The sequence below is a fragment of the Eurosta solidaginis genome, chromosome 2, assembly GCF_040869045.1.
Source record: "Eurosta solidaginis isolate ZX-2024a chromosome 2, ASM4086904v1, whole genome shotgun sequence".
NCBI lineage: Eukaryota > Metazoa > Arthropoda > Insecta > Diptera > Tephritidae > Eurosta > Eurosta solidaginis.
The window spans coordinates 58534790-58657071 of NC_090320.1; the positions used below are offsets into that span (position 1 = coordinate 58534790).

At 38.3% G+C, this 122282-nt stretch overlaps 5 protein-coding genes across 8 annotated transcripts; 3 read left to right on the forward strand and 2 right to left on the reverse strand.

Moving 5' to 3' along the window:
* The first annotated feature begins 486 nt into the window (after positions 1–486).
* Positions 487–9937, forward strand: LOC137239809 (tetraspanin-6-like). The gene is made up of 5 exons (XM_067765499.1): positions 487–583; positions 648–836; positions 919–1101; positions 5141–5266; positions 9631–9937. Exons 1-5 carry the CDS (start codon positions 500–502, stop codon positions 9784–9786), a joined length of 738 nt encoding a protein of 245 aa, XP_067621600.1. The 5' UTR covers positions 487–499; the 3' UTR covers positions 9787–9937.
* On the reverse strand, positions 9790–68193 carry mthl15 (methuselah-like 15). 4 transcript variants are annotated; one of them, XM_067765494.1, is made up of 10 exons: positions 67526–68193; positions 61416–61547; positions 58266–58551; positions 58042–58203; positions 33710–33894; positions 33357–33612; positions 33158–33236; positions 12459–12637; positions 11994–12380; positions 9790–11921 (listed from the first exon to the last, which is right to left on the reverse strand). In XM_067765494.1, exons 1-10 carry the CDS (start codon positions 68018–68020, stop codon positions 11776–11778), a joined length of 2307 nt encoding a protein of 768 aa, XP_067621595.1. In that variant the 5' UTR covers positions 68021–68193; the 3' UTR covers positions 9790–11775. The 4 variants fall into 4 exon arrangements, with proteins under 4 accessions (XP_067621595.1, XP_067621596.1, XP_067621597.1 ...); XM_067765495.1 differs by having other exon boundaries at positions 58042–58185; positions 67526–68192; XM_067765496.1 differs by lacking the exons at positions 58042–58203; positions 58266–58551; positions 61416–61547; positions 67526–68193 and adding exons at positions 46166–47283; positions 48740–49048.
* On the forward strand, positions 51932–56291 carry ath (ATP-dependent RNA helicase DHX33). Its single transcript, XM_067765498.1, has 4 exons — positions 51932–53058; positions 53135–53210; positions 53273–54058; positions 54128–56291. The coding sequence occupies exons 1-4, from the start codon at positions 52124–52126 to the stop codon at positions 54527–54529; spliced, it is 2199 nt and encodes a 732-aa protein (XP_067621599.1). The 5' UTR covers positions 51932–52123; the 3' UTR covers positions 54530–56291.
* A 25381-nt stretch (positions 68194–93574) lies between the features above and the next one.
* Positions 93575–95022, forward strand: LOC137241517 (uncharacterized). The gene is made up of 4 exons (XM_067769113.1): positions 93575–93684; positions 93748–93891; positions 94045–94173; positions 94236–95022. Exons 1-4 carry the CDS (start codon positions 93575–93577, stop codon positions 94711–94713), a joined length of 861 nt encoding a protein of 286 aa, XP_067625214.1. The 3' UTR covers positions 94714–95022.
* LOC137239811 (translocon-associated protein subunit gamma) lies at positions 94819–95900 on the reverse strand. The gene is made up of 2 exons (XM_067765500.1): positions 95630–95900; positions 94819–95531 (listed from the first exon to the last, which is right to left on the reverse strand). Exons 1-2 carry the CDS (start codon positions 95775–95777, stop codon positions 95107–95109), a joined length of 573 nt encoding a protein of 190 aa, XP_067621601.1. The 5' UTR covers positions 95778–95900; the 3' UTR covers positions 94819–95106.
* Between the last annotated feature and the right edge of the window lie 26382 nt (positions 95901–122282).

The following is a 122282-nucleotide window of genomic DNA, read 5'->3' on the forward strand; positions in this document are numbered from 1 at the left end:
TACCGCGCCTTAATGGAGAAAAGGCGCCTGTTATTTATATAGGTAAGCAGCTATCTGGCGGCCACCGTGGTGTGATGCCATGAGATGCCATGAAAATCTCTCAGTGAAAACTCATCTGCCTTGCAGATGCCGTTCGGAGTCGGCATAAAACATGTAGGTCCCGTCCGGTCAATTTGTAGGGTAAATCAAGAGGAGCACGACGCAAATTGGAAGAGAAGCTCGGCCTTAGATCTCTTCGGAGATTATCACGTCTTACATTTATTTATTTTATTTAAGCAGCTATCTTAACCTACCTCAACCACATTGTCACGCCAACCCTTGAAAAAGTCCAGACTACGCCCATGTCGATATTTAATATGCCTGTTAACATTAGCTATATGCATACATATGTCATATTGCATTTACATTATTTTTTTCCGAATGTATTTACATTTTCGGTGCATTTTGCCATATTTTAATATCAATATTTAGTATAAATTTGCGGTTTAACCGGTGCGGAATGGGTTTGGGCGATCAGCAGGCGAACATGTTTTCCTATAATTTTGTTCGTGGAATGCTTTTGTTGTTTAATGTACTGTTATGGGTGAGTAAGAAAATGCTCGAAAGCCTCTTACCGTTCATTTAATACATTTTTGTTTAAATCTTAGTTCTCTGGCCTATTGATAATCCTAACCGGTATTTGGATGCAAACCGATTTTAAATATTATTTAAAAATAAGTGACGGTTATACAATTTATGTGCCATATCTCTTGCTCGTGGTGGGTGGCATCCTTGTGTTTGCCGCTTCGCTTGCCTGCTCGTGCATTGTTAGGGTTGATCCTACTATGTTGATTGTCGTAAGCTATAAAAATTAATATACACCTAGTGCGAATACAAGGACATTTTATTTGATCAAATTTGGAATTCTTTCATTTTCAGTATGGTGGTTTTCTTATCGCTGCTATGTTCTCATTGATACTACTTTCCATCTACATCTACGATTATAAGGATCATGTAATTGCCGGACTGCCGGTCGGTATTGAGAAAGAAGTGAAACATTACAATGGACTTGGTTCAATAAGCAATGCGAACACAACTCTGATCGATTACGTTCAAAACAAAGTGAGTGTATTTAAAGGGCCAATTAATGGTGACTTATAAGCATAAAACCATAACCAGATAAAACAGGTGATCGAACCTGCCTTATGGAAATCAATGTAATCGATTAATTGTACCATACCATAACGCTAACGCCATAACCATACCATAGCCAACCAATTGGTTTTTGGTTTCTCGCCATATCCATAACCAAAAAATATTTGAGTTGGTGAATTTAATAACTTTTCGTAGATTTCATTCATTGTTTTGGATACGTTATGACTTAGAGGCTTATTTTTTGTGGAATATTTTTGTAATTTTTTGCGTTTTCTTAATTTTTATGAAAATTTCACGATTTTTAGGTTACAGCACCATTAATCGATCACATTGGAGATGGTTATGGATATGGGTATGGTTATGACTATGGCGTTAGGGTTAAGGAAGTTTAATTGGCCCTTAAGAGCCAAATAATGGTGATTTATCCATACCTAGATAAAACAGCTGATCGAACCAACCTTATGGTAACCAATGTAATCGATTAAAGGGCCAATTAATGATGACTTATCCATAACCAAATAAAACAGCTGATCGAACCAACCTTATGGAAATTAATGTAATCGATTAATGGTGCCATACTATAACGCTAAAACCATAATCATATCATGACCAATCAATAGGTTTTTGGTTTCTCGCCATATCCATAACCTAAAAATATTTGAGTTGGTGAATTTATTAACTTTTTGGAGATTTTATTCATTGTTTTGTATACATCATGACTAAGAGACTTATTTTTTTTGAATATGTTTGTAATTTTTTGCGTTTTCTTCATTTTTTTGAAATTTTCACAATTTTTTGGTTAAGGCACCACTAATCGATCACATTGAAAATGGTTATGGATATTGGAATGGTTACGACTATGGCGTTAGGGTTAAGGAAGTTTAATTGGTCCTTAATGGTGCCATATCCATAACCTAAAAATATGTGGGTTGGTGAATTTAATAACTTTTTGTAGATTTTATTCATTGTTTTGGATACGTTTTGACTAAGAGACTTATTTTTTGTGGCATATGTTTGTAATTTTTTGCGTTTTCTTAATTTTTATGAAATTTTCACGATTTTTAGGTTAAGGCACCAACAAGTGATGCAAATTTGATATGGATAAGTAAAAATATGGTTATGACTATGGCGGTAGGGTTAAGGAAGTTCAATTGGCCCTTTAATCATGAACATTGTGATTTCATACAAGTGAAAAATCTTTCTATTCCTCCATTGCCATACCCATGATACAAAAAAGTGGAGGTAGTTCCATTTAGTGTGACGTTAACCACTTGACTTTTGCGGGGACAATGACAAGTACACCAAAAACAACCTACCAGATTGAAAAATGTTACGAATTTTTCTAATTTTGATGGATTTCATATTAACGAATACGACTAAATTACTTTCATAGTTATTTAAAAAAAATGAAAAAAAAAAATGCGCCCCATGCCTTGGAAATATTTTAATACGAAATATCAGCATAGAAAAGAAGGTTTTTAGTAAGCTTTTCGAGCTCCCGAAAATTGTTTTGGTGGAAGACACATGGATCGAAGTATGCAAAGCAAGTGAATATAGCCTTCTTAAGTGTCCGTACGTTTGCTCAGAACATTTTGACAAAACATACACGTTTGTCAATTGCTTGATCAAAGGAGGTTGTTATAAACCCACACCGCAATTTCTTGATAAATTGACTACAAGTTCACATTTTTTATTTTTTTTTATTTATTGTATAATTGAAACGTTGCGCTTTAGGAGGGAATTGTTAAACCATTTTTTAGGGAGAACATTACCCTGTAGCTCTGCAGGTTAGCCACTAGTCATGAGAGTGTTTTTGCTTGTTCTACCAGTGGTCACCTTGGGGCAGCCCCGCCTTTGGAGGTACACTTTTTCTCAACATGCCTTGAGAAATATTCACTGTAGGGGCATGATAATAGGGCCATGCTAGAAGAACAGGATTTTCGTGTATTTTTTTTTCTGTCTAGGGGTCAAGCTGCCATAAAGATATGAGTCATTAACCAATGTATGAGTTATTATTCACTATTTTTTAATAAAATTGCATGTTTTACTGTATTCTCAATCGATATATATGCACAAAAATCGTGCTAAAGTATATTATTATTGTCTCAGATGACCATTGCGTTTTCATCCTAAAGGAAATTTCCATCTCGAAAACCACAATTTCGCCTTAAACAGTAACGGTATGGCAACGCTTCTGGCAAAACAACAAACATTATGAAACTTCAAAAATCCCCAAATACGTCAAAAAATTTTGAGTGGAACTACCTTCTTTTTTGTATCACGGCCATACCTACCTGTCAAATAATAGCTGACAGGGAGGATGGCTGTCGCGAATGGACAGATAATCGACGGAAAACAAGTTCCGGCTCATGACTGTGACAAAGTGAGATTGGCAATATCCGCCGAGCTGTTCAAGCACGGAAGCGGAAAATATAGTCGGATGAGCGCATGCTTCCAAATTGGAAATTACGTGCTCTCTGCCCAACCCAAAAAAGGCGAGCTCGCAAAATGCGCTTATTACCGTTAAATAAGGTTCTAACTAGCGTACTGTGCGAAAGACTGAAAGTCAACGAATAGATCAGACCTGCTAAATCTGCTATCGACCAGATCTTCACGATGCGCCATCATCTTTTTGTCGACTTCAAAGCAGGCTCTGCCATGACAAGCAACACTACCAGCTCCATAAGGATTGCGAAGAACCTCTCCGAGCCATTCGAAATCAAAAGACTTCTTTAACCTAATGCTGGAAAACATAATTCGAGCGGCCGAACTAAGCCGTGAGTGCACAGTCACCTTGTCTTCTTCTTTGCATTTGATAAAGAGGCAAAACGTGGGTCTTGCAGTTATTGAGGACAAGACGAAATACTTGCTGTCACCCAAGAAAGAATGTGGGAACCAGCATTAACAGTGCAAACAATATCAGCTTAGAACCGAGAATAACTCTTGCCAACAAGTGCTACTTTGAACTGAGTAGGCGATTGAAAATTATAGTGCTCTCCTGATGAATAAACATGGCGCTCTACAAGTCGCTAATCATACCTGTCCTAATGTATGGCTTAGAATCATGGACGGGGTCGAGAGAAGATAGGATAACTTTTGGAAAGTTCTCCGGAAAATTTATAGACCAGTCCGTGATGGCGACATCGAGTAGCGAATGAGGTGTATGAGCTTTGAGCTATGAAGATAGTGCAGCGAATAAAAGCCCAAAGGCTTCGCTGGGTAGGTCATGTTACGGGAATGGACGAATATGCTCCGGCCATGAAAATATGTTAAGTGACACCGCAGTTTGGAAGCAGATGATAGGAGACCTCCACTAAGTTGCAAGAAATAGGTTTACGAAGACTTGACCTTCCCTGGTGTTCCCAATTGGTGTCAGTTATTGCGAAATAGGATTAGTTGGCGTGACTTGTTACGAATCGGCCAAAATCACTTAGGCGGTACTATATTGCAAATTTTTTTGTTTTGCAGTAAATTCATTCAGAGGCACATCTTGGGCAGTAAAAGCCTTCAGCGATCGTTTTTAACTAATATTTTTACCATATCTATTTAGTGGAGATGCGACACTCCAAGATTCTTACGAGTTTACTCATTAGGCGATTAGCCAATTTAACAGTTATAGTCACCAAATCGCGCCAGTAGCTTTTATTTAATTTTTTTGTTGTAATTTTCAATGCGGTGGATGTTGTCTCTCATCTCGACCTTGAACCGGTTGTGCCGGAGTCATCTTGTCGATTTCTCATATTAGGTCCAACGGATGCTTAGTGGCAACTCAGAAGACACGACGTTAATGGGGATCAGGAAATATCCGCATATGTAAAAGATGCAGCAAACACAAAAAGGATTTAATTTTGCCTCTATTTTTGGTCCCATGTTCTTTGGCAATATTACAACAACGCTGAAAGTAACCTATGGCTTTACTTGCTTAACCTTTTTAATGACTATTCAAGTATTTGATAAGGAATACAAAGGTCTATTCTCTGATTTAACTTGTGTAAAATTATTGCAGCTTGGATGTTGTGGTGGTAAGAATCATTTAGATTGGCCAAAGGACTCGCTACCGAGCTCTTGTTGTTGGCGAGACGATGCGGCAAAGAACTGTACAAAAACTGCATCAGGCTCAATGCATGAAGGGGTAAGTTGACTGAATTATGACATATTACTTAGCACGATAGACGTTTTTTGACCATAACGTGGTTATTGACCTCTCTATTCCTTCTGGGATTTAAACATAAACCAAACTTCCTATTGATCTCTTACCTTTTCCACCATGAACCCAGTTGACTTTATAGCTCAAAAGCTATAATATCGTGATATCGGGCTGATTTCTGTTAAAAAGCTTCGTGTAAAGTCATGGTTTCCAAACCGCACATCGCCTGTAAGCTTTGTTCAGTCCAAAAGACCAACTTTCGGATCGGAAAACCTTTATTTATTTATTCAGCATCTGCAGCTGCGACATTAGTAGGGTTATGTTTGGGAAAGTTTCTTGCTGAGTCCATGTACACTCAGAAAAAAATAGTCCTAAAACGAACGAAACTAGTTCAAAACAAGTAATGAAGGCTAAGTTCGGGTGTAGCCAAACATTACATACTCAGCTGAGAGCTTTGGAGACAAAATAAGGGAAAATAACCATGTAAGAAAATGAACCTAGGGTAACCCTGGACTGTGCTTGTACGACATTGGTATGAAATGAAAGGTATTAAAAGGTATCTTAAAAGGGAGTGGGATATAGTTATATAGGTGGACGCCTTTTCGAGATATCGCCATAAAGGTGGACCAGGGTGATCCAGAACATCATCTGTCAGGTACCGCTAATTTATTTATACATATATGTAATATCACGAACAGTATTCCTGGCATGATTCCAAGGCTTTTGATTTTGCCCTGCAGAACTTTTTCATTTTCTTCTACTTAATATGGTAGGTGTCACACCCATTTTACAAAGTTTTTTTCTAAAGTTATATTTTGCGTCAAAAAACCAATCCAATCACCATTTTTCATCCCTTTTTTCGTATTTGGTATAGAATTATGGCATTTTTTTCATTTTTCGAAATTTTCGATATTAAAAAAGTGGGCGTGGTCATAGTCGGATTTCGTCCATTTTTATTACCAAGATAAAGTGAGCTCAGATAAGTACGCGAACTAAGTTTAATAACGATATATCGATTTTTCCTCAAGTTATCGTGTTAACGGCCGAGCGGAAGGACGGACGGTCGACTGTGTATAAAATCTGGGCGTGGCTTTAACCGATTTCGCCCATTTTCACAGAAAACAGTTATCGTCATAGAATCTATGCCCTACCAAATTTTACAAGAATTGGTAAATTTTTGTTCTACTTATTGCATTAAAAATATTCTAGACAAATTAAATGAAAAAGGGCGAAGCCACGCCCATTTTGAAGTTTTCTTTTATTTTTGTATTTTGTTGCACCATATCATTACTGGAGATGAATGTTGACTATTTATATACTGTAAAGATATTACATTTTTTGTTAAAATTTGACTTTTAAACTTTTTTTCTTTAAGTGGGCGTGTTCGTCATACGATTTTGTAAATGTTTATTTAGCACACATATAGTAATAGGAGTAACGTTCCTGCCAAATTTCATCATGATATCCTCAACGACTGCCAAATTACAGTTTGCAAAACTTCTAAATTACCTTCGTTTAAAAGTGGGCGGTGCCACGACCATTATCCAAAATTTTACTAATTTTCTATTCTGCGTTATAAGGTCAACCCACCTACCAAGTTCCATTGCTTTATCCGTCTTTGGTAATGAATTATCGCACTTTTTCGGTTTTTCGAAATTTACGATATCGAAAAAGTGGGCGTGGTTATATTCCGATTTCGTTAATTTTAAATATCGATCTGAGATGAGTTCCCAGCAACCTACATACCAAGTTTCATTAAGATACCTCAAAATTTACTCAAGTTATCGTGTTAACGGACAGACGGACGGACGGACGGACATGGCTAAATGACTTTATTTTTTCGCCCAGATCATTGATTGATATATAGAAGTCTATATCTATATTGATTAGTTTATGCCGTTACGGGGTACCGTTATGCGAACAAAGTTAATATACTCTGTGAGCTCTGCTCAGCTGATTATAATTAAGAACATTCGTTGACAAAAGTCTGTTAAGTACGTTTTTTCTTAACTCGTGACCGCTGGGCTTGTTTTAAGAACAGTTTTTCCAAGCACAGCGTTCGTATTTTATGACCAGTTTGGTATTGATGTGTGAAACTGCTGTGCTCATTTCAAGCACTACTTGGGCTTGAGTTAAGATTTTTCGTTCTCACGCTTCGAGAAAGATTTGGTGTCGATTTAATATTTTTCGGTCTCAATTCAGGAACGGTTCGTGCTTGATCTTTGGAGGGAGGGGAAAGTATTTTTTTCAATAGGTACCCATTTATTTTTTATTAATAATAGTTTTTTTTGTCATAAATAAAAAATATTTATAACAAAAACATTTTTATTAAAATTCAAAACTTTAAGAAAAAAATGCAGAATATGCAGGGTATACATGAAAATTTTACAATCAAATGAAATTTTTTTAGTAGGTCATAAAAAACCTTAAAAATCAAAGTCGAAAAAAGTAAAAAAAATGAAATTTCGCAGGCCGAAAATTATTTTTTTCGGTATGCGTAGTGGAACTTTTTTTCCTGAGCCCAAATCCTATCGAAAAATCGATTGCGCGATATCGTTTAATAAATCGTCCCAGTCTAATGACCATACAGTGAACTACGAACTCCTATATTTTGTCAATGAATGAGAAAGGTGATAATGGAACTGGATATGATATTTACTATAACGGAGGTGGTATGGGTCCCCGGAAACAGATGCGTTTATGGGAACTGTGCAGGAGCGAACTGAGCTAGAAGAGTCCAAAAAATATGACCTTATACAATCAGATGAACTCTTTTTCAGACTTTTCAGGGAGGTTGTGTAAGAAAAAAGCCGTTCTAAAATCCAGCACCACCGGACTCAATTCAAGCTCTTCATGTTCTTACTTTTTTGTTCTAGAAAAACGAACGACCTGTTCTTAAAACAACAACCTTGTTCTTGAACTGACACCATTTTCTTGAAAAGCGAACGGCTGGTCTTAAATTATGAACAAATGTGCTATTAATGATAACGAATGTTCTTAAATTAAGTTCAAGAAAAAAAAACGGTACAATTCGTGTGCACTACAATATTAAATACAACTGACATTTTTGGATCGGACAGGGTATACCTACATATGAAAATTTTTTTAGTAGCTCATGAGAAAAACCTTAAAAATCAAAGTCGAAAAAAGTAAAAAAATTAATTTCGCAGGCTCGAAAATTGTTTTTTTGGGTATGCGTAGTGTAACTTTTTTTCCTGGTTAACTTTCGTCCATACAAATCGACCCACACTAATGTTCATGGTAGCAGCTATCGTTGCTGTTGTTGTGGCGATAAAAATACTCCACGAAGTTTTTGGAATGTGTTATCGATGTTGATGGTCATTTGCTGGTTATGGATTCGGTACGTTCCGGTAGCTAGCACCATTAAGGTAAAAGCTCGACCACCTGGGGAACGATTTAATATGACCACTTTGAGCATTGTAAGCACAATTTCTTGTTCAGGGATGTCCATTAGATCATGAAACTGTAGAAAAGAGTGAGTGTACTACCGGGGTGTATATCCATCACACTATTTTTATGAGATTGTGTTCAATTTGGAGCTTCAATACTCCTAGACATAGAGCCTTCAGACGGATCAAGCTCATCGCATTTATTTAATTGATTCAAAAGCGTTAGCTATCACTTGCCTACCTGGTTTCACGTACTCAACAGCATGCCTCTGTTTTTTTTTTTTTTTTTTTGCGAGGTCGATTCGAAGCTGTCTGCCACAACAAAATTGAACGCGAAGTCAAGGATATTTTTGGCGACCATTAAAGGTGCAATTTTACTTGCGTAACCCATGTCGGCCCCCTAAGCAGTGATTTGGAAAACACTGCGAGTGTATTTCTTCCATGAAAAGCTTTTCAGTGAAAACTAATCTGGCTTGCAGATGACGTTCGGAGTCGGCGTAAACATTTAGGTTCCGTCCCGCCAATTTATAGAAAAAATTGAAAGCAGCACGACGCAAATTAGAAGAGGAGCTCAACCTAAGATCTCTTTGGAGTCTATCGCGCCATGCATTTATTTATTTATTTAACCTATGTCACGTTCCAAGAAAGAGACCCAAACATAGTTCGTTGGGGTATTTCAGCTGAGACTTTTTACTCTGAGAAGTCGCAATCGATCTCACAAATATCTTCAAGTTCGATGAGAGCATCACTACTCTTTCCTTAATGGCGAACAATCACACAATATTTAACTAGGCTTACTTTCCACTTCCCTACTAGAGTTTTACCCACCAAGTCAGTTGGTCACTGGTCTGATCGGTTATCGAAAGTTGCTCAATATCTTAAATCGGCTATTATTTTAAGGATGTTTATTTTTAATTAAATTTCTACATATCCTTTCAGGGTTGCATGCCTAAACTCGTCACTCTGATCAATACAAACCTCTCTAGCATTGGTGTAATGCTTTCCGTACTCGCCTTATTTCCATTATTCGCAATGGTCTTTTCATATTCACTGGCATCCGCTAGTCGAAGAATGGATTATCAAAGTATAAGTTGAGAATTGTTTAATAAATTTTTTTATTTTTTTTACATCTTTATATTTTCTACGCATTTTACTTTATTTTTACTCTGAATGAACATTAAAGACAAACATACATAAATAACTACTATAAATTTAAAAAATTTTTTTTAATAATCAAATAAATAGTAAGCTTAATAAACAAAGGCTATTTTTTATAATAGATGACGCACACACATACACTTATGGATTTGTGTGTATGAATTTGTTACAATCTTTGACACACCTCGCAATAATATACATTTAGTACAGTGAATTCGCGTTAATATGCACAGCTATCATAAAACGAAATGGTTGAATGAAAATTCCTGCTTAAGGCCCGAGTTTGCTGTACAAGTTCAGCTTGTCAGTTAAACTAAGCTTATGCTAATTCTGCAGTTTTTCAGTCCCCTTTAACTGATGTTTAAGCTGAGCTAAAGTATCAGATGTGACAGGGTTAAACTATAGTTAAACTCACAGTTTTCTGCGTTTGTTCGCAATAGCGTCGAATATATCCAACAAGTATTGGGGCCTGGGTATAACAACCTACCTCAAAAAATTAAAGGGGGTATGCAGGCTATCAATGCTTAGCACTACGGAAGCCCTGAAAACAATCTCGACGGCTGCATTGTATGCCATTCTGCACATTCCACCTGTAGACCTGGTAGAAAAGAACATAGCATTAACAACTGCAACCAGGCTCAGTGCCTCTGGCAGCTTGAGCGCCGCCCATACGGACATAGTAGTATAGCGTCATCAATTATAGGACGAACGGACTACCTGATTCCATATCTGCGCTTTAAGGGAGATCTTAAAGCCACAATAGAGGTGAACGGTTGGCGCAAGGGTGCTCAAATGGCGGACGAGGCGATACATGTGTACACAGATGGTTCCAAAGTAGTGGAAGGAGTAGGGTATGCGGTATACTGTGCTGATCCGGAAATAAACAGATCCTACAGGCTGCCGGATTACTCTGGCGTTTTCCAAGCGGAAATAGTAGCCGTAACCAAAGCAGTAGAAACTCTGGAAAAGAATAGCCTAAGCTGCAATCGTGTTTACTTTTATATTGACAGTCAAGTAGCAATTAAGGAAATAATCTCGCATAGCACAGCATCTAATTACGTGTTAGAGTGTAAGCAGTCCCTGGAGAGAATCGGAACAGGGAGAAACCTACATCTATATTGGGTCCCAGGGCATATGGGAATGAAAAAGCGGATGAACTTGCTAAAAAGGGCGCATCCCTTGAAGCTTGCTCCGAAGATGTCCCAATTAGACTGGGCGATATTAAGCGAAGGCGAGAGGTGCAGATGATCGACCAAGCAGGAAAGGCGTGGGTTCAAGCGCGGGGCTGTAAATTGTCGAAGATTATGTGTAGGTCATACAACCTAACAAAGTTGCTTCTATCATTAAAAAGAGAGGACTGTAGGTATTCTGACTGGACACTGCCTTCTGGCGTCACATACCTTTAAAGTAGGCTTGGTCAGTGATAGCAGATGTAGGAAGTGCGAGCTGGAGGAGGAAACGATCTACACGTTCTGTGCTCGTGCCCTGCGCTTGCCAGGCTAAGACTCCAGCTATTAGGAGTGATACAGCTGTCAGATATAGAAGCAGCAAGTGGCTTAAGCCCTAGGAAGCTTTTAGTATTTGCCAAGAGGACGGAGTTATTTTATAATATAGCTCCTGGTTTTTGAGAGGGTTTTTCAGTTTGGTCGTTAAAAATAACACTACGGACTTATTCAGTCTATGTGAAGTCCTCATGGACCGGCCAGTTCAACCTAACCTAACCTAATTCCCAAACGAACTTTTGTATTTTGTACCTTTAAACAAAACTGAATAATCTCGATCTTAAATAAGTAATTCGTTCATATCATCGCCAGCTCACTGTAGAAAGAAATATAAACAAACAAGCAAATGATACAGGCATATACACAGTAAATAAATGATTGAGTGGGGTTATAGATAGAGAGGTTGTTGTAAATTTAATTTAAGTTAATTCTTCGCTGCATTACAAAGCAATGACAAATTTCCTTCGATGGCATTTAGGCGCGTCATAGATATGCTGTGTGGCGCATAAGTGGACTGTGTCGCTGAAGTGGCGGGAGGTAGCGTCTTTAGGCTATCATTCGAACGGAAGCCTGTAAAAATTAAATAATAATTATGACTATTAAATACTTTGTATATAGTAGATAGAATGGCGTAAAACGCACCCAATTTTACGAGTATAGCATGCCAAATGCGTTTCTTAAAAACGAAAATAAAAAATACGAAAACTCCTAAAAGCACATTAAATGAATCGCTTATAACCCAGAAGAACATTTTCTTGCGATCGTATAGCACTATACTCAATAGCTCTAAAAACCATGTTATACCCATTACAATGAATAATTTGGTGTTCATTGCAAAACGTGTCTTATCCATGAAGAAACGTTTACGTAACATTGGCTTTTCAACATTTGAACTTTGCATACGAAATATTTCACGCTTCACGCGATTACAATAGCGCAGCGTCAACAGGAAGAGTACAAAATTGATGAGGGAGAGTACACCAATAGGTCCTGAGAAGAAAAGCAAATTTGCAGACGCTAATGTGCCATCTGCGAATCCAAGAAAAGAGGTTAATTAGTTAAGGTTTGATGGTTTAACCGTAAAAAACTTGACCCTGTTATACTTACATGTAAACCAACAGCGCCCCTTTTTAAAGTCCGGACGTAAATTTTCGCTAAGCAAATCGGATTTGGCCAGTGATATTGTAATGATAGTCATAAGTGTGGGCAAACCCCAGCCATACAGCGAGTAGAGCAAGAAGCGTGCTGTTTCCTTACTTTGAAATCCTCGCCTCTTTTTTGCTGATCTAAAAGTAAAAATAAAAATAAAAAGATGCAATTAGACAGAGAATGAATCCAGTTCTAAATAACGTCCCGATTCCAGTTTCAGATATGAAAAAAGTTTCGGTTACGATTTAATTTTGTTCTTTAAACTTATTTAGGTTAAAAGTAACAAGTAATCGAAGTAAAAATTCAAAAACAAAGGCCCGTAATCATAGTCGAAATACAATAGAGTTTTATTGGTTTAAACATGGTTCTAAATTAAATATCATTTTAAGTCTGTTATAGTCCACTTAAACACTATTTTATCTCTAAAAAAGTATTTTAAATTTAAAATGACATTAGCCCGATTTTAACATTTTAAAATAGGTTTTAAGTTGGTGGTCTGCTGTCAAAAGTTGCGAGAAATTAAACAATTTGCTGTTTAAACGCGATGAAGTTAAATGGAAGTGGAAAAAGGCTTCCCCGACAAGCAAATATACGTCAGGAGCTAATTTATTATACCTAGAATGCATATTAATATGTTTGTGATGAAAATTACACAATCTTAAAATGTGAGATGGTTACTTGGCTCCACATAATTATGCCAAATCTTCAATTAAGACTATTCAGCATTCAAAGATGTTTGTGAGTTTTGATATTTTAGTATCTTTTGAGGAAAAAGTAGCATCCCATACTGAATTTTGGTGATATTGTTGTACACAGAAAATAATTAACTAAAAAGGCGTTTTGCGCTGATAAAATTTTCACCAGTTTCGCAGCCGTTTGAGGGTAATTATTCGGTTTTTTGTGAATATCTGTTAATAAAAGAACAATTTCTTATTTCTGACTTCTAATTATTGAATTACATTACAGAATTCTTGAATTCAATTCTGCTGGCATTTCCCTTTGTGTCTTCTATTCCCCTTTACATTTGCCAATTCCTCTTAAAAGAAACCGTGAAATAAAACACGGAATACAACAAAAATTAGCAACAAAAATTTTAAGAACTGCTTGGTACGGGCGCTGCTGAACTACTTCCCCTCTTTATCGCCCTCTTAGTCTCTGTCTTGATCGACTTGAGTTCAATGATTTTCTAATGTAAAAGGGACTTGCCTTTGCGAAGACAAACCTAAATTTGTTTTAACCTGATTCTTATTGAATACTGATTAGTATCGAGGTTAGAGATATCCCTATTCGGTTTCGGGTCTATTAAATTCAACGGCTTTAACGGTTAACATATCGGTCGGTTCAATGCCAATGTTAAAAAAAGAGATTTAATTAATAGAGATTTAATTTTGTATTTTTCAACCACTATTGGAAGGTTTACTTTTGTAAACCACTAAGTAATGGTAATAGATTTTAAAATTTTTTTTCAAAAAAATGCACATTTGTTTTTTTGGTTTTGCAAAATTTGACATATTTCGTTTAAACAAAAATGGCACATTCGTTTCTTTGGCATTGTACCGACGATATAAGGTTTGCATAATTTTGGCCGTCACATCTGTCTTAATGTAAACAACTTCTCTTTACAACATTCTTACAAACTATTCAACATGAATACGAGTGTATGAGTGGATAGCCTTGTTGCTTCCTTTGCTTTAAGGAGCCCAAATCTGCTTTAACTACTTATTCTTTTATGTTGCGAGATTTAAATAATTTTTTAAGAACGAAATTAAGTAAATTTTCTTTAAATAAGTATGTTCATGTTCAATTAAAAAAATTATGCACTCAATTTTAAATTGACGGCTGATATTTTTACACAACCCGTTTGCTAATGACTTTTACATAGAATTGAATGATAATTATCCGCCACCGGATTATGATCAAAATGCGTTTTCAAGTACTCCTTTGACAATTTTTGTACTATTGTAAGAGTTTTTGTCAAGTAAAAAATTACCATTTTTTATACGTGGAGTCAAGTAACCACGGTTGTAAGGAACTTTTAAAATTTCTAAAAAAATTTCTTCATAGCGCCAATCAATACATTTTTTTTCATACGGATACCTTGTCCATGCTTATTTTTGCTGAAAACTGTGTTTAATATGTCTATGACAGACCAAAATTTTAAATCCCATTTTTAATTTAGGCAAGATTTTAATTAAAGAGTATTTTAGTCAGCGACTATGATTACGAGCCAAAATGTTTATTAAATTACCAAACATCTCAGAGCTACGCATTTTAGGATAGAAAGTTGTTTTGGAGACTTAATGGAGAGACCGGTGCTAAGAAAGTTTCAATAGCATCACCCATTAGTCGTTCGTTGTTTGTTTTTATCAAAAACCTTTGGAAAACTACTCGGCCTATACATTCGCAGCAACCCAATATATATAAAGACCCTAACCATTTGCGTATTTTGTGGTGGAATTACATTAAAGCTAAAGTTAAACGAACTAACTATAAACCCTAACAGGGGTGAATAGACCAGCATCTTCCAAGCGGAAGTTCTGAGTATAGAGAAGGCGTGTACGCTTCTGTCGGAGGCGCCGAGTCCTGCGCGAAGTGCTCATTTAATCAGATAGCTAAGCAGTCTTCGTCTAAAGCCGTTAGCAGCTGCAAGAGGTCGCTATAAGCCGCAGCGAACTTCACAAATATAACTCTTAGCAGAACAGATGAGCTACTAAGAAGGTCAAGGAAGGAAAAGATCACCGTAGGCATCAATCATGGCCAATCGGCCTACATGCTGAGAGAAAAAGATTCCTTTTGATAGCGTTAGCAGGAGCTGCGGAGGGCAGCAGAGGAACAGTCACGCGTTACCTATGTGAATGTCCAGCTCTAGCGCATACCAGGTTTCTGCGTTACTTAGGTTCGGATCTATTCTATTCCTATTTTGCTGTTATCGTTGCAGCCTCAAAAATCATCCCTGCCTCGGTAATGATTTTTTCACCCCTTACGACGGGCATACCTACAGCCAAATCGTAGTTGTGAACGGAGGCATCGAAGCATAATGGTAAATATGACCGATGACCTAACTCAGCGCGAATGTTATCTAGATGAATCAAGATCGAAAAAGGCCGCTTTGCGCCGAGTTAATAGTAAAAAAAAAACTAAAAAATAAATGTAAGACGCGATAGCCTCCGAAGAGATTGTAGGCCGGGCTTCCTTTCCGATTTGCGTCGTGCTCCTTTTAACTATTCCTACAAACTGGCGAGACGGGACCTACATATTTTATGCCGACTCCGAACGGCATTTGCAAGGCAGATGAGTTTTCACTGAGCTTTTCATGGCAGAAATAAATTCGGAGTGCATGCCAAATCACGGCCTTGGGGCAACCCCGCTTGGAAAAACTGTCTTCTAATTTAAAAAGACTTGCTTCCAAAATTTTGATGCTGCTTTGCACGGCGGCCTCCACGATGGCTGCGCTGAGCTACAGAAGCTAATAACAGATAAAAGGAACTGCAGTCCTGTAGAGTTTCAATGGGTACGAGGCCTTTATAAGATAAAACGGACCTTATGGATATTGTTATTGTCAAAGCCACAAAATAGTAGTGAAATCACAAAACTATTGAGCAATATTATTGCATCTATGAGAAGGTGGCCACCGTGGTGTGATGGTAGCGTGCTCCGCCTATCACACCGTATGCCCTGGGTTCAACTCCCGGGCAAAGCAACATCAAAATTTTAGAAGTAAGATTTTTCAATTAGAAGAAAATTTTTCTAAGCGGGGTCGCCCCTCGGCAGTGTTTGGCAAGCACTCCGGGTGTATTTCTGCCATGAAAAGCTCTCAGTGAAAACTCATCTGCCTTGCAGATGCCGTTCGGAGTCGGCATAAAACATGTAGGTCCCGTCCGGCCGATTTGTAGGGAAAATCAAGTGGAGCACGACGCAAATTGGAAGAGAAGCTCGGCCTTAGATCTCTTCGGAGGTTATCGCGCCTTACATTTATTTTTTTTTTTATGAGAAGGTATCTAATGATAAGCTCCAAGCTGGTGGAGAAGTCATCTGAAGTTTCTGATGTATTTTTTAAATACAGTATATTAGGTGAAAACGGAAGGAGAGCTTGAAACAAACAAACATTCAATCAAATATTCGCGGCTGGCCATAAATCCCGAATACCCGAACACTGCATATCCGTTGACGTTACGAAAACGGTGAAGCTTATCTTACGAAGCACTAAATTTCGTTGACCCATTAAAGTCTCTTTTTGAACGCTCCAACAGCCAGACCGTTCATCAACGAAGCATGTACAGAAATGACACAAAATCTTTATTTTTTTCTTCCAGGCCCCGTTGTACTGGAGGGTATAGTTCGAAGTTGGTATTAAAATTTTTTATTATTATTACCTTACTAGTTAATATTTTACTAAATTTTGCTACTATTATAATTTTTATTATCTTCAATATGTGTACTGCTCAAAACTTAATTTGTATACGCTCGAACTTCATTGCAGGACACCTTTTACAAATATTTATTTTCGCAGAATGTTTATTATCAATAAATTATTTTTATTGCCATGTATTTGGGGAACACTTGGGCTTTCACACACATACACCCAATCTTGCATATTAGGGTGTGTCTATTTGTTTCGAGTGTTTTCAACCAAAAAGAGTTCGTAAAATATGGGTATCGACCGATAGCTTTCTTTAATTGTGAGATATCAACCAATTTAAGAGACATAGATCAATGGGTGAAATAAGGCTGGTTCAAAATGTGTTTTAACAGTAAGAATATCAAACAAAAAATTCTGATTAGGACTGCTACAAAGAGAGGGGTGCGATGTTGCGGATCTTCGATTATGTTTCCGAAACATGAAAGCTTCCGATTGATTTAAACTTTTGAACTCGATTTCACTTTTGAATGTTTAGAGTCGGAGTTACAGCAGCGCTTTTCATACTAGGAAAGGAAGCGGAACCGACTACGTGTGGACTCAAACACCATCACGCCGCAAAAATCGGCTGCTACCTCACACCCTGCGAAAGCATACTGGAGTTCCACCAAAAGCTTGACGATATCGAGGATACGGCCCGAAAGAGTGTTAACCTTAGTAGGTTACTTTAACCCTAGAGTTTTTGACTTGGGAATGCCAACGACTAACCCAAGAGGAAAACGGTTACTGGACATCGCAGCTAGGCTGAGACTAGCAGTAATAAACTCAGGCGCATCGACCACCTTCAGGAGATGGGTATGCGCAGAAATACTTAATATCACGATGGCGTCGCAAAGCATATTTGAAGCCATGCATGAGTGGAAAGTACTTGAAAACTCCACTGGCAGCGTTCACCCAATTTTTTCTTTCCAATTTGGATCAGAAAAAGGCCTAGGGTGGAAGCAGCCGCAGATGGAACGTGAAAAAGCTAAACACTGAAGCTCTGATTGCCGCCATTGACATATACCCGCCTTATAATATCTTTTCATCAAGTGCTGAAGAGAGCGTTAAAGCTCCTATTGTTGGCGTTAATGCTACCAAATAAACAGCGAAAAAATCCGTGTATTGGTGGACAGAAGAAATAGGAGAGATAAGACGAAACTGCTTACTCTTAAGGCTAGTATATACAAGTGCCAGACGCTTGGGACAAGCTACTGCCAAAGCCAAGTCACACAAAAAAGAGCAAATCACCTGAAAAACACTCCCCGAAGTATTTTGGGAGTGTTATCGATGTTGATGGTCCTTTGCCGGATAAAGATACGGTAGGTTCCGAAAACAAGCAACATTAAGGTACTAGTCCGACCGACTCGGGAACAATTTAATATGACCACATAGAACCACTATGCCATACCGCCCCCCACCTCCTAGTAAAAGGGCTTTACTGCATTCATGAAATAAGGAAAGATAGTGCACGTTTGACGAACCTCAGCCATTTACCTCAGAAAACTTGCAGTAAGAACCCTGAAAAATAATAGGGGGTTAAAGGGGCTCATTAGCGCAACGGGGGGGCGAATTCTGTTACAGATATAAATGTATTATACACATATTTAGCAGGGAATTAGGGGTTAGCGGCGGAATGGCCTAGAAAGTTCATTGAGGTCATAATAAATCGATCCCTTATCGGATCCTTATCCGACAAAAAACCAGCAACATCGATAACATTACCCAAAACCTTCGGGAGTGTCTTTATCAGCACAACAATAAATTTAACAAAAAACATAAGGCCACAGAGCCACAGTAGAAGCCGTTAAAAAAACCGCAAAAAAAGCGCCCAGAGGCTATGCTGGATGTGTATAACGCATGTCTAAAGATCGCATTGTTTCCCGAGACATGGTAAAAGCAAAGGGGACCCGAACTCGCCAGCCGTTACGCATGCTCGGCACAGCCGAAATCTATCAGCCGAAAACTATCACCCAGGCAAGGTAAAGCCAACGTAAGAAACCCTTTCAACATTACTGACGTGCTGGCCGCTTCAGAGCAGCGATTCCAAATACCATGCTACCTACAGCACGACATCAGAAGCTACCTCGGTGATCAGCGTACCATAAAAGTCACATGCAGAGCAACACAGGGTTAAATTCATGGTTCTGACCTGCGGAGTGCCAGTTATGATGAAGTTTTCAATTTTGAAATGCCTGATGATTCATAAAGCTCACTTTATGCGCGCTTCTCCTGTGTTTCGGGCTGTAATGAAAGCAGCAATGACGTCTGCGTATCCAACTAAAAATGAATCGTCAGGCATTTCAAGAATGAAATGCAGGTATGATATACACAAGAGAGTGGCTACACTCGCGTGGGCTCCAGTTGGCACCAGAAAAAAAAGTTGATACTCCCAACAAAAAAGTAAATACCGCTAGCTTTGAAAACTTCTCGGGATATATATAACATCAAAGAAGGTGTATAAAATCAAAGATGCTACTGATAAGGTATTTAGATAGGTATCGTTGCTAAGCAGGTTGATGGCAAACATCGGAAGACCAACAGAACGCAGGATAAAACTGCTGATGGACTGAGCTGTAAAAAGGTTATGGGAAACAAAAAAACAGAAAACATGAAGCATCAGAAGCTTTGGCGAGGTAAATTACTACGTTAACGAAATGCTCTACGGGCACGGGTACTTCTGAAAACATTTGCGCAGGATAGAAAAGACCGAAGATCCTAAGTGCGCTTAAGGCGAAGCAGACGATGTTGCTGAACACACATTTTTCAAATGCTCGCGATGGAGCCAGAACCGAAAATTGCTCGAGGAGAATCGGCCAAATTACTGTCGTTAATTTTACAGCAAAAATGCGGAGCGGAGCAGAAGAGTGGCAAGAAATCAGTAACTTCGTAGAAACCCTACTCAGAGCAAAACAGCAAGACCTAAAAAATAAATGTAAGGCGCGATAACCTTCAAAGAAATTTTGGGCCTAGCTTCTCTTCCAATTTGCGTCGTGCTCCTTTTAATTTTGCCTACAAATTGGCCGGACGGAACCTACTTGGATTATGCCGACTCCGAACGGCATGTGCAAGGCAGATGAGTTTTCACTGAGAGGTTTTCATGGCAGAAATACGCTCGGTGTGCTTGCCAAACACTGCCGAGGAGCGACCCCACTTAGAAAAATTTTCTTCTAGTTGAAAAACCTTGTTTCTAAAAATTTGATGTTGCTTTGCCCGGGGCGTGAACCCAGGATCTTCGGTGTGGTATGTGGAGCACGCTACTAACACACCACGGCGGCTACCAAAACAAAACAGCGAGAGCTGGACGCAGGAAAAACAGAAGGCTCATAAAAACCCAGAAATATAATTAATTCAATTTAATTTAATTTATTTATTATTACGGCTGTTTAGGCCTAAAACTTAAAGTACTAAATACAATTCATTATTAAAATCACTTAGTTCTATTGAATATGCTGTCGGAATGCCATGTGATTCCGATCAGAATATTTACTAGCATGAAAAACGGACAAGAGCCAGAGTCACTCTTTTTAGGGAGGTTGGAAAGGACGCGTTTCCAATCCTCCAGTGCTCCCAGCATAAGGCAAGAAAATTTCCATTTATGAAGCTGTCGGAATGCATGAGGATTCCGGTCAGTATAGCTCAACATGTAATGGGAGGTTGAAAAAGACGTATTTCCAATCCCCCCTGTTCCAACTTTTGTTGGCCTTATTTTATTTTATTATGAGTGGTATCTCCCAGTGATGCGCAATGTTTATTAGAAGGTTGGAAAGAACGTGTTTCCAATCCTGTCCAGAATCACGCTGAAAGGACGTTGTGTACCATCAACGCAGCAACCGTCGTTCCGAGACCGCAAATTTGAGGCTTCGTGCGAGCCATCTCTGGCCAATCATACGGCAGCTTAAGGCCTAGCTGGTTTTGCATTCTCCGTCATGTGTCCGTACATGAAAAATTAAAAATAAGGACAATTAAAACTTGTTTATAGAACGCCATCCTGAAGTTATGCGATAGCGGTCCACACAGTTGCTGGCACAGCCATTACGGTGCATTAGGCATTCTCTATCCCAATAATTTACTAGAAATGGGACGCTTTGAACTTTGACTATTGCTATTGCAAGTATATAACAAAATTTAACTTCAACTTGACTTTATCCTGATCTATTCCTTTCAAATGTAGTTTCGATAAAAAAATTAACCAGACCGGCTCGTACAAAGGCAATTTTAGGTATATCTTAAAAACATTCGCTTCACCTCTTCAAGAAAGTTCAAACCTTGACATATCTTTCGAGAGCTGTTAGGCCTAAAAAACATATATAATCGCCTTGACAGTGCCTTGTCACTTTGTTGGCTTTCTGTTCGTTCTATGTAGTCCAGTCTTATAACCGATAACGATAAAACGAGTTTGTAAAATTCGAATCCGATTTCGGTTCCGGTAAACTCGCTTCCGTAACGTCCCTAGTACGATACAGCCCTAACAGTAACTTTTTTCATTTCGAACTCATATTTCATAAACTTATTCCTTCAACTTTACTTTGGTCAATATTTACAGGCCCTAACAAATGAATCATATTTTGTGATCTGTGCGTAAAATAAGTCACAATGATGATTCGTTGGGTAGCGTGCCGGTGCAACACCCGCTGTATCCGCGAATGTTTAAAGCGGAAGGGTGGTTACTCGGTTTTCACGATTCTCAATACCGTGGTTTACATTATATTCGTTATTATGAGCTTGATTTCACAAGGCCCCTTGTTTATGTAATCAAATGTTAGAAATGTCAATACTACAAAAAGAGCCGTCACAAGTTATCTAATGCAAATTAATCAATTGAACTGATAAAGTTAACTTTTGAGGGATAATTCACTGGGTAATTGTTAGATATACAATTAAAGTCACAATTTAAAACCTTATTCATCAATAAAATCAGTTCAAACTAAGTTCTAGTCTATTGAACTGAGTGCCAAATGGAGATTGCGCACCTCCTTTTTATAGATTTACGCGCAGCAATTGATAAATGCTGAAAGAGAAACACTCTTGGCGTCGCGGAAGTATGGAAGTAAGCATGAGAAGATACACATTTTAGAGTATAAGATTTCTTGTTGTTGGTGTTGTTGTAGCGATAAGGACCGATCCAGTACGTTCCGGTAACAAATACCCTTAAGGTACTAGCGCGACCATCTCGGGGACGATTTGGTTTGACCACATGAAACCTTCTTGGCCATACCGCCCTCCGACGCCATAGATACATGAGGAACTTGGGTCGCCAGAGCCCCGGCTGTTAAGAAAACACGATTCGCCACTGGTAGGTGAAGTTGACAATTGGGTTGGAGAAGCTATATATTGCGCTGGCAACCCCATGAAAGGGTTGCGCTACACATCCCCTTGAACCAATTTGGTATTTTAAATACCTCTTACGACAGGCATACCTGCTGCGGGTATATTCCAAGCCCTTTAACCCGCTGTTGTGAGAGTATTCGAGAAAGAAGTTATTTGGAAGATTAAAGGGTCTTTGTGTGATGCCAATGGCAATATCAACCTAAGTATCTGAGCGAGTAAAATGTTCCTTCGCAGAAAGTATTACAATCAACCCGCAGCAGTGCGATAAGAGGAAGAAGAGGTTTAAGTAAACGTCATAAACAGTTACATAAATTACGGACTAAACCAGCAAACTCCTTCATTGGTAGCTGCTCGTGGCACTTGAGCTATCAAAAGCAGTCAACCACTTCACACTACTCCAATCAATAGAAAGTTCTGTACTTGCCTATTGTCTAACAAGTAAGGAAGGCTAAGTTCGGGTGTAACCGAACATTACATACTCAGCTGAGAGCTTTGGAGACAAAATAAGGGAAAATAACCATATAGGAAAATGAACCTAGGGTAACCCTGGAATGTGTTTGTATGACATGGGTATCAAATGGAAGGTATTAAAGAGTATTTTAAAAGGGAGTGGGCCATAGTTCTATAGGTGGACACCATTTCGGGATATCGCCATAAAGGTGGACCAGGGGTGACTCTAGAATGTATTTATACGATATGGGTATCAAATGAAAGGTGTTAATGAGTATTTTAAAAGGGAGTGGCCCTTATTTGTATATGTGAAGGCGTTTTCGAGATATCGACCAAAATGTGGACCAGGGGACCCGAACATCATCTGTCGGGTACAGGGCCGTAGAGAGAAAATTCTGGCCCGGGACTAAACAATTTACGGGCCCCCTTTAAAAAATTCACTAATAAATTTGATTAATTTGAATTAATGACGTCTCGTTCATGAATCATTATTGATGGATTACACCAAAAAAAAATTTTTGCCACATCAGCTAAATGATTTTTGGACTAAGAGCTGAAAATAAAATTAACACAGGATATTTACTATTTATACTGTTTTATTGTAACGTAGAAATATAATTCTCTTTTAAAAACCACATATTGTTTCAAATAATCTTTTCTAGTTATTTGGTAACATTTGAATACATTTCTGATAAATTTAATGATGATTATAAATTATAATTATTCAATATAGAAGGTTCGGATATCAAATAGTTCCTTTTCTTGCTTTTTCGCTGCAAAATTGTTTATAATAATATCAAAATTTAACTGTCTTGCCAAAACGGATTCAACACAAAGCGTGACAAGTCCTAAAACTCGCTCTTTAGATGAACACGATCTATGAAAGTTTTTGATTCTTGAAAGGACGCTGAAGGAACGTTCTGCACTAGCTACAGTGACAGGTATAGTGCAAAAGATACGTAAAGCAACACAAATGTTGGGGAAAATTGTATACAGATTTTGAACATAGACGGCATTTAGCAATGGTGACAGACCTTTATCAAAATTTGTTTCGTAAATATGTTTCAAGTGAATTATTTCGCATTCTAAGCTTTGACAAATGTCCGACTTGTAGCGCTAATACAGCAGGCGACAAGGATAAAATTAGAGATACGCTAACAGAAAAGTTGGATAAAAATGTGTATAATATAGCTGAGCCAAAAGTTTATTTTCCTAGAGTTGTGGTAGCTAATATTAGTGCAGAGCATACCAAGAGCGAAATAGTTAGCCGGATCCTTGCGCAGAATGATACACTGAGAGAAGCTAAATTGAAATGTATTACAATTAAACGCGCTAAAAATAGAAAATAGAGGACAACATATTAATGCAGTTATAGAAATAGAGCATAAATATTATGAGGCCATCCTGAGACATAAGAAAATTAATGTTGAATGGGATCGCTGCCCAGTTTATGACGGTCAAACTGTAAAAAGGTGCTACAAATGTTTAGGGTTTAACCACATAGCTACCAATTGCACTCTGAAACAGAGATGTAGTAAATGTCTGGGAGAACATGGGGCAGAAAACTGCAAGGAGAGCATGCCCATTAATAAATGTGGTAATTGCGTAGATGCCAATAATCAGTTAGGTTTTAAGCTCAATATAGACCATAACATAATGAGCCATGACTGCCCAGTTTATCAAAGGAAGCTTAAACTGGAAAAACAACGAGTTGGTTTTTAGCAACCAAAACGTACAGGCCCAGTAATAAATGTTTTTGATTTGAAATGTGCCTACTTGAATATTTGTAGTTTGTTAGCAAATAAAGCAGAGCTCGAAAAAATGATAGAAGAAGTGGACCCGAACATTGTTTTATGCTCAGAAACACGTATAACTTCAGATATTCTTGATTCTGAAATTAATATTGCACCGTATACATTAATTCGCTGCGACTCTCATAGTAGACATACGGGAGGGGTCGTTTTATTACTGAAAAAGGAAATCAAGTACAAAGTCAAGTTTAATCGATCAATTGATAGAAATGTATTGTGTGCTATTCTAAAATTAAAGCAAGTGGACATTAAGTGGCAAATAGGTGTGTTGTACCATTCCCCAAGTTCTAGTGACAGTGAATTTTTAAATCACGTAGAGAGTATTTTATCAGAAGTATTAGAATCAGGTACGAATTCCCTTCTAGTTGGAGATTTCAATATAAACTTAAATATTAACTCTTCGAGTAGCTACAAACTGAATGAAATTTGTGCACGTAGCGCAATGAAACAAAAAATAAATTTCAATACAAGAGTCGCGGAAACTTCTCAAACAAAAATAGATTTATTATATGCAAACGCTGATATACTGTCTTGTGTAAATCTTGAAGACCACAGAATATCCGATCACGAAACTATTTCATTTGCTATAAAAGTAAGTAATTCAAATCCGTTACGAATAGTCATTTCATCAACATCCTGGGAGAATTATTTGGCCGATAATTTGACGACTCTACTGAGGGTTACGATCTCAGTTTAATAAGAAGCATGAATGTCAACGACATGGTCAACTATATAAATACTTGTGTACTAGATTGTATGGGAGTACTAACGTTTGAAAAAAACAGTACGGTAAAGTTAAGAAATAAATGGTATGACCAAGAATTGACAGAATTGAATAAACTAAAATACCGGTTGCACTCACAAGCTAGAGCAACGGGTGACTATACCGAATATAACATGGTCGCGAAGTACTACAAAAAACTAATCAAATTTAAAAAGATTAAATACATGGAGAATAATATTGACATCAATTGTTCAGATAGCAGGCTAATGTGGAAGTATCTTAAGCATGCTGTAAACTTAACGGGGCCAAAAGAAAAGATCTTGACGGTGATCGTAAAAGGTGTGACATATGATACACCCCGCGATATTGCTGAAGCATTGAACTCTTTCTTTACAGATAGCATTGTTGATATAAACAGGGAAATTGAAGTTGTTCAGAGTCAGAACGACTTCCAATTTACAACTAGGTCATGTTTAAAATTCGAAGAAATTACGGTTGATGATGTTATACGTATAGCAAAAAGGTTCAAAAATAAAACTGGGGGGAAAAATTTACTTTCAGAAGGCGTAATTAAAGATTCGGTATCGTACATGGGTTTCTTCTATGCAACCGCTATAAACAAATCCATGACTACTGGAATAGTGCCAGACATGTGGAAAATTTCGACAATAGTACCAATTAGGAAAGTAAAAGATTCAATAATGGCAGAAGAACTAAGGCCGATAAATACATTGCCGAACATAGAAAAAATTCTGGAAATTGTAATAAAAAATCAACTGCTTAATTACTTAGAAAATAATAAAATCCTTATAAAGGAACAATCCGGTTTCCGAGAAAGGCACTCTTGCGAGACGGCGTTAAATTACGTCATATCTAGCTGGAAGGAAGAGCTGAGCCTAAAAAAACATATAGTAGCAGTTTTCATTGACCTGAAAAGAGCGTTCGAAACAATTGATAGGAATATAATGCTCGATAAACTACAAAAAATTGGTATTAGGGAAAATGAATTGCAGTGGTTTAGAAGCTTTTTATCAGACCGGAAACAAAGAACAACCATCGAGTCAGTAGTCTCATCCGAGGCACAAGTGGACATAGGTTTACCACAAGGGTCAGTATTAGCACCAATCCTGTTCAACATTTACATAAACGACATATCATCAGCACTGAAATATAGTAAAGTCAGGTTGTTTGCAGATGATGCGCTACTTGAAGTAAATGAAACGGACATTTCAATAGCAAGGAGCAAAATGCTTTGCACTAATAAACTCAAGCTTAACGTTAACAAAACTAAGTTCATGGTTTTATCTAGGACGACCAATAGAGAATCACTTAATTTTGATCTAAAAATAATGAATACGAGCATTGAGGATGTCAAAATATTTAAGTACTTAGGGATCCTGATTGACAATAAACTGAGGTTTACAGATCATATTGATTATATTGTTGCCAAAATGGGCAAAAAAATTGGATTTTGGAAGAGATTGTGTAAACTTATTAGTAAGAAATATAAGTTGAAAGTTTATAGATCCATTATAGAACCGCACTTCTTATATTGCCCTACAATATTCTTTATTGCCAATGAAATACAAGTAGACAGGTTACAAATTATGCAAAACAAAGCTATGAGATTTATATTGAAAGTGAGGTACGACACTTCCATAAAGAGTATGCTTGATGCACTAAACTGGCTGAGCGTGAAACAGTTGATATTTTACCATAGTATGAAATTTGTATTTTATATCAAGCATGGTAAATTACCAGCCTACCTAAGTGAAAAACTTGTTTATGTGAATGAAACCCATTCTTACATAATCAGGGAAAATAATAATTTTAGATTACCTCTTCTCAAAACAGAAATGGACAAGCAAAATATATTTTACAAAGGCCTGAAATGTTTTAATGAACTACCTAATCATGTTAAAAATTGTGAAAACCTAAACACCTTCGAAAGAAGTTTATTAGAATATTGCAAAACCCTTCCAATAAGATAAAATATTTTGTATCTGTATTTCATGTTACTGATCCTTGAGCGTACACGGCAATCCAAATAGACACAGAGGAACCTTATGCATCAGGTCAAATACATATATTGCTCGCAATCAAATTAGGAAAGAATTCCTGAAAATATCGTCCCAGACAAACAGTTGGAGTGTTCATGTGAATCACGTATATTCCCGCAGCAATGATGTATTGTAATTAATTGTGTTTACATAGGGGCTGGTACAGGGAGGATTGGAAACACGACCTTTCCAACCGTCCGATAAGAGTGGCTTGTTCTGCTGAGCTGCTGGCTTTTGGGTTGACCGGAATCAAATGCATTCCGACAGCATAAATAATAAAACTGGGTAACATACGTCTTGGAGTAGGGCAGGATTGCGAACACGTCCTTCCAACCTCCCAATGTTATGACTCCAAGACTCGCCCGTTGGGACCACCAGTTCCCGTGCTGATCGGAATCTCATGCATTCCGACACCCCAAACGCTAGAAATCCTATTATTATTAAAATGTATTTAAAAATTTGTAATAATCTATGTTTTAGGCTTAAAACGCCGTAAAAATAAAATAAATAATAATAATATATTTCGACAAATTTTGCTACGCTCGCCCGAACCTTAGCTTCATCCATGTCTTCAAATTGCCACAAAAAGGAAAGCGTTTCGCTCAAATTTCTCATAGCTGCAAATCGTTCAGTAATGCCAGTGATTACCGAATCAACGATCACCAGGAATGTATTGTTTTTAAAATCAGATTCTGAATCATCCGTAATCATCGCATTTAAATTATCTTCAGAACATCTTTTGGGTTTTCTCTTTCGAATGTCCGGAAACTTTGGCGAGATGTTCAATTGAATGGCAACTGTTTTGCATTCGTTTAAAATTGTTTCCCATTGGTTCCTGCTCAACTTCAAATCAGCTAATAAGGCATCTTGATGTCGGACCTCAACATCTATTGTGGCGTCTCTATCTTTGAGGACCACGTTTCTTTCAATAATGGTAGTCAATATTTTGAACCAAATTGAGGACAGCAAGATAAATTCAACTTGTTGATGTACTTGAGAATGCCGGTAACATCGCCGTATGCTTGCGCAGTCAAATTTGGCTTTTGGCTGAAAGACTATGAAGAGAGCTCGGTACATTTTTTTTTAAGGATGTCCTATCGTTGTGGAGTGCTGCTGAAAATAGTAAAACATTTTTGTACAACTCCAAAGAAAGTAATTGCAGCCGTACAACATTCTGCAGCATCAACACCACATAAATTGAGACTGTGGGTTGCACGAGGTGAGTAATCAGCATTCGAGTTTTTGTCGATAATGTGACGTAGTGCTCCGTTGTAAGCTCCTTTTATATTGGCGCCGTTATCGTACCCTTGTGCACGACAATCTGTTAGTGGGATTTCATGTTTACCTAGAGTATGGCAAATTAGATCAGCGATTTTCTGACCATTTTTTTGGTTACAATTCACGAAAGCCAAAAACCGTTCTTGAATTGTAAAATTTGTTGCTTTCGAATTGAAATGGAGTTAGCCCAAAATGAACGTAGTCAAGGTGACTAGCATCATGCATAGCATCAACGATAATAGCAAAATACTTGGCTTTCTTGCCTTGATCTAATATAGTTTCCCTCACATGCTTTGCACAAATTTCTATAAACTCGTTCTGAATGTCTGGTGAAAAATAGTGAACTTGCAAACGTTTGTGCTGCTGTTGTGAAATCCTAACTTTCTCCAAATGATATCTAAGTATCGGATCATAATGGCTTATGGGATCTTAGATGCCCAAAAAATGTCCATTGTTTCGTTCACCAAGATATATACTTTCGCCGTTGAAAGCTAGGCCTCTTTCACCCAAAAATAAAATAGTGTCCAAAATTCTATATACAATTTCTTTCCACTTTGGGTTTCAGTGATTAGCTGTTCGTTGATAAGTGTATCAATTGTAGCCTCCTTTTGAATTAGATTTTGTTAAGATCGCCATTGAATATAACATTTAATGTGATCTTGAGTATTTTCGTGTGATGGCAGCTTATCGTATAGCTTCTTCCATAGCTGAAATTTCGAATATACGCCAGGCCAACAAATTTTAGGTCGATTAAAAGTATTGGTGCTTAACAGACGGCATGGTAGACAATAAAAAGCATTGCTACTGGCACTCAACACTAACCAGTCACGTTCACCTTTTTCTCCATTGGGCAAGATTCTGTTAACAACGAGGTAAGAAATACCTCTTCATGACAATCACGTGGAAAAATAGCGAGACATTTTTGATGACCTCGACGAATTATTTCGTTGACTTCTTCAGATCGCAAAAACTCATTATTCACGGTACCGATGTCGAAGTCGTTTAAATAATCTGAACTTTGATACAGAGTTGGTGGTGTTGTTGGAAGACTTTTTGAAGATGAACCTTCATCAGTGTCACCACGAAAACTTTACGATTTCGGATTCATGTAAACATACATTTTTTTGATGTTTTATTGTCTCATTATCAATATTCGTTGCTTTTGAAATTCGGCTTAAAATTTGCGCATGGAACAACTAAATACTCTTCGAAATTAAAAAAAAAAAAACTGTCTTAGTACCTCTAAATCGCGAGCCCCTGAGAGACCCCGGTCCCCCCATTCCCTCTCCCTCTCGTCAAGTCTGGTCGGGTACAGCTAATTTATTTATATATGTAATACAACGAACAGTATTCGTGCCAAGATTCCAAGGGCTTTTGATTTCGCCCTGCAGAACTTTTTCATTTTATTCTACTTAATATGGTAGGTGTCACACCCATTTTACAAAGTTTTTTCTAAACTTATATTTTGCTTCAATAAACCAATCCAATTACAATGTTTCATCCCTTTTTTCATATTTGGTATAGAATTATGGCATTTTTTTTCATTTTCGATATCGAAAAAGTGGGCGTGGTCATAGTCGGATTTCGGCCATTTTTTATACCAAGATAAAGTGAGTTCAGATAAGTACGTGAACTAAGTTTAGTAAAGATATATCGATTTTTGTTCAAGTTATCGTGTTAACGGCCGAGCGGAAGGACAGACGGTTGACTGTGTATAAAAACTGGGCGTGGCTTTAACCGATTTCGCCCATTTTCACAGAAAACAGTTATCGTCATAGAATATATGCCCCTACCAAATTTAACGAGGATTTGTTCGACGCATGTCATTAAAAGTGTTCTAGAGAAATTAAATGAAAAATGGCGGAGCCACGCCCATTTTAAAATTTTATTTTATTTTTGTATTTTGTTGCACCATATCATTACTGGAGTTGAATGTTGACATAATTTACTTATATACTGTAAAGATATTCAATTTTTTGTTATAATTTGACTTAAAAATTTTTTTTTAAAAAGTGGGCGTGTTCGTCATCCGATTTTACTAATTTTTATTTAGCAAACATATAGGAATAAGGGTAACGACCTTGCCAAATTTCATCATGATATCTTCAACGACTGCCAAATTACGGCTTGCAAAACTTTCAAATTACCTTCTTTCAAAAGTGGGCGGTCCCACGCCCAATGTCCAAACTTTTACTAATTTTCTATTCTACGTCATAAGATCAACCCAACTACCAAGTTTCATCGCTTTATCCGTCTTTGGTAATGAATTATCGCACTTTTTTTGTTTTTCGAATTTTTCGATATCGAAAAAGTGGGCGTGGTTATAGTCCGATTTCGTTCATTTTAAATAGCGATCTGAGATGAGTGCCCAGGAACCTGCATACCAAATTTCATCAAGATACCTCAAAAGTTACTCAAGTTATTGTGTTTACGGACGGACGGACGGACGGACATGGCTAAATAAATTTCTTTGTTCGCCCAGATCATTTTGATATATAGAAGTCTATATCTATCTCGATTAGTTTATGCCGTTACGGATTACCGTTATGCGAACAAAGTTAATATACTCTGTGAGCTCTGCTCATCTGAGTATAAAAAGACGGATGATCGCAAATTATCTAAATGGTCCGCAAGCTCCCGTTCAATTTAGGAACGAAACCTCAAAACATAGGAGAGTTAAACAGGGGGTGCAACAGGGTGGTGTTCTAACCCCACTTCTGTATAATTTATATATACCAAAGCGACATTCCTCACCGGAAGGAATACACGATAGTGGCAACAGGACCTGGCCCTTCAATAGATGAAAAAGTTTCTAAAATAAATTACTATCACCGACCACCGAAGTCCACGGCCAAAGATACGGAAACGCTGCTAACAACTTACAGAGCAACTGACCGATCGCTCATGTGATAAGCGTCGTCAGTCTGGTCATCTGGCCTTAAAACACACACTGGAAAAGGCTACAGGCCTGCCTAAAGGCTGCCCTGGCTCCTGAACATTATCTGCATAGTGAGGCAAAAGAGTTCAACATAAAAAAGCAATTTGACATGCTAAACGGACAGTTTTTGTCATGTTGTCACAAACCGGGACATCCCAACGCAAACAACTGCTTGATCTAGCCCCGTCTTCAAGAGGGATCGGGAAACATCTCCGTAAGCACTATGTCATCTGTCGCTTGATTTAGATAAGCACAAGCAGACCCTTAGCTTAATCTACTCAGAATCGGTAAGCAATTTTGATAGCTTGCGACCGTTATCAATATATGTACAAGTATCTAACCCTTGCAAAAGAATAAACCAGACTACCAAAGGAGACAGGGGTTACTGTAATTGGTTAAACTTTTACTTATCTCGAATCAACCCCGATATACCAAATGTATGTTCTGCTTGCAACGTGTCACCACATGACGCCAACCATCTTTTCAATTGCAATGTAGAACCTATGCCTTAAAAACCCATGTCTCTTTAGAGGAATCCTATTGTAATTGAAAGTTTCCTCGAAATTCCTGTTAGATGATGTTGCTGGCAATTTGTAAATGATAGCACCTATTGGATGGGGCAGAGCACTGCTACGACACAACAACCACATGATCCATCCTTGTTAAAACATATATTTTTAACGACTATTATTCTAGCTCTCGCTTCACTTGCCAACAAGTAAGCAAGTTAAGCCGCACTAAAGTATCGAGAACTCAAACTAATTTCTGTCGCTGCAGTTAGGTGAGTATTAAAAGGTGCTAGTACCGGAACAATCGAAAAGGACTGTCATTGGTAATACTCCTCTACAATGCGTGTGTTTTTACCGTTACAACACCAATACTAACATCAATTCAGCAGATTCTATCTCGACAGCTATTACTTTGCTCAAAGCTTTTATCTCACTAACGAATGAAGCCAGGGTAAGTTATTATTTCGTAGCGTGTTTCACCTACTATTTAAATCGCTACTAAACTTCTAGAGTAAAATAAGGTGAGAAAATTGGATAACTATTAGATGTCTTTTTTTTGCATGTATATACATATGCACTTAAACTTTATATGGACTGCTAAGTGCATAGCTTTATCTACGCTTATGAAATTGTTGCGCAGAGAATTAGTACTGCTAAATTTCAGTTGCAACTGAAATGTGTCTCTCCATTTCATCTTTATACTATTATCCACTTCTATCACCGATAAGTGTTCGTGTCCACGATTCATTGCAACCGATTCAGCTATATGTTATACACTCCTCGTGTTCCAATGGTACATGAACCAGATACGGATAGAGATTTAATATGCAAATACAACAACAATCTGATATGGTTCACATTGTTGTTGCATTTGCATGTTAAGTCTCTATCCGTATCTGGTTCATGAACCATTGGAACACGAGGACTATGACCACCAGAGGTGCGTGTCTCCGCTATTAAGCCCACCCCGTTTTGTAGCGAATTATTTAACCACTGCCACGAGTATTCAATAATTGCCGCTAGATGGGTATCCTAAACATTATCTAAGTGATGATACGTGTTTTTTTACCCGCAAAAGTAAATGTATATACATGTAAAAGAAAAAACACATAGCTATTTTAACATTGTACTTAAATGTAAGACTGTAACGAAATACTCACCCAAATGTCTGCCATATATCGAAACACATCACATTCATCCACGCAAACGCTGCCATTAGACAAAAGTATATGAAATAACCTAAAATGGTGAATGGTAACAAAATACTCATAATTAGTAATTAATTGCATGTCAAACATAAAGAACACATTTTATTACTTAACATATTCATAACCATATGCATACTAAATAAAGACACACCTGAAACAAAGCACATATTATCATTCTTTGTTGGTATGAGTTGACCCAATGCGATGCCCAAATAAGCCGCAAATAAATTAACCACTAAACAGATTAATATTTTTCCAGGCAAATTACGTAAACGCGAAATGGAAAGATACACGCCCAAGGTTAAAGCATAAAAGGAGCATGAGATCAACAGTCCAATGGGATACATTTTAAAACGTATCTTATCATTACTAACTACATTCGAGTCGAAGCAAAGGAATGAGTAGAGCTACATAAAATAGGAAAAGAATAAAAAATAAATGCAGACCATATTTGGTCAAATAGTCTAAATAATAGTTTTTTGACGGAACTACATACATACCTACCTTCTGTTCACCAAACGTTGAATTACGTATCTTTTCCACGCAATACTGATTGTTGGTGTAATTTTTTGTATTCGCGGCAACATAGAGCGAACCATCATTGGAATTGATGGTATGCGAATCACTGCTATATAAATCGGGATTTAACAGGAACTTCTGACAATCTAAACCGCGTAAAATTCCAAATACTGAAAAGAAAAGGAAATATTTAAATGGAATGGAGATTAAAAATTTGTGTTGTTGTTGATAAAGCAGCAGAAGAACTCCTCGAAAATTTGGGGAGTGCCACCGATATAGTACTATCTTCACAATATTTATAATGACTTGACTTCACCCTACACGAAAACTAAGCAGGGTGTTCATAGTTCCTCACCGAATTGGGGGATTGGATGACCTAGAAGGTTCGTCGTAGTCATTTCCGCGATGGCCGGGCTAGTACTTTAATGGGGCCCCATGATATAAACCCAAGTGGCATATCCTCATATTTTTTCTTGGAATTATGTCATTCAGACTCCATAGACATAGCCCCAAGTTTTTTACTTCGGATCATATCGAATGCAAATGGGGTCTCATAATCCGATTTGGGATAATGTAACTCTTGCGTCTAGGTTAGGTTAGGTTGAAATGGCTGGTCCGTGACTGACAGACTGAATAAATCCATGTGTTACCAGAAGTTTGCTCAACGACCAAACTGAAAAGCCACATCAGAATACAAGACATGTGGTGTAAAATAACTCCGTCTTCTTGGCATATACTTCTTCCTGCTTCTAGAGCTGATTGCTCTGTCACTCCTAATAGCTGAGGTATTAGCCTTGCGAAAGCAGAGCACGAGCACACAACGTACTTGATCGTTCGTGCTCGAGATCATGTTCAGTCAGAATACCCATCATGAACCTACCCCTCTCTTCAGTGATAAGATTAACTTTGTTAGGGTTGGAACATCTGCGCATGATAGTCGACACTTTGCAGCCCCGTGCTTTATTCCCCGCCTTTCTTGTTTGATAGATCATGTGCGGCTCTCGCCTCATTTCAATCTCGCCCAATCTGATTGGAAAGTTTGCGGTACAAGCTTCATTTCCATCAATTTCCATATGCCCAGGGACATAATATAGATGTATATTTCTCCCTATCCTGATTCTTTTCAGGGATTGCTTACACTTTAGCTCACTTTTAGATGTTGTGCTATGAGAGATTGAAGGTTTAGTTGCTGCTCGGCTGTCAATGTAAACATTGACCCGGCTCCAGTTTAAGCTTGGAAAAGAGCTTGTTTATTCTTGGATCTGCGCAATGCACCGCAAACCCTTCTCCACCTATAACTTTGGAAGCTTCGGTAAACACGTGTATACCCTCGTCTGCCTTTGGGCGTCCATGCGCCAAACTTCCACCTCTATCGTGGCTCTAAGAGACCCTTCGAAGCTCAGGTCTATCAGTCCAATATTTGATGATGCTATACTAGCTGCCACGAGATATTGACTGTCGTTGCAGTTGTTAAAGCTATGTATGTTCTTTGCCACCACGTCTACAGGGGCAATGTGCAGAATGGCATACAGTTCAGCCGTTGGGGTTTTTTTCAGGGCTCCAGTTATGCTCAGCTTTGCTACCCTACGTACCCCCTCTAATTTTTTGAGGTCCTTTCTTTATTAGTGGTCGTCCACCAAACACGGACTCCATAGTTAAAGATGGGCTTTACAATCGTTGTAAATATCCAATGAAAGGGAGAAGGCGATAGACCAAACGTACACCCCAGCATTCTTTTACTTGTATAAGATGCCATCGTTGAACTTCCACGACAACTTACTGTCTAGAATGATTCCTAGATATTTTGTAAAACGTTTCCCTTGAAGGGTCACACCGCCTAGCTTAGGCCATGACCGATTCGAGACCATATACCTCGTAGTAAAGAAGACCATTTCCGTATTTTCCGCGTTGGCGCTCAGCCCGACACTAGATGACCGAGTGTGTATAATTTATTTATAATAATAATCCTAATTGTTGGAAAACACTTTCCACTTATGAAAACTGCAACGTCATCTGCATACGCAGTAAATTTGACGGGTACCACATATCTCGCCCTGCGGCGTGCGCCTCTGCACTGATTTCGTGGACTCATACAACCCACATTTTGAAGTAGTCTTTCTGCAGTGCAACATGCAGGTGATCCATTATGGCTGGATGTACTTTAATGTAGTTAAGGCCTTCTATGATCGCCCATTTATGGACATTGTGGAAAGCCCCGGCATACTCCTTATATTCCAGGGCTTTCTCTATGTTTATTACCACCCCATTCATTGCCGTGCTACAAACTTGCCTTTGATGTACGCATGTTGTGTTGTGGAGAGCAATTTTTCATCTACGTTGGACTTTATGTACACATCTATCAGCCTATCATATAATTTATTTGAAGTGCAAAATTGACAAAATATGGCACATATAATCAGAAAATCGTTTTTTGCACTTCGGAAAAGTGTTAAATAATCCATTTTAAACAAAAGCGGCAGTAGATATACCTGATGCTGTATATCATACTATCGGAAAAATTTTTATTTGCTTAAAAACAGGGACGAAAAATAATAATTTTTTTTTTCGGAGTCGAAAAATTTCGGGTCAAAAAATCGTCCTAGGTGAAAATGTTTGAGTTCTCAGGTATCCCTATAGCAATATCATGTCGAATCATGCATCCTTTTTATTTTTCGAACTTTTTCCATAAAAGTCCACATATAAAAGTAAAATCTGTATTTTTATTTTCGGACTCAGGTAATAAAAATCCGAAAATAATTTGTATCTTGATCCAAATATATTAAAAGTCCAAAAATAATAATTTTGCAAGGAATAATATTATAAAAGTAATAACAGTTTCCGCCCTGCTAAAAAATGATAGTTGGCCTACGCTGCGTATGAGCAACATTTTTTTAAATTTGTGTGGAAATTTCAAGTGTCTAAGATTCTTAGTGCTGAACTTTCGTGGAATCAGCCATAAGCACTTAGGTATATGCAGAGATAGATTTGTTTAGTTTTTAATTTGTTCGGTCTTTGTTAGTGATTAAAATGAAAATATGAGTGCCACTGCGTATACGTAACATTTTAATATTACGTATAAAAAATAAAAAATAAATGTAAGGCGCGATAACCTCCGAAGAGATCTAAGGCCGAGCTTCTATTCAAATTTGCGTCGTACTCCTCTTGATTTTCTCTACAAATTGGCCGGACGGGACCTACATGTTTTATGCCGACTCCGTACGGCATCTGCAAGGCAGATGAGTTTTCACTGATTTTTCATGGCAGAAATACACTCGGAGCGCTTGCCAAACACTCTGCCGAGTAGCGACCCCGCTTAGAAAAATTTTGTTCTAATTGAAAAACCTTATTTCTAAAATGTTGATGTTGCTCTGCCCGGGGTGCGAACCCAGGGCATACGGTGTGGCAGGCGGAGCACGCTACGATCACACCACGGTGGCACTTACTAACCGAACGTCAATTGGGCTTACATCAAATATGCTGGCACACATTAAACATTATACACTTTATTATTTTGTTTTATTAAACGCACTTTCACCAAATTTTATATTTTATAATTTATTTAATTTATAGTTTTGAACTTCGCTTTGCAAATTTAAATGAAAATAGTAGTCACAAAACTGATTCTCAATTCTTTCAGTTGCAATTCAACTCATTCTCAATTTCCTCTCTCGAATGTAGTTGCCACACTTGATTATTTCGAACAAAACTTGTATAAATGTTTGACATAACATTTTAAATAGAGAACTTGTAAGTTATAGAAAAGTAAATAATCAAATCGCTAGAAGGCAATTCACGACTGCAGTAACTTTACATGTAATTCGGCAAGTTTAATTTTCGTAACACTTTAAGTTGAAACGATTCCAAAACAACTAAAACTTTTATGTTGTCGGAAACATCAACATTAAAAAAGGATGTTTTTTATTATCTTATTAAATTCGTTCGCGTGAGTGAAAATTCGTAAAAACTAGAACAAAATATTACTAACTTTGGAAAAATCCTGTTCGTTCAAACAAAACTTTTGCAACAAGAGGGCGCAATTTTGAATTTCGCTTGGAGGAGAAGTTGCAAAATTGTACCCGATAAATAGGTGTCCCGGTATCTCATAATTTTTTTCACAGTCAAGTCAAAAAAGGGGTGTTCGTTTTGTATTGATAACTGATAAACTAGTTTTTTGTTGTTTTCCCATTTTGTGTGTTTTTCGATTTGGTGGTTTTCTTATTTTGGTATTTTCTTTTAAACAACTGGCACCATCGTCATAAGTACAAAGTAGAGAGCGCAGTGAGCGGAAAATTCTCTATGAAATTTGCTCATGTATTGACTGTTGATCGCTGTTGAAATGACCAGTGAGATCAGTTGTGTTAACAGAAAAATCTGTTAGATTGACCAGGAATCTGTCAATTTTACAGAATTTTGTTAACTTAAGAGCTACAATTTCTCTTCTGTTGAAATGACTAAACTAATTTGTTCGTTTGACAAAGAACTCCGTCGAATTAACCGTAATTCGATCAATTTCACCGAATCTCCGTTAATTCAAGAACAACAGAACCGAGTTGTTGATTTTACTAGCACCATTTCTTTCAGTGTAGGTCATGTTATGCGTATGAAAGATAGTGCTCCGGCTAAGAAAATATTTTTATTGTAGCTCGCCTATAGAAGCAGAAAAAGAACAAGTAAAGGTGTCTAAGTTCGGGTGTAACCGAACATTATATACTCAGCGTGAGCTAATTTCAGATAAATTACTTTTCTACATAACACGTGGCACCGTCCGTTTAAAAAACAATGTCTCCCCATTTCCTCTTACAATAAAATTTGATAAGTGAAATATCATTGATTCAAAATTCTTTGCTAAGTTATAGCTTATTATTCTAGTCCACGACCCTTTTAAACTTGTTTTATATCTAAGTTGCCGTGGTCTTTAACCGAACCCGTCCATTTTTGCTAGAAATATTTTCTGCTATAAGGAAAATATGTGTACACAATTTCATTACGATATGTTAATTTTTCTTCGAGTTATAGCTCCCTAAACATAGAAAATTGCTTATTATTTTTAGTGTTTTCCAATTTAATGTTATAATTCAATTTAGAAAGTAAAATTCTATTGACACAAAGCTTTTTTCTCTATTTATTTTTTTCGCTATTTATGATTTTGTCACAAATGGGCGGTGCCACGCCCATTTTAAAAACTTTTCCAAATTTTTTTCAAGAATCTTTACTAAATTATCAGGTTTTTTGTGTTTTCCAAAATTTTATATATATAAAAAGTGGGCGTGGTTATCAATCGATTTCGCTCATTTTCAATAACAATCTATTCTGGGTCCAGGTAAGCTAGTGTACCAAATTTGGTGAAGATATCTCAATATTTACTCAAGTTATCGTACTAAGGGACGGACGGACGGACATGGCTCAATCAAATTTTGTTTCGATACTGGTGATTTTGATATATGGAAGTCTATATCTATCTCGATTCCTTTACACCTGTACAACCAACCGATATCCAATCAAAGTTAATATACTCTGTGTGCAATGCACGCTGAGTATAAAACTCTCACACTCAAATAACAGCAACAACTGGCTGTAATAAAAAATACTTAAAACGTTTATTATTTAAAATGCGATTGTTTACTTAAAGATCTTCCACGTATTTTAAACACACTTAAGAAATCTTATTTGTGCGCTGTTTTGGAATTTTAGCACAATATTGTGAAAATAATAGAATTAATGTAAACAATTTAAAAGAGAAAAGTTTGAGCTTCAAATATTGAATGCTCAAAGAAGAAAAAGATATGAATGAAGCGCTTCAAATTGACTCATGAATCGTTATGTGTCGCTTTGAGTAATTTAGATGGAAAGTGCCCAGTGCCTAGTGCCTAGTTAATAGCTATAACAAAAGCCAATGAAAAAGTGTTTAATTAATTAAGCGCCATCTCTTTGCTAATTTGATAATAATGTATAATAGTGTATATATATTTATAAATATGTATATTAGGGTGGGTCGATTTTTATGGACGCAAGTTAACCCATATCGCGTCATCGATTTTTCGATAGGATTTGGGTTCAGGAAAAAAAGTTCCACTACGCGTACCCAAAAAAATAATTTTCGAGCCTGCGAAATTTAATTTTTTTTTAATTTTTTCGACTTTGATTTTTAAGGGTTTTTTCATCACCTACTAAAAAATGTTCATATTTATAAAAAAAAATTTTTTATTCAAAAAACTGTTATCGCCAACGGTTTTCATTTTTGAGTCGGACAGGGTATACATGAAAATTTTACAATCAAATGAAAATTTTTTAGTAGGTCATAAAAAAAAACCTTAAAAATCAAAGTCGAAAAAAAGTAAAAAAAATGAAATTTCGCAGGCTTGAAAATTTTTTTGTGTATGCGTACCGAAACTTTTTTTTCCTGAGCCGAAATCCAATCGATGGCGCGATATCGGTTAATAAGTCGATCCAGTCTAATGTAGGTAACGTTGCTCTAAAAACAAGTGTGAAATGTTCGTGTTTATGGAATTAAGCTGGAAAAATAAATATAGACAGACGTACACATTTGGAAAATGCTTAAGGAGTATTGATGGATCATCAATATTTAGATATATACCAACTTGTATACCATATACATAAACTGCGTTCATAAATTATTATTATTATTATTATTGTTATAATAATGATAGTTTACAATTTATTTATAAACTATTTCTGGTTAGAGTACCCAGTTACTGAGACTATATGCTTCCCTGCATTTAAACGTATTGAGTTTTGTTGTTATTGTTGTAGCGATAAAGACAATCCCTTAAGGTTTTGGGGAGTGTTGTCAATGTTGCTGGTCCTTTACCGCATATATGTAGATGCGGCGCTAACAAGCTAACAAGCACCACTAAGTTATGCGCCGACCATTTCGGGAACGATTTAATATGACCACATTAAATGTTGTTGCTGTTGTAGCAGTGCTTCGCCCCATCTAATAGGTGTGACCGATCACAAATTGTCATCAATGTTCTCTAACGGGAGGCCAAGGAAACTTTCTGTTTCAACAGGTGTTGATTATAGTGAGAGGGCCGTTGCTTCCACATTACTTAATTGAATTGGTTGGTGTCATGTGGGGACACATTGCAAACAGGACATACATTTTGTATGTCGGGGTTGATTCTGAATAAGTAAGAGTTTAACCTGTTGCAGTACCCAGATCAAAGTTGAGCTAGAGTGACGCGCGCTTCCCTAGGGACAGTACGTTCCTCTTCTGGGAGTTCTGGGTATTTTTCTTTAAGAACTGGATTCGCCGGGCAATTCCCGACATAGAGCTCCGACGCCTGTTTGTGGATATCACTGACGACCTCAGGTGCAATATTTCCTTATAAAGCTTACGGAGATTACCCCTTAAGCCCCTGGGAGGGGTGTAGCCTCATCAATCAGATGTCTGTTGGGAAGCCCACGTTTCTGGGTATTTAACAAAAACTGTTTGTTCAGCATTTCATTTCTCTCCCTAATGAGGGGTACTTTCGCCTCATTTTGTAGGTGGTGTGCTGGGGACATAAGAAGACAGCCTGTAGAGGTTCTGAGGGTAGTATTTTGGCTGCCCGGTATTGTCTTCCAGTGAGTAACCTTTAGGCTTGGCGACCATATCGGGGACGCGTAGCAAGCAATCGGCCGGCCAATTGCTTTGTAAGTGGTAATGAGCGTTTCTTTGTCCTTACCCCAAGTGCTGCCGGCAAGAGATTTGAAAATTTTATTACGATCCGATTTGGTCGGTGACAATCTCATATTTCGCGAGGCGAAAAAACCGATATTGCTGTTTATTTTATTACAGAGCTTATCAATGTATAGGCCTGGGAGTGTGACCATTATTCTGCAGTCATTGGCGTGGGAAATGATAGTGACTCCTTCTGGTGGTGAAGGTAGCTTCGATATGTAGAAGTTAAACAAAAGTGGGGATAGGACACCACCCTGTGGTACCTCTTGTTGAATTATTTATGGGTTTAGATGTTATGTTCCTGAATTGCATCGATGCTTGCCTACCAGACAGATAATTTGCGGTCCACCTTTTGAAACTTGGTGGAAGGGAGAGCCCTTCCAGGTCTTGCAGTGACGTGCCGTGGTTGACCGTATCAAAGGCTTTTAACAGGTCTAGCGCAGCGAGGACTTTCCTATGGTGGGGTTTTCGATTTAATCCGCAATTTATTTCCTTGTTAATTGCGTTTAGCGCGGTGGTAGTGCTATGTAGTTTTTGGAAGCCATGCTGATGATTGGCAAGATGCAAATTTGCAGTGAAAAAGAGAAGCAGAAATCATGTGTCTTGGCTACTCGCTGTGCCAATGCTTATAGGTCCTTAAATCCTTCGAATGACTTTTCTTTCGAACACTCCCAGAGCCGCTTCATCTGGTGTTGTCATGGTCCATGCGTAGTAGAACTGGTACGATAAGTGCCTTGTAGAGCATGATTTTCGTTTGCCGAGGGAGATCTTTACTTTTCAATTGCCTACCTAGTCAAAAGTAGCACTTATTGGTAAGTTGTTTGTGCTAATGTTGGTTCCTACATAAACAAAGTCTTTTACGATTTCAAAATTATGGTTGCCAACAGTGGCGTGGTTGTCAAGACGCAAGTGCACCGACTCTCTGCTTGATGAGAGCAGGTGCTTCGTGTTGTCATCATTCAACATCAAAACCTTTTCGGTTTTTTTTTATCTAGTTTTGAGGTAGCAGAACTTACGGCGAGGGTGTTCAGGCCAATAGTTTCAGCGGGAACTGCGTTTTGTCCGCATTCACAATCAAACCCATCTTTTCCGCTTCTTTTTCCCGTTTGGAGTAGGCGGAACTTACGGCGAAGGTGTTCAGGCCGATGATATCAATGTCGTCAACATACGCTAGTAACTGCATGCTTTTATAGAATGTTGCTCCAGAGCGGTCAAGGAGCAGACCAGCATCACCTGATATAAATCGCATGATAGAGGGCACCCTGCATAAAATCTAGTTTAGTTTCGAACGGCTCAGAGAGATCCTACCCAATTCTGTTTGAGGTGGTGGTATTGCTCAACGTCATTTTGCACAACCGTATAAGTTGTACGGGGAAACCAAATCCAGACATTGGGAAGCTTCTTTTCGCGACTTTCAAATCGACGAAGAGGTGATGTCTGTCAATTCTTTTTCGCAGATTTTTCCAAGATTTGGCGCATTGTGAAAATCTGGCGAGGGTAGATTTACCAGGTCTGAAGCCATACTGATAAGTTCCGACCAACCGATTTACGCTTTGCTTCAATCTTTCGCGCAATACACTTGCCAGAACTTACATGCGGCAGTAAGGCTGATTCCGCGATAGTTGGTGCACTTTGCATGATCCCCTTTCTTGTGGACTGGGAAAAGAACAATTTGATTCCAATCGTCAGAGATGCACATGTCCGACCATTCTTTGTTAAGAAGCTGATGCGTGCGCCTTACCAACTCCAACATTTTGTTTAGCTTTAAAACAATTTGGTGATTTGAGGCTAATTATTAAGTTAAGTTTAATGCTTAAGCCGAATAAAATTAGATAGCGCAACCGTAAATAGTGACGTTTCCAATTTAGTACAAGAAAGTTTGAAAAATGTATGAAACGGATGAATTGTTTTAAATTTGGGCTCAATATTTTAACTGTGTACAGACCCAGTGTCCAAGAATATGCCGGTTCACCAACTGCAGGGAGACTTAAGGTTTCCGGACAGCTTGAGTATGCTCATAGTAGCATAGCGCAATTTAACACAGGGCGAACAGTCTGCATGGGTTTGTTCCTTAGCTTCGAAGTGCCTGTCAGTTGCCAGATAACTGTAGTGTCTTTCAGGTTGACAAAAGCAGCAGAAATACTGTAGGAAACATACTTCAGTTGCAGTAATCTTATATGACACTCCATTCACAAGTAATCTGGAATTCAGACAAGTATTAGAGACAATTTTTCTCCGGTCAGAAAGGGAGCTAAGGTGATGAAAGGTGGACGAGTTGGCAAAAAGAGGGTGCCGCACTCGATGCATACGGTTCATTATACCGATGGGCTGTAAAATCTTTAATATCACATCAAAGTCTAATGATATTAGATTGACAAACTTGCTCCCATTTGTAAAGTGCACTGCCGTCTAAAGTTAAATACTTTTTAGACCTCATCATTGGCAGCAAATGTAGAAAGTGCGGTCTGCAGAGAGAAATGGTTGACCAAGCTCTATGTTAGTGTTCTGCGCACTGAAGATCAAGTATACACTTACTAGGGGCAACGGAGCTGTCATATATATAGCGAGCCAGCAATTAAGGTTGGTCCTAGAAAACGTCTAGTATTTGCCAGATGATGGAGTTGTTTATAACAAAGTCCTAGTACTTAATTGGGTGGTACCGTTCGGCCATCAAAGACATTTTTATAACACTATGGACACATTAAATCTGTCTGAGGTCTTTATTAACCGACCAGCTTAATCTATCCCAACCCTTAGCGTGGCAAGCAGACTTGACAGTTTTCATAACTTGAGCAGAAGGATTTCTTGAAGGTTTATTATCTTTTCGTATAGCAAGTTAAACCGAGGGAGATCAAGGCTCCTCCATGTGTTTTATCGCAGAGAAGGTCTCAATCTTCCTTTGATGTCAAAAACGTATAGATATACGCCCCTATTTCATTTGCATAATATGACCTAGCCAATGTTGTTCTCATGTTAATATCTGTGTAAAACGAAAAACAGCTACTCAATAAACTTTATTCGCTGCAAGCCGGGAAAATTGCTTTCGAATACTCTAAGAGCCACGCCCTCCTCTTCCACAGCTCCCTCCATTTCGAGTTATACATGAGCCCGGGTATGATGAGAGCTGAATTGTGTTCATCGAAAGAGGACATAACTTTACTATTCAGTCAACACGTGCACTTGTTTGCAAGTGTATTCTCCGTTGCTTCTGGCATGACATATCGTGGATAAGCCGATTCTTTCTTTGATAACAGCAAGCACAATGTCTTTATGTGTCTTACTCCACAGTAACCATTTTCCGTATTTTCTTCAAGGCCAAAGAAAGCAGAGCTTACTGCACGTTTGTTAAAGCCAATGATATCAATACCATTAATACTATGACGAATATTAGCATCACTAAGCGATACTAAGCAGCCACTCGTATGTACGTAAAGAAATCAATCATCATATACACACATGCATACAAGGCAGCGGAGAGATACTCACAAACGCATGTCATTATCCGCCGACGTAGTACTCACATATACACACGCATATAGCTACAAACTACAATTATACATGTATATGGTTGGTATCCAAGCATGAATTTCACGAAATTACTAGACCTTAGGAGAAATGGGTGAACGAGGAAACCTAGAGTATAAAAACAGCGCAAGCTGAGGTATGACTTATCAGTTTTGATTTAAGCACGCTATTGGTTGCGAAGTGTTATTGTGAAGTACTCTCAAATTAGTCAAATAAAAATCATTTTGCATTATTGAATATTGGAGTTATTTATTCAACAGCGATTCGAACGTTAGCAGAAGGTTTGGAATAAGCAGAATTTCCCTAAATTCGTTACAATACAATTTAGATATGCTGCTACAACTATCTTCTTGAGCATGATGTTGAACAAATCCCACAAATACCACGGAGAGGTTCTTCGCACTTCCTTTAGAGTTGATAGTCGACAGAACCTTATCGTCAAAATCTGGTTTAAAGCCACACTAACAAGGTCTAAAAGTTTGCTTAAATTGGGCCACAATCTATCGCAAAACAAGCTAGGTAAAGCCTATATATATATGTTAAAGCTTAGCTTGTTACAGTATCCCGATAGAACTTGAACTAGAGTGTAGTGTATTTGACTTTAAGAACGGTGCTCGCCGGGTAATTCCAGTCATAGAGGTCCAACGTGTACTGGTGGATTTCTCTGAGGAGCTTTTTGTACTCTTCTGTTTTATATGGCTAAGTTTTCAGGTGCCATCTTTTCTCATAATACCAGCGGAGATGACTTCTTAAGTCCCTGCAAGACGGAGCCTCTTGAATCAGATGCCTGTTTGTATGCCCAGATTTCTGGGTATTCAGCAGAAGCTGTTTGTGCAGCATTTCATTTCTCTCCCTTATCGGGAGTACTCTCGCCTCACTGTGTAAATAATGTTCTAGGGACATAAGAAGACAACCCGTAGCAGTTATGAGTGCGGTATTTTAACAGGCCTGTAGTTTCTTCCAGTGAGTGGCCCTTAGGCTCGGCTCCCGTATCGTGGACGCGCAGCATGCTTTTGTCACCTCGTCATAGTCCGGTGGTGGAACGTGTATTTCGTCGTCAGGCATTGGAATATCGAGTTTGTTAGTTCCCGCGTTAACTAGCAGTGAGTAGAAGGAACCACTGCCATAACATCAAAATATTGTGAGCATTTATTATCAAGTCAGTTCTTGCTAATTTGAATACTTCCAATATGAATAAAAGTATCTGTCTATATTTACATTTATTTCCTTACCTGCAGGTTTAGTGAAGTTCCCGCTTATTTGCAAGCTCTCGAAACTATGAAATGCAATATCAGAATCATCGCGCTTGCAATAAGATGTCGCATTGCCTTTTGCAAAAAGTTCACCATCCGCACAGCAGCGGCGAATACACGCCATGCTCCGACAAACACGTCTTGGTTGACATGTGCGCAAAAGAAATTTCCGAGGAAATAAATTATGGACAGAGTTTATGTCTTCAATAGCTTCCAAGCAGTAATCCCGAAATGCAAATTTCAGCCACTCAGTGCCAACTGCTATTGCAATTTTGCCGTCGATGAACTTCACAGCGGTTGTAATTAACTCATATTCTACCAAAACTTTATCTTGCGCACACAATACCTCATGGTCAACAAAGATCGTCCATTGTTGTAGTAGTTCGCTGTAGCGTTGAAACGTTGGTACTTCACCAACGTTAAGTGGAATACATTTCTTTTGAACTTTATCGTATACGTAACGCATCGGACAACATTTATGTACGATACTTAGTGGTTGCAGCGCAACGTCTCGCGTGGTTGGACAAAAAATGGCCACCAAACGTTGTTGCACACTTGTAAGGCATGCATTTGGCGGCAAATCGAATTCGTGATCACCGTTGAGATAGAGAAATGTTTGACGGTTACATTGTGGTATATGACCGCTCAAATTGCCAGCCCGATCGAGCTCAGGCGGATGAATACGGTATCCATAAACTGGAGCGTTATGTTCAAACATAAAAACATTATTTGTTGTAAAATTTTGACTTTCTTCCTGATCTTTGTTGCTATGTAACTCCCGCCGGCATTCGAAGTGATCGGGCTGAAATAATCCTATATTTATTTTGACTAGAGACCAACTCAGTGGGCAGCATATTGGCGCAATTATGGGTACACGTGTTTCGGTTGAGATCAACAGCTCATCTGCTCCGTGAATGCCCGAAATGTGGCTGCTAGCGATGCATAGCAGTAGTACTGCTTCCAAACGCATTAAATTGTTAGGCGGGAGAGCTTGGTTTTTGGACAACGGATACTTTTTATTTTTAATTTCTTTGTTTTTTACTTCTGCGCTTGCGAGTCACAACATTTTAGCAGCGACCGTTAAAAAGGCAAACAAACTTTATTTAAAAACAAGTAAAGGTGTCTAAGTTCGGGTGTAACCGAACATTATACACTCAGCGTGAGCTTCAATTGTATACTTCATTTCAGAAAATTACATAACACGTGGCACAGCCCATTTAAAAAAAATGTCTCCCATTTCCTCTTACAATAAAACTTGATAAGTGAAATGTCATTGATTCAAAACTATTTTTTACTAAGTTATTGCTTATTAGTCTAGTCTACGACCCTTTTAAATTTGTTTTATATCTAAGTTGCCGTTATCTTTAACCGATCCCGTCCATTTTTACAATAAATATTTTCTAATATAGGGAAAATTTGCGTACCCAATTAACCCGTTAATTTTTCTTCGAGTTATGGCTCCCGAAACAGAAAATTGCTTAGTCATAAAAGAGGCGGTGCTACACCCATTTTCAATGTTATAATTCGATTTAGAAAGTAAAATTCTATTGATACAAAGCTCTTTTTTGATAAGATATAGCTTATTATTTTGGTCTATGACCTTTTTTATAAATCTTTCATATAAAAGTAGGCGTGGTCTTTAACCGATCTCGTCCATTTTTTCTAGAAATATTTCCTGCTATAAGGAAAATATGTGTACCCAATTTTGCTACGATATGTAAATTTTTCTTCGAGTTTTGGCTTAGTCATAAAAGGGGCGGTGCCACGCCCATTTTTTAAAATTTGCAGTTTTTCCTATTTATTGTTATTATTTCACTTGGGAAATGAAATACCATTGATATAAAGCTCTTTTTTGCAAAGATATAGCTTATTTTATTCGTCCACGACCCTTTCAAAAATCTTTTATATAAAAGTGGGCGTGGTCCATTACCGATTTCGTAAATTTTTCTTCAAAGCATTCCTTATAATAAAGGCAACCTCTCTGCCGAATTTTGTTACGATAGGGTTAACGATTTTTAATTTATGATGAATAATATTTGTAAAATTGATTTTATCACAAGTGGGCGGTGCCACGCCCATTTACATTTTTTTTTTTTTTCAAATTTTTATCAATAGTCTCAATATCAGTCCACACGTCAAATTTCAACATTCTAGGTGTATTATTTACTAAATAATCAGGTTTTTTGTGTTTTCGAAAATGTTATATATATAAAAAGTGGGCGTGGTTATCATACGATTTCGCTCCTTTTCAATACCAATCTATTCTGGGTCCAGATAAGCTCGAATACCAAATTTGGTATTTGATATCTCAATATTTACTGACAGACGGGCGAACGGACATGGCTCAATCAAATTTTTTTCGTTACTGATGATTTGGATATATGGAAATCTATATCTATCTCAATTCCTCTATACCTGTTCGACCAACCGTTATCCAATCAAAATTAATATACTCTGTGTGCAAAGCACGCTGAGTATAAAAATAACAACAAAAAACTATAGTTGATGGATAGAGGATCGCACAGTTGTTGTTAAGATAACATTCTCCACTACCGTCATCACCAATTGGCATTTCACAATAAAACGATGATCGTTTATCTAATCACAAATTTTTCAAGATTTTCGATTTGTAAATAAATACAAAATTTATATGTAATTTATTTAATTTTTCGCATTTATTTATTTTTTTATTATCTTTGGCGCTTCACCACTACTCATACACGCATGCCGCACATCAATAAACGCGCTGCTAACGAAACAAACGCGATGATTAGGATCAATTTTAACTTCCATAAGAACTTGATGGCGGGTACTTAATGAGCTGCTTAGACCGTTACAGCGCTCCTATAAACGGACGCATCCATTCACGACCGCGACTCTCGTTTAACTGACTGAATCGCTGCTAGCAAAGTTTTGTAGACTGATTTTACTTGTTGCAATGACGCATTGGCTATATGTCCAAGGAATAAGATTACTGCTGAGTGGGTAAGAGCGTGGGAAACGTATTGACTGTGGTATGTGGAGGCCACTTAATTTAGTGTTCTCCGGCAGAAGCACAAATAGCCATTTAATTACGTTGAAGTTAAGCAAGTGGCAAGAAAACGACTGCAGATTCTATCCATGCGAAATGTAAAAAAAATGTGCTGCTGTTAGCGCTAGTTCAACAATAGAACTTGGAGTTGAGAACTTTTCTTACGCCAATCCATAGTATATAAAATACGCGTATTGAAGGAGCACGCACAAAACTCTCACAACCGGAAAGGTGCATTTCGATTCCTCTTGACCATTTTTTTTAATTCCAAGGTGAATGCTGTATCTGCCAAGCGTAGGATAATTACAATTAAACGGCGATGTTAGCTGCTGCGTAACATGTCCCGCCAACTATCCCTATTTCGCAATAACTAGGACCGATTGGGAGTACTATTCCTCCAGCTCCCTTTCCCCTGCTCTCAACTACAAGTGCCATTTAGGAATACTTACATGCTCTGTCTTGCAGACCGTATACTCCGTCATCGGGGATTGGTGTATAGGTATCGTCATCTCCGTCCTGTCTATCAAATAAGGGGAAGTGCTCCCATCACTACTTAGACATTCTCTGTATGAGGGTTACCAGGCACAATATCATTCCTGCAGGATTCTCGCCCAGTATTGAAACCTTCTGTCATCTGCCGGCTTTTTTGGGAGAATTTTTGGACATTATTCCTAACAGCCAGCATCTGTAAGTAGGTAGCTCTCTTATTTCCTCGCAGTACGATAATGCTCTTATACATCGTGCGTCATTATTTCTGACGCAATGCAGAATTTCTCATCATATTAGTGGTTTTTGTAAGCTCGTTCGATTACTATGGTGTGGTTCGAAATGTGCTCCCACCGCTAGGCCACATCGTCAGGTCGAAAATTGCTTAGTGAGCAGGTGTGAGAGCAGAGTGGAGTTATCATCAGCTGTATGTTTCGTCAGCAGCTTCTATACGGCAAACTATTATTGTGTCGCGACGTGAAACAAATACCCCCCCCCCCCCCCTCCATGGAGTTAAACTCGCAAGCATTTTTTTTATGTCATAGTAAGGCCAGTTATGACATGTCTTTTCGAGTTTCGCACCAAAGGAGCCCTCCAAAGGTCTCTCCACGTCAAGTACATCATCTATTAACGGCGCAAGTAAACTTCACACAGGGAAGCGTCGTCTTGGAGTAGACCGCCGCGAAATGCTTATAGATAGACTTGAACGGCAATATTTAGCGGCGAAGTCACTTTAACACCAAGAGCAAAACACCAACGGCTTCGTTATCCGCAGACCTCTTCATGGCCACTGCGGTAGATATCGCAAAGCCATTCTTCTTTCTAAACCGACCCAGTATTCTGCAGAGCCTTCCCCTTTCATTCGTTTGGAAATATTAGTGGACACGTTTTTCGTATCTTCCGTTATTTCCGCTGTCTGAGATTCCCCTAATAGGCAGACACGGTACCATGAGTCTGCCCACCCTTTACCTCATTTACCCTGTTTAGGGGTGCGTATACGTACGGTTTGAGAAGGATAACCTATCAAGGACTCTCCAATTCGTCCTTTATGTACCATACTTTGAACTCTGCGAATATCAAACGAAATACCGATCTACGAAGAAGCACTAGCCTTGTTAGCTACTATTATTATTTAATAGTATTCGGCTATAACAATCACTACATCACTTTCATCGCCACCCCAACACACAGTGTGGTGTGCTTTCGCATCCGTGCCCAATGGATAAAACCGTTAGGTACTCATTGACCGCGTGCGCTGTAACCTTCACTTCGGATAAAGGCCACGGCTTCTGATTTAGCGTTGCAGTTGAAGCTGGCAATTTTCATGTGGTTGTGTACTGAAAAAAAATGATGTATACAAAGGGATTTTGCACGCATTTAATTAAGATCCCACCCCGTTGGTAGACCGGCCAGGGTAATTTTTTATAAGCGCGGCCAACGCAGCCAACGCAGAATGGTGTTCTGCGCAAATATACTTAATTATTGACCCTTTAAAGGGCCAATCAATGGTGACTTAACCATAACTGGATAAAACAACTGATCGAACCAACCTTATGGAAATCAATGTAATCGATTAATGGTGTCATGCCATAACGCTAAAGCCATAACCATACCATAGCCAACCAATTAGTTTTTGGTTTTTCGCCATATCCATAACCTAAAAATATTTGAGTTGGTGAATTTAATAACTTTTTGCAGATTTTATTCATTGTTTTGGATACGTTATGACTAAGAGACTTATTTTTGGTGGAATATGTTTGTAATTTTTTGCGTTTTCTTCATTTTTATGAAACTTTCACGATTTTTAGGTTAAGGCACCATTAATCGATCACATTGGAGATGGTTATGGATATGGGTATGGTTACGACTATGGCGTTAGGGTTAAGGAAGTTTAATTAGACCTTTACTCTGATGTAATGCTGAGCTGGAGTATATGGTCCAGTCCTAGAACATCGGAATGTTAATTGGACCATAGTTATTGTATGAATTGTGGTTAATTTTGGAGCACTCGCTTGATCCATAGCGAGTATTCCATACATGCATGCATGGACTACTCGCAATTTATGCCGGGCAGCTGTTTTATCTGGTTATGGATGAATCACCATTAATTGGCTCTTAAGGAAATTTACCCTGTTAATCACACTAATCGATAATTTGATAAATCAATTTTTTGAAGAGCGAAACTTAACGATAGTTGAGTATTTTTCTTACCATCTCTTACTGTCACCGTGCACCCAAACAACGGGGCGATTTTGTAAATTATATCTTATTAAAAATCTAAAAAATATATATTTTATGCAATGTGATGCCGTGGAAGTGAAAATTTGAATCTATTTTAAAGTTTGCAATAGCAAAAGCGTATCTTACTGTGCAAGAAAATTAGTAATTACAACCTCCAGACAAGGGCACGGTCATCGGTTATGGAGTCCAAGTATTTGTTGTCAAGTAAAACTCCGGTTAAATCGCCGAATGGAACGAACACGAAAAATAATGTCAGCACATCAAGTTTTCCTATTAAACGCAAATTACAAAGTCCGGTGAATGGTGTGGATAATATTTTAACAAAAACACCTAAAATAAATAGCAACGTAAGTTCAAGTTCTACCTCAAATGGAAAATCGACAAGTGGTACACCAATTGCAAATGGGAATGTACTCTACATCAATGGTAAAAATGCACAAACAAAGCAGCAATTGGATCAACAACGTTTAGCGCTTCCAGTGTACAAAGTGCGACAACGACTTATACAAGAGGCGCGTCATGCAGAAACCTTACTCTTAATGGGTGAGACGGGTTCAGGGAAAACGACACAAATACCACAATTCTTGTATGAAAATGGCTTTGCACAGAAGGGAATGATAGGCATAACACAACCGCGTCGAGTCGCGGCCATAACAGTAGCCCGACGTGTTGCACAAGAACAAGGTTGTCGCCTTGGTGAGACTGTCGGCTATACAGTACGTTTTGAAGATTGTACCTCACCGCAAACACGTATACGCTTTATGACCGATGGTTGTTTGCTACGTGAAGCCATTGCTGATCGCCTGCTGTGCCACTACTCTGTACTAATGTTAGATGAAGCGCATGAACGTACTATAAACACCGATGTCCTATTCGGTATTGTTAAAGAAGCGCAGACACATCGTAGGCAAAAGGGACACGCACCGCTAAAAATAATCATAACATCGGCTACAATGGATATAGATCATTTTGGAAAGTATTTTGAAGTACGTGGTATGTATCTAGAGGGTAAAACATACCCGGTGAGAGTTATGCATGCCAAGGAGCCCCAGCCAGATTACCTACACGCTGCGTTGGTAACTTTATTCCAACTGCATCGCACAGATCCAATCAAGTAATAACATAAAAATGCAATTAAATAGAAAGGTTTCAATAAATATATTATTTGTATATACATTCTAATTATTTAGTCATGACGTGCTCATATTTTTAACTGGACAAGAAGAAATTGAAGCTATGGCACATCAAATACGTCAGATTGCTAAGGTGAGTAAAATGCTTAACAAATATCTAATAAAAAGGAATTAACTTTACTGCCACATTTTCAGACACACGATAATGAATTAAGTCCAGTACGTGTATATCCACTCTATGCGCAGCTCCCACAAAATAAACAACTTGAATGTTTCTTGCCTGCGCCAACGAATGCACGGAAAGTCGTTTTAGCCACTAACATAGCTGAAACTTCGGTTACCATACCAGGCATCAGATGTGTTATAGATTGTGGTTTTGTTAAGCGTCGCGTATATAATCCCAGCAGTGGCTTGGATTCATTGCGCATCGTACGTATTTCACAAGCTCAATCATGGCAACGTTGTGGCCGCGCTGGGCGTGATGCACCTGGCACTTGTTATCGTACATTTACGCAAACTGAAATGGAATCATTTGAGATTATGCCAAAACCTGAAATATTGCGTAGTAATATTTGTTCTACTGTTTTACAATTGCTCGCGTTAGGAATTGATTGTCGGACATTTGAGTTTCTTGATCGTCCAACGCCAGAAGCTGTGGACGATGCATATCGCAAATTGGAAGCACTCGGTGCTGTAAGAAATAGTAAATATAAACCTGAACTAACGAGCATAGGACAACAAATGTCACAATTTCCTTTGGATCCGCGCTACAGCAAGTTGTTACTAGCAGCATCTTCATTTGGTTGCATGGAAGAAATGTTGAGTCTAGTTGCTGTTTTGTCGGGGGAGAATGTATTTGTTAGCAGTAAAGAAAAACGTGAAATAGCCGCATTAGCGCATGCGAAATTTACCTCTAAACATGGTGATCACTTGACATTACTTAATGTTATCAATGCTTTTTTGAAAACAGAAAAAGTGAAGGTAATATAAGTTAATTTGAATACATACTCTTCTTCATACCACAATTGTTTTTCATATTTAACCTTTCAGCTTTGGTGCCACGATAATTTTCTGAATACAAGAAATCTTTCATATGCACGGGAAGTACGCAAACAACTTGTAGAAATTGTTGAACGCCTAAATTTTCCTATGAACAGTTGTGGCAGCAATCAAGATCAAGTACGAAAATGCCTCTTAATGGGGCTTTTCGATAACATTGCTGAACTGCAGCGAGATAACACCTACCTGACAATAGCTGGACGTCAGCGTGCCAGAATACATCCTTCCAGTGTGTTTCATGGCAAATATCGTCCAGAATACGTTATATTTACCGAGATTGTTCTGACAGAACGCAATTTTCTGCGTCAAATTACGGAAATATATCCCGAATGGATATCCGAAGTGCTGCCGAATTATGCGCATTTAAATAGAATTAAGAGTGCTTTAAAATAACGTTGATTACATAGTTGCCTAAAGATTGTTCTGAATTATTTAATACTATAAGTGTAGGATATTTGATACTTTTAAATTGTTGTAAAGCATATAACAAGAAAAAGTGAAAGAAGTCACACCTGAATGCTGCTTTTAGTGAAATATATAAACCATTTCATTATATATTTGTTTTGGACATATGTCCAGCAGAGTATACTTAAAGTTTTAGACAGTTGTAATGTTATCGATATTGTCTAAAAATATCTTAATGCATTTATTCTTATGTATTCATTTCCACCGGGTTTTTAGGTAAATATGCGATTTTAGTTTGAGATTGGAAACGTATAAAAATTTAATATGTATAGAGACGTAAATAAACCAAGAAAAAATCACCTTTCAAATACTTTTTGTTAGACAGAATTGAATAAAGTTAAATGTCTTCTAGCTCTAATATAAATATAAAATAAAATCCATATAAATATGTAACTACATTCTTGAGCAGCGCAACAAAGCACTAAATGGAGCGAAGAATTGTTACGCACCAACATCAAATTTACATATTTAACCATTTAAAAAAAATAAAAAATAAATGTAAGGCGCGATAACCTCCGAAGAGATTTTAGGCCGAGCTTCTCTTCCAATTTTCGTCGTGCTCCTTTTTAATTTTTCCTACAAATTGGCGGGACGGGACCTACTTGTTTTATGCCGACTCCGAACGGCATCTGTGAGGCAGATGAGTTTTCACTGAGAACTTTTCATGGCAGAAATACACTCGGAGTGCTTGCCAAACACTGCCGAGGGGCGACCCCGCTTAGAAAAATTTGCTCCTAATTGAAAAACCTTATTTTTTAAATTTTGATGTTGCTTTGCCCGGGGTGTGAACCCAGGGCATTCGGTGTGGTAGGCGGAGCACGTTACCATCACACAACGGTGGCCGCCATTTAACCATTTTTATTCTAAATAAATAACAATCGTGTACATACATACATACTGATTTAAAAACGTACATAAATTTAATTTAATATCTAAAAGCAACTTGTGTACATACTATAACATATGATGACGAACTATTACCCCAGCGGGTTAGGGGATCAGAATATACCCGCCGTAGGTATGCCTGTCGTAAGAGGCGACTAAAATACCAGATTCAAAGGGCTGTGTAGCGCAACCTTTTAGGTTGCCAGCGCAATATATAGCTTCTCCAAACCCAATTGTCAACCTCACCTATCCGCGGCGAATCCTGTTTCACTAACAGACGAGGCTCTGGCGACCCCAAGCTCCTCATGGAACTTGGGGGTAGGGAGGGAGGGAATGGCCTGAAGGTTTAATGTGGCTACATAAATCGTTCCCGAGATGGTCGGGCTAGCACCTTAATGGTGCTGTGGTACCGGAGCGTACCGGATTTGTATCCGGCAAAGGACCATCACATCGATAACACTCCCCAAAGCCTTCGGGGAGCAACCTTATCGCTACAACAACAACAACAACATGACGAACTATTCACTGCATCTGCAATACATACATTGATTGCCGAGTTTTTCACTCTTAATTTTATTTTATTTTAAATCCATTCACTTTGTTTTATTTAAATATATAAAGTAGGATTTTTGGTAGTATAAGATAACAATGATTGGGCATATCCATACCTATGATAATAAAAATTAATGGTAAAGGATGACTATGGAAACTACCTATTTACTTGATTGTCGAAATGTAAAAAAAAACAAAACCATCTGTAAATAAACATACATACTAATTTAATGATCCAACTAATAGGTTTTAATTCGTGTGATATATGTATCTCGTTCTCTCACTGATAAGTAAATGAGTTATCAGTCTTATCAAACTAATATAAGTAAATGGAATATAAAATTTATCTTTACAAAAATAAAGATAGATTTTGGAATCATAAACTAAAATATACAAAAATACTGTAATAATACACATATATCGTAGGGTGACAGGTAAAACTCATTAACCCCATTTAATTTTGTAAAACTAACCTAAGACTTATCCACTAACTTCTAGTTTACATCAATTTCGTAGTGCTTTTACATGTGATGTGATGTGGCTTGACATGGTGTGATTCTATTTTTTCGTTTGTGAATGTGACAATACGATGATTAATTGCGAATATATGAATTATTATTATGTAATGGATTCAGGTATGGGGTAGAACTTTTCTAGATCTGATGTATTGTGAGTAGTTTTTTCAAAGAGAATAAATATGTATGCTCTTTGGTTTTTTGTAGAAAAAAATAGAACATACCAAATATACATACATCACAAACTAGTGACCTGACTTGATTTGATGTGATGTGTTTAATTGGATTTGATTGCAATTGATGTGATTTCATGTGAGTGTCATGCAAAATATGCCAAAGAGGATATGAAGTGATGATTGTCACACTAAAAAATATCGCATGCTACTCACGTGATATGATTGGTCAGTGATTTTTTTTTTACATCCGGCAGACATTTGGCGATATAATTCAAAATAGTGACCACCCAATATATACAAACGTAAATAATACTGGCACACAGGAAAAAGTGGCCAGTACATTGGACTGGACCTATGTAACTATATGTATTTCGAGACGTTGATTTCAAAAAAGTCATAAGTAAAAAAATTGGAGTTATGAGAAAAGAACTAAAAATTTTCCAATTAAATGAACAAAGTTAACTGACATGAGAGATTAAACTCATAAATATTGCAGTTCGTAAGTGGGCCTTAGATGTTCTGAAAGGAATTGAAAGTTAAATTCGAACTCAATTCAATTCAATATTGTTGTACCAAGGCGTTGCTTGGAAATTATCGAGAAGAAGCAATCAGCTGATGGGATAACACCATCCTGTAATGAATTGGCCTTGAACTATTTTAAGCTAGTTTGCGTTTATTAAAATTTAATAGAAAAAGCAGGAGAGAAAATCGGAGTTTAAATCCAAGAACATACCTTGAAATCCTATTCAGGACACCTAAATGCACTAGAAGTTGAAAGAGTTTATAGTTTTATTTTCATACCCTCAGTTTTAATACTTATATCAAACGTTTTGCAAATATTTCGAGATTCGGAAGGTATATTGGAAAATTGACTAAAAATTCGAAATCAGCGTCCCCAAATACATATAAGCCCCCCCTAATGCCAGTGTCGATCGGAACCGAATCGACTATTTAGCGATTCCTTATATTTCATTTAATTTTGTTGCTTAATCGTCAAATAGCAGGTAACTAATTTTTATATTTTTTACCTTTCCGATGTATATAACATAATTTGTATTCATTATAAAAATAATCAATTAACGCTCAGTGGTCGACTATCTACTGCAATCGACATTGTTACATGTATCTAGTCCCATGTAAAGACCCCGTTTTTTGTGTGCCAGTGTAGTTAAACGAGTTTAGAACTATCAATTTGTGCGATGCATACAATTTTATTGCTAATCTCAGGGTTAAACTCTGAAATACCGGGCCTAAAAACCTTATGCTATTCAAACCGAAATAAGGAAAAATAAGCTCCAAAATATTGTCGCACCTCTTACATTAATAACCATAAGCGTTCCACTAGTGATGGGTGATGGTCTTAAATTTATTTCCGTAGACATTGAATGGGGCAAAGATTGGATTGTAGACGATGTTTTTGGTATTGCATTCGTTGTGGTTTCCGTAGTTGTTGAGTCTGTGGTAAAATGTATGTCTTTTTGTAATAAAAAAAATTGTATTCAATATATTTATGCATAAAAATCCCGATTTATTTACCTATTGCATCGGCTGTAAGTTTTATAGCACTGTTTCCCCTTTGCTGATAAGGCGCTGAGTGTATTAAACCATTTTTATTTAAAGCTAATATTTCCTCTTTTGCTATTATGCCATAAATCCAATCCAAATGTGGGCCCAATTTGGTAAATATGGCCTTTAGTGGATAGTCGTGACAGTTTTTTGAGGCCGGGATGAGAAGAGTGTTGGAAAATATGGCAACCAAGTTACTGCGCAATATGAGTCCAGTGCCATAATCCGAATTAAAGGCAGGAAAATATTCTGGAAACTGAAATTTTTGAAAATTAATTGTGATAGTATGAAGATGCGTTAACTAAAACTAGGGCTAGGGTTGTGGCATTTATATGCTAGAAAAATAATTTTAACTAAGCGGAATGAAATGTTTTTTAGTCAGATAAGAAAGATGACTTAAAAATCTTTAAACAAGTTCCACAGTCGACTAAGCTACAGCCAGAAACATGGGGTGAAATGAACCTCAACTAACAAATTATTGATATATTAGTCTTTCACACCGCTGGGCGAAGGCAGAGCAATCTTAATTATTTGATCTGTCATTATACTCAGTTGAGCAGAGCTCACAGAGTATATTAACTTTGATTGGATATCGGTTGGTTGTACAGGTATAAAGGAATCGAGATAGATATAGACTTCCATATATCAAAATCATCAGGATCGAAAAAAAATTTGATTGGGCCATGTCCGTCCGTCCGTTAAAACGATAACTTGAGTAAATTTTGAGGTATCATGATGAAATTTGGTATGTAGGTTCCTGAGCACTCATCTCAGATCGCTATTTAAAATGAATATCGGACTATAACCACGCCCACTTTTTCGATATCGAAAATTTCGAAAAACCGAAAAAGTGCGATAATTCATTACCAAAGACGAATAAAGCGATGAAACTTGGTAGGTGGGTTGAACTTATGGCGCAGAATAGAAAATTAGTAAAATTTTGGACAATGGGCGTGGCACCGCCCACTTTTAAAAGAAGGTAATTTAAAAGATTTGCTAGCTGTAATTTGGCAGTCGTTGAAGATATATGATGAAATTTGGCAGGAACGTTACTCCTATTACCATATGTATGCTTAATAAAAATTAGCAAAATCGGAGATCGACCACGCCCACTTTTAAAAAAAAAATTTTTAAAGTAAAATTTTAACAAACAATTTTATATCTTAACGGTATATAAGTAAATTATGTCAACATTCAACTCCAGTAATGATATGGTGCAACAAAATGCAAAAATAAAAGAAAATTTCGAAATGGGCGTGGCTCCGCCCTTTTTCATTTAATTTGTCTAGGATACTTTTAATGCCATAAGTCGAACAAAAATTTACCAATTTGGTAGGGGCTTAGATTCTGGGACGATAACTTATTTCTGTGAAATCGGTTGAAGCCACGCCCAGTTTTTATACACAGTCGACCGTCTGTCCTTCCGCTCGGCCGTTAACACGATAACTTGAGCAAAAATCGATATATCTTTACTAAACTCAATTCACGTAATTATCTGAACTCACTTTGTATTGGTATAAAAAATTGCCGAAATCCGACTATGACCACGCCCACTTTTTCGATATCAAAAATTACCAAAAACGAAAAAAATGCCATAATTCTATACCAAATACGAAAAAAGGAATGAAACATGGTATTTGGATTGGTTTATTGACGCAAAATATAACTTTAGAAAAAAACTTTGTAAAATGGGTGTGACACCTACCATATTAAGTAGAATAAAATGAAAAAATTCTGCAGGGCCAAATAAAAAAGCCTTGAAATCTGGGCAGGAATACTGTTCTTGGTATTATATATATAAATAAATTAGCGGTATCCAACAGATGATGTTCTGGGTCACCCTGGTCCACATTTTGGTCGATATCTGGAAAACGCCTTCACATATACAACTACCACCACTCCCTTTTAAAAGCCTCATTAATACCTTTAATTTGATACCCATTTCGTACAAACATATTCTAGTGTCACCCCTGGTCCACCTTTATGGCATATATCGAAAAGGTGTCACCTATAGAACTAAGCCCCACGCCCTTTTAAAATACTCATTAACACCTTCCATTTGATACCCATATCGTACAAACATATTCTAGAGTCACCCCTAGTCCACCTTTATGGAGATATCTCGAAAAGGCGACCACCTATAGAACTAAGGCCCACTCCCTTTTAAAAAGACTCATTAACACCTTTCATTTGATACCCATATCGTACAAACAAAGTTTAGAGTCACCCCTGGTTCACCTTTATGGCGATATCTCGAAAAGGAGATCACCTATACAACTACCACCACTCCCTTTTAAAATCCTCATTAATACCTTTAATTTGATACCGATATCGTGCAAACACATTCTAGAGTCACCCCTAGTCCACCTTTATGGCGATATCTCGAAAAGGCGTCCACCTATAGAACTAAGGCCCACTCCCTTTTAAAATACTCATTAACACCTTTCGTTTGATACCCATATTGTACAAACGCATTCTAGAGTCACCCCTGGTCCACCTTTATGGCGATATCTCGAAAACTAAGAACTATAGAACTAAGGCCCACTGCCATTCAAATACTCATTAACACCTTTCGTTTGATACCCATATCGTACAAACACATTCTAGAGTCACCCCTGGTCCACCTTTATGGCGATATCTCGAAACGGCGTCCACCTATGGAACTAAGGATCACTCCCTTATAAAATACTCATTTACACCTTTCATTTGATACCCATATCGTATAAACAAATTCTAGAGTCAACCCTGATCCACCTTTATGGCGATATCCCTAAATGGCGTCCACCTATAGAACTCGGGCCCACTCTCTCATAAAATACTCTTTAATACCTTTGATTTGATACACATGTCATACAAACACATTCCAGGGTTACCCTAGGTTCATTTTCCTACATGGTTATTTACCCTTATGTTGTCACCATAGCTCTGAACTGAGTATGTAATGTTCGGTGACACCCGAACTTAACCTTCCTTACTTGTTTTTTGTTAACAATAACTGAAGCCCATTTAGAACACCAAGGCAGATCACGACTTCCTCCACTTGTTTTTCCCAAAATACAGGTGTGATGAGAGACTGATATAGCGTGATTTTCAATATATAAAATAGTTGATTTTTCTTACCTCATAATCTGGCCCAACAGCATATGGATATCGTCCACAAATATCCCCATTTCTAATTATTGGTGTACACTGTTCGTTGTGCAATATTGGTATATTCTCAAACCGTACGATACTCGGGTCTAAGTTTAATGACTGTAAGCGCAAAAAATAAAAAGGTTTATAAAACAAAACAACATATATACAGAATGTATACAAAAACGTGCGCAATATTCCAGTTAAATAAATTTAATAAACGTCTTTATTGCACATAATATTCCATTGTTTACCTCATTTCAATCACTATGACAGTAAAGATAAGAAGATACGTTTAAAAGTCATTAAAGGTTGTAAATTTCAATAGCATTCGGTTTGGAGACTCCGTGGTTATGCAACGGCAAGAAATATATAATTTTTTCCAGAACCTAGTTGTTTTTTCAAGGGTGTGGGTTGCAAGAGAGTCTTAGTAGAATAAATAGAAGCAGTGAAAAGAGATGGACAAGCTTTTTTTCTTTCGACACAGAAATAAAGTCGCAAAGTGTTATTTTTGTTTTTATCTTTTGTCGATACATAAAAAAGGTGCCTAAGTTCATGGAGGCAATTTTTAGATAATCTGTATGCATCATAAAATAAAAAAGCTTAATTTACTTATTTAAATTAGTTTAAAAACGAGGATTTAATTTAAAATTGGCGAGTTCTTTCAACGAGTGGATAAAGGCATCTCTACCTTTACACTAGTATAAAGTATGAATGTTGGAGATCTCGCGTTCAGTACTCAGCTGCCGAGAAGCTATCGGAATTTTTCTCTAATATCAAAAACAAAAACAATTGTATAAAGCAATATGAGCATGTTTCGCTTATTAAATGCAGAAAATAATAGTGAACAGCTTATAAAGCACTGCTAAAAACCCAATGTTACTAAGCTGTTGATAGCGCGCCTAAAAAATATTTAGAATTAATATGTACCTAATGGTGTATAAAGGAATAACAAAAAAGGCAATAAATAGAGACAAATTGCAAAGCGAGAAGCGGGGCATTCATCTGCTTTAACACTAGTATAAAGTATGAATGTTGGAGATTCGGAGTTCAATACTCAGCTACCGAAAAGCTAGCTGATGAAGAAGTGAAATTCAGGAAACATATCCTAGTAACCATCGCCGTTTGTATACTTTGTAATTTTTCTCTAATATCAATAACAAAAACCATTCAGTTCAATTAATTTTTTTTAATAATGTGACTTAACTCTTTCTTTTTTTCTTTGCAATGTGATTCGAAGCTGTATTTGGCAAATATCTTCACAATTTTGCAACACGTGTGAACAGTACTCAAAAACCACTTTATATTTAAATTTTAAAAGTTAAGCTAAAGGTCATCGGAATAGTCCTGAAAAAGTCTGTAAAAGACCTTCAAAGCTTTCTTAAATATTGATATAGTCCCGATACAGTCTCAAAATTATCCTGAAAAGTACCCTGAAAATAATTTCGAAATCATCCTAAAATAGTCCGAACATGGTCCCTAAACCGTCTTTAAGTTATCACAAAAACATGTTATATTACCGAAAATGTTTTGAAATTATCCCAATAAATTACCAAACAATGCGGCAACTATATCGTAGTAGTTCGGGAATGACGTAATGATACCGAATGTAATCCCGAAACAATCCCGACAAATGTTTTCGATGTGATCAAGACGCCCTCAATCCCAAAATTATCCCTAAACCGTCTTTAAATAATCCCAAAAACATGGGATATTATCGAGAAAATAATTTCGAAATGGTCCAGGAGTAGTCACGAATCGATCCCGAAAACATCTTGAAATTATCGAAAATGTTTTGAAATTATCCCAATAAAATACCAAAACAACGCGGCAATTATATTGTAGTAGTTCGGGAATGACGTAATGATACCGAATATAATCCCGAAACAATCCCGACAAATGTTTTCGTTGTGATCAAGAAGCCCTCAATCCCAAAATTAACCCTAAACCGTCTTGAAATGATCCCAAAAACATGGGATATTATCGAGAAAATAGTTTCGAAATGATCCCGGAGTAGTCACGAATCGATCCCGAAAAAGTCTTGAAATTATCGAAAATGTTTTGAAATTAGCTGTTTTTTTTACTTCTATATACGTTTACGCTTAAACTTTATATGGACTGCTAAGCGACATACTTTAAATACACCTCTGAAATTGCTTCGCATTAAATTTGTCCTACTAAATTTCAATACGCATTATACTCAGATGTAACTGAAATATGTGTGTATGTTTCACCCTCTACACTAATTCTATGTATTCTATGTGTGTCCACAATTCATCGCAACCGATTCAGCTATATGCTATACCCTATGGCCATCAGAGGGTTTTGTCTCCACTTTTCGGTACACCCTGTGCTGTATCTATTTATTTAACCACTGCCGCTAGATGGGTCTCCTAAGCATTATCTAAGCGAGGATAAGCGTGTTTTTAGGCGCAAACGTAAACGTATACGCGTGTGAAAAAAACACGGCTATTATCCCAATAAAATACCAAAACAATGCGGCAATTATATCGTAGTAGTTCGGGAATGACGTAATGATACCGAATATAATCCCGAAACAATCCTGACAAATGTTTTCGATGTGATAAAGAGGCCGTCAATCCCAAAATTATCCCTAAACCGTCTTTAAATGATCCCAAAAACATGGGATATTATCGAGAAAATAATTTCGAAATGATCCCGGAGTAGTCACGAATCGATCCCGAAAATGTCTTGAAATTATCTCAATAAAATACCAAAACAAGACACATGTGTGATCGACATGTGATTATATATAGACCATTAAATTCTGCCATAAAAACAGGGACCCATTTTAATGGTTTTTTTTTTTTTTTTTTAATTTGAAAAAGTGCAGGAGAAAGTTTTTTCATAACAAATCAAAATCGTGTATCCTTTTTATTTGACGGACTTATTTTGAGAACAAATAAAACTCCAGCCTTTTAGCTAAGGAACGGCTTATTCAAACGTCTAAATTTGTAACCTATATGGTCATTTGAAAGTTTTTGTTACTAATACCAATCATAGAAAAACTAAAACCAGCTCTTCTGTTAAAACAAGGAGTATTCTGTATGAAAAAAATTTGTTTTATTTGGATGAGCCGTTTCATAGTTATAAGACCGCACTTTTATTCTGTCCTTAAAAAATAAAAGTCTAGATTTAACTTTTATTTTCGGACTTATAACATAAAAGTCTGGATATAATAATTCCTTTCAGGCTTAAAAATTTAAAGCTCGAAAATAATGTTTTCTGAAGACCTTTTATTATAAAAGGAATAACATTTGGGACCCTGCTTAAAAATGTAGGAAAAAGGTAACTGGAGTGCCGCTTAGGCTGATTCGATTTTTAGTTAAAAACAATTTCCAGCCTTGTTTTTTTTATAGTGGGTAGTATGCTTACCTACCACATCGAAAGCCAAAGGCTCAAATTCCGCAGTTATATCAAGCGTCATTGCCCACCAAAATTGGTTGAAAAGGCAAAAAAAAAACAGAAAATAACGCCTATTTATAAAAAAAAAAAAAACAAGTAAAGGTGTCTAAGTTCGGGTGTAGCCGAACATTATATACTCAGCGTGAGCTTCAATTGTACATTTCATATCAGATAAATTACTTTTCTACATAACACGTGGCACCGCCCGACTAAAAAAAATGTCTCCCCATTTCCTCTCAATAAAACTTGATAAGTGAAATATTATTGATTCAAAACTACTTTTTGCTAAGTTATAATTCTAATCTACGACCCTTTTAAACTTGTTTTATATCTAAGTTGCCGTGGTCTTTCACCGATCCCGTCCATTTTTACTAGAAATATTTTCTGCTATAAGGAAAATATGTGTACACAATTTCATTTGATATGTTAATTTTTCTTCGAGTTATGGCTACCGAAACATAGAAAATTGCTTAGTCATAAAAGGGGCGGTGCCACGCCCTTTTTTAAATTTGAAGTTTTTCCTATTGTTATAAATCCACTTGGGAAATGAAATACCATTGATATAAAACTCTGTTTTGCAAAGATATAGCTCATTTATTTCGTCCATGACCGTTTTAATCTTTTAAATAAAAGTGGGCGTGGTCCTTAACCGATTTCGTAAATTTTTCTTCAAAACATTCCTTATAGTAAAGGCAACCTCTATGCCGAATTTTGTTACGATAGGTTAAACGATTTTTATTTATTATTAATAATTGTAAAATTGATTTTATCACAAGTGGGCGGTGCCACGCCCATTTTAATTTTTTTTTTGTAATTTTTATCTAGAGTCTCAATATTAGTCCACATGTCAAATTTCAACATTCTAGGTGTATTATTTACTAAATAATCAGGTTTTTTGTGTTTTCCAAAATGTTATATATATAAAAAGTGGGCGTGGTTATCATCCGATTTCAATACCAATCTATTCTGGGTCCAGATAAGCTCGTGTACCAAATTTGGTGAAGATATCTCAATATTTACTCAAGTTATCGTGTTAACGGAAAGACGGACGGGCGGACGCACATGGCTCAATCAAATATTTTTTCGATACTGATGATTTTGATATATGGAAGTCTATATCTATCTCGAATCCTTTATACCTGTACGACCAACCGTTATCCAATCAAAGTTAATATACTCTGTGTGCAAACACGCTGAGTATAAAAAAAAAACAAATTAAAGTAGCACACCGAAAATCGGAGTTCACGCTTGGCGTTAATCTCCGCCATGATCTATCTGTCTTAATTATTATTGTTACTTTGTATTTGAATGTTATCTTTATAGCAATTGCCTACCAAAAACAAATAACAATTTTTATTTCACAAGTATCTAGAATTTTATGGTTTCAGTTAAAATGGCCAGATTTTATATAATAAATCAAAGTGACTTAACGTACAAACACATTTGACTAGGGATGACGCTATAGTTTAAATCAAAACTATTTATTTTTAATTTTGAATTTAGAAAATGTTTAACTTTATTTATTTAAAAGATGTTTTTTTTTGATAACTTCCAATATTTTTATTTTGAAATTGAAAAAAAAAATAAAATGATTTAAAAATAATTTATAAAAACAAAGTATATATAACTAGAGTAGATAACCCTATAACGCGAAAGTAAAATTTGCAAGTGCAGAAGTGGAAATGCTACTTTAGAACTGTTTTCATTAAAATACTATATTAGAAAAACCCATTGTCTCAGCATAAATTCAATATATTTTTATCTTAGATCGGTACCGGTTTCTGCGATGGAGCCTCTTTGAAACCGATTCTGTGATAAGCCGTTGTGGAACATGGGGCTGAGAGGCGTCTATGGCAGACACTAAGGCACCGATATGTTTTTATTAGCCCTCAGCCATGCCCGATTCAGGCTTAGCCAAAGAAGCTGATCCTTAACAAACAGATAATATAAATTTTTGAAAACCCTACACAGGGTAGGTAAAATAAAATAGGTGACTCACATTATTCAATTCCTCTTTCAGTCTAGAATCTATATTTTAGAAATTTTTCGGCTATTCGTCCGTGATTATGAACTTCATACATATAGTGTTAGAAAAGGTGTTTTTCAACTCACGCCAGAAGATGGCCGTAATTAATGGTTAAGTACTACCTATGCCGTAAAAAGAATACAACCGTTCGAAGGAGGTGCTTTACTTCAACTTAAGTATTGTAACAACTTGACTTAACCCTTACATACGTATGTAATATATGTATATCCACATGATTTAAATCACCTCTTCAATTTTTCCTAGGACTTTCGTTGGAAGATTTTGATGTCTTAGATGACGCCCTACTCTAGTAGACAACATAACAATGACAACAATACGTTTTTTTAATCACCAAGTTATCCTGATTCATTTGTGGCGTTTGTTATTTAGAAGTCATACAAAAGTTATGTTTGCCCAAAACACTTCAAATTTAAATCGTACTTCACAGCTTAACTATGCACACACTTAAGAAATTATAAAATCACATAAATAGTTTTTTTATGTCACGTAATTTAAGTCGCACGATTTACAATACGTCACATGATATCATTTTTTAAAGTCACGTGATTTATTAATAAACTCCTTGTTTGATTAAAGAAATTGTATCACACGCTCATACCCCCGTATAAACCGTTATGTTACTTACCGGGAACCCTGCTAAATATGATCCCATAACATTGTTTTCGTAATCATCCATGATAATCCATTTAACATCATCACGTTCACCCAGTGGCAATGATGTATCCAAACGCAGAATAGCCAAATTATTCGCTAAAGTAGTGATATTGAAAGCTGGCGCAATATTAACCTCTAACACCTCGAAAGTGTTCAAAATATTAAGAGCTATCACAACACCTGCAACAACACTAATTTTAGACGGGCCAATACGCAATGGCGCACTATGCTGTATATCCACATACGATGATGGATAATACACACAACTCGCTGTAGTTAAAATCAACCGATTGTGCACAATTGCACCGTTACAATAATGTATGGGTGGTGCACGTGGATGCAGTGAGACATATAATGCCACTTGATAAGCTGGCTGTGATGATGCGTTATTCGCACCAACGAACCACAGTAGGAGAAGTTGAAGTGAAATGAGCAGAAAACATTTGTTAAATATTCGTGGCAACATTTTGTTATTTATTTAAGACACTTTGCACTTATACTTTTTAAAGCTAATATATTGGTACTTAATGAATCTCTCTGGCACTAATTTGAATCTCTTTTGTATTTCTCTTGATTTGTGCCTTCAAATGAAAACTTAAGTAAATTCGTTTTATTTTGATCCGGTCGTAGCAAAGTTTTATAAATTATTAAATCGCCCGCCGCCAAGCATCACCTATAAATAATGTGCCCCGCACAATGGGACTAAAAGTCCGAAAAATGGAAACAAAATCAGCTAAGCTATTGAGCGAAATACATATCGTCTGCTGAGTTCATATCACCCTATCTCGACTGTCAGTTCTAAATACGGAATGTTTCCGGATTGGTTTGAAAAAAATCCTATCTGAATTTTTTCCATAAGTGCCATTCCTTTTAGTCTGTTTGAAGAACGTTCTACCTAATATATTGTATCAAAATACCTTAAGGACTGTCTAGGCGAGTTCACTAAAAGCTGGTGTTATCCCATCAGCTGATTGTTTCTTCTTGATAATTTCCCAGCAACGCCTTGGTTCAGCACAAGTAGAATTCAGTACCAGGTGTTGTTATCCCAACAGCTGATTGCTTCTTCTTGATTACTTTCCATACAACGCCTTGTACTACAATATGCCAGTTAATCGGAATCAATGAAAATTTTATTTTGACTTGACATTCTTCTGAACGGCGAACTGGTTGAATTCGCTTTGCCACCACCTCGTATGGATTCGCCTTGGTTCAGCAAATGTCAGTTAGTTGGAATCAAGGCGAATTTAGTACCAGGTGTTGTTATCCTAACAGCTGATTGATTCTTCTTGATAATTTTCCATACAAAGCCTTGTACAGCAAAATGTCAGTTAAACGAAATCTATAAAAATTTTCTTTTGACTTGACAGTATTCTGTACATACGAATTGGTTGAATGCGCTTTGCCACCACCTGGTATGGATTCGCCTTGATTATTTTCCATAGGGCGCCCTCTACTTTAACGTCAGTTAATCGAAATTAATTAAAATTTTCTTTTGTCTTGATATTATTCTGCGCGGCGAATTGGTTGAATTCGCTTTGCCACCACCTGGTGTGGATTCGCCTTGGTTGGAATCTAATTTCCCTTTGACTTTGCAATCTTCTGCATGGCGAATTGGGTTGAATTCACTTTGCCATCACCTTGTATTGCGTCCAAAAACATTGTCACTCATAAAATTCGAATAACGCCATCAAATAGTAGGTCTTTTTTATTTTTTTAACTAGTCCATTCAAGGCGAATCTATACAAGGTGATGGCAAAGCGAATTCAACCAATTCGCCGTGCAGAAGAATGTTAAGTCAGAAGAAAATTTTAATTGATTTTGATAAACTGACATCAAGGCGAATCTATGCAAGGTGATGGCAAAATTAATTCAGCCAATTCGCCGTGCAGAAGAATGTCGAAGTAAAAAGAAATTGTCTATTGATTTCGATTAACTGACTTATTTCTGTACACGACGTTATATGGAAAATGATCAAGAAGAAGTAATCAGCCGTTGGGATAACAATACCTTGTACTGAATTCACCTTGACTGACCTATTGTTGTACAAGGCGTTGTATGGAAAATAATCAAGAAGAAGCAATAAGCTGTTGTGATAACAACACCTGGTACTGAATTCGCTTTCATTGTGTACCTTACTTATCCACAATGTTCGCCTTTACTATGTTTTCAAATTTGTTCCATAGTTTGTGCTTCCAAAAAAATGGGAACAGTTCTTGCACGCACTCTATGAGGCTCTGCAAACTTCTGACCATCAATTTAAAGAAAAATATGTTTAGCGTTCTTGGCTACATTTATTGTTAGATCGAATTCGCTTTTGAAAAATGCCAAGCAAGGCGAATCAATACCAGGTGGTGGCAAGGCGAATTCAATAACTTAACTTCTATAACTTATTCAAGCTTATTGCTTCTTCTTGATCATTTTCCATACAGCGCCTTGTACTTTAATATGTCATTTAATCGAAATCGAAGAAAATTTTCTTTTGACTTGACATTCTTCAGCACGGCGAATTGGTTGAATTTCTATTGATTTTGATTAACTGACTTATTGTTGTACAAGGCGTTGTATGGAAAATTATCAAGAAGCAATCAGCTGTGGGGATAACACCACCTGTACAGAATTCGCCTTGATGCCAAGTATCGTCAATCGGCCAATGCCCTAAATAGTTTGGCGGATTTGCTTCTTGAAGTTTCAAAAGCGCATATTCCTTTGAGTAACAAGCCAGAAAGCTGCTTACATTTGCCAAACAAACCTTCGTTATCTCTGGCAGCGTATAGTTCCTGTGGCTTTAAAATTCTTTTTTTTCGCTACAATTGCTGGTTGCCTGCCGCAAAAGGAATTTCGGAATGAATTTTGCAATACATATATCCATATACATATGTACATATTAGACTGGTTCGATATATTAACTGATATCGCGCCATCGATTTTTCGATAGGATTTGGGCTCAGAAAAAAAAGTTCCACTACGCATACCAAAATAAATAATTTTCGAGCCTGCGAAAACAATAACGAAAGGGTCATTTTTTCGACCAAAACACTCTCCAAAACCCAAAAAATATTTTTTTTTTTTCAAAAAACGTTGGCGATAACAGTTTTTTTAAAAAAAAATATTTTTTGGGTTTTGGGGAGTGTTTTGGTCGAAAAATTGACTCTTTCGCCATTTTTTTTCTAAGGCCCGAAAATTATTTTTTTGGGTATGCGTAATGGAACTTTTTTTCCTGAGCTCAAATCCTATCGAAAAAACGATGGCGCGATATCGGTTAACTGTCGTCCATAAAAATCGACCCATGTTAGTACATATATTTTCAAACTAAAAATAAAGACGCGGGCACTGTAAAAAGATGGATAAACCATAGAATTTTTCGTCTATGAAAGAGTTTTTGAAAAAAAAAAAAAAATTATTATGCTTAGTTTTTGATTGGGATCCACAGAGAGTTCATCGGAGCTCTTTTTTTATAGGTTATTGATATGGCTGGCTATGGTATGGATATGGCTAGGGCGTCAAGGGCGAATTAATAGTGACTTATAACCATAAAGCCATAACCAGATAAAACAGCTGATCGAACCTACCTTATGGAAATCAATGTAATCGAGTTAGCGTTATGGTATGGCACAATTAATCGATTACATTGATTTCCATAAGATAGGTTCGATCAGCTGTTTTATCTGGTTATAAGTCACCATTAATTTGCCCTTTATGGTCACATTGATTTTCATAAGTTTGGTTTAATCAGCTGTTAATTATGGATATGGATATGGCAAGTTTGCCAGATATTTTATCCCGAAAGATGTGACCTTTTACGCCATTGTGGCTTCACATCAAATGGCCTACTATTGCGCCAAAAATTTATTTGTTTATGCACCTTCCCAGATGCGATTGGATACAAAAGGCAGTTGTTATTTAAATAATTACGACAAAAGCTCACCTATTTTCAAGTTCCTTATCTCGTCGCAATTTAATTTATAATATTGATATTTACATCCAGATAAATACTGCATGCGATACCCCGAAACTATGAGATTTAATGATAATTTAATCAGTAGAACAACAACGGGATTTTGCAATTCCATGTGAAATTTTCAACTATTTAGTTTTATAATTTTCTTTTATTTATTTACTAAGAGAAAATTATCTTAATTGTGCTATAAGTAAGTAAGTAAATTAAATATAATAATATACATCATTGTATAAAATTGCACTGTTGTGGGGTATGCGCACTGAGGGAGTTAGGGGGAAAGCACTTCACTGCGAAAGAAATCAAACCGCGACAACTTTCGTTTTAAACATATGAATATATATTTTATTAGGAACTATTTCAGAATTTATTTTAACAATTTAACAATTTACACTTTCGCGAATTTAGTTCATTTAATTTTAGAGGCGCTTGTATAGTTAGGCTGATGGCGAACAACTAACTTAAAAGCGGTCCAATGCATTCAGTTGGACCGCTTACTTTTTAACTTAAGGAGAGAGAAAAACGGTAAGTGTATAAATAGGTAAATAGGAAAATATGTATGCATTTCTTAAATCTGCATATTTTAGGCAAACGGTAGCTTACTAAATCGATACAGGGTGAATGTAAAATATGAGTATGAGTATGTGATTTTATACAATGTAAATATTTCTGAATGGTAAGTATTTCAAATAAGGGTAAGTATTTCTGAAATGTCTATATATAATTAAAAAGGGTAGATATATATTACAAATTTAAGGTAAGTATTAAGATGTAAGGATTATATATATTAATATTGTACGTGTATGCATATGTATATTTGACTCATGTCTTCAACATGGCGGCCGGTCTGCGGAGCTGAGGTATGTAGACGCTCTTCGAGATCCTCTGAGGTTCCGTCGACTTTGTTGAAGATTCTACGCTGATGTAGAGAGTTGCTATGGCGGCAGTTCCTGAGATGGGAGGAGGCAGAGTTTAGTAATGTTTCGCGTGACTATACCTGCTTGGGTGCGGACATCTACCACACGAACCCGTTGATCGGCGCCCGCATGGAGTTTGATAACTCGGCCCAAACGCCATTCATTGGGGGGTGTAGGTCGTCTTTAATAACGACCATATCTCCTTCGCGAATATTTTGTTGGGGATGTTTCCATTTATATCTTTTATGCAAGGTTTGTAGGTACTCGCTCTTCCAACGTGAGCTGAACTGGTGATGCAGAACCTTTAATCTTTGCCATTTCGTAGTAGGGGATACGTTTTCGGCATTCAGTTCGGGTGAGGAAGTTAAGGGGGCTCCTCGAAGAAAATGTCCAGGAGTTAGGGCTAATAAGTCGCTTGGATCCTGTGACATGGGAGAGAGAGGGCGAGAATTGAGCACTGCTTCGATTCGAATGAGGAGAGTGGTGAATTCCTCAAATGTAAACTTTTGATTTCCAGCTACTTTTGTGAAATGGCTTTTGAAGCTTTTTACTGCGGCTTCCCATAGGCCGCCCATGTGTGGGGCATACGGCGGTATGAATTGCCAAGAGAGGCCCTGTACCGCATACCTTTGTGCAATATCAACAGCTGCTTCTTTGAGGAATAGGGCTATCTCCCTCTGGATCGCTCGTTGTGCGCCAACAAACGTCTTTCCGTTGTCAGACATTATTTTGTGGGGTAATCCGCGTCGCCCTACGAAGCGAGTGAAGGCGGCTCTGAAGGCTTCAGTTGTCAAACTTGTGCATGATTCGAGGTGGACTGCTTTAGTGGAGAAGCAGACGAATACGCAAACGTACGCTTTCGTGTGAGAAGCTCGTCGTAAGAGGGACGTTTTCACCATAAATGGACCAGCGAAGTCAACTCCTGTTACGTGAAATGGCACGGAGTAAGTGGCACGTTCGGGGGGTAGAGGGGCCATTATTTGTGAACGCATTTGTTGTTTGTATATCGTGCACGTCTTGCATTGGAATATGCATTTCTTTACTTTCTGCTTGATGCGGGGAATATAGTAGTCCGCTTGAATCATGCGAATCATCAGTTGCACCTCAGCATGAAGCAATACTTTGTGGAGAAAGTCTAGTAGCAGTGAGCAGAACTTGGAGTTATCTGGTATAATTATCGGATACCGTTCATTCTCGCTGATGTCGGCATTAGCTAAACGACCCTTAACTCGCAGGAGGCCAGCTTCATCTAGCACGGGATTGAGGGTCAATAATGAACTTTTCTTGCTGATAGGCTTTGCTGCTTCTAATTGGGTGATTTCGGCCGGAAAATGATGGCGTTGCGTGACCATTATAAGTTTAATTTTTGCGAAATATAGTTCTTCTTGCGTGAGAACTAGGGAACTGGAAATTGGTTGTTTCTGGGTTTGGCGGATAAACCGGCACATGAAGGCCACAACTTTTAACGCGCGCGGATATGATGAGAATCGTTCCAGTATATCGGCGTGATCGACAGCATGCCAGGCTTCGACGAGTTTCTTCTCCGGAAGGGTTGAGGTAGAAGGGACATATCTTGGCCAGAACAAGCTCGGTTTAGAGAGCCATTGGGGTCCATTCCACCATAACGAAGAGTCAGCTAAGTCTTGCGGCTTGCATCCTCGGGTTCCTAAATCGGCGGGGTTGTCAGCACTGGGTACGTGGCGCCAAGATGCGTTACTAACGTTCTGTAGAATCACGGTGATTCTGTTTGCCACGTAGGTTTTCCATGTATGTGGGGGTTTTTCTAGCCAAGCCAACACGATGGCGGAGTCTGACCAGAGTGTCAGTTCGTGTGGTGGCAGATTTAATTGGGATTGAGTGTTTGCTACTAATTTTGATAACAGTACTGCGCCACAGAGTTCTAATCGTGGTAAGCTAATCGTCTGTAGAGGAGCGACTTTGGTTTTAGCCACGAAAAGCTGAGATGAGAAGGAGTTTTCATCATGTTGTACTCTGATATAGACGCATGCTGCATATGCTTTTTCTGAGGCATCTGAGAAACCGTGTATTTGGATGCATTTATTTGGGGCGAATTGCACCCATCGTGGAATACGTATATTGCTTATGGCTGGGAGACTTTCCCGGAAAGTGTTCCACTTATGAACAGCTGCGGGTTTGACCTGTTCATCCCAGTCGGTACCTTCTAACCATAGCTGTTGGAGGAGAATTTTGGCTTGGATCATTATTGGCGAAAGCCATCCTGCGGGGTCAACCAGCTTAGCTACGGCCGAGAGTATTTGCCGTTTTGTGTGTGACGTAGAGTCCGGTATTGGGTCGTAAGAGTACGAAAAGGAGTCAGTTAGAGCATTCCATCTTATGTCCAGAGTTTTAGTGGAGCTGGTGTCATGGAATTTAAGAAATTCCGCATCTAAGACATCAGAGGCTGGAATCGAATTGAGGATTTCTGCTCTGTTTGCAGTGATTTTTTTGAGTGGAAAGCCAGCCGATTTTAGAGCTTCGATAGTTTGATTCATGGAAGCGAGAGTGGACTGTATATTATGCCCGCCTGAGAGGACGTCATCTACGTAAGTTTCTCGAAGAATGATGTCTTTAGCGAGCGGGTGAGTTTCTTCGCAATCCTGAGCGAGTTGGTGGAGTGTACGGATTGCGAGATATTGAGCGCAGTTTACACCGAAAGTGACGGTTTTCAACTTAAAGTCTTGGAGTGGCTGGTGAGGAGCTTTCCGAAAGAGAATTCTCTGAAAGTCTTGATCCTCTTCCTTGACGAGAATTTGGCGATACATTTTTTCGATATCGCCATTGAACACGAACTTGTAGAGGCGCCAATTGAGAATTATTGATGTCAAGTCGTTTTGGAGAATCGGGCCTGGGTATAAAACATCATTCAGAGAGTTTCCTGAGTGCGATGTCTTTGATGCATTAAATACCACGCGAACCTTTGTGGTTTTGCTGTCGGGTTTGAGAACAGCGTGATGAGGGAGGTAAAATGAGAAATATTTACCATTTCTGATTACCTCTGTGTTTGGAGCGGGCTGCATGTGGTCCATTTGGAGGTACTCTGTGAGTACTTCTGAGTACTTTTCACATAATTCGGGCTTTTTTTCCAGACTCCTTTCTACACTGATGTATTGTTGCTGCGCTGATGGGCGGGAGTGCCCTAGTGCCAATGAGTGGGGGAAATTGGGTTTAAAGGGAAGTTTTACGACGTAACGTCCATCTTCTCTTCTTGTAGTTGTAGATGTGTAGAGGGCCTCACAAAATTGGTCCTCCGGTGATCTGGACAGAGTTGTGTGGATCTCTTCCTGTTCCCAGAACCGTTTGAGTAGAGTGCTGATGTCCGGTTCTGTTGATTCACTGGCTTGTGTAGAGTAGGTTTTCCATGTATGTGGGGGTTTTTCTAGCCAAGCCAACACGATGGCGGAGTCTGACCAGAGTGTCAGTTCGTGTGGTGGCAGATTTAATTGGGATTGAGTGTTTGCTACTAATTTTGATAACAGTACTGCGCCACAGAGTTCTAATCGTGGTAAGCTAATCGTCTGTAGAGGAGCGACTTTGGTTTTAGCCACGAAAAGCTGAGATGAGAAGGAGTTTTCATCATGTTGTACTCTGATATAGACGCATGCTGCATATGCTTTTTCTGAGGCATCTGAGAAACCGTGTATTTGGATGCATTTATTTGGGGCGAATTGCACCCATCGAGGAATACGTATATTGCTTATGGCTGGGAGACTTTCCCGAAAAGTGTTCCACTTATGAACAGCTGCGGGTTTGACCTGTTCATCCCAGTCGGTACCTTCTAACCATAGCTGTTGGAGGAGAATTTTGGCTTGGATCATTATTGGCGAAAGCCATCCTGCGGGGTCAACCAGCTTAGCTACGGCCGAGAGTATTTGCCGTTTTGTGTGTGACGTAGAGTCCGGTATTGGGTCGTAAGAGTACGAAAAGGAGTCAGTTAGAGCATTCCATCTTATGCCCAGAGTTTTAGTGGAGCTGGTGTCATGGAATTTAAGAAATTCCGCATCTAAGACATCAGAGGCTGGAATCGAATTGAGGATTTCTGCTCTGTTTGCAGTGATTTTTTTGAGTGGAAAGCCAGCCGATTTTAGAGCTTCGATAGTTTGATTCATGGAAGCGAGAGTGGACTGTATATTCTTATGGCTGGGAGACTTTCCCGGAAAGTGTTCCACTTATGAACAGCTGCGGGTTTGACCTGTTCATCCCAGTCGGTACCTTCTAACCATAGCTGTTGGAGAAGAATTTTGGCTTGGATCATTATTGGCGAAAGCCATCTGGTCCTTCGAGCCGGATATATATATTTGACTCATGTCTTCAACAATCATAATAAACTACTATACTGTAATCTTAGAGGTCTAAGGTAACCACATACATACATTGTGCTCGTTATGATGCGAATTTCTATTGATAGTCATATATAAGACCAACTTCATCAGGTTATGCTACGCCTCACATTTTTAGAAATTTCACGCGTCCAACGCTTTTTTTTAATTGTCTGATCAACGCCCTAGATTGATAAGGAGTGTGATGACTAGTACCTAAGACCTACGTAATTATTTTCTAGCTTTTAGTATTATTATTACTTCATGTAAGTATTATTTTCAATAAAACCGTTTAACTTAAACTTTTTTAAAATTATTTTATTTTCAAGTTTTTAGTCTTTATTTAATTGCCTATTATTTCTCATTCTATTTAGTTCATTTAGTGACTAATTATTATAAGAACTCTTTCCTGACAATTTGTTACAATCTAAGTCCTCAATACATAATCTTTCCAAAGACTTTACTCGACCCTGCGCCACGTATGCTTGTCCCCCTCGAACTACAAAATATTTTGATGTCACTTCTACCGGACTGTATATAATATTTGTTCCAAATATGAGCCAAATCGGACATCATAGGACGCTTTTTATTCATGTATGTATTATGTGTTCCAAATATGGACCAAATGGGCCCACAAATACGTTTTTTTGAATATCTGGACTTTTGCGCCACCTAGCGGCGATTTTTTTCATAGGTCGCTTTCTATTCTTGTATGTATTATGTGTTCCACATATGAGCCATATCGGACCACAAATACGAGTTTTGTGAATAGCCGGACCCTTGCGCCACCTAGCGGCGATTTTTTTCTTATTATTGTATTTTCATGGGGTTCTGAACTATATTCCAAGTTTCAAGCTTGTAGCATATCGGGAAGTTACTTAAAATTCAATTACAAAATTCGCTCACAACGGCCGTGCAGTCGTGCAGCCTGTCAATAAAACCGTTTAAAAATTGGTTATTTCCTTTGGCTTCGGCACAGTATTCACTAGCCCTAGTAGTGATGTTCTAGTTAAAAGCTCTCTCGAAATACTAAGGAATTTGCGAACTAAATTGTTATGGTTGTCCAACAAGGCATGTTAGTCGCTTTTACACTGAGTTAACTGGTGCTAATTGGAATTTAAATCGTTTTCCACCTGATCCTTCCAGCGTGCAGTCCTCTTCCTCTGCTCCGCTGGACTATGTTGATGTCTGCGTAAAGCTCATCATTAAATCTTCTTCGGTGCTCGCGTCGCCAACGCGTAGAGGTCCGTATATTTTATTTCCATGCTTCTGCAATATATCGCAAGACAGGTACGATAAGTGACTTGCAGAGCATGATTTTCGTTTGCCAAGAGAGAACTTTTCTTTTCAATTGCCCACCTAGTGCAAAGTAGTATTTATTGGCAAGAATGATTCTTCGCCGAATTTCAAAACTAATGTTGTTGTTTGTGTTACTGCTGTTTTCCAAATAAACGAAATCGAAATTATAGTTGCCAGCAGTGGCATAGTTGCCGAGGCGCAAGTGCGCTGATTCTTTGCTTGATGACAGCAGGTACTTCGTTTTTTCCTCTTCTTTTTTTCGGCTTGTTTTTCAGTTTGGAGTTAGCATAACTTACAGCACGAGAGTTCAGGCCGATTATATCAATGCCGCCAGTAATTGCACGCTATTACAGAAAATTGTTCCAGAGCGGCCAAGTTCTGCAGCTTGTATTATTTTCTCCAGTATCAAATTAAAAAAATCGCACGATAGGGGATCACACCTCGTTTAGTTTCGAACGCTCGGAGAGGTCGTTCCCAATTCTGAATAAGCTGATGGTGTTGCTCAACGTTATTTTGCACAACCGTATAAGTTTTGCGGGGACACCAAATTCAGACATATAAGGCAGCTCCTTTTCGTGCTTTAAATCCGACGAAAATCTGATGTGTGCCAATTCTTTTTTCACGGAGTTTTCTAAGATTTGGCGCAATGTGAAAATATGGTCGATGGTAGATTTACCTGGTCTGAAGGCGCACTGATAAGGCCCAATCAGCCGATTCACTGTGGGATTCAATCTTTTGCACAAAATGCTTGCTATGACTTTATATGCGATATTAAGAAGGCTGATTCCGCTATAGTTCACGCTGTTTGCAGAATCCCCCTTCTTGTGGACTGGGCAAAGAACACTTAAATTCCAATCGTCTGGCATGCACTCGTCCGACCATATTTTGCAAAGAAGCTGATGCATTAGCCTTACCAGCTCCTCTCAGCCGTATTTGAATAGCTCCGCAGGCATTCCATCAGCGCCCACGGCCTTGTTGTTTTCTAATCTGGTTATTGCTCTTCTAATTTCGTCAAAATCGGGTGGAGGAACTTTAATTCCGTCATCATCGATTGCGGGATCGGGTTCACCGTCCCTGTGCGGTATATCGCTGAAGAAGTGTCCCCTCCTTAATTGAAGTACTATTTAGACATCGGTCTCAAAGTTGCAATATTCGTTCTTACAAGAGTTTGCACCGGACTTAAAACCTTCCGTCTGTAGCCGACTTTTTTGGTAAAATTTTCAGGCGTTATTCGTTGTGGCTACCAGCTCGAGCTCCTCGGACTCACGCCTTCCTACCTCCGATTTTTTCTTCCTGTAAAGGCTTCTAGCTTTCCTTTTCAAATCGCGGTTGCGTTCACATGCTCTTCCTCTACAGCTTGATTTTAAAGTATCCATGTAGGCTTCGGTTTCAAGGCGGCATTCTTCATCGTACGAGTTGCATTTCCGTTTCCGCCGGTAGCTAATTTTTTCATCGGCCACTGCTCCTGCATTCCGTCGGGTTGACTTGTGCTCCCTTAGATGTGAGTCAGTTCCTGAATCTGTGTTGGGGAGTGTTATCGATGTTGATGGTCCTTTGCCGGATATAGAACCGGTACGTTTCGGTAACAAGCACCATCAAGGTACAAGCCCGAACAATTCGGGAACGATTTGATATGACCACATTGAACTTCCTAGGTCACCCCCCCCCCCCACATCCCCTATTTCTATGAGGAAGGTGGGGTCGTCAGAGACTCGGATGCTAAAGACACAAGCTGATGCTTTGGCTCTACGTGATTTGGCTGTTGTTGTTGTTGTTGTAGCTATAAGGACACTCTTTTCTTTAACAGCCAAGTCTCTGGTGACACCAAGTTCCTTATGGATCTAAGGGGTGGGAGGGCGGTATGGGCTAGAAGGTTTCATGTGGTCATACCAAATCGTTCCCGAAATGGTTGGGCTGGTACCTCAATGGTGCATGTCACCTGAACGTACCGGATCTGCATCCGACAAAGGACCATCAATCATTTGGTAAAGCCTTATAACGTAAACTTAATTAAAAAAACAATTTTTGATATAATATAAAAATTAAAATGTAACCTCAATCAAAATTTTAAAGTGTAAGAACCAAAAACAATGTGAATGTGAAATTTTTTTTGTTAGCAAGGCCAATCGGCCTTGTGATTCTCCTGTAAAATTTGAAACACTCCTTTTCGCACTATAAAAACCTGCTTTGAAGTCGACAGAGAGATAATGCATGTCGATTCTCGTATCGTAAGTATTTTCCAATATTTGGCATATCTTCAAAATCTGGTCGATAGTAGACTGCCAATCAGTTCATCGACCTTTGTCTTCAATAGGGAAAATAACCATGTAGGAAAAAAGGTATTAATGAGTATTTTAAAAGGGCGTGGACCTAAGTTCTATAGATGGACGCCTTTTCGAGATATCGCCGTAAAGATGGACCAGGGGTGACTCTAGAATTCGTTTGTGCAATATGGGTATCAAACGAAAGGAGTTAATGAGTATTTTAAGAGGGAGTGGGCCTTAGTTCTATAGGTGGACGCCGTTTCGAGATATCGCCATAAAGGTGGGCCAGGGCTGACTCTAGAATTCGTTTGTGCAATATGGGTATCAAACGAAAGGAGTTAATGAGTATTTTAAGAGGGAGTGGGCCTTAGTTCTATAGGTGGACGCCGTTTCGAGATATCGCCATAAAGGTGGGCCAGGGCTGACTCTAGAATTCGTTTGTGCAATATGGGTATCAAACGAAAGGAGTTAATGAGTATTTTAAGAGGGAGTGGGCCTTAGTTCTATAGGTGGACGCATTTTCGAGGTATCGCAATAAAGGTGGACCAGGGGTGACTCTAGACTTTGTTTGTACGATATGGGTATCAAATGAAAGGTGTTAATGAGTATTTTAAAAGGGAGTAATCCTTAGTTCCATAGGTGGACGCCGTTTCGAGATATCGCCATAAAGGTGGGCCAGGGGTGATTCTAGAATTCGTTTGTGCAATATGGGTATCAAACGAAAGGAGTTAATGAGTATTTTAAGAGGGAGTGGGCCTTTCTGGACCAGGGGTGACTCTAGACTTTGTTTGTACGATATGGGTATCAAATGAAAGGTGTTAATGAGTATTTTTAAAAGGGAGTGGGCCTTCGTTCTATAGGTGTTCGCCTTTTCGAAATATCGCCATAAAGGTGGACCAGGGGTGACTCTAGAATGAGTTTGTACGATATGGGTATCAAATTAAAGGTATAAATGAGAGTTTTAAAAGGGAGTGGTGGTAGTTGTATATGTGAAGGCGTTTTCCAGATATCGACCAAAATGTGGACCAGGGTGACCCAGAACATCATCTGTTGGATACCGCTAATTTATTTATATATGTAATACCTGCCAAGATTTTAAGGGTTTTTTATTTCGCCCTGCAGAACTTTTTCATTTTCTTCTACTTAATATGGTAGGTGTCACAACCATTTTATAAAGTTTTTTCTAAAGTTATATTTCGCGTCAATAAAACAATCCATTTACCTTACCATGTTTCATCCCTTTTTTCGTATTTGGTATAGAATTATGGCATTTTTTTCATTTTTCGCAATTTTCGATATCGAAAAAGTGGGCGTGGTCATAGTCGGATTTCGTTCATTTTTCATACCAAGATAAAGTGGGTTCAGATAAGTACGTGAACTGAGTTTAGTAAAGATATATCGATTTTTGCTCAAGTTATCGTATTAAGGGCCATGCGGAAGGACAGACGGACGACTGTGTATAAAAACTGGGCGTGGCATCAACCGATTTCGCCCGTTTTCACAGAAAACAGTTAACGCCATAAAATCTATGCCCCTACCAAATTTCAAAAGGATTGGTTAATTTTTGTTCGACTTATGGCGTTAAAAGTATCCTAGACAAATTAAATGAAAAAGGGCGGAGCCACGCCGATTTTTAAATTTTCTTTTATTTTTGTATTTTGTTGCACCATATCATTACTGGAGTTGAATCTTGACATAATTTACTTATATACTGTAAAGATATTAAATTTTTTGTTAAAATTTTACTTTAAAAAAAATTTTTTTTTAAAAGTGGGCGTGATCCTTCTCTGATTTTGCTAATTTTTATTTAGCGTACATATAGTAATAAGAGTAACGTTCCTGCCAAACTTCATCATGATATCTTCAACGACTGCCAAATTACAGCTTGCAAAAGTTTTAAATTACCTTCTTTTAAACGTGGGCGGTGCCACGCCCATTGTCCAAAATTTTACTAATTTTCTATTTTGCGTCATAAGTGCAACTCATCTACCAAGTTTCGTCGCTTTATCGGTCTTTTGTAATGAATTATCGCACTTTTTCCGTTTTTCGAAATTTTCGATATCGAAAAAGTGGGCGTGGTTATAGTCCGATATCGTTCATTTTAAATAGCGATCTGAGATGAGTGCTCAGGAACCTACATACCAAATTTCATCAAGATACCTCAAAATTTACTCAAGTTATCGTGTTAACGGACGGACGGACATGGCTCAATCAAATTTTTTTTCGATCCTGATTATTTTGATATATGGAAGTCTATCTCGATTCCTTTATATATGTACAACCAACCGTTATCCAATCAAACTTAATATACTCTGTGAGCTCTGCTCAACTGAGTATAAAAATACCAAAAGCTGTCGGAATGTGTGGGGCGCACTCAAAAAATTGATACGCGAAAAATAATAGTGGTTAGTGGTGATTCATTTTTAAACGTGTTGCCGCATGAGGAAAGCGCTCTTCTGTTGTTTTGTTATTTTCTGAATTTAAATTGAACATTCTGAACTCGAATTCTTATAAAACTATTTATTTTAAACAAATAAGAAACACGTATGCTTTTATCACGTACAAAATTAAAAACGTAATGAAATAAAGTAAATAAAAAGCAAAAAGCATTGTTTCATTTTTGGCGGAATATAACAATGGTAATTTATGATAGTATAACAGTCAAACCTGATATCTACAGTAAACTATCATTTATGACACTTTTTGATAGTTAGAGTGTCAGCACTGATCCAGGAAAATGAATGACAGTGAGCAGTACGGCTATATACTTAATCAGTAGGCCATGTTGGTGTATAAGAAGGAGACCAAAACTCACACGTACACAGTTGTTTACATCACATTTGCGCAAGTCCCCTTAAGTTTGTGATAGAAAGTTTGTATGAGGCGCTGATCGTTAGGTTGACATTGCTGACAATCAGATGATAGTCATATGATAGTCAGTATTCTTGTAGGGTAAAGAGATGGTTGGTGTCATGTGGGGACACATTTCAGGCGGGGCATACATTTTGTGTGTCGGGGCAAAGAGGATAAATACAATAAGAGCCGTCACTCGTTATTTTGTGGCGAGTATCTCGCTGGAAATTGAAAAAATTGATGCCGTGTAGGCCTCTTGTGCAACTGTGATTTTTGGAAAGAGAATTAAATAAATTAATTAAATACAGTCGGAAAAAGAAGCACAAATACCCCACGAAAATGTATAGAAGACATTTATAAACATCTCGCCCAAAAAAAAAGTAGCGACTACCTCTCAGTATACATCGAGTAAATGCGAAAAAAATAACGACTGACGGCTCTTATTGTATTTATCCTCTTTGGTTGGGGTTGATTCTGGATAGGTAAGAGTTTAAACTGTTACAGTATCCGGAACGAAGTTGAGCAAGAGTGACACGCGTTTCCCTGAGGAGTATGCGTTCCTCTTCCACGAGTTTTGGATACTTTTCTTTGAGTACTGGATTCACCGGGCAATTCCCGGCATAAAGGTCCGACGCCTGTTTGTGGAGTTCACCAAGGGCCTGCTTGTGTTTTTTCGCTTCATACGGCTGGGTTCTCAGGTGCCGTATTTCCTCAAAATGCTTACGGAGATGACTCCTTAAGCCCCTAGGCGGCACTGGCTCATCAATCACATGTCTGTTGGGATGCTCAGGTTTCTGGATATTCAACAGGAACAGTTTGGTCAGCAAAACATTTCTCTCCCTGATGGGGAGTATTCTCACCCCATTATGCAGATGGTATTCTAGGGACATAAGAAGACAGCCCGTGGCGATTCTGAGAGCAGTATTTTGGCAGGCCTGTAGCTTCTTCCAGTGGGTAATTTTTAGGCTTGGCGACCATATGGGTGACGCGTAGCACGTAATCGGCTGGCTTATTGCTTTGTATGTAGTCATGAGCGTTTCATTATCTTTTCCCCAAGTACTGCCAGCGAGGGATTTGAGGATTTTGTTACGGCTCTGAATTCTCGGAACAATTGCGGCTGCGTGCTCACCAAAATGTAGATCCTGATCAAACGTCACACCCAAGATTTTGGGGTGTAGGACAGTCGGTAGCGTAGTGCCATCGACGTGGATGTTCAAAATGGTTAACATTTGGGACGTCCATGTTGTAAATAAGGTCGCGGAAGATTTAGTCGGTGATAATGCCAGGTTTCGCGAGGCGAAAAAACTGGAGAGATCAGGGAGGTAGCCGTTTATTCTATTGCAAAGCTCATCGATCTGTGGGCCTGGGCCTGTGGCCATTATTGTGCAGTCATCAGCGTAGGAAACGATTGTGACTCCTTCCGGTGGCGAAGGTAGCTTAGATATGTAGAAATTAAACAAAAGTGGGGACAGGACACCACCCTGTGGCACCCCTTGTTTAATTCTTCTTGGTTTTGATGTTTCGTTTCTAAATTGCACCGATGCCTGCCGACCACCCAGATAATTTGCGGTCCACCTTTTAAGACATGGGGGAAGGGTAGACCCTTCCAAGTCTTGCAGTAACGAGCCATAGTTGACCGTATCAAAAGCTTTTGATAGATCTAGCACTACGAGTACTTTTCTATGGTGGGGGCTTTGATTTAAACCGCAATTTTTCTGGGTGCTAATGACATTTAGCGCGGTGGTAGTGCTATGGAGTTTTCTGAAGCCATGCTGATGACAGGCTAGCTGCAAATTTGCTTGGAAATAGGGGAGCAAAATGGCTTCAAGCCTCTTTGCTACTGGCGATAGGAGAGATATCGGACGATACGACTCTCCTATGTTAGCTGGTTTCCAAGGCTTTAGTAGCGGGACCACCTTGGCCATTTTCCATTTTTCGGGTATAACAAAGGTGGAAAGAGACAGGTTGAAGACATGCGCTAAATATTTGAAACCCTTTCCCTAGGCTTTTAAGCATCGGCATGGCTATGCCGTCTGGGCCCACTGCTTTGGATGGTTTAGCGTGACCAATGGCGCCCTCAACCTCTTTAGCGGTGATGGTGATTAGTGACGCGCTGAACTTGTGTTTATGTGCGTGTCTGTTGGCCCTCCGTCTATCTTTGTCGACCGTAGAATACATTATGTATTGTCGGCAGAAAGCGCTCGCGCATTTTTTCGCATCCGACAGCACTTTGTCGCCAAAAGCGATGGAAACTTTGTCTTTGTGCTTTGACGGATTCGATAGGGACTTTACGGTGGACCAAAGTTTACCCACACCGGTAGAGAGGTTACAACCTCTTAGGTGCTCCTCCCATTTCGCCCGCTTGTGTTCATCCACAAGCAATCTGATGCGTTGGTTTATATCCCTTATTTGAGGGTCGCCTGGATCAAGCTGTCTTATAAGGTCACGTTCTCTCGCTAAGTTTGCGGTCTCCGCCGGGAATTGGGGCCGAATTTCGGAAATTCTCACGGCGGGAATGAAACGTGCCGAGGCGGATTCAATGACCTTGCGGAAGGCACGCTCCCCTTGGCAGGCATCAGTCGGGATAGGGAGGGCAGCAAATAGGTTGTCTGTAAAAGATTTATATTCGTCCCACTTTCCTTTTTGGAAGTTTATGAAAGTGCGTTTTTCTGTGACGATGAAGTCGGCGGTACGCTCGAGCGAAATAAGTATAGGCAGGTGGTCGGATGCCAATGTTACAATCGGCTGCCAGTTGACGCAGTTTACGAGTACTGCGCTCACGCTATATTAGGGCGGAATCCACTGGGGCAACAGGTGGCAGGAGGGATGTAGATGTTGATGATTTCTAGGTTTGCATCGCCTGACCGGACAGATAGGCCTTGACGTTCTAAGACATTGTCCCTGCGGTCGATGCCAGGATCAAATATATAATATTGCACAGAGTGGTGTATGATAAACGCGAGGCGGCCTCCATTTCCGCTCTCGCGATCTTTTCTGTGGACATTATACCCAGAGCAGGTCTGCAATGCAGATCTTGCTGTGAGTTTAGTTTCTTGAATCGCAGCAATGCGGATGTTGTGCCGCTTCGTGAAATCGACTATCTCCGTAATCTTCCCAATTAGTCCATTACAGTTTAACTGCAAAATTCTGAAGTGCATAGGGGGAGACGTCGCCACTCTGTGGGTAAGTGACGGGTGACTGCGCCTGGGTTGAGGAAGGCTAGGACGGAATTGCTGTTGTGGCCCTGAACTGGGCGTCCTTGGGCAAGCATTGGGGTACCCGGCTGATTTGATTTTTACACCTGGCAACATGGCGCGATGAAACCCTTCGGGGGGTTGCCGTCGCGTAGACCAGAACATCTAGGAAGGTGGCACCACCCAAGGCAGGAGCTGCATTGGGCGGATGTCGCAAACATATATATTCTGTGCGGAGGTAGGGACTAAGAGTCTGTTTCCCTGACCTACACGATTGCTGCCGGAAAAGAGGGGGAGAGAAGACGGGGCAGGGGCTGATGCTCAGCATTGCTACCGACTATACTACGAAGATAGTAGTTATGAGTGGTAGCAGCTGTTTGAGTTGTTGGCGCCGTGGGGCGCGAACAGCAGCGGGTACTTGTTGTGGCTTGCTGAGCAGCGGAGCTGCTGGTAGGTAGTGGGGGGACGCTTAGGCGTAGACTACGGGGCGCCCTTGGGCGTGAACAGCAAGGAGCCACAAAAGATTTATAAAAGTTACGTGGACGTCGGGTTTTGGGATCAAGCCCAGAATAACCTGTCCGATGCAACCATCCCTTACACGAGACACACTGAACAGAGTATGACCGTCCTAAAGATTCTTTTCCGGCAGATGCAGCAAAACCATTTCTCAGGACCGGGGTCAGGAGACGGACCGGGATTGGATTCGATACCTTACCGGAGCAAGAGAATATGGAGCAGTCCCGCTGCAAGGAGCTGCTGGGAGGATGACAATTTGTGGGAGGGATGCAACAAATTAAATGGGGTTACACTGAAATGACAGTCCTTGGTCGGGAAAAATCCCGAGTCGCTCCGGTACATAGAACCGACTGCCTTGGGAAGCGCCAGACTGCACTCGTATTGATAATCTCATATCTCCATATAACATTACACGTTTATGCCAATCATGTATATAGCACGGTTCGTTTGGCTTCTTCATAAGTATATTTCACGGAAACGAGAAAATAAACGAAAAAGTTCATAATGGCCAAGTTGGTCGGTGTAGCGCCTAAGCCCACTGCGTATAGGCACCTACATTCAACAATCAGGATTCTTCAAATCACAAAATTTGTTCCATAACTGATTTGATTTTCTGTGCTTGGACAAAACATTTTCATTGTCCACGTCGAAGCTTAGTATTGTGTAGCTTCATCCCAACGTCCCACATCTGTTAAATAATAAATACACTCTTCCGCATCCTCTGGGCGTTATTTCAACTAGCGCAATAAAACCGTTTAACTTAAATTTTTTTTTTTTTTTAATTATTTTATTTTCAAGTTTTTAGTCTTTATTTAATTGCCTATTTTTTCTCATTCTATTTAGTTCATTTAGTGACTCATTATTACAAGGACTCTTTCCTGACAATTTGTTAGAATCTAAGTCCTCAATACATAATCCTTCCAAAGACTTTACCCGACTCTGCGCCACGTATGCTTGTCCCTCCTGTTGTTGTTGTTGTTGTAGCGATAAGGTTGCTCCCCGAAGGCTTTGGGGAGTGTTATTGATGTGATGGTCCTTTGCCGGATACAGATCCGGAACGCTCCGTTACCACAGCACCATTAAGGTGCTGGCCCGACCATCTCGGAAGCGATTTATGTGGCCACATTAGACCTTCAGGCCATCCCCTCTCTCCCCAACCCCAAGTTCCATGAGGAGCTTGGGGTCGCCAGAGCCTAGTCTGTTAGTGAAACAGGATTCGCCGCGGATAGGTGAGGTTGACAATTGGGTTTGGAGAAGCTATATATTGCGCTGGCAACCTGCAGGGTTGCGCTACACAGCCCCTTGAATCTGCTATTTTAGTCGCCTCTTACGACAGGCATACCTACCGCGGGTATATTGTGACCCCCTAACCCGCTGGGGGAGTTTGTCCCTCCTCGAACTTCAAAATAGTTTGTGTCACTTCTACCGGACTGTATGTATTATGTGTTCCAAATATGGACCAAATCGGACCACAAATTCGATTTTTTTTAATATCTCGATCCTTACGCCACCTAGCGGCGATTTTTCTTCATAGGTCTTTTTCTATTCTTGTATGTATTATGTGTTCCAAGTATGAGCCAAATCGGACCACAAATGCGATTTTTTTAAATATCTCGATCCTTGCGCCACCTAGCGGCGATTTTTCTTCATAGGTATCTTTCTATGCATGTATGTATTATGTGTTCCAAATATGAACCAAATCGGACCACAAATACGATTTTCTGAAATATTTCGATCCATGCGCCACCTATCGGAGTTTTTTTTCTTATTATTTCATTGTCATCGGGTTCTGAACTATATTCCAAGTTTCAAGCTTGTAGCTTATCGAGAAGTTACTTAAATTTCATTTACAAAATAAGTGGGGAAACCAGCAGCCTGTCAAGTCAAGCTAAATAAAACCGTTTAAAAATAACGCAACATTCATTGGATCTCGGGCGTTACAACGTACGCCGGGTAAGGCTAGTAAATAAATAACTTCGAGTTATTAACCAATTTAGACCAGGGTTGAGTCATTTTGAAATGAAACAAATCAAAATAAAAAATAAAAAGTTATTAATCATTTTAAATTTTTTGATTGATGAATAAAAAGTTATTTTTTATTGAAGCATTTCTTGAATAATGAATAACATTTTCTCGTTATTCAAAATATTCTAATTGATGATAAACGCCCATTCTTATTTTTGCAAATTTGGAATAAAGAGTTGAGTTATTATTCATTATTTACAAAATTTGGAATAACAATAAAATTTTAGTTTTTATTCAGGTATTCAAAAATAAAAAAATAAACCATCGAGATGCCCTGAAAATATACCCATATGCGTAACCAGTTCGCGTGTAGTTCTGAAGCTTCTTAGGGTAATATTGAGATGATTGTGGGGAGTATTCGCGGGGATTTTTGGGGGCCGTTTGGGGATAATTTCTGGGACACTTTGGCATGGTTTAGGGGAGTACCTCGGGGTCCTCCCGGGGTCATTCCGTGACCTTTTTGGGACTCCCTCGGGGTCATTTGGGGGTCATTCCGGAATGATTTTGGGGACTTCCTCGGGGTCATTTCGGGGTCGTTCCGGGATGATTTTGGGGACTCCCTCGGGGTCATTTCGGGATGGTTTTGGGGACTCCCTCGGGGTCATTTGGGGGTCATTCGTGGGTCATTCCGGGATCTTTTTGGGGACTCCCTCGGGTCATTTGGGGGTCATTAGGGGGTCATTTCGGGATGTTTTTGGGGACTCCCTCGGGGTCATTTCGGGATGGTTTTGGGGACTCCCTGGGGTCATTTGGGGGTCATTTCGGGATGGTTTTGAGGACTCCCTCGGGGTCATTTGGGGTCATTCCGGGATCTTTTTGGGGACTCCCTCGGGGTCATTCCGGGATCTTTTTGGGGACTCTCTCGGGGTCATTTCGGGATGGTTTTGGGGAATCCCTCGGGGTCATTTGGAGATCATTTCGGGATGGTTTTGGGGACTCCCTCGGGGTCATTCTGAGATCTTTTTGGGGATTCCCTCGGGTCATTTGGGGGTAATTTGGGGGTCATTCGTGCGTCATTCCGGGATAATTTTGGGGACTCCCTCGGGGTCATTTGGGGGTCATTCGTGGGTCATTCCGGGATCGTTTTGGGGACTCTCTCGGGGTCATTTCGGGATGGTTTTGGGGAATCCCTCGGGGTCATTTCGGGATGGTTTTGGGGAATCCCTCGGGGTTATTTGGGGGTAATTCCGGGATGGTTTTGGGGACTCCCTCGGGGCCATTTCGGGATGCTTTTGGGGACTCCCTCGGAGTCCTCCCGGGGTCATTTGGGGGTCTTTCCGGGATGTTTTTGGGGACTCCCTCGGGGTCATTCGTGGGTCATTCCGGGATATTTTTGGGGACTCACTCGGGATCATTTGGGGGTCATTTCGGGATGGTTTTGGGGACTCCCTCGGGGTCATTTCTGGGTCATTCCGTGATCTTTTTGGGGACTCCCTCGGGGCCACTTGGGGGTCATTCGTGGGTCATTCTGGGATCTTTTTGGGTACTCTCTCGGGGTCATTTCAGGACATATAGACTCGATCACCTGATTTTTAAGGTACTATAAAGGTCTCATCCTGCGTCTCTCTTAAAAAAGCCGATTTTTTTTTGCAATTTACAGAATTTTCTCACCCAGAATTTTGTAATACAGAATAATGACACGCTTCCAATTAAAGTTATTCACCATCAATTAATTTTCTGAATGACGGCATTTCAACTGTGGATAGGGGCTCATACTTTCGAGCACATAGGCAACAACATTGTCTTCATATTTTTTCTGACGGCTCGAACGGTTACATTTTTTTCTAGCACCAGATGTACTGTTCACCAGCTTTTCCCGATTTTTCTGCACATATGGCTTATATTGATTTTCATAAGCTTCTGCGTGCACTCTCTAGAAGAAAACATGCAAATTAAAACAAAATTTTTTCTTATTACGCAGATATCCAAGTTATGTCACTTGAGACTTTTTTAATGTTATGTAGGTCGTATCATACGGCTATCTTCAGCGGGTGATATAGACGCAGGATGAGACCGTTATAGTACCTTTAAAATCAGGTGATCGAGTATATTTGTCCTGAAATGACCCCGAGAGTCCGCAAAAAGATCCCGGAATGACCCACGAACGACCCCGAGGGAGTCCCCAAAAAGATGCTGTAATGACCCCGAGAGAGTCCCCAAAGGACCCCGAGGGAGTCCCCAAAACCATCCCAAAATGACCCCCAAATGACCCCGAGGGAGTCCCCAAAACCATCCCGGAATGGCCCCAAATAACCCCGAGGGATTTCCCAAAACCATCCCGAAATAACCCCGAGAGAGTCCCCAAAAAGATCCCGGAATGACCCCGAGGGAGTGTCCAAAAAGATCCCGGAATGACCCCCAAACGAGCCCGAGGGAGTCCCCAAAACCATCCCGAAATGACCCCCAAATGACCCCGAGGGATTCCCCAAAACCATCCCGAAATGACCCCGATAGAGTCCTCAAAAAGATCCCGGAATGACCCCCAAATGACCCCGAGAGAGTCCCCAAAAAGGTCCGTAATGACGCACGAATGACCCCCAACTGACCCGAGAGAGTCCTCAAAAAGATCCCGGAATGACCCCGAGGGAGTCCCCAAAAAGATCCCGGAATGACCCCGAGGGAGTCCCCAAAACCATCCCGGAATGACCCCCAAATGACCCCGAGGGATTCCCCAAAACCATCCCGAAATGACCCCGAGAGAGTCCCCAAAAAGATCCCGGAATGACCCCGAGGGAGTCCCCAAAAAGATCCCGGAATGACCCCAAATGACCCCGAGGGAGTCCTCAAAACCATCCCGAAATGACCCCCAAATGACCCCGAGGGAGTCCCCAAAACCATCCCGAAATGACCCCCAAATGACCCCGAGGGAGTCCCCAAAACCATCCCGAAATGACCCCCTAATGACCCCGAAATAACCCCGAGGGAGTCCCCAACACCATCCCGAAATGACCCCCAAATGACCCGAGGGAGTCCCCAAAAAGATCCCGGAATGACCCACGAATGACCCCCAAATGACCCCGAGGGAGTCCCCAAAACCATCCCGAAATGACACCGAAATGACCCCAAGGGAGTCCCCAAAATCATCCCGGAACGACCCCGAAATGAGCCCGAGGAAGTCCCCAAAATCATCCCGGAATGACCCCCAAATGACCCCGAGGAAGTCCCAAAAAGGTCACGGAATGACCCCGGGAGGACCCCGAGGTACTCCCCTAAACCATGCCAAAGTGTCCCAGAAATTACCCCCAAACGGCCCCCAAAAATCCCCGCGAATACTCCCCACAATCATCTCAATATTACCCTAAGAAGCTTCAGAGCTACACGCGAACTGGTTACGCATATGGGTATATTTTCAGGGCATCTCGATGGTTTATTTTTTTATTTTTGAATACCTGAATAAAAACTAAAATTTTTTTGTTATTCCAAATTTTGTAAATAATGAATAATAACACAACTCTCTATTCAAAATTTGCAAAAATAAGAATGGGCGTTTATCATCAATTAGAATATTTTGAATAACGAGAAAATGTTATTCATTATTCAAGAAATGCTTGAATAAAAAATACCATGTTATTCATCACTCAAGTTTTCTTGAATGAATAAAAATTTATTTTTTATTTTTACGTCAATGGTTATTCAAATTTGTTGATAACGCCCATCCCTGATTTAGACGCAATAGTGCAGCTTCTTTTTAAATTGCATGATCTGGAAATCGATTTTAGTAAACTTTGCGTTAGAATTTTATGTAGAATCTACTAGGAACAATGTTGAAAAATATCATTCAATACAAATGGACACACTCTAATGTGCATATATACAAAAGGCAAATATGTTAACGTCTCACACTTTTATCCTTTAAAAGCAAACACAGGTAAGGTAAATGAGTACACATTAGGGCGGGTCGATTTAAAAATCGCTCATTGCTCTGTGAAAATCGTATTCTAGGGATCAAAATAAGAAACTTTGCCGAAGGAACCATACCTCTAAAACGAATTCTGATGTCTTTGGGTAGGGGCAATTTCAATTCTACCTGCTGTGTCTTGTGGTGACTTAAAAAAAAACAACACAAGCACAACACAATTTTACGACCTGCAATTGTGTCACAGTGATACCTTCATTTTTTAAAACGGTTGAATAAAAAACCCACACAACTATGTTTGCGACATGCAAATGCATCACAGTGATGCCTTGGTTTTAAAAGGGGGTTGTAAAAACGCTAGTTTCTAATAATTTTTCTTAATTTCTTTTCTATTACTAAGTTAAATTCATTTTTTCATTTACATATGTTCTGACTAAATAAATTTCTAAAGAGAAAAATAAACTCCAAAAAGAAAAAAACATAGGCATTTCAAAGTGGGGTTTTTCAAAATTTGCCCCTACGACCCAAAGGGGGGGGGGGGGGGGGGGGGGGGGACATCAGAATTCGTTTTAGAGATATGGTTCCTTCGGCAAAGTTTCTTATTTTGATCCCTAGAATATGATTTTCACAGAGCAATGGGCGATTTTTTTGCCTCCCCACAAATCGACCCGGCCTAGTACACATATATGCTATCTACAGAGTAGAACATACTTCGTCCTTTGGCAGGTAACGACTTACTGATACTCCAAGTTCAAATTCAGGTTAGTAATGAGTTGGTGTACTCAACAGACAGTACGCTTCACGATGGCAGGAAACTATTTTTTAATAGCTTTGTATTTAATAATAACACACAGAGCAATATCAAAAGTTGAAGCCGCACCAGCGCCAATACATAAACAAAATAGCAATTTAAGGTAAATACTGGAAAAGGATTATAAATTTAAATATATTTGCTGATTCTTCATGGTTTCCATTAGCATATCTGAGGATTATCGAGAGCTTCGTAGTGATGCACAATGGTTTTTCCACCATATCGAATTTATTGCGGATTCTTTGGTGCATATATTACCCGTAATAAATAAGGAAGGTAGTAGAGCATTGTCGGATACAACAAATAATGTGTAAGTACATAGGTACAAATTAGTGAAAAAATTGTATAAATAATTTGCATTTGCGTACAAGTGATATTAGCAAATAAATACAATTATGAGGGATATCGAGCAGTGTGAAAACGTTTAATCTAACTGTTTACTAAATTTATTTTCTTTAAACAGCACTTTTGTGGAGAACACACGTCTTACATTGCTACTGGGATTACGGCACTTGCTTGTTGGAGTTAAGGAAATCTCAGTCGCCTTTCAACCTCACTTGTCGGGTGATCACGAACAACAATTGCACAATGTGTAAGCCAAATTTAAATTGTATAATTTCTAACAAGATAGCTCAGTTCTTTACTTCTTAACAGAAAAATCATCATTCAAATACTACAGGACATCATACGCCTCGCTAAGCGTTGGTTTTCTTTGCTGCGCAATAGTCTTTCTGAACTTTTTCGCATATACAATCAATATACCCCCGAAATATTACTTGGAAAATGTTTTGCCAAATATATAACAACCGCCTATCCTGATCGTAGCTATTATGAATATCCTTTTATATTACTGCGAGAATTGCTTGATTTCGGTATTGCTTATTTACAAAGTTTACAAATATATGAAGCATCAACTGAAAGTCCTCTACCGGTATTTATACCAGAAGATATTTCCGATGAACAAAATGAAATTTGGCCGACTGCGTTGGAAAAATATGCAAGAAGTCTGGATTCAACAACCGATAATCACAAAATACTGAATGGAAGCGAGCATCCATGGCAAAAATGCTTAAAGCTATATGCAACAGATACTATTTCAAGGCAGTTGAAATTATTTTTCATAGGCGATTGATTTAAGCTATGTGCGTACTAAATAATTGGCAAGCTCTTATCTAGTTTGTTGCTTGGTGGTGTTTGGATCTGTTTGGTCCGCGTATGAAGAACAGAAAAACATATGTACAGTATTTAAAGTTATTTCTTTTTTTTTTCCTATTTCTCTTGTTTGTTTTTCTTACTAAACAATAATTTTTCCAAGCACAATATTCTTTGAACCGACTTGAAAGTTTAAATACTTCCAACATATTTTTTCCATTCTTACATTTAAATTGTTGTAATACAAAAACCATGCTATTTGCATAAAAATTAGAAGTTAAATAATAAATCTCTTTTCTGAATATTGCGTGAACTCATTAAAAAAAAACTTAATTCGACGTGCTTTTCCCTCCACACAAAAATTTAATTGCCTTTAGTTTGTTTGAGTGCTTGTGGAGAATAACGCCAAAGCTCCACTGGCCAAACCAATTGAAAATATATAATTTACCAAAGGCGTTGAATTTTTTAGCAGGAAAAAGCTAATAAAAATAATTATAGCCAAAAAAAGTGCATTATTATAGAATATTGAAAATGTGGTTGCTTCATAATCGGCCACTTCATTCTTCTTCCACAAGATGCGTTCATCCTTCTCTTTGCGTGTAACTTTCTTATCGTCACCAATTTGACGATTAATTTCTCTTGTCACAGCATCTTCACGACACACAGCAATCTTATGTTTTATCTGGAATTTAATATTGCGGTAAGCCATTGCCATTAGATATGTGCTAGCGCCAGTTAATAACACAAAGAAAAATGCGCTGGATAGAAGGTCCATATTGTGTACACGCCAGAAAAGCCCTAAGGAAATAAATATATCAGATTTATTACATAAAGCATCCCATTAGCATGGACCAACAGCCGGCGACGTGTCATTGTCGCCAAATTTAGATACTTACAAATAGGAATAGCTGATACAATGAACGCATTGCCATAGAAGAGAGCGGATGATTTGGTGCTGACATTACGGCTGAAATCCTGCAATAGCAGTTCTTCTTCCTTGGTGAAACCAGATGATTGCAGTTTTTGTTGCTTTCCTGAGCCCATTTTTAATTTGTATATGGCAGTAATGATACTTTTCTGTTAATTTTACTAACACAAATCTTTTAAATAATACACAATCACCAAATGCTGGAAGTGAAAGCAATTGAAGAAACGAAGCAACGACACGAACATACGAACAATATGTGACGTGTTAACCTGTCAACAAATTGACGTTAACGGGCGCCATCTATAAGTGAAGTCTTGTCATTACAGTGGACGCTATGAGATCAACCTAATACGTAAATGTTTTACCGAAGTTTTCCAATGCAAGCTTGGATTTCACCCAGAGATTAAATTTCGGTTTTTGTTAATTCATTTTAGTGGAAGCAAAATTTTTTCTTTACTTCTTCGTATTATTTATACAGAGGTCAAGACTGAGTAGTCAATTGGGTAATTTTATACAACAGCATAACACTGCTAAAACGCGTCCAAAAATATCGAGAGAGGTGTCAAAAGACGCGTACTGTCCTCGACAGCAATAATCCGCAGCCGGACAAATTTTATTTCTGTCCGGAGATATTTGCAGTTGAAGTTGGGGTAATTGTGCAGTTTATGGTACCCACCGAAATTTGGGCCAAAATTTTCGAGTGAGGTATAAAAAGACGCGTATTAACGTCTTCATTAAGAATACGAAAGCGGAAGATAACGTTTTTTACCCGTGTAACGTACACCTAGTGTGGATCCGCCCCTTTGCGCAATCAAGGTGGATTGCCCCCAGCTAGCTCAGTGTGATGGGTCGGGGCCCTTAACCCTTGTCCACCTTGATGCGGGGCGGATGTTACAATCATCCCTATCTTACATCCATGCACACACCTCGGAAGAAGCCCACCCTACCTTGGACCGCTCGATTTGTTTCGCCAGGCAGCGAGACCCCTTTTCCATGCTCCAAATGACTCTACATACTCACCCTAATGTCATCTTTCCCCTTCCCACCAGGTTAAATTTAGCATACCATATTTACCTTTTTCTTCTCACTTTAAACAGGGCATTTTTAATATCAAATGATCTTATGATCTATACAACAATTAGATAAAAAAAAATAGGTTTAGTTTACCTAAGCACTAGGTTGAAGTCGAAATTTGGTATTTGAACGGCAGCGTAGTCATAGGTATGTCTTAAATTTCACAAGGATTACATCCAAAAACATTATACGTAAATTCGTCTTACTGGACAATGAGCTAAACTACGATCAATATATATACATATAATACTTTATTGGGCCTTACACCAAAGTAAAAAAAAATATTAAATCAGCTAGGCTTGGACAAAATACAAAAACAAAACAGGATAAAAACTTTTAGATTGGAATACGCCAATAAAAGCTGGTGGTATATATATATATACATATATATAGAGATTTACATGTGTCTCGATATGATTAATAGGAGTATATGTATGTGTCTTAACGCCAAAAAAAAGTAACCTGTTGAACCCACAAAATTTTTACATATATAGAAATACTAAAAATATCATATTGCATCCATGCGAAACAGTATATATTTAACGAGGGCTTTTCAAAAGGAATTACCTTTCTACCAAAAAAAAATACAATTATATAATCTTGAATATAACAAAAAGTATGTATATCTGTATAACGGATCGCAAATAAAAAGTACCGTACAACACCAAGTCTTAATACTCTTGGAAAAATATATAAAAAAATTTATCTTCGCCTTTTAGCCAGCACGAAAGTTACCAAACACCACTTTTCCAATTTTACGTTGATTTAAATCTCTCAAGACGCCCTAAAGCCTACCCAAAAGAGCTCTCCTTGGCGGGTATTGGGGGACTTTCTCGGAAGTCGGGCCCATCTGACCGTGAATAGATAAAAAAGTATTTCCTCTTTTCGAGAATCACTTATTTGGTATGTTTTTTTTTTTTTTTTTTTGCGACCAGTTTACTACAGTGATCTGTGTGACACTCGATTTAACGCAATTTTGAAATTTTTAAACTGAGACATAAAATACTCTTAATCCTGCCTACCCTAATACATATTAATTTACATAGACCTTTTGGTATCTCGCTTTCCGGTAAATGCTCCGATTGTCGGTGCACTGCTATAACATATCTGTTAGGTTGCAATCTTCGCTGTCTGAATCGATGTTGCATAAATGTAGTTGGTGGAAATTGATGTTGGTATCATGGTATGGTATTTTATGTTCATAAATGTCTTTGAAACGGGTTAAATATGTAAAGGGAAATTTTCCAGTGTTTTGCCAAAGCTTTTGGTTGTCGCAGAAGGTGTTCCAACAGGTTACATAGGCTGCATCAATTTTTAGAAACCCATCGTCTTCCGCACTGTCCAAGCACTTTCGGCATTTGTGATGTCTATTAAAAATGGTGTCTTCCTCCTTGATCATGTGTGATCCTGCATCAGTAGTCGCCACTGGTTCACGCTAACATCCGAAGCAGAACATTTTTTTAGCGCGACGTGTTTCCGGATTTTTATTTTATTTTCGGAGCACTTCCTCCCACTAAAACCGAACTGGGTTATTTTCTTTTAAACTTAGGCGCGCACCGGGAAACTTCCTTAAATTATTATTTCTATCCCGCGAAAAAAAATTTTTTGCGATGCACATCCACGCACTACTGACTGTTGGCACTCTATGTAACACAATCAACTTCTTTGCCTATAGTTACCCCTATATATACATAAGCGCGACCCGACCGTTTTCCTATGCCGTTTCCTATTGTGATTCTCCGAAATCAGTCGCAACCACTAACCCCCTATCGCTGTCCTTTTCTGTATTTTCACCACCCTTCCTGGCCATCTGGCAACCTCCTATACCGAGCTTTTCAAATTTCCATTATTATTGGGTATTTTGTCATTTCCCTTTGCTTGACATTTCGGGTTTGTTTATATTTTGTTTGCGTGCGCTAATAATCTCGTGGATAAATATTCAACTTTTCTCGTCCACTTCGTTTTCTGACGTCGTCGCGTCAAGTTCGGTTTTCCCCACAACTCAACCGCGTGTTATTAAGGGGCTTTACTCACGCGGTTTGAGAATAAAATGGCGGATAGTGCGGGAGTCGAAATGACAATATTAATTAAAAATACTTACGAATTGTGCGCTGTATCATAAAAATATGCAAATTGTGCAAAAAATAACAATTATTTGCTATCGGGCAAAAATCCTAAAAAACTTTAAAATAAAACATGCAATTTATGCAAAAACATACATATAATTGCTATCGTGCAAAATCAAATTTAACACTAAAGTGTTAATAAATATATCAAACATACAAACAAATTAAAAGAAATTAAAACACAAGTAAAACTTTCGTTTTACACATATACATACATTACTTCATGATACTATCATCAAGTGCAACAAACGGAACATGTAACGGGAATTGATAACCTGGCGTGGGCCAAATAATACCAAATTGAATTACGTATAACTGTCGTAACGGGAAAATTCCCCTCCATTAAACCATATTTCAAAAAAAAAAAAAATAGTTGAAAAACTTAAAATTTATTGTACTTGGAGTAAACCATTAAATCCAATTGAATATAACATGGCGTGGTGCCAAGAAAAAACCAACCCTAATTGAAAATACGAACAATTATAATAATACCAAATTGCAAGCTGCTACACATGGTTCTGGCCACCTTGGTACTACCATTGTGTATTAGTGGAGCAAAAATTACATATACAACAATCTGAAAAAAGAACAATCCGACATACAACCTGGCGTTATGGACTAGCGTCCGTGCCATTCAACCAAACCCCAAAAAAAAAAAAAAAAACTTTTCTCGTGTAATTACTTTTATTTAAAGCCGGTGGTGAGGTGAACCTTCAAAAACGTTGTTAATAACAAAAGACAACCAGGGTTCTGTGCTTCCCTTCGTCTATGCGTCTAGACTGCCTGTGGAAACAGCTACAGTGACTCTTTACCTCACGACTGCTATGACTAGTCCAGAAATATCGCGGGAGGTGTCCAAAGACGCGCTTTGGGCCCAGGACCACGAATCCGTAAGCGGACATCCCAAATTTTATCACTGCCACGAGATATTGGCAAAAGAAAATAAAAATAAGTGTTCCTATGATTGTGATAATTTTATGATTTATTACCCAACACAAAAAAAATGTGCACTTATCTAAGTGATATTATTATTTTTTCTTTTGTCTTTTCCTCTCCATGGCGTGGATACTAGAAGCCTCTGGCTTTGGACTCTTGCTACCATGCTGGTACACTCGAGCGGTACAATGTGCGCTCAAGCCCAACGCGGGGAACACCTACACCCTGACAACGTCTCCTGCCTCGCGAGCTTAGCCGGGCATATGTTACGGGAAGTAAAAAAACTGAGATATGTACTTAAGATTCGTTACTTTTTGTAATCTTTCTTTTCTTTCTTATAGGAAAATTTTGCAACACCACTTCTGGAGGAATACCCTACCACCGACCTGACCCTCATCGAAGGTGGTATTCACAGCAAGTAATGGAATATATTTGTATAAAGTTAATTACATTTTGTCCTTCTTTCAGGTCATCGCAGCGGTATTTTAATATAAATTATATAGTACATAATTGCGTAGTTTTACGTTATTTAACCGTAAGTTATTTAGTTCTAGGTTAACTAATATTAAGTTAATTATTAAGCGTTAGGTTCTGTAGAACTAGGTTCTTTAGGATTCGTTTATTGTTTAAGGTCCTTCGCGTGCCAGGCCCCTAAACTCTTCCCTGTCAACGACTCTTAACAAGTACATATTGTTACCTAGCGCCTTAGTAATTCGACACTTTGTGAACTTGCCACAAAATTTGGCGTTTAAAGTCGCTAAGTACAAAATTCCGTTTGTAAATTTCTTGGCAAGGCTTGATCTGTATTTCGCGAATTCTTTTATTGTAGCGCGCCGCGTTACTTTCGTACGCTTCATGTAAATTCTCTTGTATTTTCTCACGCATTAACCTAAGCTTGTCACTATGATCAAGTACAAACATTTCGTTTTCATTAAGACAACTCTATTTCCTTGCGAGCGCATAATCAGCTACATTTGTGAACATATTAAATCCGAAGAGTGCAAAGTATGGCGACACTCGTGTCGCCGAGTGCACTGCACTCCGAAGAGAACGCTCAATCTCGGTTAGGTATAAATCCCAATCCCTATGGTCATTTTCTAAATATGATCTGATCGCAGCTAACACCGATTGGTTTGCCCTTTCGGCGGCATTCGATTGCGGTGAATAAAAAGCTGTTTTTAGGTGTCTAACTCCGTAAGTTTCTAATAGTTCCGAGAACTGTTTGGATACAAATTGTTTTCCGTTATCGGAATGTACTATTTCCTGAACATCAAATTTGTGAAAGATTTCATCGGTTATAAATTTAACCATATTGCTTGCGGTAGCTTCACGCATCGCCTTTAAAAAGATAAACTTAGAAAGGTGGTCAACGACGATTAAGATAAAACAATTTCCGCGTTTAGACCTCGGGTATTTGCCTAAGAAGTCGATATATATTTTCTGAAATGGCCGGACTGTTACCACTTCTTTACCGATCCCTGGCTTCATAACTGCATTACAAGGTTTTGCCTCTTTACATGTTTGACATTCCCGCACGAAGTTGCGAACCTGTACCACCATGTTAGGCCAATAATACAACCTCCTTAGCCGATGCAAGGTTTTCGCCGTACCCCCATGCGCAGCTATCTCTGGGTAGTGTGCGTTTTCGATTAGCGTTGACGTCAACGCCTCAGGGACCCACAACTTCCACTCATTCTCTTCTAGTTCTACGTTTTTCGACAAAAACTTTTTAAAAATCATGCCGTCTTCTACCTTTAGATCAGGCAACCTATCTGTATTGTTTTCTATCGTGTTGATTAATTCTTTATATTCCTTCGATTCGAACTCAACTGTGTACATATTTGCTATTGGGGATTCTGTAATCTCTGCAATACAACGCGAGAGCGTATCGGCCACTATATTGTCTGCACCTTTACGGTGTTCTATTTCAAAATTAAAAGCTTGTAATTGTAATGACCACCTAGCGAGTCTCCCATTTAGATCTTTCAAAGACATTAGCCATTTAAGGCTAGCGTGATCAGTCACTATCGTGAATGGCATTAGATCTATATATGGTCGAAATCTCTTGACGGCCATCACCGCCGCAAGGCATTCCTTCTCCGTTGTACTATATTTCCTTTGATATTCGTTGAACTTTTGTGAAAAGTATGCGATTAACTTTTCTGCATCGTCACTTTCTTTTTGGTATAGTACTGCACCCAGACCATAGTCAGATGCATCGCATTGTATGAAAAATCTTTTTGAAAAATCAGGGTGTCTGAGAACTGGAGCACTTGTGAGTGCTCTCTTCAAGTTATTGAATACTTCCACTGCTTCTTCAGACATTTCGAACTTTCTCCCCTTCTTCAAAGAATATGTCAAAGGTGCTGCCATTGTGGCGAAATCTTTTATAAATCTCCTATACCATCCTGCAGTTCCGAGGAAACTGCGCACCTCTTTTACCGTTTTTGGAACAGGGATTTTCTGTGTTGCTTTGACCTTCTCAGGATCTGTCTTTAACATCCCGTCTCCTACAATATAACCTAAATATGGCAATTCTTTAAAACAAAATTTCGATTTTTTCAACCCAATCGTAAGGTTCGCGTCTCTTAAGCAGATGACGACTTCTTGCAAAATCCTAAGGTGTGAGTCAAAGTCAGGGGCGATGATTAGTAAGTCATCCAAATAGATAAAAACATTTGACTTTAGTCTTTGTGGAATGACACGGTCCATTAGGCGACATAGTCTTTGGGCCGCATTGCACAATCCAAATGGCATTTTAACAAATTGGTAGAGTGGACGTCCAGGCACGGTAAACGTGGTATAAGGTTTACTAGCTTCGTCTAGCTCGATTTGCCAAAACGCGAACTTTAGGTCAACGCTACTTATAAAGTGTGTTTCGTCAATGCGACTTAGTATACCCTCTATATTTTGTAAAGGGTATGCATCTTTTACGGTGACGGCGTTTAGTTTGCGAGCATCTAAACAAAAGCGATTTTTCGCCGGTCTCCTCACTGTCGTACGGTTACTCCAGGGGCTCTCACTCTCCTCTATAACGCCCAACTCCAACATTTTATCGACCTCTTCGTATACGATGGCTTGCATCGCCGGCGAAAGAGGGTAATATAGCTCCTTTATCGGTACTGTTTTGTCGACTAACTTTATTGTATGTTTTTCCAAGCTTGTTCGCCCCAACCCGTGATCTTCATACGTTCGGAAACCCTTGACTACCTTTTCCAAACGTTCTTTTTTCTGGCGTTAAACAGTGTAAAACGCGACGTTCGTTCCTGTCTTCTTCAGACACCATCTCTTGCTCTATTTTTGTTAAGTCGATTTCATCGGCGGTAATTGTAGGGTTATATTTATATTCAACTTTAAATGTACTTACTTTAAATAAATTGAATTTTTTTGTTCTTGTTAATTTTTATTTTTCAATTGTAAAATATTGTCTTTCAAAAATTTTCATTCGGTTGAAATATTTAAAAACGTTCTGTAACATACTTTTAGGAGCGGTTAAATAAAAATATTTTATAAAAATAAATAGTGCTTATTATTAAATAGTGATTTATATATTAAATACCACATTGGCGATCTAGCCAGCCAAACATAAAAACCGTCCTTCAAAAACAACGAATCAAATTTTAATTCTTGTATGCTGTATGAAATAATAACGCCGCCAGTCGATGTTCAGCAAAAATCGATTTATTCTCTTCCTAGTTATATATTATGCGAGTGGAAACCATATTGACTTCCGAAAACTATACCATAGTTCTGTTTACTATATCCAACTTATTACGTTTTTATCAGCAAATTCTTAAACAAATTGTTAAAGGTGGTGCACTTGAACAAACTTTAATTGATTTACAAAAGACCAGTGAAGAGATTTATTTAAATTCACTTTCAAATAAAGTGCGTAACATCTTGCAACATCCAGCTCTAACTCGCTAAAAGTTTTGTAATTCGCACCTTTAAACTAGTGTGAAGTGTCCTCACTACTCGAAGAATTATCTGAAAAACAAGTTGAAAATATATACCAAATATATGGTGAACATCACAAGAGCCCTCTCTAACGCGTATTTGACGTAGACGTGGTGGTCCAAAAACTAGATTCACTTCTATAAAATTTGTTTATTTTCAACTGCACGACGTCGTCTTCGTCGTATTTTTGGATTGTCATTATTTCAGACGTTACCGCTGCATCATTAGCATCAGCCTTTCAATCAAGCATTGCAAGAGCAACAACAACAAAAGCTACAAATACAAAACAATTAAAGCCATTGCACAATACATTGTCTAATTTCATCAATCAATTTTAAAGCCATTGCACAATACATTGTCTAAATTCATCAATCAATTTTAAAACCATTGCGACAAATATTTGGTGCGCTGTATCTAGTATTAATATTATTTATATGTATCTGTATATGTATCAAAATAGATTAATAATTTGGGTTTTGTAAACGCTCCTTTCCGGACATTTTTATTTCTTCCTATAATATAATTTTTGTAGTTATTCTATTAACAATGTTTCATTCACCATCAAATAATATACGTACATCTACACCACGAAATCAAGTAAACGATTCACTTATTGATTTGGATAATGAAAATTATCAAAATGATTTACCAAATCCATATGTGAATCAAAATAATGAAATTTTTGCTACATCGGTAAAACTTCCCCAATTTTGGACTAATTGCCCTGAAGCATGGTTCATCCATGCTGAAATGCAATTTAGTCGAAAGAACATTACTCAGGAAGGGACAAAATATGAATATGTCATAACTGCACTTACGCAGGATGTAATTATGACAATTCTTGATTTTATTCAAAATCCTCCTGAAGATGACAAATTTTCTGCATTAAAGAAAATTTTAATTGAACGGCACTCATTAAGTGAGAATGCCAAGTTAGATCGAGTGTTATCCGATTCAGAAATGGGAGATTGTAAACCTTCTGAGTTTTATCGGTCTCTAGTGCTACTCTCTGGAAACAATTTTAGCAAGGAAATTCTTAAAAAGCTTTGGATAAGGAAGTTGCCAAAAAATTTAAGTATTATCCTTGCTAGTTCGAATTCGACTGAAATAAGTGAATTAGTTAAATTAGCCGATAATATTTGGGAAGCTTATAATAAAAATGAAATAGCTTCAGTTAGTAATTTTCCAAAATCTAAAAGCGAAAATACAATTATTTCAAATTTAGTTCAAACAACTAACATTATTTGCAAAAATTTTGAAAAATTATCATTAGAGATCAGTGAAATTAAAAATCAGATGAGTCAAAATTATTCAAGGTCCCGATCTTTTAGTAGGAATCGCTTTAGAAGTCCCTCTAGATATAGATCCAAGTCTCATGACAACCCCAATTGGCTCTGTAGGTATCATTATAAGTTTGGTAATCAGGCTTTGAAGTGCGAACAACCATGCGCTTTTAAAAATAATAGTTCGTCAAACTAAAGTTATCCGTTGTTGCGGCGACAAACAACGGAGATTTAGACACCTTTACACGTCGCTTATTTATTTTTGATAAAACAAACAAACTTAATTTTTTAATAGATAGTGGAGCAGAAATTTCAGTGCTTCCGGTTTCAAAATCTTCAAGTTCGAAAAAGTCATCAGATATTATTTTAACTGCAGCTAACGGTTCAACGATTTCGACATACGGTAAAAAACTTTTAAATATTAATTTAGGACTGCGTCGCGAATTTCCGTTCACGTTTTTAATAGCGGATATAGCTAAACCAATTATCGGTGCTGATTTTTTGTGTAAATATGGTCTCTTAGTTGATGTTAAACGCAAATGCTTAGTAGATCCGATAACAAGTCTTTCAGTTAACACAATTTCATGTGTTTGTAATGTTTCGCTACCAAAAGTTTTCGCTGTTGATAACAAATTTACAAAGTTACTAAAAGAATTTCCTTCTTTATTTTCTGAACCAGATTATTCACAACCAGTTAGACATACAACAGTTCACAGATTAGTCACTGAAGGAAATTTGCCATTTTCTAAACCAAGACGTTTAGGCCCCATTAAATTCAAAGTAGCTAAAACTGAATTCGATTTTTTAGTAAAGACAGGGATATGTTGACCTTCTAATTCAGCAGTAGCATCTCCTTTACATCTTGTACCCAAGAAGGTGTTAAATGACTGGCGTCCTTGTGGAGATTTTAGAAGATTAAATGTCGTAACAGTTCCTGATCGTTATCCTTTGTCCCATGTTCATGACTTCAACATGAATCTAAGAAATAAGAAAATATTTTCAAAATTAGATTTGGTAAGAGCTTATCACCAAATTCCAATGGCAGAAGAGGATATCTATAAAACTGCAATCACTACGCCTTTTGGCATGTTTGAATTTGTACGAATGCCTTTCGGGCTTAGGAACTCCGCGCAAACTTTTCAACGATTTATTAATGAAGTAGTTAATGATTTAGAGTTTGTTTTTACATATATTGATGATCTCTTAGTGGCAAGCGAAAATGAGGAACAACATTTCAAAGATCTTCGCGTACTATTTCAGCGCCTAACGGAGTACGGTTTAAATATAAAACCAAGTAAATGTACTTTTGGCGTAACAAATGTTGACTTTTAGGACCTAATATTTGTGAAACGGGAATTAGACCCTCAGAAGAAAAAGTTTTAGCCATTCGAAATTTTGATCGTCCAAAATCTATTAAGCAGGCACAAAAATTTATTGGTATGGTTAATTATTACCATCGATATATACCAAAATTAGCAGAGTTTACGACAGTTATCTATGATTTAATTAATAGAACAAATAAGAAGCGAGACAAGATTTTAATTTGGGACGATACATCTAATAAAGCTTTCGAATGCATTAAAGAAAAGTTTGCATCTGCGATATTGTTAAATCATTTTAACAAAGATGCAAAACTTTCTTTAAATGTAGATGCATCCAATACGGCAATAAGTGGTGTCATACATCAAACGTTTAATAATAAGTCAGAACCACTTGCATTCTTTTCAAAGAAATTGTCTCCATCCGAAATTAAATATAGTGCATTTGATAACGAACTATTAGCTATTTATTTGAACATTAAACATTTTCGTTACCATCTAGAAGGACGTGAATTTACAGTTTTCACAGATCACTTCAGGCACGGCCACGAGAGGCAATGGAAGCGGAAGGAATTGATGTGGAAGAGTATGACTTTCATCTTGATGGCGAGAAAGTAACAAAAATTGAAGAGAAAAACGAAACATCGCAGACAGTTACGAGCACAGACTTGAACATGATTTTGGCTGCAATATCTGCTCAAACATCGACAGTGGCTTCTCAACTGGAATCGCAAAAGACAGATATAACATCTCAACTAGAATCCCAGGAGACCGGTATAACATCCAAGATGGAAGAACAGAAGACACGTATTGCAGAAATGTCGTCAGAAATAACATCGAAAATTGAAGCACAAGAAACGCGTATTTCACAAATTTCAGCACAGATATCATCTCAGATCTCCACAAAACTAGAAGAGCAGGAAGTCCGTATATCATCTAAACTGGAAGCGCATATGGAAGAAAAACTAACCCAGTTTCATGAAGGCTTCAGTGGTCGACAGGATAAAATCGAGGCCGAGGTGGATGCTTTGAGAGGACGTATCGAGCAGTTGCAACTAAATCGCCCAGCAGTTTCAACGAGTAATCCAAAGGTAAAGACACCATCCTTTGACGGTTCTGTTCCTTTTCAGGTCTTTAAGCTACAGTTTGAGAAGACCGCAGCAGTGAACCAATGGAATGCTGAAGATAAAGTTGCAGCTCTGTTCGTGGCACTGAAAGGGCCTGCCGCGGAAATCTTACAGACTATTCCAGAGTACGAACGGAACAGTTATGACGCATTGATGGCTGCTGTAGAACGGCGATACGGAAGCGAACACAGGAAACAGATATTTCAAATAGAATTGCAAAACCGCTACCAAAAAGCTAACGAGACTTTGCAGGAGTTTGCTTCGGACATTGAAAGATTGGCTCATCTTGCAAATGCGGATGCACCCGTGGAATACACGGAAAGAGTGAAGATTCAGAGCTTTATAAATGGCATACGGGACGCGAAACGAAGCGAGCCACATACGCGAACCCAAAGCAAACATTTTCTGAAACGGTATCCCATGCATTGACCCAGGAAACGGCGTCATTATTGAGTAAACCAACATACAAAGCTCATCGTGTGGAAGTAGAAAGGCCGGAGTGGTAGATACAATTTTGGAAGCTCTGAAGGGATCACAACAGAAAAATTCCGGAGTTATGAAATGTTTCAAGTGCGGTAACCCAGGTCACATTGCACGTCATTGCAGTAGCAATTCCAATAGTTCCAACAATGTGGGTGGCCGTAAACGCAGAGCTGAAGGAGACGAGCAAATCTCCAAATCCACTCAATCGTTAAACTAAAGCGAGTCAGCCGCAAGGGGCGACAGCTGGCTCCCTCAATTGAATGCCCCATAATCTCTATCTCGCTAATTGGAAGAAGGTCAAGCAATCTTACTGTTGGAGGACATGTGGACGGAAAGGAACGGTTACTGACTGTAGATACGGGTGCATCTCATTCCATCATTCGAGCGGATTTAGTCAACAAGAAGATAAGACCATTGCTTGGAGCAAGATTACGTACAGCCACGGGAGAGGACACCCAGGTAATTGGAGAAGTAGAATGTGAAGTAGCAATTGGGAACGTCATGGTACTTCACAATTTTATAGTGGCAGGTATTGTTGATGAAATCATAATTGGAGTGGACTTCTTAATCAACCAAGGCATCAAGATCGATATGCAAAGCAAGACGATGCGATATAAGAACATGGATGTGCCACTTAATTTCGGCTACGAGAGAGGCTACAGCAGTAAACGAGTGCTGGTGGAAGAGAGTCAGCAAATACCACCAAAATCAGAAGCAGTCATCTGGGCAAAGGTAGATGGAGATTGTGGGACAAACAAATTGTGGGTTGTCGAAGCAGCAAATAAATCAGCACTGAACATACTTGTAGGAAAAACCCTGGCTATGACAAAACAAGATGGACGTATTCCGGTAAGAGTACTCAATGAGTTCAAGTCACCATTCAATTTGACCAAAGGAGCTATTTTGGGAAGATGCCAAGAGGCCGAAGTAGTTATTAACTGTGAACAGCTCCAGGAATACGTTTCATCTAGTAATACTGATCTTTCAAATGATATCACGGCATGAACGCATGGACTAGAGGAAGCCTATCAGAGTAAGGCAAAACAACTGCTCCTAAAGTACGCGAACATATTTGACCAGGATGATTCTAAACCAGGCCGCACCAACGTTGTGAAACACCAAATTGACACTGGAGATGCGAGGCCGATCCGTCAAGCTCCACGTAGTGTTCCACTGGCGAAGCGGGAAGTTGTGAGTCAAATCATTCAAGAAATGAGCGACAGCGGCGTCATCGAACCATCAGCTAGTCCATGGAGCTCACCGGTAGTACTTGTAAAAAAGAAGGATGGAAAAATGAGGTTTTGCGTGGACTACCGGAAGTTGAATGACGTAACGAAAAAGGATAGCTACCCATTGCCAAGAATTGACGACACTCTGGACTCGCTATCTGGTACGAAATGGTTTTCCATTTGGACTTGAAAAGCGGCTACTGGCAAGTGGAGGTGAAGGAGGAAGATAAAGAGAAAACAGCCTTCAGGGTCGGTGATGGTCTTTGGCAATTTACAGTGATGCCTTTTGGACTTTGTAATGCACCAGCTACTTTTGAGAGACTCGTGGACCAGGTACTGAAAGGACTACATTGGAAAACATGCTCGTTGTACCTGGACGACATCGTCGTATTGGGCAAGAACTTTGATGAACATCTTAAGAACTTGGAGGAAGTTTTCCAGAGAATAGCTGGCGCTGGTCTGAAGTTAAGTCCCAAAAAGTGTGCGCTGTTTAAAAAGGAAGTCAATTATTTGGGTCACAAGGTAACGACAGAGGGCATCTGCACTGCGAACGAAAAAATAGAGGCTGTAAAGGATTGGCCAAGACCACAGAACCTACATGAATTGATAAGTTTTCTTGGGCTGTGCACATATTACCGCCGATTTGTACCAAATTTTTCCAGCGTAGCCCATAGCCTCCATGAGCTTACAAGAAAAAACAAAGCTTTTGAATGGAAGAAGGAGCAAGAAGTGGCTTTCCAAACATTGAAGGAGCGTTTGTGCACTGCCCCAATGTTAGCATATCCGATTCCAGGAGCAACATTTATTCTGGATACAGATGCGAGTGGATATGCTATAGGAGGCGTTTTATCACAACTGGTCGATGGACAGGAGAAGGTAGTTGCATATTACAGCCGTTCGATTGGAAAACCAGAGAGGAACTACTGTGTTACGCGGAGAGAGCTGTTGGCATTGGTAGACTGCATTAAACATTTTCACAAATACCTCTACGGCCAGCGATTCCGTGTCAGGACAGATCACGCAGCGTTGAAATGGCTTCTGCAGTTCCGTAATCCGGAAGGACAATTGGCACGGTGGATCGAGCGACTACAAAGCTACGACTTTTCCATTGAGCATCGAAAAGGTAGTACCCATGGAAATGCTGATGCAATGTCACGAAGACCATGTAGTTTGGAATGCAAGCACTGTTCAAAAGCCGAGGCTAAAGAAGACATTATAGATGTCCGGCTAATGAATATAACATGTACAGATGAATGGGACAAGGAACAGCTAAGAAAGTGCCAGCTAGAAGATACAGATCTGTCACGTGTTATTCAAGGGCTCGAACGAAATGAAAGACCAAACAGAGAAGAGATGTCAGCAGAGAGTCCCATTGCGAAGTCATATTGGGCACAGTGGAACAGTTTAGAATTGATATCCGGTTGCCTTCATCGAGTATGGGAAAGTGAGGATGGTAAATACAAGAATAAACTGATAGTTGTTCGCAGAAAGAGGATTCCTGACGTGCTCAGCGAGCTGCATAATGGTCCAAGCGGAGGTCATCTTGGAATCACGAAGACGCTCGAGAAGATTAAACAGAGATTCTATTAGGTTGGTTGCCGTCAGTCGGTCACTGAGTGGATTGCGAACTGCGAGGTTTGCAGCAAAGCGAAAGGGCCCAGAACACGAAGTCATGGCCAGATGAAGCAATATAACTCAGGTGCGCCATTTGAAAGGATCGCCATGGATGTCGCAGGTCCATTTCCTACTAGTAACCGCGGAAACAAATACGTACTGGTGGTTATGGGTTATTTCAGTAAATGACCAGAGGTATACCCAATCCCAAACCAAGAAGCAGAAACAGTAGCAGAAGTGGTTAAAAACGAATGGGTTGCAAGGTATGGTGTACCAATGGAGTTACATTCTGACCAAGGTAGGAATTTCGAATCAGCTGTGTTCCAGGAAATGTGTAAGTCATGGGGCATTCCAAAAACACGGACAACTGCATTGCATCCTCAATCCGATGGTATGGTAGAACGATTCAATAGAACATTGGAGGAGCACTTAAGGAAAGTAGTAGACAAATACCATAAAGAATGGGATACCCGCATACCATTATTCTTGATGGCTTACCGATCAGCAGTGCATGAGACAACGGGCCAAACCCCTGCAAAAGTAATTTTTGGCAATGACCTTAGACTGCCAGCTGATTTGAAGTTTGGGATAGATGCCAATGCGGAGAGAAATGTCAGGAAATCCACTAGTGATTTGGAAGAAGAGCTAAGAGAAATTCATGATCTGATAAGGCAACGAACAAAGATTATGAGTGACAAGATGAAAGCCAGATACGATAAAGCAATTAATTCAGAAGGTTTTCAGGAAGGAGATTTGGTGCTGTTATAAAACCCACAACGTAAAAAAGGTTTGTCCCCGAAATTGCAGTGTAATTGGGAAGGCCCATACAAAGTTGTAAAACGGATCAACGATGTAGTGTACCGCATACAAACCATCGGTAAACCACGAACCAAAATGAAAGTGGTTCATTTGGAAAGGCTGGCAACGTTTAGATCGAGAGATTTGTCTGATCGGGACGATCAGACTTAGGTGGAGGGCAGTGTCACGGATATTACCACCCCTGAGTTATCCCATCACTAAGGCGATGCTAAGGCCATGCCAAGCAGTATTTACGTTAATAATCAAATCAAATATACACATATATAAGGCAGCCCAGAGAGATGTCACACACAGATGCATTTACTTATACGGCTATGTGCGCGCGAGAGACTGTAAACTACAAACATTCACATCAATAATTCAATCTTTATGTGTTTACATAAACGAATAAATAATTGCGTCTACACATATGTACGTATACGAGCAGCGGAGCGGCAATGCACAAACACATGCATATATCTTATCTCAGTGGTCACAAGAGAGGGCAATAATTTGTGCACGTAGTTGCGGCTGGCGATTTTGTAGCCGAAACAACTAGTAACTTCTGGAAATCGAAGAGCCTAGAAGTATGCAGCGTAAACTATAAAAGCGGTGCAGGCGAGTAAGAAGTAATTCAGTTTGATTTGAGTTGATCAGCAGTTACGACTAAGAAGATATCTAGCGAGCAATACCAGTATTATTTTGATTAGTGGAGTTTCATTTGAGCTATCAGTTTGGTTATTAAGCTATTCGTTGCACAGTTTGAGTGTTATTGTGAAGCATTTTAATAAAGGCCATTTTTCCATTATTCAATATTGGAGTTATTTATTCAACAGTTTAGCGATACGAACCTAGCAAAAGGGACAAATAAGAGGATTTGCAGCAAATTCGTTACAATATATTTCACGTTTTGGAGTTCCATTAGAAATAACAACAGATCAGGGATCTCAATTTACTTCAAACTTGTTTTCAGAATTAACGAAACTTCTTGGAAGTCATCAAATAACAACTTCTCCTTATCATCCCCAAGCTAATGGAATGATAGAACGTTTTCATAGACAGCTTAAATCTTCAATAATGGCTAGGAATGGATCCAGAGATTGGTATGAAGAGTTACCAATAGTACTTATGGGTTTGCGATCGATTTTTAAAGAAGATATTTCAGCAACACCGGCTGAAATGGTTTATGGACAAAATTTAAGATTATCTGGTGAATTATTTGTTTCAAATACAGAGAATATAACTTCAACGGATGTTTTAAGTAGTTTGCGTGAACATTTTAAAAATTTTAAATCAAATTTGGAACATCATCAAAATTCTAGTGGAATTTTTGTTCCAAAAGATTTAAAAGATTGTCATTTTGTTTTTGTACGTGTAATAAACAAACATTCCTTGCAACATCCGTATGAAGGTCCTTATAGAGTTATTGAAAAATATATTAAAAACTTTAAAATTGAAATAAACAATGAAATTAAATCTATTCCTATTGATCGTTTAAAACCAGCAATGATTGATAAAATACAGATACCTAAAACAAAAACAAAAAAGAAAGTTACTTTTAATTTATTTAACATTAAATCTCCGGAAGGGGGAGTATTATAGGGTTATATTTATATTCAACTTTAAATGTGCCTACTTTAAATAAATTGAATTTTTTTTTGTTCTTGTTAATTTTTATTTTTCAATTGTAAAATATTGTCTTTCAAAAATTTTCATTCGGTTGAAATATTTAAAAACGTTCTGTAACATACTTTTAGGAGCGGTTAAATAAAAATATTTTATAAAAATAAATAGTGCTTATTATTAAATAGTGATTTATATATTAAATACCACATTGGCGATCTAGCCAGCCAAACATAAAAACCGTCCTTCAAAAACAACGAATCAAATTTTAATTCTTGTATGCTGTATGAAATAATAACGCCGCCAGTTGATGTTCAGCAAAAATCGATTTATTCTCTTCCTAGTTATATATTATGCGAGTGGAAACCATATTGACTTCCGAAAACGATACCATAGTTCTGTTTACTATATCCAACTTATTACGTTTTTATCAGCAAATTCTTAAACAAATTGTTAAAGGTGGTGCACTTGAACAAACTTTAATTGATTTACAAAAGACCAGTGAAGAGATTTATTTAAATTCACTTTCAAATAAAGTGCGTAACATCTTGCAACGTCCAGCTCTAACTAGCTAAAACTTTTGTAATTCGCACCTTTAAACTAGTGTGAAGTGTCCTCACTACTCGAAGAATTATCTGAAAAACAAGTTGAAAATATATACCAAATATATCGTGAACATCACAAGAGCCCTCTCTAACGCGTATTTGACGTAGACGTGGTGGTCCAAAAACTAGATTCACTTCTATAAAATTAGTTTATTTTCAACTGCACGACGTCGTCTTCGTCGTATTTTTGGATTGTCATTATTTCAGACGTTACCGCTGCATCATTAACATCAGCCTTTCAATCAAACATTGCAAGAGCAACAACAACAAAAGCTACAAATACAAAACAATTAAAGCCATTGCACAATACATTGTCTAATTTCATCAATCAATTTTAAAGCCATTGCACAATACATTGTCCAATTTAATCAATCAATTTTAAAGCCATTGCACAATACATTGTCTAAATTCATCAATCAATTTTAAAACCATTGCGACAAATATTTGGTGAGCTGTATCTAGTATTAATATTATTTATATGTATCTGTATATGTATCAAAATAGATTAATAATTTGGGTTTTGTAAACGCTCCTTTCCGGACATTTTTATTTCTTCCTATAATATAATTTTTGTAGTTATTCTATTAACAATGTTTCATTCACCATCAAATAATATACGTACATCTACACCACGAAATCAAGTAAACGATTCACTTATTGATTTGGATAATGAAAATTATCAAAATGATTTACCAAATCCATATGTGAATCAAAATAATGAAATTTTTGCTACATCGGTAAAACTTCGCCAATTTTGGACTAATTGCCCTGAAGCATGGTTCATCCATGCTGAAATGCAATTTAGTCGAAAGAACATTACTCAGGAAGGGACAAAATATGAATATGTCATAATTGCACTTCCACAGGATGTAATTATGACAATTCTTGATTTTATTCAAAACCCTCCTGAAAATGACAAATTTTCTGCATTAAAGAAAATTTTAATTGAACGGCACTCATTAAGTGAGAATGCCAAATTAGATCGAGTGTTATCCGATTCAGAAATGGGAGATCGTAAACCTTCTGAGTTTTATCGGTCTCTAGTGCTACTCTCTGGAAACAATTTAGCAAAGAAATTCTTAAAAAGCTTTGGATAAGGAAGTTTCCCAAAAATTTAAGTATTATTCTTACTAGTTCGAATTTGAATGAAATAAGTGAATTAGTTAAATTAGCCGATAATATTTGGGAAGTTTATAATAAAAATGAAATAGCCTCAGTTAGTAATTTTCCAAATTCTAAAAGCGAAAATGCAATTATTTCAAATTTGGTTCAAACAACTAACATGATGTGCAAAAATTTTGAAAAATTGTCATTAGAGATCAGTGAAATTAAAAATCAGATGAGTCAAAATTATTCAAGGTCCCGATCTTTTAGTAGGAATCGTTTTAGAAGTCCTTCTAGATATCGATCAAAGTCTCGTGACAACCCAAATTGGCTCTGTAGGTATCATTATAAGTTTGGTAATCAGGCTTTGAAGTGCGAACAACCATGCGCTTTTAAAAATAATAGTTCGTCAAACTAAAGTTATCCGTTGTTACGGCGACAAACAACGGACATTTAGACACCTTTACACGTCGCTTATTTATTTTTGATAAAACAAACAAACTTACGCGCAAAATTGGATGTTTTTTGTCAAATGGGAATTCAGAAGCGGCTATGCGACCGCCTACTCTCATTAAATTTGTGTCATAAAATGGAGTTAATGACAAAATTGCAGATTTTGCACCTAGGGGTTTTCCTTTAGAGAGCAATCGGTATTCAGATGGAAAGGATTGTTGCTGCGCCAGACGGCACAAATATTGAAAAGAGCTACTCAATTCTTCAACCGATAAGCTGCCTGTGATTCGGTTGTTCGAGTTTTTTAGATTGTGAATAAATCTAAAGATATAAGCAAGCATATGTTTTAATTTTAAGAATTTTGAATAGTTTTCAAACTTTATAAGAAAATTTTCAGTAGCTACTTCACAGAGCATGGCTGTATGCTTGATTTCAGGCAAATTGTTCGAAGATGGTGGTGGTTTACTTAATATAGGCCACGAATCTTCGGGTTCGATTAAAAATTTAGGACCGGACCACCAAATAGGTTTACTAGAAATAAGGTCTCGACTTATTCCTCTTGAAATGAGATCGGCAGGGTTAAGATGAGTGGGAACATACCGCCAAGAAGTTACATCGGTTAAGTCGCTTATTTCGACAACCCTATTTGCAACGAATGCCTTTAGTGTTTGGGGGCTGGTGTTAAGCCATCCTAGTACTACGGTACCAATGTACCTTACGACTTATTTCACAACGTACCGACTTTAATACGGCTTCGCACAATTTCGCTGCAAGCAAGCTTGCACAAAGCTCTAACCTGGGTATGGTTGTCGGCTTAATAGGGGCTACCTTTGACTTCGAACATAGTAGCGCGACTGTCTCTTCGTTATGGCAATTTGTCGATTTGAGATAAATGCATGCCCCATAAGCATGCTGCGAAGCGTCACTGAATGAATGCAATTCTACCGATATGGGATTATCACACATTGTGCGTCGAGGAATCCTGATCTCAAGAAGGGCCGGTAACGCAAGAACAAATTTTTTCCAGGCGCCTTGTATTTCATTTGGAACTGAATCATCCCAATCAATTTTTTCGCTCCATAGTCTCTGTAGCAGCAATTTGCTTTGTATAATACATGGGCTTAGTAGGCCTAAGGGATCGAAGATCTTAAATAAGGAGGAGAGCATGGAGCGTTTGGTTAATTTATCGGTGTGTGTAGGAAATACCCTCTGAATGGGGAAAAATAATTCGTCCGTACTTGGTTCCCATCCTATTCCCAGTGTACTTGTAGATTCGCTAAACAAGAGGTTGCTTTCAGTTGAGGAAAATACATGATTGGAGCTGGGTAAGTTACTTTTAAATTTTCTTAAATTGAGGCATCCTCGCTTCAAAGCTTGTGTGACGGCTTGTTGAATGTAAATTAGCGTGTCTTCACTGTCGCTTCCAGTGATTAGATCGTCAACCATAAAATCATGTTGGATAATGGTTTTGATGGTATCGTCGTCACACTCTTCACCTAATTGCCATAGACAGCGTGTACTAAGAAAGCTGGAGCTGGCCATCCCGTATGTCACGGTATTCAGCATGAGCGTTTTAATAGGCGTAGATTCATCCTCCCTCCAAAGGATCATCTGCAATTGCCTGTCTGCCTCATTAACCAAAAATTGACGGTACATCTTTTCCACGTCACCTGTCAGTAGGTACTTGTGTTGGCGAGCTCGGACTAATAGGGAAAACAGACTATCCTGAAGATTTGGACCTACCATGAGGAGGTCATTGATGGAATATCCAGACGATGTGGGAGCTGACCCGTCGAAGACAACCCTAATTTTGGTGGATTCACTTTCGGCCTTGAATACGGCATGATGGCTCAAAAAATATGAACACATAGAATTGTCTACTGTTGCTTTGGTAAGGTGACCTAACTCTGAGTATTCCTCTATGAAATTTAAGTACTGAGCTTTAATGTCCGGCCTTTTGTGAAAGCGTTTTTCTAACTGTAGCAGACGCTTCTTTGCTAGATGGTAAGACTCGCCCAGACAGTCTGGAGTGTCCTTTAGCGGCAACCCGACTGAAAACCTACCAGACTCTAAACGATGGGTATTGAATAGAAAATGTTCCTCGCATTCTCGTTCACTCGGGCTTAAAGTACAATGCCTAGGCTGAATCTCTTCCAACTCCCAAAACCTAGCTAATTGTTTATTGATCGATTGAAAGCTTATTGAAGCATTGGCCTGGTGGCACTGAACATACCTGGACTTGGGCAGGACCTTATTATGTGTCGGACAGAGATTAGCCAACCGAACTTGGAACTCCTTAGTTTAGGACCTTCACGGCTTAGTGAAGATTGCTTATTGCCAATAACATCCCAAAATATTTCGGCTCCGATTAGAAGGTCAATGGGACCAGACTCATTGAAAGAAGGGTCTGCAAGTTGCATGGTCTTGGGTATTTGAAATTGTTTTGCATCTATGGTATATCTTGGAAGATCACCCGTTAACTTAGGCAACACCAAAAACGATTGTGTGATCTTGAAGGGTTCGGTTAACGAAGTAAGGTGGGCGCTGCATGTTTCAATTAAGCCATTGGTTTCATTGTCCCCGATACCCACAATGTTTATAATATTTGAGCTGTTGGTTTGCAGGCCAAGTTTGTCCTTTAAAGACTGTGTTATAAAGGACGATTGACTACCACAGTCCAACAGAGCCCTCACATTTATGGATTGATTTGTAAGAGGGTTCGATATATTAACTATAGCAGTGGATAACAAAACTTGCGAATAATCCTGATTAGACAAACTTGCTACGGTTTCAAGAGTGGCAATTTTGTTGGGACCTTTGTTAGAACTAGACGCTCCCTGAGACGGTGCATGTAAAAGGGTATTATGTCTGCCTTTACAATCGCGGCAGGGGCCTAGTCTGCAACTGTGCACCTTGTGACCATACCGCAAACAGTTGAGACATAATCGGAATTTGTTTGCCGTAGTTATTCGATCTTGCACACTTAGAGCTTTAAATTTTGCACAATCATAAATTCGATGATCACCTCGGCAAAGAAAACACGGATAGCATGAATCCCCGCCTTTGTTATCATTGGAGTTCATGCACGCAAACGAATTTGTTTTTGGGTACTCTGATTTGCTAGTGGCTCCAAGGGGCTTGACGCCCTTGTTCGAATTGCTTGGCGTACGGTTCAAAGCCTCTAAGACGTCGGCGCGATCGATCAAAAACCTTTGAAACTGTTTTAAATCAGGCATGTCACTTAGTGTACCACGCCATTCCTCCCATTTGGTGTGAGTACGGCTATCTAACTTTGAACTCAAAATGTGTACGACTAACACATCCCACTGATCAGTAGGCTGACCCAAACTTGACAATGCGCGAAGGTTTTTAGTGATATGGTCTACCATAAATCGTAGGGATTTGTCAGATTCTCGATTCAATGGTTGTAAATTCAATAAAGAATTTAAATGATGGGTTATGAGCTGGCGTTTATTGTCATAACGTTCGCATAGTAATTTCCATGCAGTGCCATAATTGGCATCGGATACCTCCAAATTGGCAACAACATTAGATGCATCGCCGGCTAGGTATGATAAGAGGTAATGAAATTTGTAAATGGCTGCTATGCGATTGTTGTTATGAATCAATGATACAAAGGTGTCTCGAAACTCAAGCCAGCGGAAATAAGATCCGTCAAATTTTACAATCTGTATTTGGGGTAGTTTAAAATTTGCTCCCTGATGTTCATAAGGTGTAGCCGAGGAGTTATTCACAACCGGACGTTCATTTGCATCAGAATGACTTGAATTAAACCTTTGAACTAATGTTTGAGCAAGAGAAATATTGGTTATGAATAGTTGTTCAATATAATCCCGCTCATCAATCTCGGCATCCAAATTGCTTGCATTTAGCACTTCTATCTGATTTTGCAAGTCCTCGAATCTGTTAGTTAACGACTCAAATCTACGTAGCCTAAGAGTTAACTCTGACACTTCAGTCGACGTTAAAGAATCTTTTGCCATGAGCCCAGTAAGCGAATTTTTGAACTTTGTAATTTGTCCTTTTACTGAACTCCGTTTGGTGAACAAGTCTTGTAACTCTTGCGCATCTCTTAGATTTGTTTCGCTACCAGATTCCTTTTCTGAGAGCATTTTAGCTGCAAAACGACTAGCAATATATTCACTAATATGCCTGTTATTAGCTCACCCTCCTCATAAAACTTTATCAGGGTAGCAAGATATCTTAATCTGCCTGCTATATGTTCTTCACAATTAATTTAATCCGCCTTTTTTATGAATTTAGCACAATGGCAAGTAGTTAAGAAAAAACTTAATGAAAACACGCAAGTAGAATCACTTTAAATAGCTGGGATTTTAATAGGAAGGTGCATAGGAAGTTAAGGAAAACACTTAGCTGCATTGGTCAGGCTGCGGAGACTGCTTTGAGTTGATCACCGGCTGAAATTGATTGCAATGGCTGGCATTCCAAATAAATGTTTCTTATTGTAGTTTTGATAGCGATGCTGACTGGCGATTCGATAAATTGGTATACAATAGCAACGTTATAGTCCTGTCACGGTCCCCAATTTTTGTGTTAAGTTTTACAAAAATGAAAGGTTGATTTCTTTATTTAAATTCAATATATATTGGTAAATTGTGTATGTTACAAGTTGGTAGGTTATGCTGTAAATTATAGTATGGCGAAAAAGCAGAAGAACACGTGGATCGTGTTATTTGACAATTCTCTTCCGCAGCCAACACTTTATGCTTGAGTAGTTGCCACCCTTTTGTTGAGAAAAAGGTTCATGGGCGCGAACAGATTAATAATTTGGGTTTTGTAAACGCTCCTTTCCGGACATTTTTATTTCTTCCTATAATATAATTTTTGTAGTTATTCTATTAACAATGTTTCATTCACCATCAAATAATATACGTACATCTACACCACGAAATCAATTAAACGATTCACTTATTGATTTGGATAATGAAAATTATCAAAATGATTTACCAAATCCATATGTGAATCAAAATAATGAAATTTTTGCTACATCGGTAAAACTTCCCCAATTTTGGACTAATTGCCCTGAAGCATGGTTCATCCATGCTGAAATGCAATTTAGTCGAAAGAACATTACTCAGGAAGGGACAAAATATGAATATGTCATAACTGCACTTCTACAGGATGTAATTATGACAATTCTTGATTTTATTCAAAACCCTCCTGAAAATGACAAATTTTCTGCATTAAAGAAAATTTTAATTGAACGGCACTCATTAAGTGAGAATGCCAAATTAGATCGAGTGTTATCCAATTCAGAAATGGGAGATCGTAAACCTTCTGAGTTTTATCGGTCTCTAGTGCTACTCTCTGGAAACAATTTAGCAAAGAAATTCTTAAAAAGCTTTGGATAAGGAAGTTGCCCAAAAATTTAAGTATTATTCTTACTAGTTCGAATTTGAATGAAATAAGTGAATTAGTTAAATTAGCCGATAATATTTGGGAAGTTTATAATAAAAATGAAATAGCCTCAGTTAGTAATTTTCCAAATTCTAAAAGCGAAAATGCAATTATTTCAAATTTGGTTCAAACAACTAACATGATATACAAAAATTTTGAAAAATTGTCATTAGAGATTAGTGAAATTAAAAATCAGATGAGTCAAAATTATTCAAGGTCCCGATCTTTTAGTAGGAATCGTTTTAGAAGTCCTTCTAGATATCGATCAAAGTATCGTGACAACCCAAATTGGCTCTGTAGGTATCATTATAAGTTTGGTAATCAGGCTTTGAAGTGCGAACAACCATGCGCTTTTAAAAATAATAGTTCGTCAAACTAAAGTTATCCGTTGTTACGGCGACAAACAACGGACATTTAGACACCTTTACACGTCGCTTATTTATTTTTGATAAAACAAACAAACTTAATTTTTTAATAGATAGTGGAGCAGAAATTTCAGTGCTTCCAGTTTCAAAATCTTCAAGTTCGAAAAAGTCATCAGATATTATTTTAACTGCAGCTAACGGTTGAACGATTTCGACATACGGTAAAAAACTTTTAAATATTAATTTAGGACTGTGTCGCGAATTTCCGTTCACGTTTTTAATAGCGGATATAGCTAATTCAATTATCGGTGCTGAGTTTTTGTGTAAATATGGTCTCTTAGTTGATGTTAAACGCAAATGCTTAGTAGATCCGATAACAAGTCTTTCAGTTAACACAATTTCATGTGTTTGTAATGTTTCGCTACCAAAAGTTTTCGCTGTTGATAACAAATTTACAAAGTTACTAAAAGAATTTCCTTCTTTATTTTCTGAACCAGATTATTCACAACCAGTTAGACATACAACAGTTCACAGATTAGTCACTGAAGGAAATTTGCCATTTTCTAAACCAAGACGTTTAGACCCCATTAAATTCAAAGTAGCTAAAACTGAATTCGATTTTTTGGTAAAGACAGGGATATGTAGACCTTCTAATTCAGCAGTAGCATCTCCTCTACATCTTGTACCCAAGAAGGAGTTAAATGACTGGCGTCCTTGTGGAGATTTTAGAAGATTAAATGTCGTAACAGTTCCTGATCGTTATCCTTTGCCCCATGTTCATGACTTCAACATGAATCCAGGAAATAAGAAAATATTTTCAAAATTAGATTTGGTAAGAGCTTATCACCAAATTCCAATGGCAGAAGAGGATATCTATAAAACTGCAATCACTGCGCCTTTTGGCATGTTTGAACTTGTACGAATGCCTTTCGGGCTTAGGAACTCCGTGCAAACTTTTCAACGATTTATTAATGAAGTAGTTAATGATTTAGACTTTGTTTTACATATATTGATGATCTCTTAGTGGCAAGCGAAAATGAGGAACAACATTTCAAAGATCTTCGCGTACTATTTCAGCGCCTAACG

What these genes read in the sequence shown, in the direction of transcription:
- LOC137239809 (XM_067765499.1), top strand. Translation starts at nt 500, where the DNA reads ATGGGTTTGGGCGATCAGCAGGCGAACATGTTTTCCTATAATTTTGTT. An exon ending in TGTTTAATGTACTGTTATGG is followed by an intron (nt 584 to 647) that starts GTGAGTAAGAAA and finishes TTTAAATCTTAG; the next exon opens with TTCTCTGGCCTATTGATAAT. An exon ending in TCGATTACGTTCAAAACAAA is followed by an intron (nt 1,102 to 5,140) that starts GTGAGTGTATTT and finishes AAATTATTGCAG; the next exon opens with CTTGGATGTTGTGGTGGTAA.
- ath (XM_067765498.1), top strand. Translation starts at nt 52,124, where the DNA reads ATGGAGTCCAAGTATTTGTTGTCAAGTAAAACTCCGGTTAAATCGCCG. An exon ending in AAATACGTCAGATTGCTAAG is followed by an intron (nt 53,211 to 53,272) that starts GTGAGTAAAATG and finishes CCACATTTTCAG; the next exon opens with ACACACGATAATGAATTAAG. An exon ending in TGAAAACAGAAAAAGTGAAG is followed by an intron (nt 54,059 to 54,127) that starts GTAATATAAGTT and finishes TTAACCTTTCAG; the next exon opens with CTTTGGTGCCACGATAATTT.
- mthl15 (XM_067765494.1), bottom strand. Translation starts at nt 68,020, where the DNA reads ATGTTGCCACGAATATTTAACAAATGTTTTCTGCTCATTTCACTTCAA. An exon ending in GATATATGGCAGACATTTGG is followed by an intron (nt 12,638 to 33,157) that starts GTGAGTATTTCG and finishes TTTTACTTTTAG; the next exon opens with ATCAGCAAAAAAGAGGCGAG. An exon ending in GGGGCGCTGTTGGTTTACAT is followed by an intron (nt 12,381 to 12,458) that starts GTAAGTATAACA and finishes TTGGATTCGCAG; the next exon opens with ATGGCACATTAGCGTCTGCA.
- LOC137241517 (XM_067769113.1), top strand. Translation starts at nt 93,575, where the DNA reads ATGGCAGGAAACTATTTTTTAATAGCTTTGTATTTAATAATAACACAC. An exon ending in AAACAAAATAGCAATTTAAG is followed by an intron (nt 93,685 to 93,747) that starts GTAAATACTGGA and finishes GGTTTCCATTAG; the next exon opens with CATATCTGAGGATTATCGAG. An exon ending in GAACAACAATTGCACAATGT is followed by an intron (nt 94,174 to 94,235) that starts GTAAGCCAAATT and finishes ACTTCTTAACAG; the next exon opens with AAAAATCATCATTCAAATAC.
- LOC137239811 (XM_067765500.1), bottom strand. Translation starts at nt 95,777, where the DNA reads ATGGGCTCAGGAAAGCAACAAAAACTGCAATCATCTGGTTTCACCAAG. An exon ending in TGTATCAGCTATTCCTATTT is followed by an intron (nt 95,532 to 95,629) that starts GTAAGTATCTAA and finishes TTATTTCCTTAG; the next exon opens with GGCTTTTCTGGCGTGTACAC.